Source organism: Dreissena polymorpha, chromosome 2 (assembly GCF_020536995.1).
Source record: "Dreissena polymorpha isolate Duluth1 chromosome 2, UMN_Dpol_1.0, whole genome shotgun sequence".
Taxonomy (NCBI): Eukaryota; Metazoa; Mollusca; class Bivalvia; order Myida; family Dreissenidae; genus Dreissena; species Dreissena polymorpha.
Window position 1 is genome coordinate 126477576 of NC_068356.1, and position 131132 is coordinate 126608707.

At 34.3% G+C, this 131132-nt stretch overlaps 2 protein-coding genes, 3 long non-coding RNA genes and 1 pseudogene across 6 annotated transcripts; 3 read left to right on the forward strand and 3 right to left on the reverse strand.

Annotated features, from left to right (window-relative positions):
• Nucleotides 1-21121: 21121 nt before the first annotated feature.
• Nucleotides 21122-25952, forward strand: LOC127868914 (protein FAM241B-like). Of its 2 annotated transcripts, none has more exons than XM_052411079.1 (3): nt 21122-21151; nt 23792-23888; nt 25480-25952. In XM_052411079.1, the coding sequence occupies exons 2-3, from the start codon at nt 23808-23810 to the stop codon at nt 25819-25821; spliced, it is 423 nt and encodes a 140-aa protein (XP_052267039.1). In that variant the 5' UTR covers nt 21122-21151; nt 23792-23807; the 3' UTR covers nt 25822-25952. The 2 variants fall into 2 exon arrangements, with proteins under 2 accessions (XP_052267039.1, XP_052267038.1); XM_052411078.1 differs by having other exon boundaries at nt 21149-21285.
• Nucleotides 25953-25978: 26 nt separating this feature from the next.
• On the forward strand, nt 25979-31904 carry LOC127868918 (uncharacterized). The gene is made up of 3 exons (XR_008044305.1): nt 25979-28581; nt 29003-29143; nt 29821-31904. It is a non-coding gene; the product is annotated as an uncharacterized LOC127868918 (long non-coding RNA).
• Nucleotides 31905-49857: 17953 nt separating this feature from the next.
• Nucleotides 49858-56089, forward strand: LOC127868908 (uncharacterized). The gene is made up of 3 exons (XM_052411060.1): nt 49858-50230; nt 53485-54431; nt 55329-56089. Exons 1-3 carry the CDS (start codon nt 50079-50081, stop codon nt 55679-55681), a joined length of 1452 nt encoding a protein of 483 aa, XP_052267020.1. The 5' UTR covers nt 49858-50078; the 3' UTR covers nt 55682-56089.
• A 6710-nt stretch (nt 56090-62799) lies between these two features.
• LOC127868916 (uncharacterized) lies at nt 62800-88195 on the reverse strand. The gene is made up of 3 exons (XR_008044303.1): nt 88056-88195; nt 79977-80093; nt 62800-65379 (listed from the first exon to the last, which is right to left on the reverse strand). It is a non-coding gene; the product is annotated as an uncharacterized LOC127868916 (long non-coding RNA).
• LOC127868917 (uncharacterized) lies at nt 79088-79573 on the reverse strand. Its single transcript, XR_008044304.1, has 2 exons — nt 79386-79573; nt 79088-79229 (listed from the first exon to the last, which is right to left on the reverse strand). It is a non-coding gene; the product is annotated as an uncharacterized LOC127868917 (long non-coding RNA).
• Nucleotides 88196-98312: 10117 nt separating the features above from the next.
• LOC127870065 (uncharacterized) lies at nt 98313-112527 on the reverse strand (annotated as a pseudogene).
• Between the last annotated feature and the right edge of the window lie 18605 nt (nt 112528-131132).

Here is a 131132-nt window from a genome sequence, read left to right on the forward strand (position 1 = left end):
CAACACAAATGCGAAACTAAATTTGAAAACTGAATATGATGGACACCGGAATGTTTCCTTATGTATTACACGATAAACAAATATTCACTGGGAATGACACTTGGAATTTTTAGGGGTCTGAAAATGTGTAAGAAGTCCAAAGATCAATGGCAATTGTACAATGATTAAACATTGATAGAAATGGCAGGTTGAAAATTGAAGACATGCATACCTGTTCCAAGTTTGGTATTTACGTCAAAGCATGGCATTCCCCTGATCTTGAGATGGTACTGCTTTCCATAAGCAACACGGTTGACTTTTCTACAGTCAGGGTTTCCACAAACAACGTGCAAATAACCACTGAGGCCATTTTGTAGTTCGCCAACAATGTCATATATTGTCAAAGGAATGGGTCACAGATTACAAAACTGACCATACTGTAATTTGTTTAGCAAAACCTCCAGCTCAACGAGTCAATCAATCTTCTTCCTTCCCCCACACCCACTTCTGCTTACTCTTTTCACGCCATTTAGCAAATGCGAATAGCTTTTACGTGAGCCATTTTCACACAAATCGCCATCGCAGAGCTCGGTAAATGAATAATTGTTATCGAACATAACGTTGTCGATCGGTGTTTGCTTCTCTTTCGATTTTGCAAATCGCTCGCTTTTATTTCGCACTTTCATTTTGCTAAGAAAATGTCAAAAACCGTGACGTCATGAACACAAATATTTTATGAAACGAATTAATTTAACTTATATTTGTATTGTATAGTTATTAAATCTTAAAGAGATAAGGAAATTTAACTCTTAAATAAAAAAAATACAAATTTATTTCGTGTATTTAGTATAATTTCCGGATATCGCTTATAGCCGAAACGCTTTCCGAATACGGCGATATCGACCGACTATTCCCGATCTTACTAGGCACCTACTGCCTTATAAGTGACTGTAGTGTAACGGTTATCAATAAAGCAATAAACCGTGTAATCGCTGTCGTCTTGTAAAATTGAAGAAAATACGCGTAAACCAAAACTCGAACAGCAAACGTCTGCGCTATTGTTAGAAAAAAACACAAAATAAATATATTTTGATTATGTTTTGTTTATATACAAAACCAGAAAGTTTCGCGTATTTGCCCAGTCCCTGTGATCTTTCCCCTGTGATCAGTTATTATTTAAAACAATTAGCTTAGCATTATTGGCAATAAATGTTGTAATAAATGTAAAAGGCACAAAAACAGTAGTTATTTACACTAATTTACACAAAAACCACCACTATGCAAGATATTCTTAAAACAAATATATATACATTGATCCGTAAAATAACTTCTCCTCCCATAAGCGAAAAAATGCATTACATACTAGTCGCCGCACTCCAGTGCGACGCCAAGTAAAATGGCAAAACATTAATCAATTAAACTTAATGGGTATGATAATTAATCAGTGATACTTTAATGTTTGTCACAACACGGATGATGTTTAGATTCAATTAAAGTTAATTTAGCTTTTACTTTTATAATCAGGTGTAAGTTAAATGAAAGAAAATACAAACGAAAATTAGGTGATGTGTGTTGCATGTGGTTATTTCATAATAATCAAAGTTTCTTAGTTATGTATATAATTTGAATAAATTAAGAATAGGTTATCATTATCAACATATATGTGCTACGGACTACATGCGTATAGTGAATTCATGCGTTTTTTATGTGATGGATTATCCGTGTATATTGTGTTCAAGGAATGTGGGTCCTAGGCAGTAAGCAATTGAATGCGATAGTTGCCAAAATGGCAACACAGAACATGCGAAACCGGTAAGTACCATGCATTTCATTATATACTTAATATTTTATAACTTAAGAAAAAGCCTATTTGCCGACTGCATTAGAATGTCAAGCAAGTGAAAAGTGTTACTCATTTTCTATAGCGTGTAGGTTGCAAAACTTACATTTTCTATTTTCGCGTATAATGTTATTATATAACGACCTCTTTAGATTTCTAAGTTACGTGACGATAATCGAAATCGTGTAAGTGATGTTTTGGTATTTCTTATTTCTAATTTATCATTAAGTCAAGTAGTTATCTCAATATACCAGCTTTGCTTGAAGTCATTTAATAAACATTGTTTAATTGTATTGTAGATGAATGTTTGTTTTTGTGATACTGTTATCATTCGGTCCAAGTATTTTTAACCAATAGCGGAATATATGTAATTTGCAATTATGAATAGCGGGTATAATGCCGGCTACGATTTGTAGATTTGTTTACTTGTAAGATTTTTCAAATACGTTTAATTGTTCGCGTGTTGAGAATTCGTATTGATTTATAATAGTGAAAAGTCTATGTATATAAGAGCTCTATTTCCGCGTTCATGTTTTTTTAATTATTTGTATTCTAATTACTACTTAATTGTTATAAATATTATATTAGCTTATATTTTTTACTTTTTAATAAGCTATGAAAGATTTTGAATTTTTCATACGTTACTATGTTAATTGTTAAATTGGAAATGTAATAATAAAACATCTGTCACCTAATCAGTCAACGAAGTCACAATACCTAAAAACACCATATCCTATTTCTCACCACTAAAATTACAATAAACAGCTAATCTGTCAGTCATTCAGAGCAGATGAGGGTACTGATTATCGAGGGGTAGATAAGGTATTACTGATAAGGTCACAATATACTAAAAGATTTCCTACACAAATGCAATCAATCTCCATGCAGAGTAGTCGTTCCTTGCTCTCACACACAGCTGTGCTGGTTCCCGTCAAATCACTGCGCGGAGGTTGAAATGCAATGTGAAAGCAATAACTTTAACAAAAAATAAAGTCAAACTTTTGCGCATAGACATCCTCATTACCATACCTTTTCTTAAAGAGCATTCCAAGACGCAATGATTTAAACAATAAAAAGGGGGTCATACGTTATGCAAGAAAGAACTCGACGCGAATCAGCGGTCACTGTTTTATTGCCATTTATTTACCGGCTTCGTACCAGTTGAGAAGGGTTTCCCGCCATCTGTCAAAGTCTCATGTAGTCTCCAACCTTCAAGCAAAAGAGTGAATTTCTGTTAAATATCAATGTTTTTCCTACCACATGCACAAAGAAAAATTCTAAAATAAAGCCATGGCAAGTGCCCCTACAGAGAGTTGAGTCTTCTTATAAATGATGTTCATGTTTTTAGAGAGTATAGCATTGCAGTCCAAAATATTTTAGTATATTGTAACCATAAGGGTTGTCAAGACATAAGGCTGTAGTATGAAATACTTAAATAAATATTTTAATTTTTCATGCTATACAATTTAATATTTAATTAAGTAATGTAGAACCGTAACTCATGTTCAAATGTTAATAATGCTGTGCAATTTTATTTAAGAATTTACTAAATACACATTTGATTCTTGTAAAATTGTATTATGATTGATTATTATTGTAAAATCAATCATTATTTCGTACAACCACGTTTACATACATGTAGGTATGATAATCATATATACGCGGTTTATATAATACTAAGCTATACGTATTTGTACTCACGTTGACATTATTGTTATACGTTTTTTCCTATAATTTTGTGCGCAATAAGTTTTCCATAGCTAACGGGATCTTCATAAATTGTTGTATGACAAATTATTAAATTCTTAATAATTAACAGTTCTGTCCGTTCTTCGATTATCGGTATTAATGTCATATTCATTAAATTACAAATATTATTTCTACCATATTTCTACTTCAAAACAACATTAATATTTGCATGCACACATATTATTTGTGATATATATATATATATATATATATATATATATATATATATATATATATATATATATATATATATATATATATATATATATATATATATATATATATATATATATATATATATATATATACGCAACGATATTGGTTGATTGAGTGCGATAGGGAAATATTTGTTTGCTGTTATTTTTCTTTTACATTTTTTTGTTTATTTGTTTATTGATTCCATTTTCTATTTACTATTTGTTAATGTCTTAAATATTTCTACAACTTCATAAATTACATGCATGATGTGAACTTCCAAATGGAAAATGTGCTTACAAAATGAGTAGTGCTTTGGAAAACCGGGTCTTAACGCAAGTGCGTAAACTTCTATTAATTTGATATATTGTTACCAGAAAATAAGCTGCACAATTCCTTACATATAATTAATCGTTTCTAACATTATACAATAACTATTTAAGACTTTGTTAATTGAAATGGTTTGAATGTTCTTTACAGTAACGGGGGAAAATGTTTTGTCTTTGTAGGCATTACCCAAAAACAGTTCTTTGCCGCCATTTGCGATGAAACGGACATAACGTTTGTATGCAAGCCTGCTCAACTTTTGCACAAAACGGAACAGATGTATGTCTATTTGTGTATATATATAAAGCTTTGATAATGTGTGTTAATATTGTAATAAAAAATAAAATAATAGTTGAAAAAATATTTTTAAAAGTACTTTTACTGTCTGTTAATATATGTGCCGATAATGTAACTATGGTGTAAACAATATTTTGTGAAAAAATATGTGTTATTTTGTGAAAATATTAAAAGTATTGAACTAAACTATGAAAGTGTTTCTCATTTGTGTTTATGCATAAATACCTCAATTATCACTTTTCATAGATGACAGCGCGATATGGGCCGCATCTAAATCACCGACTTTAGCCATTCAGAAATTACAAGCGGCCCAAACTGCGATAGAAAACTGGAGCACAAATTATGGTTTTCTTATAAATCCAACAAAAACCCAAGCCATTTTATTTCCCGCTATTACACGCAAATCTAAAAAATACAACGAAATCCCGCAACTCACGCTATGCGACATACCTCTTCCGTTCCTCGATAACATTACGTTCCTAGGAATTACATTCGATAAACAACTTACATGGAAAGACCACATATTTAACTTAATTACTAGATGTCAAAAAGACCTATTTTTTTTTAAAAGCAATTCAAAGACACAACCCTCATGCGCATATAATAAGGCACTATCTGGGCAAAAATAAACTACGGTAGCATCGCATACCACTCTGCTGGCGACCCACTATTAAACAAACTGCGAGTTATCCAAAACACAGCACTCAAAATTATTACCGGTACACGAAAAACAACAAGCACAATAGCACTACATATCGGATGTGGAAAGCTCGAACTAAACCAACAAAGAGATATTAACCAATTGAAATATCGCGCGCGAACGGTCTCTATGGGGAGCAACCTTCCAATTAATGAGAGTGTTACGGAATATCCAGCTTATTTTAAAACAAAATACAAAAAGCGATTCGGACTTCCGTATGCACAGAAAGTGCTTACGTTAGGCAGTTACTATCAAACTGACAAAATTACTACACAAGCACCCACTTACTTTAGCCTTAGCACACTCTCCAGACCTGACATCAACTTGCAACTCACAACTCTGGTAAAAAAAATCCGACAACGACCCAGAAAGCGGTTCAATAGCCGAAACTCACATTACAAATAACTAATCCAATTTCATTCAAATATATACCGATGGAAGCAAAAATGACGAACACAAATTAGCCGGCGCCGCATATGTAGTATATAACACTCAAAATGCTATCATCCATCACAGTAAAGTAAAATACACAGAACACCTGACTATATTTACATGTGAATTAGCCATAATAAACAGCGCGCTAACTTGGCTGAACGAATTAGAGACGCATGGACTATCTAATTACGTAATTATATCTGATTCACTCAGCGCTTTGCAAGCGATAAAAGCAGGTGCATCCAGAACGCGACCTATCTTAATATATTCAGTGTTAAAGAACATTACTAAATTAACAACTAAAAACATCTCAATTAAATTTCTTTGGATTCCGAGTCACGTAGTTATTTTGGGAAACGAACATGCTGACCAACTCGTTAAGGTAGGATCACATGAGGGTCTACTTTCAAACCTGTCAACTGTCCGCGATGTAACATTCCTAATACGTTTGAACATCTCTTCTTTGTATGTCCGGCATATACTGAATAACGCATTTTGAGCTGTGCGAAAGTATACTAGCGGCTTACAAAACAACATGTAATATAGATCGCAACCTATCGTTGATGCCGCCCAACGAAATCGCCCCACAGGTGCGGCCTCATGTGTTTAAATTCCTGCGTGACACAGGATACCTTGATAAATTATAACCCGCGTTACTTTTTCAAAAAGTACATAACTCATCCCATCTTTAAGGAATAATATAACCGCGAGGACTCAATTAATACAAATACTACAGTGCATACTATCCATAATCAACTAGACTAAATACAGCCCCATTCTGTTCAGCGACTAGAATTAAGTGCGTAGTAATAGCAGCGTACAAACATATTACTGTAATTGATCGCGGTCTACTACTAATGCCACCGAGCAGGATCGGAGACATGGGGTATCTCGATAAAATATAGATATACTAGTTAAATCACGTACATTAAAACACATCGCGTTTAAATCGTACACATAAATAATCCGGCAACGAGAATCTATTGTAAAGGCTTATTAAAGAAAACATTAATCCTCAAGTACTTCGCAGTAATCATATAAATTACCTCCCCTAGGATTACCGGAAAATCAAATATGCGTATATTGACAAAACGTGATTCCCGCAAAGCGTGCTAATAAAACGCGTGCCCGTGCCACTCGATATCCAAATACACAATAAATAACGTGCAAACTACCTTAAAACAACTCGACCAAATATGACTCCAGAAAATACGATATCAGAATAATTATACAGATAGGAAACTGGGGACATAAACATACAAATGTACTTATAATAATACAACGTGTATCTTGTCTGCCAGACCCGATCCATGGACTTGGCAGTGAAGGGTGTACCCGGGCGGGCACGGACGACGGGACGTTCAACGAGTGTTAACGGTCCTCTCTTCCGGGCCAGCTCGGACTGCACCTGGCCATAGTTACCACCTCACAGGGGTAACCGACGGGCCCCAGCGACGAATGTCATGGGGACCTCTTGGGCTGCGCCCTGTGAGGACGCCATTGAAGCGAACGGGCATTCATGCTAAAACACAGTAGAACAACAACAATAATCTATAAAAACACATCACATTGTGATCATCAGGCTACAGTATAGCCCTCACAAAGTCGAAACCAGTTATATACATATTAGCTGAAACAAATTCAAATGAGAATTAAGTATCTCGGTACAACATCAACAACACACAATGCTAAAACGACGGAAGGATACGTTTTCTCCAACACGCAGGTCACTCAGCCTTTTAACGACGGGAGGGTACGCTCCCCTTAATACATATGTCACTCGGCCTTTTTCGACCACTATGGATAAGCTCTAATCCTTCTTTTAAAACCAAATTTCGCTCTAGATAACAAAACCCAGGGTTCCGCGAGACCCTCTTTTTTTTCTCTCAAGCTGTAAACAGCTACCGACTACGAAGGCAGGGAAAAGCACACAGACAACATACTTCCACGCAGTATCGGAAGACATTAAGTGCTCACGTGGGCAAATCGCATTTACTCACAGTGCAACCCCTATAGGTGTAAATAATGTAAATTAATATGATAAGTAAATAATTTGTCCCCTATGCACACTATTAAAACATGTTGGGTGGAGCGTGTCGGCAGGGCTAGTAGGGCACGCCTGGCGAAATACCATCTCGTCCGTGCACTCTGGCTCTGTTGAAATGACCCACCCATCATTTTGTGAAGTTATTGAAAATATAAGCTCACCGTTATTTAAAAGGAATTGTACTGACAAAAATGTTGTGGAAACAATAAGGATGCAGAATATATTGATGATGAATGTAAATTTTTAAAACGGAGTTATTATAAAACTCTGAATACATACAGAAAATTTCCTACAAATGAAAATAGAAAAAATATGGTGGAATCAAGAAGTTTTTATAAAAGTACAATTAGAAAAAAGAACAATATTTATGACAAAAATCAGGCAATGAAACTAGAAAACGCAAGACTAAGTAATGCAAAATTATATTGGAAAATGTTAAGAAATAATAGTGTTAGAGATAATAAACACAACATAAAAAGTAAAGATTTTTTAAACTATTTTAAATCAATAAATGATCAAAATTCTTCATTTTATCAACCTGATGAAGATATTTTATTTTTTGAAGAAAGATATTTGAATGGTGAACTAAATATCATGTTTGATGAATTTAATGTACCATTTTCTGACCAGGAAGTTATGAATGCCTGTAAACAAATACACAATGGAAAATCAAGTGGTCCTGATTATCTACTCAATGAATTTTTTAAATTTGGAATTCACAGTTGTAGCCTTTTAAAAGTTGTGTGTACTTTATTTAATAAGCTGTTTGAAAATGGGCATTTCCCTGAAATGTGGAGTGAGGGTTTTATTGTACCATTATATGCGCGAAAACCTGTTATTTTATGGCCTCAGTGAATCAGAACAGGAAAATTGCCAACAAAAAGTCATACAAGTTATATCAGAGCGTCTGCAGTTAACAGACGATATCGTTCTGGATCGTGCTCACAGACTCGGAAAACCTACACATGGAAAATCAAGACCCATCGTTGCCAAGTTTCACTACTATTCACAACGAGAACTGGTCAGAACAACGGCAACATCGAAATACGACGTCCTAAGGAATGCAGGCCTTGGCATAGGCATTCAGCAAACCAAGGCAGTCCTAAACAAGCGGCGGCAACTGAACGACGTATTCAATCGGGAAAAATCAGCCGGGAAGCAAGTCAAGTGGGCTGGCTCCCGACTTATGGTACGCAACAACAGCAGCGACCAATTCCGTGAAGTTACATGCTAGGACCAAAAGGAGGAACTAAGAACTCTCGTTTGGAACGTGAATGGACTAGTAAGAAAAATAAATGATGAAGATTTTTTAAACTTTATTGCAGAACATGACTTGATTTTACTCTCTGAAACATGGACACACTCAAAACTTAATGTTAACCTAGAAATAAATGAATACATCTCTTTCCATCTTTTCGGAAACAAAAGTCACGGAACAAAGAAAGGTCGTTATAGCGGCGGCCTTAGCGTTTATTTTCATAAAAAACTAAATAATAAAATATCAGTTATTGAACACAATAAAAATGGCATAATATGGATAAAGATAAGCAGTGAAATATTAACTACCGACCAAGATGTATTCATTTGTTTATGTTATATTCCACCAGTTACCTCGAAAGTGTTAATAGGCCATGACTTCGATTTTTTCGAGGAAATCGAAAAAGGTATAGAACATTATGGGCCACTTGGGGCCACATGTATTGTTGGTGATTTCAATGCTAGGACTGGAAATTTATCAGATATTATTAGCAATGATATATACTTAAATGTGACGGGAGACCACGTGCAGGATAACAAAAATGTTGACAATCTAAACGTTCGCCTTAACGCTGATCGCATTATAGATAACTACGGACAAAAATTGATTTCACTATGCAAATCTACAGGTCACATTATAGCGAACGGACGATTTAAAAACGATAAAACGGGACAATATACTTTCTTATCAACACGAGGTCTCAGCGTCACAGACTACTTACTTATTAATATAGAACATACTCATATTCTCAATGACTTTAAAGTTCTAAATTGGAATAACTTTTCAGATCATGCTGCATTGTATTTGTCATTAAAATTAAAAAATCACATATTAGATAATGTTCAAGATAATAATGCGAAAAATGTAACGGAAACGAAATTAATATTTAAGGTTCATGTAGAGGCTTCATTTTGAAAAATGTGGGACCCCAAGCATTGAACTCAAATTTGACTAAAGGAAGAGTGCCACATTGAAAATGTATACATATATGCTTTAAAGGATTTTTTCCTTCAAACTGCTACCAATTTTGTACATCAACGTATCATACCATCCACAAAATCAATCAAAATACAAAGCGATTTTAACACTAAAATATACATTATTTTCAAAAATCCGAATCATGTTTATTCCACGTATTTCGGCGGAAAATTATATAACTAGTGAATAATATCGACATTGACGAGGGCAAGTTACGCTTAAATAGTAAAAAAAGTTTACATATCTAGAAATATCAAAACTCGAACACATGTCATTTCATCACCATGGGGGCAGCCATTTGTAAATTCATAACATAGAAAGAAACATGCTAAAAACTAACTCATCGCCTAATTGACATTCCAAACGGTTGACGATGACAAATGCATTGGATTGTAATCTTTCCGTTGATGTTTGCAAACTGCACGATCAGACCTCATAAACACTCAAAAGAATAACTATGTAAGAAGCATTTCACCAATGTTTACAATTGTTGTCGAATCACCATACTTATATTATTGCGCATAAAATAGTACGCTTACAGACTGACAGAAAGATCGATACGTAACTCCGTTAAATTCATCACGGTATACTATTCTATTGATAATATATAATAACACATCGCTTTAACAATCTAAAAGGAGAGATAATTCTTTTAAACAAAGTTTTTAATAACGAAAGTTAAAACAACGGAAGTTAGATGGATATTCTGTGAGATGCACTTCGGCTCCAGAAAAACAATACAAATAAACTAAAAAAAGACGTGTGGGGGACAATTTTCAGCTGGAAAATATTTGAAATAGGGTAAGTGATGATATCTCTACGTGGTCATTTCTGTTATTGAGTGCGATCTCTTGCTGATTAATGTTAATAGTTGTTTTACTAGTTGCGAACCAACTGTCAAAATATGTTTGTGTTTTCTCAGGTATGTGTATACACATACCCGGTTTTCTCACTACTGCACGTGGTTTCGACCGATTTGTTTTGCACGTTTTTCTACGGAGCATAGCGAGTGCCACGCTTTCAAAATGGGTAGAAGAAATCGAAATATAAAATCAATCGGTTTGCCAATTTCTTTATAATTCTTTACAATTTTATATGTCGTCTGCAATCTATTTCAATTTTAGATGGTTTAAATTTGCAATTTGGTTGAGAGGTAAATAACAAAATTGTTAAGCCTTTGAAAAAGAATTGTGACTCTTACTATCCACCATACATGGATTTTTAAAAAGTAGTTACGTTTTAGTTATTTTTAGAACTTTGTTTAGGAAATTTATCCAAAATAGGCAGTTGAGTAAAAACTCATTTGTTGTTTTATGACAAGAATTTTCTGTGAAATGTTGCTAACTTGACCTTGTATATGTATATAGCTTTGTATTTATTCAACTTAAGGTAGTGCATATCCTTCCTAACTTTAGATTGAGATTTTGTAAATTAGTGTAAAATGTATTGGTTTTAAACCAAAATATGAATAAAGCACACAAATATTGAATGTCAAAAATGTGTTTATGTTATTCTATCCGTCTTTAGCTTTAAAATGATATATAGTTTGACCATATTGTACCACATTGAATGAAGAAAAACCAAAGCGAATTTTTAATTAATTTTATCCCCCCCATGAACCTTAACCAAGATTTAATTCACGTCTATCGAGAATCATTAAATGCAAATTTACATAAACTTCGTGATTTAAATAGAATGGGTACGGTCGATCAGGTAAATCTGCTCACGAACTTCATGCATGAGCAAGCAACGCGAGTTTTTAGTAAATCGTTTAAAGGGGGTAATCTGAAGTCACATAATCGCAGTACACAGCAAAAACCACCGTGGTTTAACAAAGAGTGTCATGAATCGAAACGCGAATTCAATAATGCACGAAATGTATTCAACCGTTGTAAATCAGACGAAAACAGAATTCATTTTTCACAACGGAGAACTATGTATAATAAAATTAGAAATAGAGCCAAATATCATTATAAAATCAACCAAGGCAAAAAACTCGAAAATATTGCTAAATCACAGCCTAGAAAATTTTGGAAGACAGTTAAACAAAGCTACACAAATAAAAAGAAAAAGAAAAACAATCTACAGATAACGGACCTATTTGAACATTTCAATAATCTATTAGGGGAAACGCAACCCACAAATGAAAATTTTAATAACGAAAATGCAGAAAATACATCAATTAACGATGCAGATTTAGACTGCGAAATAACCTTAAATGAAATACATCAAGCAGTGTTTAAACAACAAAACAACAAAACGTGTGGACCAGATGAAATATCAGCAGAACTTATAAAAAACGCATTTGATATCATATCTCCGTACCTCTACACACTTTATAACAAATTGTTCAACAACGCCGAGTATCCAGAAAGCTGGGGACTAGGTTACATTGTACCTATATTTAAAGGGGGTGACCCGAATTCAGCTAAAAACTATAGAGGTATAACATTAAACAACATTCTTGCCAAGATATATTCGCAAATTATTTTCAACCGACTTACAAAATGGACAGAAAAAAACGAAACTATAATTAAAAATCAGTTTGGTTACCAAACAGGAAAAAGCACTACTGACTGCATTTTCCTATTACAAGCTATCATAGCAAAAGTCATTCATAGCGGACATAAATTATATAGTGCCTTTATCGATTATGAAAAATGCTACGATAAAATCAATCTTCCATTCTTATGGCAAAAACTCACTTCACAAAATATAAGCACGAAAATTATTAATGCTATTAAAGCGATGTATTCCACGGTCAGATCTGTAGTGAAAAACAATAATGAGCTATCGGATATCCTATACTCACACCAAGGAGTAAAACAAGGCGACTGTGGCTCATCGCTACTGTTTATGATGTTCGTGAACGATATATTAAACAATATCAATTCGAATATCGACAATGTATTTTCCATCAATGAAATAAAGTTATTTCTAATACTCTATGCAGACGATCAAGTTTTATTTGCGACTTCACCCTCCGCGTTACAATCTATGCTAAAGGACATTGAGATATACTGCAATACATGGAAATTAAAGATAAACACCTTAAAAACAAAAATCATGATATTTGAAAGAAGCACCAGATATACAAATATAGATTTCTTCTTAAACAACGAAAAGCTCGAAATTGTCAATTCCTTTAAATACTTAGGGGTCAATTTCTTTAAAAACGGAAACTGGAACAGAACTCAAAAGAACATCTCAGAACACGCATCAAAAGCTATGCATAAATTATTTTCCGTGTTCAATCAATATGAATTTAAATTAAAAGAGAAACTCAAATTATTTGATGTATTAATATCCCCAATTCTCAATTATTCTGCTGAAGTTTGGGGTAATCATATGGCAAAAGACATAGAACTAATACATTCAAAATTTTTACGCAAATTATTGTGTGTAAAAACATCAACCAATCTTGTAGGATTATACGGAGAACTAGGTAGGATCCCGATGCATGAACACAGAAAAATTATTATGTTCCGATATTGGATAAAAATATTAAATTTAAATGAAAATAGTATTCTTAAACAAGTTTATCTCCTATTGAAAAACGACGCCGACAACGGAATCAATTATAACAAAAACAATTGGGCGTCACAAATAAAAGAAATGTTAGAACAATTAGGGTTAACAAATTTATGGATTAATCAAGAACGTATTACTATATCATTAGAGAGCATAAAAATTAGAATATTAGATCAATTTAAACAAAATTGGTTAAGTAACATTAATCAATCTGGCAGACTTAGCACATATTGTATGTTTAAAACCAAATTTGAATTTGAACCGTATTTGCACATAATCAAACAAAATAAATACAGAATAGCACTAAGTAAATTCAGACTATCATCGCACAATCTAGAAATTGAACAAGGACGTTACTATAATATAGAGAGAGCAGAACGAAAATGCAAAATATGTTGTACAAATTTAATAGAAAACGAATATCACTTCATGTTAACATGCCCACTATACTCACATCTAAGAAGAAAATACTTCAAATCATATTACTGTAGATGGCCAACATTAACCAAATTTAAATCGCTCATGTCAACTACAAATAAATGTGAACTACTTCAAATTGCAAAATATATTTACGATGCAAGTAGACTAAGAGAAGAACTCGTAAGCATGTAACTTTCTGACAAAAAAATAATTATCATTGCTTCAAACGTCAATGAAAATTGAATTACTAATTGACTTAACTAATTGTCTGTATATATGTACATTATTCAACTTTTCGCATCGATAACATACATCATTTTATTTATTGAGTGTATGTGAAATACTAGTTTTACTATGTTAATGTATATATATATATGTACATTAGTCAACATTTTTCATCGATAACATGTACCATTTATACTATGCTGTATATGGGAAATATTGGTACCATTAATACTACATTGTATATTGTTGTTGTTAAATAAATATTTAATGACCATCAAGCACCAACATTGCATTCACGATCTTTGACCTGTAATACTAATATCTTTCTTCCTCTGTATTCAACTAACAATCACAGCAATCTTTACCTGAAGAATTACCATTTGCTTTATCTATTTGTAGGCTAGAAGCTTATTTGTAGCTTAATTGCCGAAATAAATGTTGTTGTTGTTGTTGTTGTTGTTATATAAAAAGGGAAGTAAGAATGATGTAAACAACTACAGAGGGTTACATTATTAAGTACATTTGGGAAATTATTTACCAAAGTCATTTACAACAGACTGAATAATTGGGCAGAAAATTATCATGTATATATAGAATCACAGGCAGGTTTTAGACAAAACATGGGTACTATCGATAATATGTTTGTATTACATGGTGTTATTAATTATTTACTTAATGAAAAAAAGAGATTGTACGCTGTATTTGTGGATTTTACTAAAGCGTTCGATTATTTGGTTCGAGATATTATCTGGTATAAACTTTTGAAACTAGGAGTTCGAGGAAAAATGATAAATATTATTAAATCTATGTATGTAAATGTGAAATCAAGAATCAAATTAGGTAATAGAATAAGTAATGAAGACTTCTCTTGTTTATTAGGAGTGAGACAGGGTGAATCTTTATCACCATTCCTTTTTTCTATTTATTTGAATGATATTGAGGAACATTTTATGTTAAATGGTTTTAATGGGATTGATATTGGAATGTTGAAACTATTTCTGTTACCATATGCAGATGATATTGTTATTATGGCTGAATCGGAGGAAGAACTTAATAAAGGTTTGTGCTTGTTGGAAGAATACTGTGATAGGTGGAAACTTTGTGTAAATTCAAATAAAACTAAAGTTATGATTTATAAAAAAAAGGGGACAATTAAGGAGAAATATGAATTTTGCATATAAAGGCGAGGTTATAGAAATTGTAAAATCTTTTACATATTTAGGAATTGTATTTACCACGGGAGGATCATTTACAAGTACTTTTGAAACTCTTGCTGCACAAGCTTCAAAAGCGGTTTTTAAATTAAATTCATATTTACTTAATTTTCATTCAATCAATATCCAGACCAAATTACAGCTATTTGATCGACTTGCTTTACCCATTTTAAATTATGGCTCAGAAATATGGGGCTTAAATAAAATCTATGACACTTAAGAGAGTACATTTAAGTTTCTGTAAAAAATTATTAGGTGTGAAAATTCAAACTCAAAATAATTTTGTGTATGGAGAACTTGGTAGAACATCCTTAATCGTGAGACGTGCAGTTAATGTCATAAGGTATTGGCTTAAAGTTACCCAGTTAGAAAACCATAAATATGTTAAGTGTATATATTTACATATGTGTAACTGTTTGATAATTAAACCAAATATGCACACATGGGCTAAATCTGTTTGTAACTTGTGGCAGTCCTTGGGATTACATTATGCATGGATAAACCAAGGAGTAGGTGATGACAAGTGCTTTTTATCTCTTGTTAAATCCAGATTAAATGATGCTTTTATACAAAATTTGATGTCTGAACTGAGCAGTAAGTTATAATCTTTTTTGTAAATTTGAATTCCAGCCTTATTTAAATGATGTTACTATTGATAAGTTTAGGTTTAGTCTGTGCCGACTAAGAGTATCCTCTCATAGATTAGAAATAGAGTCAGGCAGATGGCATAAACCAGAATCTATACCAGTCCAGGAAAGAAAATGTCAACATTGCAATGTCTTGGAGGATGAATTTCATTTTTTGTTTGAATGTTCCTTATACAATGATATTAGAAAAAAATACATAAAGCAATATTACTGGAAAAGACCAAATATTCCAAAATTTATAGAGTAAATGCAATCTGATAACCAAACAATTAACAGAAATTTAGCAAATTATGTTCATAAAGCATTTATTCAAAGAAATGTCTATAAATATTATTTTGAGTAAGTTACATGTCAGAAAAGTTGACTTTTCGCTGTCAATAGCGCTATTTATGTTAACATTATGTTGAAATACATGTACCCTTTTAACAATGTATGTATAGAACATAATATAGTTTGAATATGATCAATCATGTCATGAACTTGTATTTATTGATGACCACTTGCATGCATTTTGTTTGTATAAATATACATTTATATATTCAACATACATGTGTACTCATGGACTGTAATGTCTAATGTATCTTGAATAAACCATTAAACCATGACCAAAAAAGAATTGTGACGGTTTTTGTTGTGTTTTTTTCCTTACTGTAGTGTAGATAATGCTTTCCAGTAGTGTAGTGTAAACAGTGCATGGTGCCCGTTATTTGACAGGAGTGTTAAATCAATAACCCGTACGAAATGTTCCGCCCGGAATCGGCACGGAATCGCAAACTAAATTCCGGGCGTAAAACATATTTCCGGGCGTATTTTTCTATATATGATTTTAAGAAGAGCGGCGGATTCCGGGCGTAATCAGGGCGGAAAACAGGGGCGAAATATGTAAATGAGGTGGGACGGAATTTTAAATTACGGGCGGAAAGCAGTTTATGGTCGGAATTCAGATTACAGGCGGAATGTTAAAATTACGGGCGTAACTTAGATTACGGGCGTAATTTAGATACCGGGCGGAAATCGGATTACATGCATATTGTAAATATACCCATATAAGGACAGGCCATTTGAAAAAACAAAAGGCGATCGCAAAAGCTCACCATGAGCACTTTGTGCTCAGGTCAGCTAAAAACTAGTCAAAATTATGACAAGATACATTTAACATAGTATCTTTACATTTATTTTAGAATAATACATTTTAAAAACATGAATCACCATTTTATACTTCTGCAAATGCAGAACAAATGCTGAAAATCCCCGCATTTTTTCCGCAGTCACAAAAAATGTGGAACTTAAGCGGAAAATGATCGCATTTTCGTTCCGCATTTTGATGATACTTTTAAGATACAATGTAGCTTTAAAAGACAAACAACAAAAATATTCAATATATTTACATAAAAAATAATTTGATAGACACGCACTTTTTAAAAAACAAACTGTTCTTATACACGGCCAAAATAAAAAAGTTCACTCTTTCACATTGAATGCGTTTTTTAAACTGCTTTCTTGAGTAGGAATTCCTCTCTATCACAGTATTGTTCAGGTCCACGATTCTCCCCCATTCTATGTCATAATCTGAAATGCAATTTGATATTTAGTACAACTACAGTTCACCTATTGCAAATACTGTTAACAACTTATGTAGAATTAATTGCTTTTTCAAACTTTTTATCTAATCCAGGGCCCCAGCTTGGATTTGAAAAAGACAGGGTCCAAATTTGGCAACTAAGTACACTTTTGAACGTGCTTAGATATTTATCCCTGTGGAATATTTTCAAATAACATGTGCTATATATGCGCATATTATTTAATATTACATGCATTTTCATTAAAAAAAAAAAATTTTAATTGATAAAACTAGTTTCACTGTTAAAATAAATAAGTTTATTGAAAATTCATTGAATATTCTGTAAAATAATGTGATCAGAACCAATTAAAAACATGTTGGGGGTCAAAGGGGGCAGGTTTGGAGCTTAGTGCGGCAAGGTACTGAGACACCCTGTTATTGACAGGCCTAGCCCTGAGGATCACTAATCGTATAGTTCGAATTAATCTTTATTTTGAACTTAACTATATCAAGCTAATAATACAATAACTTGTATAGTAAAATTGTGATTTACCTATCAACAAATCCAGCTTTCCTTTGTCAAGGACCGCTTTGTGCTCATCATCCGGGCGCGCACACAGAGCAAATATAAAGAAGTTCATTTTTTCACACTCATGTTTTTTTCAACACTGTGCTTTCTTGCAAACAAATTCTTCAATTTGTGATGTGGCTTTTGAGGTCCGAGAAGGGAAAATTTGATATGCCACCAGCAACCTTTCTCCCTAATCCTATGACATAATCTGAAAATGAAATGTTAATTTAAGTACTTACTATATATTTTAAAGAAATTTGTGTATTTCATTTTAGTTTCAAACTGTGTTGTTTTTCCTTGATGCCCGTCTACTTTTCATCATCCTTTTACATTTCCCACTGGGACAGTACACAAATACAATTACAATTATATCAGTTAATAATCTAAATAATAGAGGAATGAAGGAGTAAAAATACAAACCTTTTATGCTGTTCTGCAGTATTCCAAAAAACACAGGAATTTGGTGCTCAGACCAAATCACAGTTAAACCAGCCAGTTTGAACCTCTTTTGCAACAAACTTATAATTGTTCATTTCCACATTATATGTATTAAATACAAATTGTTTTTGACACAGTACTCCCTGCAAGACATTTTTTCACTACAGTTTAGTCCTCATTTTGCTCAAGCATTATACTGACAATTTAGTTCAGTCAGTAATTTGCTTAACCGCTCAAATGTTTTCAAACAGCAACTTCTAACACTCACTTCCTGTACCACTGAACACATCCACTGAAGCCTGATAAGCCCAGATGGTTTATAAACATGTACAGATGTGACTCAGTGTTTGGTGAGTATTGAATGGGCAGCACAATACCTGAGATCAACTCAGCTGGTTGTCAGTGTTTACTGAGATTAAATTAACATTGGTATATTTATGTACATGTTTATGGTCTTTTCAGACTGAAGAAATCTTAACTACTATAAAAAATTTTTATAGAGTAACATGCAGAGAAACTGCATTCATATTGATGATATAAACAAATAATATTAAACTAGACTGTTGTGTGTTTAATGTTAAAGGAAACCTTAAAATGATGAAAACATTACCAAGTCTTGTTCTTTATTAAACTTTACAGTCATTATTGTAATTATGAAATAATAATTAAAAAGGAGCAAAATTTTCAAAAAAGAAGAAAAATTAAAGGAGTGAACGAAAAAAATAAGTGCAAATAGATTTTTAATGCATGGTCATCCCTCAGACTTAAAATTATAAGTCGAAACTGTAAAAGTCAGCAATATATAAAATATATTTAATTAAAATGTGTTATTGTTATCTCCTAATTATTTTTTTTTTACCAGCAATATTGCCAATAATAATGCAAAATCTAAGAGTATAATTCATGATCACAAGTTCACAAGTCTGTCTCCTTTTCAGCTTCTCACAAATTAAGTAGCAATACTACAAAATATGTTTTAGAATCTAAACATGAAAATCATAAATTAGATCAAAGCTTTATGCTGAATTAATTATGCTGTGACTGAAATAGTTGTGTCTATAATGAATGTTCATTGATTGTACAAATGTATAAATAAAATTAAATATTTTTATTTAAAAACGTTTATTAAGTTATCAGTTACTGGTAATATTTTGTTCGGTACTTTGGTTTAAATTAAATTTATTAAGTTATTGTTCAGCTTCATAGAAATTTGCTAAGTCCAATATTACTCTCTGTAAAAACTACTAAGTTCAAAATTCACAAATATTTTATAAGAATGAAATTCTGCCCCACGAAAGAAACAAAGTGCAAAATTCCGTCCACAAATCTCCATCATACAAATTCTAAGTATAAAAATACGCCCGGATTTGTTTTACGCCCGGAAAAAACAGTTGAATTACGCCCAGAAATAATTTTAGTTCCGGGCGTAAAACTCATTCCACCAGTTGTACGGGCGTAATTCCAACATTACGTGCCAATTCCGCCCCGATTACGCCCGGAATCCGCCCCATTATTTCGTACGGGAAGTTAGGAAATTTTAATTTACCCATGAATGCAAACCAAACCAAAAGCAAACATAAAACCAACGGTGGCGGTTTTTTCTCTTGTCTATCGCATGCTCTCTTATATTCTTCACATTATAGTGCATGCTATTTGATATATATGGGCGACGAGTTAACAGTCCAATTTAAGAAGGAAGCTGCATACCTACTCTGCAATTTGCTTGATTCTCACTTACTGCTCATATATCTGGTTATTAATGTGTGTGTTTAAATTGATTTTACTAATACTGTTAACACTAACCAAACTGACTAACATGTCTTCCGCGAGGGACGTTAAACGGGGGTGGAGTGTATCGGTGCTCTAAACCGGGCACTTAAAAGAACCAAGAACGCCTCTGGAAGTGGGGCGTTTCCTGTATCCCGCTCGAACCCCCACTAACACCTCTCCTGGGGCGGATAGCTCAATAAAATCACACTCAATTCAGTCAACAAACTATAAACAAAAATTCATAAATGGTAATAATTATAATAATGATAATAATAATGGTTGCGATAATAATGGTTATTATGTGAATGATGGTTATGTTAGTGTTGGTGATGATTATGATGCGGGGGGGGGGTAATGATGATGATGATAAAAATACTAGTTATGGATATAATAGGTCAAATTTTATTAACTTAACGAAAGATATACCTAATTATATATCTTTTTAATATTTTAACGGATCTCCTATGATTAACGTTTTTTATTATTGTAATATTATTCTCCTTTTCTTTTATACCAGTGAACGATAAGGTCTCATTGGCCACCGTGCACTGGTGTATTTGTATTTAAAAAAAAATAAGCCTTCGGCGAAAGCCCGAGCAGTTGGGGTAAATTTGACCTACTTTGGCTCAAAATTAATCTTTTGCCACTGAAATGTCACAGGGGCAGGTCCGCAAATAAGGCAGTCGTGAAGACGCAGCGAGACCTGTAAATTAACTCTGACATTCACACACACATATTTAAGGGATTCGATCGTGAACACCTGCCCTACCATTATCTCCGAAAGATAAAACCCGAACAATAGTTTAAAGTGTAAAACATGCCTTCGAGTCAACTATGATATTTTTTAGAGAGTACAGCCTACATGAAACGATTATTTAGTATACTGTAACCAATACCCGTAGTTTAGACAAACATTATTCAAGCGCATGTGAAAACCAAACGTTTGTGTGCGATGATGAGAGATACGTAGTATTAAAAATTGTTAATTATTATTTTTTTTAACTAATGCATGTTATTTCTAGTAAAATATAATTAAGCCTTATTACTAATGTAAACAGTTGTTCGTATTTCATGAAAAAGCGGCTCAAGTGCTCACTATAAAGGTGAGTTCAACTCAGATTATCAAATATGTTTATTTCGGATAGTTGTTTTCGGAAGCTCTTTATGAGGCTTAGTTTGAGGTCACTCCAGTGTAGTCCAACTTGTTGACGCTCTAAAATATTAAACTACTCTTTATATTGGTAATATCTGGAGCATACAACGGGGGAAGACCAAAACAATGGTGGAAAGTTTTCCTTCTTTGTCTATATTGTTGCGCAAGTATTTTGTGCGCAACATTTTAGCCCCGATATCAGACAGTTAATATAAAAGGATTGCAATAATATTTACATACATGTGTAGATAATTCATTTCTCGATAATGTTCTGTAAGACTTGTGTAATGATACTTTGAATTTTGCATGCCTGAGCAATTTAAATCCAACCACTATTTAAATTTTCAATATCTCTCGATTCGCTCGCTGTGTAGATATTTATCGATAACACATTCTCGATGTTAACCGTGTGTTTTAAATGTTAAGAATGAACGGCGGAAAACACAGTTTGCGTTGGTCTGTTGTTACCGCAGAGTGTTACATAGTAGAGCGATGTTACTTTTCTGGATTAATTGAGCATTGTTGTTTTTTCTTAAGTGACAATTAAAAACTTGCAAGTTCTGAAATAAATAGCATCTTTTATTAGTATACTATACATAAATTATAGCGATACAGATCGTACATTATACCGTCCTATGTAACGTAGAATGTACATACATGCAACAACACAGACAGAGGTGTGAAAAAGACATGTATACAAAGTTGATGAAATTAAGAAGAGTGAATAGAAACTGCACCATATCTGTTTTGAACATATGCTTATTAAATCGACAAAGATGAGCATACTAGATCTACTTCGGTAAAAGTCGATGTTGAAAACTCATGTTAAATAAAGTTAACACGTTACAACGAAATGCCTTCTTCTGATTGGTTCATATTTAAATCTGTTTCATAGCATGGCGAGAGGAAACTAAGTGATTTTATTGCGATTTAAGCAGAAGTTTAACTGAAGAATTAATGCTTTTCTAACTTCAATTCCACGATATTTGAGGTAAAAATGGACTTCTTAACTAAAACTTTATGAGTTGGTTATGTTTTTTTGCAATGTGACACAAATTGATGAACATTTAAACTATCTGGTTTCCACCATGTAATTGGTCCTTGGCTGATAAGACGTTCCAAAGAATTTAGCCCATATAAAAAGTATCTCTAAATTCTTTGAGCGACTTATTAATAAGACTAACTCCAGTGCATATTAAGGTCTCATTTCCAACATGCATGGGTTTTCTTTGAATTCAAATTATTTCTGGGCAGAAAGGATAATATGATGTTGAATCAAAATGATTTTTTTTGTCATACCAGTTCACAAGCCGGACATGGTGTCAATGGGCAGGCTCTCACATATTGCAGTCTCAGAAAGACATGTAAATACTAAACGCACTGCATAACACTCACATGGCTGTCTGGACTGTGGTGTTCACACTCACTTCTTGTTAATTTTTGCTTCCATAACTTAAAATAAATTTGTAAAACAAAGTGTTATGATACAACCCTAGAATGTCCCTCCTGGATTAAACACTTAAAATTGAGGCCTGTGAAATGAACAACTTGCCTGTAAATTATTTCTTTTCGTAGGCCAATCTGTAAATTGTGACGCCCTTTCGCCATGTCTGTGAAAGCATGATTGAACATATGAATCAAATCATGTTTGTCTGTTTCCATGTTGGCTTCAGAATAACCACCAGGATATTTGCATGCATGTATTAAAAAGTTTATGATGTCCTACTGTACCAGGGTCTAATTATGTGGAACTTCAGTGTGTTCCCAAGTACTCCTACCTGTTTAAATCACTGGACTCATGCAAGTTGCATGAATTTATTTAGAGTTTAGTTACCAGCATAGCATCAATATCAGTCTCAAGTGCATTATGTAGTAATGATAATGCAATTAGGCACAGAAGGACCACAAGAACCACTTACAGGCAAAGTTAATTAATCAACCAAGTTTCACTTATCATCTGATCCTGGTTGTGAAAAAATTGGGTTTAATGCACATGTATTTAGTGTCATCCCAGATTAGTCTGCACAATCTGCAAAGGCTAATCAGGGACTACTCTTTCAGCTTACACTGGATTTTTGTTTAGAAGATACTTCCTTTGAACAAAAAATACCATGTTTGTGGGGTACAGATTAGCATTTGGAGACTGCATAGGCTTATCAGGTACAACAAATTATCCGCATGCATTCAGCCCAGTTTTCACAGAGCTCATTGGCATTGAGTTGTGTGAATTTGACCTTTTAAGCTGTTTCGCTGTCAAATTTATTCTTTAAATATTTATCCTTTCTTCTCTAAATGTTTGACATATTAGGCCAAGTTCAATAAGGAGCCCAATTTTTTAAGGGAAATGGTTGGTTTATAGCCCTTTGTTTCTGAAGCTTAAAAGCTTTAACATGTTGCTGCTTATCATTCTAGCATCTTAGTCTTCATTCATTCACTTATATTGTTTTCTTTCCCAGATAGAAAATAAACAGTATGGTGCGCATCCTCAAGAATGGAGAGATTGTAGATGACAGTGACCCTCGGGCACAACATGGTAGTCCAAGGCAGCAACAGGTAAAGTATTGTTCACTATTACAAACAGAAGCTTTTTATTGTCAATCAGAGCCTGACATGAAACTTGCCAATTTAACTTTAGAAAATACACATGAACACATATTATTGTAACACATTCTCTGATGATATCATTTTAAAATAAAGTTTTCATTTGAGTAGTTGGCATTTGTAAGAATCAATTTAATATCCACATTATCTTTGTTTATCAGTCAACAAACAATGCTTTGTTAATGCCCTTGTGGTTTAGTTCTTATATTTATGCCCCCCTGTGAAGAAGAGGGGGAATATTGTTTTGCACATGTCGGTCCATCGTTCTGTCGGTCCGTTGGTCTGTCGGTCCGTCCGTCCACCAGATGGTTTCAGGATGATAACTCAAGAACGCTTAGGCCTAGGAACATGAAACTTCATAGGTACATTGATCATGACTGTCAGATGACCCCTATTGATTTTCAGGTCACTGGGTCAAAGGTCAAGGTCACAGTGACTCGAAATAGTAAAATGGTTTCCGGATGATAACTCAAGAATGCTTAGATCTAGGATCATGAAACTTCATTGGTAAATTGATCATGACTGGCAGATGCCCCCTATTGATTTTCAGGTCACTGGGTCAAAGGTCAAGGTCACAGTGACTCGAAATAGTAAAATGGTTTCCTGATGGTAACTCAAGAATGCTTAGGCCTAGGATCATGAAACTTCATGGGTACATTGATCATGACTGGCAGATGATCCCTATTGATTTTCAGGTCACTAGGTCAAAGGTCAAGGTCACAGTGGCTCGAAACAGTAAACTGGTTTCTGGACGATAACTCAAGAATGCTTACGCCTAGGATCATGAAACTTCATAGGAACATTGATCATTACTGGCAGATGACCCCTATTGATTTTCAGGTCACTAGGTTAATGGTAAAGGTCAAAGTGACTCGAAACAGTAAAATGGTTTCCGGATGATAACTCAAGAATGCTTACGCCTAGGATCATGAAACTTCATAGGAACATTGATCATGACTGGCAAATGAAACCTATTGATTATCAGGTTACTAGGTCAAAGGTCAAGGTCACAGTGACTCGAAATAGTAAAATGGTTTCCGGATGATAACTCAAGAATGCTTACACCTTAGTAGGATCATGAAACTTCATAGGTACATTGATCATGACTGGCAGATGACCCCTATTAGTTTTCAGGTAACTAGGGCAAAGGTCAAGGTCACAGTGACAAAAAACATATTCACACAATGGCTGCCACTACAACTGACAGCCCATATGGAGGGCATGCATGTTTTACAAACAGCCCTTGTTGAGAAACGAAAATCATTGTTTGTTGATTGACAGATAAATAATAATGAAATTATTTCTGAAATCAACAAACATAATTTCAATTGACCTAAACATTGATTGAACAGTTTTATAAATATAATCAAATAAAAACATTTATTGTCATGTACATTTGGAAGTTCTATAAATATTTTTGATGTTCTATAAATAGAAAAAACTCAGGGTCAAACTGAGCTTTTAACATTTGATGCTTTTTCAACTTGTTCAATAACAAGTAAGCTGTCTAAGTAATTGATGTCCTGTATTATTTTTATTTTAGAACACTGGTAGGGTACAACATGAGAGGATGCAGGAGGGAGGCCACTTTTCAGTCTTCGATGAATTCAACACACGGCTGGCTGGTTATGGAGTGCCCAGGTTTAACATTGGATCTCACACTGTGGAACCCATTGTACTGATAGGCTTCATAGTCGCCGGCCTTCTGTTTGGATTGCCTGGTTTGCTTCTGGTTGCAATGCTGTTTGTGATATCAAAACTGAGTACCAGTGGTGGAGGAATTAATTCGTTTCTTGGAGGTCAAGGTCCAAGTGGTCAGGGTGACCCTAGGTCATCAGGGTCAAGGTCAACTCAAGGCTCAGGTCACAGACTGGGAAGATCTTGACCGCAGGATATTCTGCAGTTTTATCAAACTTGGGAAGCAACATGCAGAGCTATAGGAACTTTGGTCAGCATGGGTATAGCCGTAATTTAATGCCTATAAATGAGTGCTGTGCTGTGCATTGGTAACTAAAAGACTAATTTAGTTTGGGTTTAAATTGGGTTTAATACATTTGCATCAAGTGTTGTCCCAGATTAGTCTTTGCAGTCAGCACAGGCTAATTAGGGATAACACTATCCGCCTTACCTGGATTGTTTGGCCAAGAAGAGACTTCCTTCAAACAAACAATACAATGAAGGCGGAAAGTGTCGACCTGATAAGCCTGTGTGGAATGCACAGGCTAATGTTGGACTACACTTTTAGCACATGCACTGCTGTTATCCCAGTTTTCTCAGAGTGTGGCTTAATGGCTGTTACTGCAGTTTTGAATCCCTCATGTCAGATAAAGCAATATTGCTATTCCAATGATATGTATTATTTTTACTTGTTATTAAACAATAATTAAATGTATTCTGTATTTTGATAAACTTTTCCTTTTCAAACAATTAACATCTTTGTTCATAAAAGAAAAATTAAATTGCCAAAGCTGCACTTCCTTCACATTGCTAAAATTTCATTTCCTTCACATAAGAAGCAAATATATTAAGGTGTTCTATTTCATGTAATCATGGTATCAAAAGATCATGTTATTATCATGTGTTGGAGAAAATGGCCAGATATTACTAGTATATCTATATGTATTATATATTGTGTAAAATTCTATTCAACTTTTATGTGTTCTTGTTTATTGTTATGTTCAACAATATTATTGCTTATGATGCAGGAAATGTCAGTTGCTTCCACATGTATTGTAAATATTATGTTTTACGTTAGAAGATGAAATTAATATATCTTACATGTTAATAGTTTGATTGTCACATTATCAACATTTAATTTTAACCTTGAAACTCTAAGTTTGATTGTATTTTTTCCTAAACACGTTATAATTTCCATATGCAACCCATTTGAAGGACAGGAAGTTATTTCACATTAAAAAGGTACTCTCACATATGGATTTTACATGACTTAATCAGATTATACCTGACCACTTTTTAGCTCACCTGATTGCTCAGGTGAGCTTTTGTGACGGGTCTTTGTCCGTCGTCTGTCCGTCCACATTTGTTTGTAAACACTCTAGAGGCCACATTTATTGTCCGATCTTCATGAAACTTGGTCAGAAGCTTTGTCCCAATGAAATCTCGGTCGAGTTCGAAACTGGGTCATGCTGGGTCAAAAACAAGGTCATTAGGTCAAAAAATAGAAAAACCTTGTGAACACTGTAGAAGTCACATTTCATGCCCAATCTTCATGTAACTTTGTCAAAATGTTTGTCTTAATGATATCTTGGTTGAGTTTAAAAGTGGTTCCGATCCGTTGAAAAACATGGCCGCCAGTGGGCTGGGCAGTTTTCCTTATTTGGCTATAGAGAAAAATAGAGAAACCTTGTGAACACTCTAGCAGTCACAAATTTTGACCAATCATCATGAAATTTGGTCAAAACATTGGTTTTATTGATATCTCGGACGAGTTCGAAAATGGTCCAGATCGGTGAAAAACCATGGCCGCCAGGGGTGGGGCAGTTTTCTCTATTTGTATATAGTGAAAACATGTGAACACTCTAGAAGTCACATTTTTGGTCCAATCTTCATGAAATTTGGTCAGGACATGTGTTTTCTCGATATGACGGTTGAGTTTGTAAATGGTTCGGATCGGTAAATAAAAACATTGCCCCCGGAGGAGGCTGCGGGTCATTTTCCTTATATTTATATAGTAAAAAAAGCTTGTGAACACTCTAGAAGTCACTTTTTTTGCCTTATCATCATAATTTTTTTCTAGACATCGATTTTTATAGATATCTCGGACGTGTTTGAAAATGGTCATGATGGGTGGAAAAACATGGCCGCCAGGGGTGGGACAGTTTTCTCTATATGTATTTAGTGAAAACATGTGAACAGTATAGAAGACACATTTTTTGCCCAATCTTCATGAAATTTGGTTAGAACATATGTTTCCTGGATACGACAGTTGAGTTTGAAAATGGTTTGGATCGGTAAAAAAGCATGGCCGCTTGTGAACACTCTAGTTTCCTGATTTTCTTACAGTTTTGTCTGAGCTTTCCTCTTCCTTCCTGCTGGTTTACCTCTTCCTGACATTTTGTGATGCTTTTGTTATATAACTAAGAAATATCTCTGCAGATTAATGTAGATTTTTATGCCCCCCAGATCGAATGATGGGGGCATATTGTTTTTTGCCCGTCATTCTGTCCCAAAACTTTAACCTTGGTTAAAGTTTTGTGATAACTTTTGCAGTATTGAAGATAGCAACTTGATATTTGGCATGCATGTGTATCTCAAGAAGCTGCTTATTTTGAGTGGTGAAAGGTCAAGGTCATCCTTCAAGATCTAAAGTCATAAAATACAATCCAAGGGAAGTAATAAGCTTTAAAAGGGAGATAATTTCTAAACCTGCCAAATGATTATTGAAATTTTATTTCAAAGTGGCGCAATAGGGGGCATTGTGTTTCTGACAAACACATCACTTGTTTAATTTCGATTTGTTTCTGTAGGTTAAATCATTGGAATCCAATGCCAGAAAGGAAGTGATCTCAGAACCTTCTATTTATAGAATGGACAGTAACTCTTACTCATCAACATACTCCACTGCGGGGAATCACGTGGTTTTATTTTGATAGGAAACACGGATAATGGCGGCGTCATTGTCTCGGTAAGAGTATTATTTTTATTTCTTGTACCTAAATGTTTGATTTTAATTTGCTAAGATGTAGCCTATCATATGCGGAATCGAATTCCGCGTGTAATGGTACCTTACATGTCATATATTACTGAGTACTTTTCTCGCTTACCATTTGAATTTATTTAAAAGTGAATATTTTTAAATGATAGTTTTCACGGAATAAAGGCGTTGTGTAATATATTTCATAAAATTAACATAGGTCATACCACAAAATTGCAGGAGAAATTCGAGAAACATCATCTAGAATGTGTACGATATTCTTGACGGCTTACCAATCAATATGTAAAAAAATAAACGCGTAAATAAAAAATGATATGTTACACGGATTAAAATATTTATGATATGTTTCACGTAACAATTGTTAAAGAGCTAGGTAAATATTTATTTCCAGACTTGGTTTGTGTAGAATATGCGGCAAGGCTTTTCGAAGCGCCTCAGGAATAAACGATCATGAAAGAAAACATACGGGGGTAGCGCCATACAGATGTTGTGGACGGATGTTCTACAGCAAAGCTAATTTAACAAGGCACATGTAAGATTGTTTGGTGAAAATTAGGCATTTTCAGAAACGTGAGTGAGACAATTCTTTTGTATTATAGCACATATGACTGTTAATGTTTATTGCCGATTATTACGACACATTGCAACCAAAAATTGTTTCGACATTGGTAAAATGTTTACGTTACAATTCTTGCAATTGCTGATGATGGCTCTTACGAAATGTACATACCCGTTGACAAAGCATGGAATGTATACTCAATTGGTACGATGTATTTTCGAAAAAGAAAACCAAAAACACCAGGTTAATTTTTGATTGTGTTTTGTTTTGGTCATTAATGATCCAAAAAACGTTTGACATGTTAAGGTGGATCTATTTCATGGCGGGACTATTTCATGGCGGGACATGAGTTTCAAAACAATACTCAAACTTCGTTGCACCGTTTTTAGTGGCGGATGTGACAAATTGCGTATCTTCTAGAATGGCAAAAGTTAAAAAACATTCGCATTGGATCAAGTTAAATCTACTATCTTTTGCGTCATAAAACGTCAAGTCACTCTATAAAATATGAAATACTGGACCAGTTTTTTAATGGTTTTTACCGCAATATTTTGTATTAAACTACAAAAATGTGAAGCATACAAGTCCGACGTGTCTGTTGTTTTTCCTTGTATGTTTTCTTTTGCAAACTGGTGTTTTCTTTTCTGTAGGTGCGCAGCACATAAGGGAACTAAAGAGTTTGCCTGCGAGACATGTGGGAGGTCGTTCGCAATAATGGCAGACCTAAGAGCGCACATGACACAACACCAAGAAGCAACCTTTAAATGTGACACATGCGGACATGAAATGAGAAGGAGAGACCAGTATGATAATCACATGACTATGCATCTTTGGGCCAAGAAACATGCATTCAAAGCGGGAAGACATATACTCACAAGCCGAATTTGTATAGGCATCAAAAATTGTGCAAACAAGATAACAGTACCAATGCAGTTGCAAGCAATAATACGCCATCAACTAAAGAAAAGGCTGAAACGTGTAAACGCTATTTGTGTTTTATGTTGTTTATTTTTATTTGCAAGTTTTTAATTGTGCAAAAAAATTTAACACAATGTATAATAAGTGATTTACTTCAAGTGATTGTATAGAAATCGGGACTCCTCGGACAATCCCGCCATAACGGCGATCGTCTCTCGGGTGTATTTGGTGGAAGGATATGTCTAACGCCTCTAGGCGGAAGATATTACACCGAAAATATAGTTCGGGTTACACACCAATAAACTTGCACTAAATCAACCGATAACATAGATATATAAGGACCAATATCTTTAAGGAGTAATATAATAGAATATTTATTAATGTTATTGTTTAAAATTAGATATTATTGCATGCAAAATATTCTAATTTTAATGAAATGTTAAGAAAGCCAATAAGTTGTTTATTGAATTGAAAACAACAGAATTATTCAAACTTAAAAGAATCAGTATTTCTTAAATTATATTCATTGCAACATTGCTGATGTTCGGCTGCAGGCAACAAACTTTGAGATTTAATCGATATGTTTATGTTCCATACCATAAATAATCGTACAACACTGTACAGTGAAAACTCTTCGGTGTAATATAACAAATAGTAAACTCCACTTTGGTCCAAATAGCATTATAGTTACCAGCCAGGGAGTCACAAACTGTATATGGACCATAGCCATACGACCCTCAGTGGGGCTATTATCAGTATTGAGACACCTGAAAGGTTTCATGGAATGGAATGAGTGGGGCTTGATTGAATTTGAAAAACGATTTTTTTCTGTACATTTGATGATGGTAACCATACAGTACTTCTGGCAGATATTGTTTATATTTTATCCTAGGCATTTTAATTCCAGATGTTGTTATCCCGGCCAGGCAACTAGCTTTTCAAAGCCTTAAACAATCCAGTGCCATTAAAATTAGGGACAGTGTAACAATGTTCAGTTTGGTAATATTAATATATTAACTTTGCCCTTGGAAATGAACTCAATTCAGAATGGCCTCTCAAAATAAGACATACTGTATTGGAAATGTTAAAACTGAGCAGTGGTGTTGTTAAATTTTATAGTATTTATCTTTTAATACACTTTAAGATACATATCACAGGCATGCCCATGGTTTTTGATCGGTACTCTTGAGATGGGAAACAAAAACACTAAAGTTGGTCGACAGTGCAGGCAACAATTGTAAAAATATATTTTTCATCCCTGACTGCCATTACTGACATGAAGTAATCTAACTGTAATATGTCTGGAAACAGTGTCAGTCATACTTTTCAAAATATTGATTTATTCATGCATATGTATATATATATGTCATACAAGTACAGATCATACAATACAGTCAATTTACAACATTTAACAATTGGAAAACAATTATCACAGGTTTTGGATCACAATGCATTGATATATCACATTTTGAATATCACAGTCAAAGTTAATCATTTAAATTCAGTTACAAGTAAATAGTCAGTGTATTTGGCAGAGATCTGAAATAAAAAGTAGTTACAAGATGTTGAAATCAAGACATGATATATATACCACAGGATGCGCCATGAAAGGTTTGCAACTTATTTCCAATGGGGCCCTATAGATGGGTGGAAAATGTACAAAAATGGTGGCATTAATATGCATAAAAATATCATTAATATAGTGTTGAGATCAAATAGTAATAAGCATATATTATTAGAGAGCATTAGTTACACAATGTATACTACTATCTTGTCATCACATTTAAATGTACGTACAAATACTTTATTGATGACTTATTTGAACAACAGTAATATATATATATATATATATATATATATATATATATATATATATATATATATATATATATATATATATATATATATATATATATAAACCAATCACATAAAACATTAATTTAAACAATAAGACTACTAGGAACAAATAAAATCAGCATCTTCTTTCAATTTCAATCATATTGTCTGTGAGAGAAGTTTTCACTTTGTTTTCAAATTCATATTTATTCTTTTATAACGATTTTTATATCAGCAGGTAAACAGTTCCAGTCTTTGATCGTTTATAATTAAAAGTAGTGCTGGTAAAACCATTCACTTGAGGACATTGAGGTAAATAAAAGTTGTCTTTACTATGTCTACTGTTATCACTATGTATATCAGTCACTAAACTAAAATTATTATACAAAATAGGTCATGTTAGAAGGACATTTCTTGTTAACAATTTTATAAACATGGTTGAGTGTTATTTGCTTTACTCTGTTTTGAACATTTAACCAACCAATACTACTAAAATCTTTAACTTTCAGAGATCTTCTAGAGTCATATCCATGAATAAATTTAACAACTTTATTCTGTACAACTTGTAATCTATTTTTTAACTGTGTGAGTGTTATAATTTTAAATGTTTGTCTGTTCCATATTGTTTTAAAATTTAGTTCTCTGGTATAAAGATAATACAGTAAAATTTCGTTCTCTGACATTGAGATAAAACAGTAAAATATTAAAGAAATACAAACCAAAGTCTTATATTTTCTTACCTTATTATTTGTCTAGATATGCTTTAAATCTCACCACAGGCGTTATAGGATTTAAACAATTTCCGGAGGAGGTCCCCGCACACACACCCCGTTTTTATGTAACATATTCAGGCCTACAGCTCAAAAAATGCTAGTTACGCCCCTGAAGAATCTTATTCTTGAGTTCACCTTTTTAATAATATTATTAACAATAGATGTAGCAGAAAGATCAGTGTCGAATATTGAACCAAGGTGTTCAACAGATTATTGAGAAACAATAGTGTGATCATTACATTTTACATTAAAATTATGAAGTTTAGATAATTTCCTTTTGGAACCGAACACTATACATTCAGTTTTTCCAAGGCGTAAAGACAGTTTGTTATCCACTAACCATTTAATACAATTTTCAAGTTCTTTACAAAAAACACTACTGATGATACTAGGATCTTTGTGAAAATAAAGGATTTCACTTTCATCAGCATAAAGAATAAGTTTACATAAATACAATAATCAAAAATCACTAATATCCTATATCAGTGTTAAGGCATAATGAAATGGAAATGGGTGTGACAAGTAACAAGAACCCTACACACTAATTATTTACATCACAAAACATCTGATATCTACAATTACTGGATATAATATATATGTTGAAAGTTAATATAAAGAGGACAATACAAAAGAATGTACTAAAGTAGTAATAAAGACAAAACAACCAGTTTACAATGTTAAGATTTATGCAGTTGTTGGCAATAAGAGAACAATTACCATTCTTAACTTTGAATTTTGCAACTTTGAGCTATATAAGTGCCCAATGTTTACACTCAGTGAATGTTTAAAACCAACTTTTATGTGCTAACTGTCTGTCCGAAAACTTACACATTTCCTATAACTTTTGCAATATTGAAGATAGCAACTTGATATTTGGCATACATGTGTATCTCATGGAGCTGCACATTTTGAGTACTGAAAGGTCAAGGTAATCCTTAAAGGTCAAATATACGGCTTCAAAGCGGCGCAATAGGGGGCATTATGTTTCTGACAAACACATCTCTTGTTTTTACATGAAAAACCACAGACATTGTTGGAATTTGCCACATATTAGGCATTGTGTATACATTTTTAAACTCAATTTTCCACACAATGAAACAACTTTTTAAAAAGGCACCAACAAATGTTCCTCCATCCCCTTTGCACGCTAAACAAAGAATCAGTTTTTAGCTCCACGGGCCAAATTTGTTAAAATTATGCCCCTGGGTTAAGTTTGACCCTGCGCCGAGGGTCACAACATTGAACATATGCTTATATAAGGCCTATTTTGTGAAAACTTTAAAAACTTCTTGTCCATAACTGTATGGCATAGGGCTACCAAATTTGGTATGTAGTGACATGTAATAGTTCTCTACTTAGTTTGTGCAAATTATGCCCCTGGTGTCAAATTTGAAACTGCCCTGGAGATCACAAAATTGAATATATGCTTATTAAGGACTTAAACTTTCTTGTCCATTACAATCAGGCTTAGGGCTACCAAATTTGGTATGTAGTGACATCTTATAGTCCTCTACCAAGTTTGTTCAAATAATGCCCCTGGGGTCAAATTTGACCCTGCCCTGGGGGTCACAAAATTGAACATACGCTTATATGGAGCCTTTTTATAGATCTCTACCAAATTTTTTCAAATTTTATCCCTGGGGTCAAATTTGACCCTGCCCCGGGGGGTCACAAAATTGAACATATGCTTATATAAGGCCTATTTTGTGAAAACTTCAAATATATTCTTGTCGCTAACCATCCGGCCTAGGGCTATCAAATTTGGTATGTAGTGACATCTAACAGTCCTCTACCAAATTTGTTCAAATTTTATCCCTGGGGTCAAATTTGACCCTGCCCCGGGGGTCACAAAATTGAACATATGCTTATATAATGCCTATTTTGTGAAAACTTAAAAAAAGTCTTGTCCATAACCATAAGGCCTAGGGCTACACATTTTGTTATGTAGTGACATTGTATAGTCCTCTACTTAGTATGTTTAAATTATGCCCCAGGGGTCAAATTTGACCCTGCCCTGGGGGCCACAAAATCAATTATATGCTAATATAGTGCCTATTTTGTGAAAACTTTAAATATCTTCTTGTCCTTAACCATAAGGCTTAGGGCTACCAAATTTGGTATGCAGTGACATCTAATAGTTTTCTACCAAGTTTGTTCAAATTATGCTCCTTGGGTCAAATTTGACCCTGCCCTGGGGGTCACAAAATTGAACATACGCTTATATGGAGCCTTTTTTGTGTGAAAACTTTCTTGCCCATAAACATTGGGCCTAGGGCTACCAAATTTGGTATGTAGTGACATCTTATAGTTCCCTACCAAATTTGTTCAAATTTTATCCCTGGGGTCAAATTTGACCCTGTGCCGGGGGGTCACAAAATCGAACATATGCTTATATAAGGCATATTTTGTGAAAACTTCAAATATATTCTTGTCCATAACCATCCGGCCTAGGGCTATCTAATTTGGTATTTAGTGATATCAAATAGTCCTCTACCAAATTTGTTTAAATTTGATCCCTGGGGTCAAATTTGACCCTGCCCCGGGGGTCACAAAACTGAACATACGCTGATATGGGGCCTATTTTGTGAAAACTTTAAAAATCTTTTTGTTCATAACCATTGGGCCTAGGGCTACCAAATTTGGTATGTAGTGGCATCTAATAAACCTCTACCAAATTTGTTCAAATAATGCCTCTGGGGTCAACTTTGACCCTGCCCCGGGGGTCACAAAATTGAATAAACGCTTATAAGCGCCTATTTTGTGAAATCTTTAAAAATCTTCTTGTCAAAACCATTCGGACTTCGGCTACCAAATTTGGTATGCAGTAACATCTTATAGTCCTCTACCAAGTTTGTTCAAATTATGCCCTTTGGGTCAAATTTGACCCTGACCCGCGGGTCACAAAATTGAACATTATATACGCTATATCTTGCTTATTTGTGAAAACTGTTAACATATTCTTATCCTTAACTCTAGGACCTAGGGCTACCACATTTTGTATGTAATGGGGTATAGTAGTCCTCTACAAAGTTTTCTCAAATTATGCCCCTGGAGTTAAATTTGACCCAGTCCAAGGGGTCACAAAAGTGTACATGTGCTTAAACAGGGCCTATATTTAAGTATTTGCACATGCCAAGAATATTTGTTTCAGCCTTTTTTTCAGCAGTGGAGCAATGCAGGGCCATCGTGGCCCTCTTGTTTATAAGAATATGTCAAAATGGGCAAGTCAGGGACAATACTGTCTAAATGCCCTTTTAACAACTCTGATGACATGCGGATGTAGTAAATTTTCTCTGTAAATTTACAGCGAAACACAAAATGTCATCATCATAATGTATAGCTTACATGTATATAAATATAATACGAGGTCTTACCGTGTATTTATACAAATTAACCTGGATATTTATGAAAACCACCATCTCCCTGTAAAGTGTAAAGAGAGAAGGCATTTGTTCACCAGTAACATTATGCTCAGTACTGGTAAATTGCAAGCAACAAACATGAAAAATTCAGTTCCCAATTCATCGAGTTTTTAAAAAGTTCAACTTTGCTCAAGTAATAATGCATCAATGTTGATTCTAAAGAAAAAGAGTAATCATTTATGCCTAAACTGTTCTGCTGTACAAAAGCAAGGACGTCATACACAAGCTTTACAACATTTATAGTGTTAGTTACTTAACAATCTAAAATGAATGTCCATTCTAAGTTTGCTTCCGTATTCTTCGCTAAAATCATACATGTTTCTTGCATAATTGAATGTTCATGTCAATAGATCACAATGTATATAGAAACAAACATTATTTTGAATTATCTTTCACAGTTATATATTTAATATTAGGTTAATTTTGGGATACACTAAAGAAAATATTAACATTTGTCTCAAAATGAATCCTCCTCTGAAGCCCCCGATGGGATTCAAACCCATACCTCTTTCCTCTGGAGAGGAAAGTATTCTATCTTAAAATACAAGGGCATGTAAGAGGAAAACTAGCAATTTCAAAGGGAAGTTTTCACCGATTAGACATGTATTGAAGTTTGTTATTAAATACTTTAAATTGATAAGTTAACATTTGAGCAAAATACCTCAATAAAAAATAAAAATTTAAAAAAAAGAAAGGAAGTCTTCCTTAACAGGGCTCGATCCACTGACCCTTGGAGTAAAAGCTTAAACCAATGGGCCATCAGTGCTCCCATATAGTCAGTGGTTTATTCATCAGGGTTGGCATATTGACCGGTCAATTGAGTATTGACCGGGCCGGTGGTCAATACCCGGTTAAAACCGGTTAATACTGGTCATTACTGGTCAATACTGGTCGATTGAAAATTGTAGCATTTAAACATTACAAAGGAGCCATTTTATATTAAATCAATAATTATTCTGTAATTGATAAACTTTTTTCTGAGTTATTTATTGTAAAAAAAATCTTTAAAGCTGTAAAAAGTAACTTCTTTATTATTTATGGAAACAGCCTCAAATACATAAGGACTAAGGCAATATCTTTATCTCAGTGTATCACATCTGTTACTAAAGTATTATTACTATTGTAGGTACCATAGCATTTCACTTATCTATTGGTATATCTATTTGATAAGCAGATGGACAAACTGAACTCTTGTGTATTCTAGGGTTATAAATCTGGCCTCTTAGTTGGTAATAAAACGCATGCAGTGTTATGTTTCTGATATTGACAATTAAGCAAATCTGCCCTTAGGCTATTTCATATCACTCACACAAAAGAAGATTACATTATACTTGCTATTAATTTAATAGTTACTTCTAACTTGTTTCCTTTCTGTATTATGAGGGTTTTTTTCCCTTTCATATTAAAAAGTTCAATTGGTATTCAAATGAATAAACAATCAAAGTTCTTGATTTTGCCAACAAATAATGTTTTCCAAGTGTGGGTCTACTTTTCTTTTCGATTATTATTTTCTTTTAATAATTATTTCTTATTATGTTTTTTATTCTTACATCAATAAAAATTGAAGTTTTTTTCACTATTTTGTTTAAAAAGTATTTAAAGAAATCAATGCAAGAATACACTACAAGTAAGGATTGTGTCAAAAAGGTACCATTTAAGGCCCTATTATCAGTTGTGGGTGCCCCAACCAGTATAGGTGAGACGACTGTTAGAAGACTGTGGGGAGAGTGGGGTATGAGGAACAACTCATACACAGTAATTGTTGAATCAAGCGCAGAATTATCTGAGCATCATAATTCATTAGAATTGAAAAAAAGGTTCAATCAACCAGAAAAATCCAATTGACCAACTTTGACTTATTTGCAAAATTTTGAGAGGTTGGCCTACAAATTGCATGAACGGGTATAAAATAGTGGGTATTAATAGCTTAAGACATTATTGGCAACATGTCTTTTTAATCACAGGAGTTTGAAATTCTATCAATATAGCTTATCTTATGGCTAAATAAAAAAAAAGTATACCCCTATATAATATAAAGACTATTCTTTATACTATATACGGGTATAAAAAAATTATTTAGCCATTAGATTAGCTATATTGATAGAATTTCAAACTCCTGTGGTTTAATTTATATTATCAATATTGTTTAATTAGGCATGGGATATAAATTAAAATTGGGTGTAAAGTTCAATCGACCAGTATTGACCAGTAATGACCACTTCGGGAGTATTGACCAGGGCGGTTTTAACCCGTAAAAAACCCCGGTTAAAACCGGGGGCGGTCGATTGGTGCCAACCCTTGTTTATTTTATACTTTATATAAGCAATCCTTGTAATGTCACAAAATCTAACTATAACATAAGAACTCCCCAAAAAAATTTCATTATAGACTCTATGCTATATTGATAAATGCAAACATTGGATCTAAAAAGCTGCAATTAAAAAAAGGAGTAAAATTGAATACAAATATGAAAGTAACCCTCAAATGGGCTCGAACCATTGACCCCATGGAGTAAAAGTCTACCGTTTGGACCACTCGGACATCCATGCTCATACAATAAGTGATGTGTTTCATACTTTATCAAGTTTATGTAAGCAATCCTCGTATCTCACAAAATATAATGAAAACAGTCGATTTAATTTTTAAATTTACTCGATGTCAATACTATAAGTACTCCTATCAGTCTGTCAGTAATGACATCTTTAAATTTTAACAAGTTTTTAAGTACGTTTTGGGAATTCACAGATCTACATTAAATTATTACTTAAAGAATGTTATATTGAAAAAGACGAGCTAAAACACAGATTCAAATTTTTCCTCTTTACAAGGGGGCCGCCATCTTGTTTTTTAAAGTAGTTGCAAATCCAATATGACGGCCGCCTACGTACATCAGAGAGACGGTGTGGTGTAGCCCACTGTCCGATGCGTTCAGATTGATTGTATAGGTGCAATTTTTACACAGCCATGTCGTCATGGTTATCCTCAGGGAGAGTGATACGCTTGAATTTTAATATGTTTATTATTTATTATATTTTTTGAAGGTGATTATGGTGATTCTGTTGTGATATTCCAACGTAACTTTTAATTACCTGTTCTCATGATTAACACTGTGATTTAATTTAATTATCTGTGATATTGCTGATTTGTGAACACATAAACGCAAATCCATGTTTTTCCTATTATTGTTTTGAAATAAATAAATCAAGTTAGCGTTTTGTTATTGAACAATCATTTAGAAACAGCAATTTATAAGACATCTTAATTACGACGGCAGTTTTAATTTGAACAGCTAAACTAAGCCCACACACTTTTGATCGTATAGAATTTAAACTTGCATACTGAGTACAGGACAATGTTACAAAATCCGTTTGTATGCAACAAAATATATAGTAACATACAAGCATTAAATTGAACATCTGTTCAACATTTGGATGAATATTCATAACCAATTGTCTTTGATATCAAATATCGCAGGGAATTTTTTTGTTCAGAACAATGCACACATTAAACAATATGCTGCATCGGCGGTAAGGTACGGTGGCAAAAGGGGACAAAGGAAATGTTTTATTTCACTGTGTCCATCGCGTGCGCACGCGAAAACTAAGACGTGCGCACGCGATAGCAATTACGTGCGCACGCCATAGCTGACCAATCAGAAAAGGTATCAGATCAGAATAGGTTGCGCGTGCGAAAGCAATAGTTGACTAATGACACTTTTAGAAATGTCAGCCATTTTGTAACTAGCGCACTGAGCAAATGGTGTGTTTTTACAGCGAATTATATCTGAATAATCACTTATCTGATACCTTTTCTGATTGGTCAGCTATGACGTTCGCACGTTATAACTATCGCATGCGCACGTCAAATCTATCGCGTGCGCACGTCATAGCTATCGCGTGCGCACGTTATAGCTATCGCGTGCGCACGTCATAGTTATCGCTTGTGCACGTCATAGCTATCGCGTTCGCACGTCATAGTTATCGCGTGTGAACGTCATAGCTATCGCTTTCGCACGTCATAGTTATCACGTGTGCACGTGATAGAGACCGTTAATTAAAACATTTCCTATATCCCCTTTATGCCACCGTAGCTATGTCTCAAACTCTATGGTATGTGATATTAACTTTATTAACTTAAACAGCGCTTATAAAAGACGTAGGAAGGAAATGTGAATACAATTGTTCCCTTATTTTGAATAGTTTTAATTTACAAAGCAAACTGCCGTTTATGAAAATTGTCACATCGAAATTATTTCTTCGTCCATACTGTCAATTATTTACGTTAATGTATGCCCATCTTATCAGATGGCAGGATTTTTTACTCATTTCTTCGCGCTTTTTCCCAACGTACACCGAGAGACCCGAACTGTAAAGATGTCCGTGAGGAAGACACTGTGCCCATCTTCTTTCTCCCTTTTTGATATTTTTTTCGTACACAGTCAAACACGTGGTTTCTGAAGAAAACAAAACATAAAAATTGTCCTTTAAATTAATAATTCAGTTGACAAAAATAAGATGTACAGTTTCACTTAAACGAGTTTTAAACATATTTGTATTCGCTAAAATAACAATGAAGCGAAGTTTTAGTAAAGTAATATATATGCTATGAAAGTAAGTTATTTTAAGCCATTAAATAAACCAGCGAAAATTCTAGTGAATGATAACCGGATCATTTCGCTTAAGCCTATGAAAATAATAAGATTTTATCAACCCTTCTTATATGGTACTACATTTGAGTCGTGTTCTGAGACAACTTGGCTTAATGCATGTGCGTTAAGTGTACTCCCAGATTAGCCGGTGCAGTCCGCATCAGGGAGACACTTTCCGCATAAACTGGATTTTTGCTAAGAAGACACTTTATTTAAACGAAAATGTCATAAAAGCGGAAATTGTCGTCCCTGATTAGTCTGTGCGGATTGGTGGTGATTTAATTGGAGTTTTGGTTAAACTTTGTTTTCCGCAAGTTATTCTGTTTTCAACATTTGATCTTGTTAGCAGCTGGGTGTTTATTGTTTTATGCTTGGTCACAACGATCTTCTTTTTGTAGGCGTTCTTTGGCCTCTGTAAGGTAAGCCGTGTCTTTTTTCGTGTCATTTTCTGAAATGGACAATGGTGTACTTATAAATTGCATAAATGGGGGGGAGGGGGTAATAATTGTAAACGTTACGTTTTTGTATTTTAAGTACAGTAAGAGTAGTATTGATATTGGCAAACTAAAAAGCCCATGGACTTTTAATTTTGTTTTCACGATGTTCATTAATAAAAAAATATTTTTACTAGCGCTTCAAACTATTAAAATAATTAGTATTTGTGATACATGTATTAATCTAAAGTATTTAAATGACACCAAACCGGATTTCACCAGATACAAGTTTGTCATTTGTACGAAAAATTGCATGCCTTGTAACATTTACCGGTATCACAAAAATATGGTAATAGTAAAAATAGAATTATATTTAAATGTTGCATTATTCTGAAAATATCCGACGTTTAATTTCTCGCCTTTAGACAATACGTGAAACATATCATACAATTAACGTGAATCATATCATTAATAATTTGTATTCCGTGAAACATATCATTTTTGTTTTGTAATTTATAATGCAGAAACTGCAAAGTTTTCAGACTCTCATGCGTATTGTTTGTAATGTAAAGAAACCCTGGTGTATATTTAATAAGAAAGATTAGTATTGTTGATTTTAATCATATTTGTGAAGAATTCATTTTAATCCGTGAAAAATATCACTGCCATTCATTCGCATGTGTACGAATTCAAAGGCTAAGCGAGAAAAGTACTCAGTAATATATAACATGTAAGGTACCATTACACGCGGAATTCGATTCCGCATATGATAGGCTACATCTTAGCAAATTAAAATCAAGCATTTAGGTACCAGAAATAAAAATAATACTCTTACCGAGACAATGACGCCGCCATTATCCGTGTTTCATATCAAAATAAAACCACGTGATTCCCCGCAGTGTACTCGTATGCTCAAGATACTCTCCCTTGAAGGGTCCACATTTCTGCTAAAATAAACTGGATTTTATACAATAACCCATATTATCAAAGATTTGTGTTATAAAACGGATTTATTGATTTTTTAATTAGAAATATAATTGCATGGTGAGTCTGAAAATTAAAGTTCATTATTGTTTATAAACAAGGCTCTCAGAGGGGTGGTAGTTTTTTTGTATGTCTACAGTTGTTTATAGTGAAACATTGTGAATACTTTTAGTCACATTTTTAGTTCAATCTGAATGACACTTGCTGAGTGCAAATGTTGTTATCATATCTTGATTTAGTTTACTCAATACATTTTAATAATATCATCTTCAAAGATGGTGACAATCTTTATGAGCATAATATTTTTTGCTCATGTTGAACTTTTGTGATCACCTTTTGTCAATTGTCTGTCTTCCGTTGTGTGTCATGAATATTTGCCTTGTTAACAATACAGTAGTGGCCGCATTTATTGTTGGATCTTCATGAAACTTTGTCAGAAGATTTGTCCGTATTATATCTTGGACGAGTTAAAAAATGGTTCAGGTCTGTGGAAAAACATGGCTGCCAGGGGGCCATTTGTTGTTCATTCTTCATGAAACTTGGTTAGAACATTTGTTCCATTGATATCTTGGGCTGCAAAAAACAGGTCATTTCTTTTTATCTCAGTTAAGCGACTTAGGGCCTTTCAGGCCCTCTTGTTTCATTAGATGCTGTCCAACAAAAAACCTGACCTGTAAAATGAGGCACATTAATTGTTCATTTTTTCTGACAAAATCACATTTTAATCATGTCAAGGTGGAAGTGCATCTGAGTGAGTAATACATTAAATTCAACATTAATGTTTGAATATTTTTTTATATTTAATATAAAATATTTTATCAAGAAAATTTGGTTCATAATTCAATTGTCAGTGGTTCGATCCCAGGTGGGGTTAACCTTTTTTAACATTTTTTTATTTCTTTAATTTCATTTTCATTTATACTGGAGCTTTTTAGTCATCTCGTTTAAATTAATCAATTTAAAGCATTTAATCACACACTTCAAAACAAGCCGAAATCTGTGAACAAGTACATGTAAGTTATTAATGATTAAGGTCAAGTTTGATACTGTATGGTATTATGTTTGTGATTAAATATTGTTTTTTATTAATGTCTTTTGGTAAGCTGTTGTGATCCCAGTTAAGATTGTAAACAATTTCTAATGTTTATGCATATTTCTTACAATCTATGTACCGGTACTGGGGTTTTGCCTAATTGATGTATTTTTATAAAATTTGACGTAGACGGTAGGGATAGTTAAAACAACAAATCTCGGTTAAAAGTGCGGTGACCCCCTTTTTTATTTGTGTTTTATGATGACAACACGTAGATGAACATATTTGAGCAGATTTGCAGAATTCTATTTGACAGATTAAAAAAATATTTATGTTTTGGTGTTTAAAATAGTAAAACACTGATTTTTTGGGGGGTGACATAAAAAATATTTTTTTAAATTTAACTTGTGTTCTCCATTTTTTTGGCATTGTGTTGTTTAATTAAATGGTATTTTATGTATCTCAGCTTATAGAATATCTATATGTTGTCTATTTAATAGGTTATTAATTGGTTTGAGGCAATTAGAGATTTTCCAGTTTAAATGAAAAAGTACATGTTATAAAATGGTGAATAAAATCAAAACAAGGCCGGTGACCCTATATTTTTATTTCATTTTTCATAAAGTATTTGTATATAGTACTTGAATATAAATTTTGAACCAAATCTATTTGGTGGAAAAAAATCAGCAAAACTGCAGCAACACCCCTTAAAAAGCATATTACGCATGTGTAAGATAAAAATATACGTAATGGTTATATTACATAGGGAAACAGGGTATGGCATGGGATAAATTTCTATATTAGTAAAAGTGACATTGACTGCACTGACCCCATATGAATAGCAAGGAAATTCTTTGTACAAAGTTTATAAACAAATAATTTTTCCATGAAAATATTAAATATCTTACAGTTTTTTTGTACAACAGTTTTGCAGTTACATTGTATAAGAAATTGAAATTGATCCTGATTTCACCCACTGCATATAAAATCTAGAGCGAAGTCTTGATTTCAAAAGTATTTACGGTATAAAAAGCTTATGTCATTCAATATCTCCGAAACCTGGTGATAAGAATATACCCTTATCTAATAACCCTCATTTTGTACCAAAAAAAATTAAATTTCCCAGAGGATGGATGCCCCAAGTCACAAAGTATACATACAGTATTAAAACAGTCAACATATGAAACAAACAAGATGTAATATAATGATAAATACTATTGCAGAGCAGTAAATGTATGCAGAAGAATTAATACATGCTATGTTCATCCATAATATAAGTCCTATGAAAACAGGAATTCAAAATCGATGGTAAGAAATACATTCATCTTTATATATTTATTTAATACCATGCCACAGCTTTATGAGCAGTAAACTTAGACGTTATAATAACATTATTACAAGAGGGCCGAGGCCGTAAGCAACTCACCTATTGTCCAAAGCATTGCAGGGTTCTGCAAGTATATAACCCAAGTAGTCTGCAAGGTTTATAATAAACTTGTAAGGAAAATTTCCCCACCTGGCAACCATGTTTTTAACCAACTAGAAATCGGCCCAAATTTAACGCTAACATGGTTTTACAAAAGCCCCTCTCTATGGAAAGTGAAATGGGAGGTGAAAAAGAAGATGGCAGAGGCCAAGGAGGAATGGATTGAGGAGCAATTCATTATTATCGGCAAAGAGATGAAAAAATGAAGCAATAAGACGGCATACAGCACCCTCGATACCCTCACGAAGACCCTGTCGCATAGCCGGTGGTACACAATAACGTGCACATGTCCAGGGTTTTTATTGCTGTTAATTTTGCTACTTACATTTTAACACACACACTTTCCAATGCTCGGGACGTGTGCAGAGGAACGTGTCCAAAAATTAAAACGTAAATATGACGTATGAAACCGACATATAACGAAAACGTACGGAATTAAGCGATGTTTTGACCAATTATGACATACGTAGATAAACAAGGTTTAATAAAACCCCTGAGTCGTACACTTCTTTACGTTGTATACCCCAGGCAAGGAAATGATTGTCGTAAAACGAATCGTAATAGCCCATGCTTTAGGAGAGACTGTCTTTCGAATAATGTATACAACTTTGGGTAATTGCGTTGGTCAATATTCGAGTATTATATTCTTACACTTATGCCCCAAACATTCGTTACGTTACAATCAGTCAGCCCAAGGTCAGTGTTATAGCAGACGCTGATATGAATCTCCTGACCAAGAGTGCCTATGTCCTAAACAGGTGAACTTCAGTGACCTTTACAACTACCCGCCTCAACCATACTCCAGTCTCCTTCATAACGATCCCAGACCAAAAGCGGACGACTAAAGTCCGTCCATACTTAAGGCAGAAGTGGAGGATGCAGTTTGTAGTCTTAAAGCAGGAAAATCTCCGGGCGTGTATGACGTCCCATCCGAGTTTATTTAGGACGGGGGAGAGGCAACGAATGCAGCAACGACGGCACTATGCCAAAATATCTGGGAGGGGAAGTGGTCCAAGGAGTGGACCGAGTCACTGATCACCATCCCCCCCTACACTAAAAGGGCAACCTCAAGTTGTGCGAGAATTACCGCATTGAAAAGTAAGGCCGAGTAACTTCTGGCCGAAGAGCAAGCTGGATTCAGAGCTGGGCGGAGCACAGTGGAAAATATTTTCAACTGCAGAGTAATCATTGATTAACACATGCAATACCAATGTGAGCTCTTTCACAACTTCATCTACTTTAAGAAAGCTTTCGACCGAGTATGGCATATGGCATGTTCTGAGAGGTATCAACGTTGACGAATGACTGGGGCAAGTCACCCAAGAACTCTACGAAAGCGCCGCAAGCGAAATACTTCTCATTGGAGAGCAGGGGCATTTATTCATGGCATGAATGGGCCTCCGTCATCCATGTCTGCTCTTCCCCGTCCTGTTTAACCTTTTCCTTGAGAAGATACTGCAAGAGACTCTCCATGGCCAGAACACCTTTATCTCTATCGGAGCAGAGCACAAGACCAACGAGTACGTACAGAACATGACTGCACTTATTGGCCCTCAAGAGCCCCTTCTGGCGACCGTCAAACGACGAAAGCTGGCTTGGTTTGGACATGCCACTAGGCCCGACTCTCTGTGCAAAGCTGTTCTCCAGGGCATGCAAGAGGGAGGTCGTCGTCGAGGCCGTCAGCAGAAAAGCTGGATTGAAAATGTCAAAGAGTGGACATCCCTACCCATGGATGAATTACTCTACATACCTGACTGTAGGAGGGTTTTTGCATCGTCGTCCCTCATCTCATTACTCCCCCCAACGACCAGACCGGTCAAAGGATTGATAATGATGATGACATAAGGCAGACTTCCCCGCCTCATGGTGGCCATATTTATTCATTGTACCGGACCCATATCTCACTCAGCCGAAAAATCATTAGAACAAATGTTCAAAGCAAGTTTCGATAAGGTCGTGCAGGCAAATGTTACTGCTCAGGTCGTCACAAGCTTTTTTTTTTTAATTTGACCTAGTGACCGAGACTTTTACCACACGTGAGCAAATTATAAACGCGGCCAAAATATCATTGGTACATCTATTTTATCGAGTTTCATGAAGATTGAACATTACATGTGGCCTAAATAGTGTTAAAAAGCTTTTTTATTTGGACTAGTGATCTAGTTTCATACTCAACCTGACCTTGTTTACTATCAGCCAAGATATTGTTGGGATTAATGTTCTTATCAAGTTTCATTAAGGTCGGACACTAGATATAGTCCGTAGAGTATCCACAAACTTCATGTAATTTGACCATGTGACCTAGTTCTTGGCTCTAACTACCCAATTTTAAACTCAACAGAGATATCAGTTTGTTACAAAAGTTCTGACACAAGTTTAAATCATGTTGAGACAAATGCCTATGCTTAGCTATGGCGGCCATATTATGCATTGAAGCAGAACAATGTGTACATGTTTTATATAGGACCCTCCAATTAATTTTGGTGAACATTTTCTTGAAGATTGGCGAAGAAATAACATATTGAGTCAACTATACAACTTTTTTCTCAGTTAAACTCGATCGAACATTTTGTGCATTGTTGTGCAACCTTTTGAATAATTTGTGCAGAGGAAAACCGACAATTGTTGTTCAATTTTTCACAAATGACCACCACGAGGAGACTGAGTGTTGCGTGTATCAAATATCAAATCAAATCAAAGGTTAATGTCATTCTTAGAGGTCAATATTTAAATTAAGCCAACAACAGAATCTTATTTTTGAGAAGCAATGGAATACTGCTTGGTTAATTTTAAAGAAACTTCGTAGGTATGACACGTAGATTCAAAGATATTTGGATCCTTCAGGTCTGTTGTAAATTTAAATTTCTGGAGCTAAAAAAGATTTCTAAAATAAAAACAACGGTCAGGGGTTTAATAGTGGTCCTCTACGGAGTTTGTTCAAATCTTTTCTAGATTTAAAACTGGTCACGTCCCAAGGGTTATTTGATATATATAGACTTATATAGTAACCTATTATAGAAAGCCATGTCCTCTGAAATATAAAAATGGAGGTTTTTAATATTTGAGTTATAACCTTGTGTGGTTTAGCTCTACTAAGTTTGTTCAACTGAAATGACTCTTCTATGAAATTGCAACGGTCAAGTGTAATATATTTCGTGTGTAACATCGTGGCATTGTCCTGTACAAAGTTTATTCAAATAATGCTCTTTAGTTCAAAATGGGTCTCGTTTTCCCTATGTGTATATAGCGTAAACCAAAAAATATCTGAACTCACAATGCCTAGAGGTTTGTTATTTGGATTGTAACATCTCGTAGCGGTCATCATATGCCGAGTCTGTAAAAATCATACCGGTTGGTTTTAAACTTGCCATGCTCCTAGAGAAACGGAAAGGGATTTAATATATGTTGTCTTAAATGGTGTTCCTATTCTGAGTTAGTTCAAATCATAATCCTGGAGCCCAAACTACCCTCCCCATAGCGTGTCACGGTTAACATAGACTTATATAATAAAAAATAAATAAAAATATTTTTTTCTGAAACCGCGAGGATAAGGTTTTTAATATTTAGTGTGCGATATCATATTTAGACCCTCTACTAATTTTGTTTCAAATCATAAATTGGGGTTACAATTGACCCACCCGAGTTGATATTTTGTGTGTGTTTATGGTAAAGCTTTACTGTCTCATACCAGTTTCAAATCTGTGTCTTACAAAGTAAACACCCACATTAAAACACAGTTATTACATACACTTCACTAATTCTGCTTATAATTTAGTTTCTACATGTCTCAGGTGAACCACCTATCACCTTCAGTCGTTCTTTTTCTACTTTGTCAGCACAACTATTGCTGCAAATATTTACATAAAACATTAACACACTCTCAACTGGCCGAATACAACTGGCCATGATTATATATATCTTTAAGAGAATCTTAACTTATCTTTAGTTAAACAGGAACACACATCTTTTGTTAAAATTTAAGAAAAGTAACCATTTATTATTTGTATTGTAAAAAGATTGTGAAACACACGTATGATTTCAACTACAACTTGTAACAGTTGTACAACAGCATATAATGTAAAAAGAGAAATTTAATTACAGATAGATGTTAATAATATGATAGGAATTTGTAGATGGATTTTGTCATCATAAGGTTCAAAATATTTGAAGTAGAAAATTAGTTTTAAATATTGAACGATTTATTACTGGCAAGTAGAGTCGTGCATTCATTAAAATTGAAAGATCAAGATAGAATATTTAGATAAGTTGTGTGTTTAACAAAGCGTTCAAATAACGAAAGGGCCTACGTATTGACAAAAGATTGTTATTACCTCATATAGTCATTAAAATAGGCCAGATGAACGGGTCACCGGAAAGTCTTATTTGCGTAGGTCACACAAAATATTGCACCGGCAAACATAACGCTAAAACTTTATATCATCACAAAGTAATTAAATTTTGGGGTATTCGACAAGCGTGTTAATACATGAATAAATTGTTCTCTCTAGTACATTCGCCGCCAAATAAGTTTATGTTTGATTATGTTGGTGTGGTCCCTTCCATTAAGACGCCACTCTAAACATACCTTTGGGGACATAGTAAAATAGCTCACGCTTGAGCACTATGTGTGAAGAGATGTTCCAACAAACTTATGCTTATTTAAGGTACATTTCATGACGGTTTTATTTCACCTGTAGCTTGTCAACTTCAAATCTTCATACATACACACATAATAACTGGCGATTGCAGGGGGGTGGGGTGGATGGGATCCAGGTCAAGGTTACTATTTTTTATTAAAAAAAGGTATTAGCTCATCGCTACTAGAGAAAGAAAGAAGTATTTGCAATACATCAGTATAAATGCCTGCCATTGTTTACTCAAACAGGAAACAAATTAATTTTCTGTTATGTATTCAATACAGGCAAAGTTCATATAAATCTTATGAATTTGACATTTTTTATTAATTTTAGCAAAATTGTTGGCTGATGTCAGAACAGTATACAAATCATCTAGTATTATATTCACAGCACACTATGATTGTGACAGTCTGGGTTAAAGTATCTAACAACTCCGCAATGTTTACATGATAGATGTAAAGTGCATTGGCATGCTGTTAGTTGGTATCATAATCTTGTGATAGTTATAATCGTTGCACTGTTTACTTTGTGTTTATGAAATTTAAAACAGCAAGCTTGTTTAAATAGACTTTAATCCTTCGATGGATAATAGTTGATGTGATAAATTCATGTTTATACGTTGAAATACTAATGGACTGTATAATACAATTAAGTAAACAGTCAAAGCGTGTTAAGTGAAATATGTTTTATTTTCCTGTCAACTTAAAGTTTGCAGTGTTGTTGATAACCAAAAAAAAATGGGCAAGAGATTGTCTACGAGAAAAGTTTCAAAAGAAATGGATCAAGAATTTATTATTCAATGTATAAGACACGAACACAAAAAAATCAGACTGTATTGCAAGGACCACAGCCAGTTGTGCTGCTCTGTTTGTGTTGACCTTTATCACAGGTATTTCAAATAAGTATGATTTAATTAATTTGAACTTGAATATAAATAAATCAATTCAGTAAATATTTTTACCAATACACACATCCATTTTCAATAGAAAATGGATATATATATATGTCTGGTTTAAAAGTGAAGTGTTAAATGGTAGAGTAGGGGTAGATAGTCAACTAGGAAAGTTTACTTGTGTAACGAGTCGAGGATCGAGTGTTATTGATTTGGTTATGTGTACGCCGTTGTTATTTTCATGTATTGATCAGTTTGAAGTACTTGATCCGAATTTATTATCGGACCACTGTATGGTAAAATTTCACATGACTTCTGTTAAAAACTATTGTTATTTAAATGAAAGTGCTATAAATGAGTGTGATAAAGTATCGCATAAAGTATCGCACGTATTCAAATGGGATAATGACAAAATGGATATTTATATACAATCTTTCAATAATGCAGAAACTTCTCAATCTTTGATTAAAATATGTAATACCATCGATCTTACAAATAGTTTTGCGTCATTAAATAATTGTTTGGAAAATGTCTTTTCTGTAATCCATAATGTTTGTTCACCTTTATTTAAGAAGACAATAAACACTGAAGTAAGAGGAAACATCGTGAACATAAAATAATATATGGTTTAATGACGAGTGGCAAAGGGCAAAATCTGAATTCTATAATAACTTGAATATATATAGAAAGGGCACGTCAGATGAAAATAGAATTTTGATGGTTCAATCCCGGAGCAAGTTTAAATGTTTAATTAGAACAAATAAATATAATTCTGATTCAGAGCAGACAAAGATTTTAGGGTGCAAAAAATATTGGAAGTTATTAAAGGGATCGGTAAAGTCTTGCAAGTCAGATAAATTAAAGACTGATGACTTTTTTCGATATTTTAAATCCATTAATGATCAAGACACGCAATTTTATCAGCCAGATAAAGACATTCTGTATTTTAATGAAATATATCTTAACGAGGAATTTCAGGTAATGTTTGATGATTTAAATATCGAAATATCACAAGACAAAATTAAAAAAGCATGTACATCTTTAAAAAATGGAACATCTGCTGGTCCTGATTACGTTTTAAACGAGTTTCTTAAACACGGTGTTAGAAATGAACACTTTCTTAGGGTATTATATTTACTTTTTAATAAAATGTTTGATAAAGGTTATTTTCCAGAAACTTGGAGCGAGGGACTTATTGTTCCACTGCATAAAAAGGGGGATTTAGACGACCCGAGCAGTTATAGAGGAATAACCACTATTAAGTACTGTAGGAAAATTATTTAGTAAAATAATTAATAGTCGATTGAACTTATGGGGGGGGGGAAATATAAAGTATATATAGAAGCTCAAGCCGGATATCGAAAAGGTATGGGTACTATTGACAATATTTTTGTACTGCAGGGTATTATGACGCATATTTTGAATCAAAGTAAAAAATTGTACACAGCATTTGTCGACTTTACGAAGGCATTTGACTTTATCGTTAGAGATATCATCTGGTATAAACTGATACAATTAGCGGTACGTGGTAAAATTTTGAATCTAGTAAGATCAATGTACAATGTTGTTAAATCGAAAATCAAATATAATATTAGTAAGAAATCAGTTATGATTCGTTTACATGCTATCTGGGAGTGAGACAAGGTGAATCGTTATTGCCATTTTTGTTTTCGATGTATTTAAAATGATATTGAGGAACATTTTATGCTTAATAAGTTTGAAGGAGTTAATCTTGGTATGTTAAAAGTGTTTTTATTGTTATATGCTGATGAAATTGTAATATTTGCAGAATCGGAAGCTGGACTACAAAATGGATTAGATTTATTAGAGCAGTATTGTACTAAATGGAAGCTATGTGTTAATGTGAACAAAACAAAAATACTGATTTTTAAAAAAGGCGAACAGAATAGAAGAAATTATTTTTTTTATTATAAACGCAACATTGCAGAGATAGTGAATAGATTTACATACCTAGGCATAGTATTTACCACTGGAGATTCTTTTTCACTAACATATGACGCACTCTCAGGACAGGCTCTTAAAGCAATATACAAGCTGAAAGTAGATTTAGTTAAATACCCAGATATATCAGTTCATCATACACTTGAGCTTTTTAATAAACTTATTGAGCCTATTCTAAGCTATGGCTGTGAAGTATGGGGGTTAAATAATTCTGTTCAGATCGCAATAATTCATATACGATTCTGTAAACAAGTGTTAGGTGTGAGGTTGCATACACAAAATAATTTCGTTTATGGGGAACTTGTTCGTATGCCATTAATAAATAAACGTATATCTGTGTCTTAAAGTACTGGTTTAGAATATTACAATCTGATGGTGCCAAGTACATAAAAATCGTTTATGATATGTTATTACATGATCATGATATATATCCAGAAACTAATCTTGGGTTAAATTTCTCAAAGAATTATTAGACAGATTAGGATTTAGTAAAGTAAGGTTTTTTTCAATGTGTAGGAGATATTAATATATTTTTATCCATACCTAAACAACGAATATCTGATATGTTTTTGCAAACCTGGTCAAGTAAAATGCAAAACACGACCAGAGGTAGAAGTTATAGCCTTTACAGTAGCTTTAAGTTCTAACACTATTTAAATGTAATAAATATTTCAAAATTTAGAATTGCGTTTATTCGTTTAAGAGTATCTGCCCGCAGACTTAAAGTGGAAGCAGGGAGATGGCACAAACCTGAAAAAATACCGTTTCAAGACAGAAAATGCAAACACTGTAACGTCCTTGAGGACGTATTTCATTATTTACTGGAATGTCCAATGTTTATGTCTTTACGTAAGAAGTATGTAAGTAAATATTATTGGAAAAACACAAACATGATCAAGTTTATTGACCTTTTACAGACTGTCAATGAAAAAAGTGTACGAAATCTATTTTGTTTTTAAAGCTTTTAAATTGAGAGCTAACTTATGTTATCAATAGTTTCTCTCCATGTTCTAACATTTATTTATCTTTTTAATATTAAGATACAAAAACATTCATTTATCTATTTAATATTAAGATACAAAAAACTATAAAGTGTTTGTATTAAGACTTTCTCTGTACGCCATTGACCATATGTATATATACCTTGTTGTAATATGTGTGTACTCAAGGGCTTAATATATATATTGGTAAAACAAAAAATCAATGTTAACATTTAAATTAAGCTCAAATGAAATCAAACATTGTATTGATAATTCTCATTAAATTACAGGTCTATTCCTTTGTTTCAGACTGTGCATTGGAGTGATGCCAATATCAGAATTCGTTAAAGATCAACCAGTCGATACGAATCCGCTGTCATTGAAGATTCAAACCGTTCTTCCCCAACTGAAGAGCCTTCAGAATAATCAGGAGACCAGCATGAAGTATTTGCAGAAATCATACAGAGATCATGAGCGAACCATGATTGAACAATTGCGTCAACTGATATACTCCATGTTTGTTAATAATGATAATAAACATAAGCAAGCAGAACTGAATCTGAAAATAAATTCTATTTTAGTGGACTTCGAGAAAAGTACTTTGAAAGAAATGAGAAATGAACTTATATCCCAAAAGGATTCACTTTCAAAGTCTATACACACCTGCACCATACTTCAGAATGATTTGACACACTTCCATGACTTCATTCAGCAAATTGAGGGCAATAAGGAGCTCTGCTTTACAGCCGTTATGAAATGTGAGCCTATAATACTGCAGGCATTTACTGTGCTGGGAAAGTTAGACAAGGTGTTTACTGTTAAGGGGAAGTATGAGCACAATGTGAAAATACCGAGTGATCCGTCAGAATGCCTTATCAGAGCCATCACTGTTCTTCCAGATGGAAAGATCCTGGTTGCTGACTTTAATAACAAAAATGTCAAGCTCCTGGACCAGCAGTACCATGTGGTGACTCATTGTGATATGACTGCTCAACCACTAGACATATGTCATATAACACATAGTGAGGTTGCAGTAGCAGTGGTTGATAATAGGAACGCACATGAGGTTCAGTTTATCACAGTCAACCAAAGCCAGCTTGTGAAAAGCAGAAGACTTCAGTTAGAACATAGATGTAGAGCTATTGCCCACCAGCATGGAGACATGTTCATATGCACTGGTACTGCACTAATCAAGTACACATTGAGTGGGAGACTTGTCTCCAATATTTATGAGGATAGATCAGGTGTTCGGACAGGTAATAATCATGATTTATTCATCCTGATATTATTTAGAATATGTATTACAAATTATAAATGTGTATAATTTATATGTGTTCCTTAATTGTTACAGTAGCCAGAAAGATCTTCAATATAATTAATTTATAAACATGAGTAATATTTTGTCTGTGACTACATGGCATATTTATAAATAGGAACTGCTTTCCTAGAAAAAAGACATTTTTTTCTGGTCCGCATTTTGTTGTTATCAAACTGTACATGCACAATATGTTTTATAAATTAAAAATATCATAACATAGTATAAAATAGATACTCCATTATATTTTGTAATTGGATTTCAAGAAGTGTACTACGTACATATGTTAATATAATAATTTATTTGTATAAACTTGCTTTTGTAAATGGTTTAGTAAAAATTGGAAGGAAAGGTTTTAATATTGGTTGTTTGAAACTTCATTTTTCTTGTGATCAAACTTTGCAAACACATCTTCATCTGTAAAGATGCACATCTATGAAGTATTTCGTCTTGTATCACTTTCACTTAAATGTCATTACATTGTTATTACATTTGTAAACGTGTAGCAAATATATTATTGCTGCACATATAGATAAATTCATATGTACATGTTGATTTAACTGTGTACTTGTTTCCATCTGTGTAATTGTTTTGATCTATGTAATTGTACAACACTTCATTTCTAACTCACCAGTCCCAACATGGCAACCATGTACACAAAAAATAAAACTGAATCTTCATACTATAATAAAATAGTAAATATTATTGAATTATATGCACATATTGATTATGTGTTATTTCCTTTTCATAGCATTACATACAGTATCACTGCAGTCTGTGTTTAGGAATATTAAATATTTACATTGAATCAATGTCTTGATGTTACTATGTTTTGCAGTATGCAGGTGTGCTGTGAGTCCCTCAGGGGACATGATGTACATAACTAACTGGGACCATCACAAGCTCCTCACCCTGGCCAGAGATGGCACTGTCCTTGCCACATACACCGATCCACACCTACAAAGGCCACGTGGTTTACACGTGACCCCTGCAGGTCAGGTACTGGTCTGTGGATGGTGGTCCAGCACTATACAACAGGTTGACTGGGAGGGGAAGAGCAAGTTGGCCACTATTGCTACACGGGAGAGGAATGGAGTGGTGTTCCCAGAGTCATTCTGTTACAGCAGCAGCACGTCTCATATCATTGTGGGACAGTGGGACAACAACATCCTGGTGTTCACAGTGGAATAGTGGACTTTTTCATATATATTATAGTTTTTGTTATATGTGACTTACATTTCATTGCTACTGTGGTGTTTTGAATAGGAACGTGTATATTGTAAAATGTTATAGTATAAACATGTTTGTTTAATTGCAGAATCGTGATTTTGCTAAACAATTGATTTATTACAAAATGTGAAGTGTTTCTTTGAACATCAGAACTAAATATTATGGGCAATAAAGTGTACTTGCTTATGTTTTTATGTCTCAAACAACTGTTTTAGTATCGTAATTTAACTGACAAATTGTCATAAACTGTGTATAAAAGATTACAATTATATACATACATGTACACGTCACTTGCACTATTCTTAGTCTTTTGTTGGTGCAAACATGTTAGAATTGTATGTTTAATCTATTTCTGAGCACACACCAATATGACTGGAGTACAGAAAATAGTATTATCTTCCACCATTGACTTGTTTGTTTAAGAATTATGTTTTGTTATGTTATGTATCAGCAACAAATAAATTGATGTTCTATTGTTCAGTAACTGGTGCACAAGCTACTGATTTGTGTGCTGCCCTTACTGTCAAAATTTACAGTCCAACATTCCAAGATATATAGCATATTATCTGGGAATATTGTCCAGCATCATTTTAAGCGAATCGTTATAGGTGAAACACATCGGCAAACTTCATGGTCTTTATGGTCTTTTTGTACGCAAAAACACCAGCGTTCGTGCATACCACACAGACCAAGAAGCTAAAAAACATCTGTCCAAGGCATAATAGTCAACGATTACAACCAGATTGAATCAAAGTACTGACAGTACTGGTGTGACGATGCTTTTGAAGAGGATGGCTATAAAATCATCGATTTAAGTTTATCTACATAACCACAATTGTGTATGTGGGTACGAACATTTTGGGTACGAAAAAAAATTGAGTACGAACATTTTTGGTACGAAAACATTATGCTAAAATAAATTTGCGTACGAAAACAATTTGGATACGAAACAAATTAGGGTAGGAAAAAAAATTGGGTACGAAAACAATTTGGGTACGAAAAAAATGGGTATAAAAAAAATATTGGTCGAAAAAAAATTGGGCACGAAAATAAAATTGGGTACGAAAAAAAATGTGTACGAACAATTTTTGGTACGAAAAAAAAATTGGGGGTACGGGAAAGAAGTACCCGTTGGGAACTTGACCCATTCAGCAAAACTTGGAGGCGGGTTACATTCGCGATCAAATATAAAAATAACTACAATAGGTGTTTTCCCAGCGTCACAGCATTTGAAGTGCCAACTGGTAGTTTCGTGTCTAGTTTTATGACTAACTGGAATGTCACAGTTTTGAATTAATTAATGTATAAGTATGTTTCTCTTCTTTATGGCTTGTTAATATTGTATGCCCCCTAAGGGTGGCATATAGTTGTTTTACTGTCCGTCAGTCCGTCCGTAAGTCTGTCCTTTCGTCTTAAAACTTTAACATTGCCCATAACTTTTGCAATATTGAAGATGGCAACTTGATATTTGACATGCATGTGAATCTCATTGAGCTGCGCTTTTTGAGTGGTAAAAGGTATAGGTCAAAGTCATCCTTTAAGGTCAAAGGTCAAATATATGGCTTCAAAGAGGTGCAGTAGGGGCATTGTGTTTCTGCCAAACACATCTCTTGTCTTAATGAAAGTAATATAGGTCCTTTTTTTCTTAAAATAAGGCATGTCTTCACAATTTTCAATATATTTATTTATTTTGTTAATTAATCCTTGGTACATTGGAAATTTAATTTGTTCGGACATCTGTTTCCAAACATTCTTTCAAAATATAACAATTTCTTTCTATAATAATATTACTCACATAATAAATAACCCTTTCATATAGACTTTTAATCTTAATATAGCTATTGTTACTTGTAAAATTACAATTACAAAATATAGGCATATCCAGAATATCATCACAATTTATTATTGGAAGCTTTTCAATGCCCAAAATATAGTTTTTCAAGATGTTGAGCCAACATTTATTTTACAAGTGTAAACATATATTCTCTGAACAAATTTTTCCAATATTAAATATATTATTAAATCTATTAATGATTTAACCAGTGAAGAACAATTCACTTTGCCTTACACTGAAGTTACACTTATCTCTTAAGCCATGTTATTTTCATGTATGTTTTCAAAACAACATATTGCTATCATATTTAACCCACCTACCGGGTATGTAACATTCATTAAAAAAAAATACAGTTGAAAGTAGCAGATAATTTCCGCTTTAACAACACTTTTTTCAAGTCTTATCATTCATAAAGTTACATTATTTAGAGCTCATGACGCAATTCATATATTTCCAATGATGACTTTTTCAATTTTGAACAAACCTCCATGTTTTGGGTACTAGTTAAAAAGTTGGTTTATTAAAAGATTGTAATGAATGCAATCAATATCTGATTAATTAAACAACATACCAGTTGTTAACTTGTAAAGACCCCTTTAACTAATAGATTTAATTCGGAACTCGCGCCTTGGGGTTTTCTGATTTCTGAGCGCGCGCGGGAAGTACAAACATTGTAATTAATACAGTAAAATAATGACCCTTCGATATCCGATTTGCTTCCATTCAGTAGTGGACAATAAGTATTTAAATTACAGTAGTGTTTCTGTCAGGAAATGTCATTATTCAAGTATTTTGTTGTTATTACTATTACTATTATTATTAATAATTACACATAACAAATCTAACACTGATATAGATGTATGTCAGACGTTTATTACAGGATTAAAGTCTAAATACACCATTCAGATGTACAGCCGCCTAAACGAATGGGTCCAGTAGCTAACATCCTTAAAAGACATGAAATACCGACTTTGTCAGCTGTATGGTAATGAAGGAACCAATACCAACGGCTTGAAATGTGCACTATTTCTTCTGAAAAACATTATTCATGTTCTTGTTTTTTCGGCATGCTTTATATATAAAGCAAATACAAGTAATGTATGGTAAAGCTCGTTAGTGATGTGCCTTCTAATCTTAAGGTCTTAGACTTTAGCGAATAAATTCCTTTACTTTTCAGAATATTTTAAAGAAAAGCATCACAATAAAGCTATATCAATAGACATATAAATATGCAACTGATATGGAATGATATGTTAGTTCTAGTACTACGAATGGACTGAGGATAGTAAGGTTTTTGTTGTTTGGTACTTGTCTGTATGTTTTTAAATATATCTGAATAGTGTAATATATATATGATTGAGTCAATGTCTTGGTAGTTTCGTTGACAAACTTCCATTAAAACTGTATGCCCAGGCCTACGCCCAATATATACAATGACATAGTTACTTGACCGAAGCTGTTTACATGTACATGCAGCATTATATCGTGTTACATAGTATTCTTACAAATTAAACACGATCGAGATTAGTTCATCTCAAGAAAAATGATAAAATCATGGTATTTTTATCAACTATAACGAACGTGTGAGCTAATGGTGTTTACTATTCAGCGATAAGAGAAATTATTGATTAACTCTCTTTTAAAATATGTTAGTCTGCTTTTGTTTGTACCTACCGCGCTTGCTCAAATATCAGAAAAAAAGATTGGAGAGTTCCGAATAACAACTATTACCCTACAATAACAGGATTTAACGAGGTTTTGCAGACAAATCTGAAAAGTATGGGATAAAGAGATATTGCTCATTTGGAGAATTTTCCTTTTTTACCAAAATTATTCCTAGCATATGTAAGATATTTCTTCTTTGTATTGCTTAGTTAATAGTTTAAAAACACTATTAAGACACATGTAACTTTTGTTGTGCATATTTCATTTTAACCATTATCATAATTGCTGAATGAATATTTTAATAATAAAAAGCAATTACTTCTTTAGTTACAATGTTTACAATACAAAAAAAATTAGAAAGAATTGAAATAAATGAAACTTCCCCCAGGTTTGCAATATAAATTTAAATGTAATACTAGTAAGCTATTCCATTAAAAATACAATGCAATAACGAATCTCTATTTAAAATAACCGAAGTTACACTGCATTATGACAAAATTATAATTAAGGAGACACTCATTCTAAAAATTCATAAAAAATAATGCAAGCACATTTCTTTTACATGATTAAATCATTAACAGACATATGCCTTAATACTAACCGACTAGACATGAAATCAGAATCTTATGGCCAGCAGACGAATAAGGCATTTTCTCAACAGATCCATTCTTTTTTTTGGAGCACACAATCTTTGATCCAGAAGGAGTGTCAGGGTGCAGGACCAATGTCGGTTCAAGGGGTTTACACACAGGCTGGGCAGAATGTAATTCTATTTTTATTTTGTATCATGATAGCAATCATTTTGGTAAAAAATTCATAATTATTGCCTCTTTTTTATATCATGTGTTAATATATATAATTGATGAATCAAATATGAATTACTATCTTAGTGTACCAGGGCATGTACTCACATACCCAGGATAGCACAAAAAGGGAATGGGAATTCCCTTATTTCCATTGTTGTCCACAGGTGGTTAGCGTGTGGCTTTGATATTGACTAGTGAAAACACAATTTTGAATTATAAATAATCATATTATAACGAAAAATCAACTTTTCTGAAAAACAATTCACTATCAAATATATATGTAACAAGGTATTCAACTCGAAATCACCCGAAAACATGGTGCATCGCTTTAAACAGCCATTACAGCATCAATTTTGCAGCGATTTTCACGTGCTCGGTTTTATTCAATGCATAAATGAATTTTCTTTCTGGAAATGTACATGTCTTGCAATATTTTTACAAATACCGGGTCAACTGTTAAGAAATAAAACGATACACAACTCGCGTGACCCATTTGGCATCGATCAAACCAGATTTAAGACTGAAATCTTCACGGAGTAAACGGCATTTTCCCTGCATAGTTCACGGACCTCGATACCATAATTCAATAAAACATATGAAAAACATTCTAACCGTGCTTGCCGTTGCATTATTCATCAAAACTAACCGTCCAGCGCCATTTGAAACCGTTGTTTACATACATTTTAACTAACTGACATTTTAAACACATGAGTGATTTTATTGGTCAAACTCGAAGGTGTGTCTTTACACCTTGAGATTTCATTCATGAATCCTGTCTGATCGCTGTCAAGTAGGTCACGCGAATTATGTATCGTTTTATTTCTTAAAATTTGACCCAGTATTTATACAAATATAACAAAATAAATTAATTTCCAGAAAGAAAATTCATTTCTGCGTTGAATAAGACTGGGTTCAGAAAAATCGCTGCAAAATTAATGAAGTAATGGCTGTTCAAAGCGATGCACCCTGTTTTCGGATGATTTCGAGTTGAATACCTTGTTATATATATATTTGATAGTAAATTCGTTTTCAGAAAAGTTTTCGTTATTATATGATTATTTATCATTCAAAATGATGTTTTCACTAATTAATATCTTAGCCACGCGCTAACCATCTGTGTTGTGGTCCTGGTGAATGATGACATGTCCTAGCAAGGCACAACAACTTTGTTCTTAAAGATGGTAAACTTAGCAAATTAACATTTGATTAAAAATACACATCATTTTTATAATAATAAACATCACAGGGAGATTACAGGCTTTATTAATTAAACTACAAGCTATTTAAAATATGCTTTTTACTGCAACCTTAAATGTTTGTGAGTTGGCGGAATCTTTTATGTCAATTTGTAAGCTGTTCCATAACGAACAATCCTTATATGAAAAGGACTTTTGGCCAAACCCCTTTACTTTCGTGATACTGAAACATAACCCTTTGCTAAATCTAGTATTATGGATATGAACAGTACTGGCTAGCATGAAATTCTCATTCAAGTTAGTAGGGGCAGAACTTGAGTGTATTTTAAAAACATGGTTAAGAATAATCTGTTCTACTCTTTTTTTCAACAGGTAACCAGCCCAACTGAAGAAAGTATTCTTTATTGATGTGACTTCTTTGATCTAGTCTGAAAATAAACCTAATGATCTTGTTCTGTGTGACATTGAGTCTGTTCTTCAGATTCTGAGAAATTCCATAATACCATATAGAACAGACATAATCAAAAAGACATTATATCAATGACACAATGGACATTTTTTTTAGTATCTAATGATAAAAAACCTTTGATTTCGGTATAGGAACTTAAGTCTTGCATTTGCCTTCTTAATGACCGATGTAACGATACTTTCAAAACTTAAACATTGATCTAAAGTAGCACCCAAATATTTGACTGAGTCAGTGTGCTGTAAAACTGTACAATTGCACGAAATATTACGGCTAGACTCCTTCTTTAACTTATGTTTCGAGTCAAATAAAATTGTTTTACTCAGGTGTAAAGACAATTTATTATCAACTTACCAGTTACTAACTCTTTCAAAAGTTTCAAGAGGTTTTCTTTCCGGGATATTCAAAATATAAAAATTATCACAAAATTTCATCAAGATTTAACAATGCATTTTATTTATGGTGGTTGAGCCAGGCTCGCAAACTGAAAGAAGAGTTTTCATGTACCAACAGATCACTGGCCATTAATCAAGTACTCATACCGCTGTGCAAGTTTAATTTCAGGTTCGTGTAAGTAGTAAATTGTCATGCTCTAGAATTTCAAGTAAACACAAGCAAACATATTTTATAATTTACAACTATCAATATACATGAAGCAATAAATATATAATTTCATTGAATAAAGACACATGACACAAATATTCAGTAGAATCATATTTCAGGATTTACAATCGAGAACGAATGGCATTACACTATTTAAATTTAACAAATTAAATCGCACATACGAAAATTGAAAATTGAAAATATAACATTGTTATGTAAACCCGTTACAATGCAGGTTGGTGCAGCAGCAGTAGCGACTATCGCTCCAGAGGCGCACACAGCAGGTTTAATCTATCTTGAATAATGCATACTTTTTAACATGAAAATCTCATTTTCCACAAAACACTAAATTAAAAGTAACAGGAAGGTGGTAAAAAATTCATTATTTCAGTTACAAAGCAATGAATTGAAAACTATCGGTACATTCAAGTTATCTGTATAAAACATGGCATCAACTTAAAATCAGTACCAATACATGTATCACCTTAAATCCGCAGATGTTTAGTAAGATTGCCTTTTTAAACAAAAAATTATAATTGCCCTAAAATGAGTGATTTAACAATATACAAAGAACTATCATGAACCATTTTCAACATTTACTTTGTTGTTCTAAAATTTAAATATATATGCAATTTCAAACTATTTATGCAGGTAAACCATGTACACACAAAATTTTAGTACTCATCTTTACCCTTTTTTTTTATCCCCATGTTTTTTTAAAAGCGTGGGGATATTGTGTTTAGCTCCGCCGTCTGTCTATCTGTCCGTCCTGGACACTATTATCTCCTACACTATTAGCACTAGAACCTTGAAACTTACACACATGGTAGCTATGAGCATATATACGACGGTGACAGCGACAGAATTTTGATCTGACCCCTTGGCCAAAAGTTATTGGGGTCAGGGTGGGGCCGGGTCAGTGATTTTCCTGCGACTCCGATTCGAAAAAGGCTCATAACTACTGTGTCCCTTCAGATATTGCTTTCATATTTGGTATGCATGTGTATCTAGACACCACCTATCCATTCGCATACAATTTTTTACCCTTGACCTTCAACTTTGGGTCAGTTTTAAGGTTTCGAAATCTGTGACCGCGATTCGAAAAAGGCTCATAACTACTGTGTCCCTTCAGATATTGCTTTCATATTTGGTATGTATGTATATCTAGACAACACCTATCCATGCGCACACAATTTTTTTACCCCTATGACCTTGAACTTGGGGTCAGTTTTCAGGTTTCGAAATCTGCGACCGCGATTTAGAAAAAGGCTCATAACTACTGTGTCCCTTCAGATATTGCTTTTATATTTGGTATGCATGTGTATCTGGACAACACCTTTCCATGCGCATGAAAATTTTTATCCCTGTGACCTTGACTTTGAACTTTGGGCCAGTTTTAAGGTTTTGAAATCTGTGACCGCGATTCGAAAAAGGCTCATAACTACTGTGTCCCTTCAGATATTGCTGTCATATTTGGTATGTATGTGTATCTAGACAACATCTTTTCATGCGCATACAATTTTGTACATGCTACCTTGACCTTGAACTTGAGGTCAGCGTTCAGGTTTCTGAATCTGCGACCGCGATTCGAAAAAGGCTCATAACTACTGTGTCCCTTCAGATATTGGTATAATATTTGCTATGCATGTGTATCTGAACAACACCTTACCATGCGCATACAATTTTTGACCCCTGTGACCTTGACCTTGAACTTTAGGCCAGCGTTTAGGTTTCGAAATCTGCAAACACGATTCGAAAAAGGCTCATACCTACTGTGTACCTTCAGATATTGCTTTCATATTTGGTATGCATGTGTATCTGGACAAGACCTTTCCATGCGCATTAAAAAGTTTTGACCCCTGTGACCTTGACCTTGAACTTAAGGTCCGCGTTTAAATTTCGAAATCTATTAAGTGGTTATCTACCCAATCAGAAGAAGTGCAAGCATTTTCATCGGACAAAGGAATTATTCAACAATGAAGCTTGTGTATTGAAAACATATATAGAGTTACACAGTAGTGGCGCAGAGATGTATTTAGTAGTCAATTATTTGTGTTTATTCATCTGTGAAATGGTTTAGCTCATCCATCTAATGTTTATACAAGGGATTATAAAATATTGGTGCAAAGGGACACCTGTATTTTAGAGAAGAGATAGAATGCAGTCAAGCATAAAAAGCATGAGAAACTCATGGAATAGCGCCTCAAGAATCTATAAAAGGGCTGAAACTTTCAATTTGTTCAATCACACTTTTAGACTCATTATGAAAATCTTTCAAAATGTTCAAGTGTGAAAAATGTGACAAACAATTTAAAGCAAAAAGGACTCTTGAACAGGCACATCAATGACAGACATGAAATTTAACATTTTCATTGTTGTGTACAAGATTGCGATATAAAATTTCTGAGACGCTACTATTTAGTCAACCATTTAACCTCAAAACATAACTTTTCCAAAGCAGAAGCATGAAGATTGGCTATAACAGACAAGTTCAGCCATCTCATTCCAATGAGGATGATATGTACATAATGGACGTCAGTGAAGTTGATTCAGTATTAGATTTTTTAGGAGAGCAGGATGAGGACCTAAATCCAAGTGAATTTTACTCTTGTATTAAGGACTTCGATTTTAACATTTTCACCGCCACCAGAATCAACAAAGCCTCGACTATGCATGGCCCCATTACCAAACCTAGGGCGCCCCTGGGTCAAACATGCGGCGTGGGGATACTCGTCGGCCTCTGCCGCGCCATTTCTAGTTTTAATTTTAAATTGAAGTTGACCTTGATTTATTTTTAAAGCCTGGTTTCAATACATCAACTATATTGTGCAATACAAACATCACACACAAAGCTATCTTGGGATGTAGGTTGTGAGACGCAGACCTCATGCAGCCATCGTTTGCAAACGTCGGATGATATCCATTTTAATGCCGTGCGGGTCTTTACAGTGGAGTGAACGAGTCGCACAGATATGTTTGCCGCACTCCATGAATCAGAAGTCTGTGTTTCACGACTAGTCTCGATAAACTGAAACATGGGCCTGTCGCAACATTGTGGGATGCTTTTTCCTGACCAAACATTCGGCAGTCTGGAAATAAAGTAAAAGTCATTCATACATAACGTAAAAAACAACAACATTTGTTTGCAATAAGAAAAGCATTATATTCACTAGATTAAGTGTTCACAAAAAATACTATTTCTGAAAATAAAATTGCAAGAACGATAGTTTGACAGTGAAAAGTATTCATGTTTTATGCATCATAAATTATGCATCATAAATATACAATCACATTAAGACACAAAAAAACTACTTTTTATACAAAATAATATAATGGAGCAAAGAGAATGCTGTATTTCATTACCGGGTATATGACACATTAATAAATTAAAATATGAGTAATCTTCTTGTTTAACCTAATTTTCAGGGTTATTTGACAAAAGTGGGACTCTATAACACAGTTTGAAATATCATGACCTTTATAAAATAAAGGAAAATGCAAGGCTCTAAAAACCAATGCACCAACAGAAAGGTACGATGATTATATTCTACATTCTCCCATTATTTTATTGAATAAAAGTTAATGAAGATCTTTACTAAGCAAACTAGAGCTTTGTCACAGACGTGATGTATACCCCCACATGCCGCATTGACACAGACTATTTTGCATGCTGTCTTTACAAAACAAGAGAATTAAATTTATGGCGATTTTTTAGAATTATAATGCCATTATCATTTATGGCCATTTCGACTTTTGAAATCTTGAATTCTTTTGCATGACATGCCGTCCAAATTTATGGCCATTTTTTTACTTGTGAACTCCAAGTGTGAAATAGACCTTGGAGTTATCGACATAATTCTTTCGCATGACACATCGTCCAATGACTGTGAACAAATGTACCAGGTTTTTTTAAAATCTCACAATAAATGACATAGTAATGGCCCGGACAAGATCATTTATGGCCATTTTTGACCTTTGAACTCACAGTGTGAACTTGACGTTGCAGATATCGACGTAATTCTTTCGCGCGACACACCGTCCAATAATGGTGAACAAATGTGCCAAATGATTTTAAAATCTCACAATGAACAACATAGTTATGGCCCGGACAAGCTCATTTATGGCCATTTTTTACCTTTGAATTCATGTTTTAAAGGCTTCATTTCCATCCCTTAGATACTGATGAGCAGCAAACAGCATAAAACCTGAACAGTCCGCAAGTGACTCGAGTTACTCGCAAGCTGTTCTGGTTTATGCTGTTTGCACACAGCCATTTTCACTTTGCTTCTGAGTGGGAAAGGGTAAAATAATTTATCTCCATCCTAAAAGAAATGTACTTTAAAAATGTACTTTACAACACACATGAAGTAAATGCATGAAGTAAACATTGGACTTTCATAAAATGAAAGTAAGCGATTGAAACAACAGCATGTGGTTGGTTGATAGTTGCCAGGATAAAGCATTAGACATCCTTCTTTAACATCAACAGGCACTAAATGTTTATGTTACCCCAGTTCAAACAAATCTTAAGTTTGCTGATGACATAACCAAGCCATATCAATACATCCCAAGAGTGCAGTATAGACATAGAAACCTATCAAGTCAAAGAATGGAAGGTGATAGATAAATGAAGCCAACACAGAATCCAGACAAACAAATTGTAATTAATCCAAAGAATAAAATTAGCAAAATGATCTAAGAATTAACCCAAAGGATAAGAAATGAAGCCAAAGACTACTAAGCTTACAGATTTAAGAAAACAAATGAGGAATCCGGCTATGTACATTAATTAAGTATATAGCATAAACAAGAAATTCAGTAAGACAGTAAAAAAACATATAATAATACATAATCCAGTCAAATAATATGGGAATTCAGACAAAAAGGACGGATTTTAGATTCCATTGAAAGAATAGGGAATCCAATCCATGAATCCACTTAATAAGAAATCAAGTCAAAGATTAATAAAACCAGCTAGGAGTCACAGAATATGAAATACAGAATACAGTCAAAATTGCTAAATTGTATGAGAAATCAAGTCAAAGAATAAAGAATCCAGTCACAGAATAAGAAATACAATCTTGCCAAATAATGAGAAATCAAGTCAAAGAATACACACAATTAAGTGTCATTCAATAAGAATCCAACCAAAGAAAACAGAAAACAAACTGGCAAAGGATTAATGTAAACTACAACATTTACACTACTGGCATACCATACAAATTAACACAAACATCAATACCTATACTATCATAACCCAATCATTATACAAAGTAATGATAGAGTCAATAATGCAATACTTCAATGGAAATTGTGACAGGGTCATTGTATTATTGTCATAAACCTGCATAGCTGGGTTATACAAACCTCTGCTGGGTCATGATACACCTTTGAAAAAGTGGTTGATGGTTTGTTTGACTCTTTCAGTGCTGGAACCAAATTTTGAAGGCCTTTGCAAACAGTTTGGATCCAGATGAGACGCCACAGAACGTGGCGTCTCACCAGGATCCAAACTGTTTGCTATTTTGATAGTATTTTTTGAAAAAAAATCGAAGAAAATGCTAATTTAAGAAATTAAGCAGACAACATTTTAGCAGACGACAAATTTCCCAGCATGCAAAGGGTTGATCTTAAGTTTGTCATTTGCTTGATGGGACACCTTGCTAATACAAGACCTTTCATACATAAATTAATTACGGTTGGAAATAGATTAATTATCTAATTAGCGCTGACATATGATGCTCTCACATGCTAATCCCCAATTAGACAGGGTAGCGCATCAGTTTGGTTAGCTGATGAAGGCTATTTGTTGATGTAATGTTCTCAATCAAATAGTCATTAACCCATTTATGCCAAGTGGACTCTCCCATCCTTCTAGATTGGATCAATTTATTTCCAAAATTAGGGATGTCTAGTATATTTATTTCTATATTTAGAATATTTCTTACAGAAATTCCTTAAAGCAAACAGCGCAGACCCAGATGAGATGCCGCATTATGCGGCGTCTCATCTGGGTCTACGCTGTTTGCAAAGTCCTTTTTTTCAGGACGCTAGGCATAAATGGGTTAAAATTTTGTGTCATTGACCTATAAAAAATATGTTTGATATTTGAGAAATTATAATAAACAAAAGTTATGTGTTTGTAGGGTATATATTTAATTTAATGTGATTGACCTAGAATATGTTTTAACATTTGTTCGGTAGAAATGCGTTTTAAATTTGATATATTTTGTATCATGTTTTGATGTATGATATATATTTGACGGTCGGCTACAAATGAATGGATAATAAGATATGATATGTTAAGAATTTCATTTATTTGAAAACGTTGAATAAATTAAAAGTTGCATAAATTTCATATATATAACGGATGGTTGCAACTGAATGTCTGATGATGGAGTTGTATGGATTGGTGAATTTTAGCGTATGCAATTTTATACCACTATGACATTCTTTACGGCCAATATGAATGCTGATTTTGAGGGGAATAATGAAAAGTGAGATGTTTGAGACTGCTGAGATAACTGATCACTATATCAGGGTTACAAATTGAAATGAAGTTCACACTGTATGGTTTCTATGTAGTAAGAGAAGCATTAAAATTTGAGTCGCGTTTTGGGAAAACTGGGCTTTGAGCATGTGCATATAGTCTTGTCCCAGAGCATGTGTTTATAGTCTTGTCCCAGATTATGGTTTGAGGGTTGGGTTGGAGCGTCCTCATGTGCGTATAGTCTTGTCCCAGATTATGGTTTGAGGGTTGGGTTGGAGCGTCCTCATGTGCGTATAGTCTTGTCCCAGATTATGGTTTGAGGGTTGGGTTGGAGCGTCCTCATGTGAGTATAGTCTTGTCCCAGATTATGGTTTGAGGGTCGGGTTGGAGCGTCCTCATGTGTGTCTAGTCTTGTCCCAGATTATGGTTTGAGGGTCGGGTTGGAGCGTCCTCATGTGAGTATAGTCTTGTCCCAGATTACGGTTTGAGGGTTGGGTTGGAGCGTCCTCATGTGCGTCTAGTCTTGTCCCAGATTATGGTTTGAGGGTTGGGTTGGAGCGTCCTCATGTGCGTATAGTCTTGTCCCAGATTATGGTTTGAGGGTTGGGTTGGAGCGTCCTCATGTGCTTCTAGTCTCAAGTGAGCTAAAAATATATCATGCAACGTTTTATCAGGCAGATATCAATGTAGTGGTATGATAAATTCTAATACACTGTGCTTTATGACTAAAATATCAGTAAATTACACATAGTTTGCATAGCATCTTGTTGAGATTTTTTCAAATCATATTATAAGTTAACAAATTGAATCTCAGCTCAGATATCCTTAGTTTGACCTATTAACAATTTTTCGACTCTTCGATGCCATCTGATCACAAGAAAAATCTGATTATTGAAAATAAAACATGTCCATTTTAGTGAAATAAGGGCTACACAGACCAAAAAATTGTCCTAAATTAAAAAAAAACATTCTCTTTTTCAACACAGGTTTCAAGGTTATATGAAAACATACTTTTATTCATATTTCCTGGTTTAGCATTTGCAATAAGTACACTGAATACAAACAAAAAAGAAAATTAAGAGTATTATATCAAGATTTCTTTGTCCATTATAGAAAGGCATTACAGAAATAATACCGGTACATGTTTGTTTCTTTTTTTTTATCATCAAGATCGTTTTTTGTATACAGAGGGTAAACAGAATAGAGCTATCACTACAGGTGATACAAACATACCCTGCAATACCAAATACACAAATATAGACAAACATGTTTCATTGTGACTATAAACTATGTGAAAAGTGATATTTCATTTGAATGTGACATTTTAAGATGCTATCCCGCTTTTAATGATATACAAGGCGCCTACCAGGCTACTGAACACCTGAATATATGCTATCCAGCTGAAATAAATCCACCTATCCTAAACGAATTAACATAATTGATGTGGTATGTGATATCAAAATTATATGACAGAGTTGTTAATGGTATCATATTAACACCAAAAAAATGTTATTTTTTAATTCACCACATGACATGGCAGTAAAGTTTTATTCGACTGAAAAGAGATTATAGCTGATATGGTTACGAAATGTTAAATTTTTATATCATTATAAATGTAAATTTAGTTACCACGGGAATATCATGTTTCTTTGTATGATAAATACCCTGCTTTGGAATTTGTTAATTCCATCTTTCAATTGAATCACATAAAATGAAAATGAAATACATAACAAAATATTAAGAAAAAAGCAAGTGTTATACAGAGGATAAAACCCCTTTCCATAAACCCCTTTAAAAAGCTATGTGCACTAATAAGGTAAAGTAATTATTACTTGGCATACAGGATGTAAACACTGAAAAGGGGTGTAAACAAACCAGAGCTGTCCCAAGCCATCTTTGTGACCTTGACTGTCCCATCAAGCTTTTTATTACTGCCATTAAGTTAGCATAAATGTAAAATTGTATTCAGTCCATTTTTGGTGGACAACTTTATGCTTTGGATTAAGTCTGATGTTTCCTTATTTCAGCCATTTCTCAAACAAGTGAATAAAAAGGAATATGAAATACACGTACAATAAACTATAACACTGACAAGTTGACATGAACACGCTATTATTATGCAAATCACATAAACTGGTTACTTAGCTGAAATTGCATGTTGAAATGAATTTGTTTAAATTAGCAATAACACATGATCTATCTGACATCAAAATATATCATTTTTGCAAACCTGAAAATAATACGCTGTAATTATTATTAGGGAGACATGCCTTATGCGTGACCATTTTTAAGTTTCGCCAAGCTGTATAATGCTCAAATATGACAACTGACATCTAAGTGTTACCTTAACCTTTAAGGGAACATGAAAGAGGTTTCTACATGTAACTGTTAAACACATTTGGCAAGTTATTTAAGAAGTGCATAATTACTATTGAAGTATCAGTTTGGATTGACCATTGACCTTTTAGTCTGACTTTGAGCCGGGAACATGGGTCTTAACACAAACTGGTGAACATTTGTTGTCAGTTATTGCTCCATTAATGACAAAGTAACAGTTTGGACAAATTTTACCTTCGACCTGTAAGTGTGCCCTTGACCTTTAAGTAAGGTAGACAGGTGTTACATGTTAAACACCGCCTCCTAATGATGGTCTTTTGTAATTATTAATTTTAAAATTGCATGCTGAATGATGTGCTGAATGATGTAGTTACTGTCTGTACAAACCCGAACACACACATACATACAGTAACAGACACACAAATGTGCACTCATACACTCAACCATTTTTACAAATAATTATCGTTGTTTCTGAAGATGTCTCAAATAAAAAAGAAAAGAAAGATATGTCAAAGACATTACCCACGTAAACCATCTATTGCTTTGTCAGAGGCTTTGCAAATCTGCCATGGTTTAGTGCATGTGCAAATAATTCAGGAACATTTACATAACTTCGATTGAAAATTGTGTCATTTTACATCTACATTTAGTGGTAATTACATATTTTAAATCAAGCACTTAACAAATTTAGAAATAGTTCACTTCACAGACAATTGGATGAACAGTAAAACTGCCATATTCCACCCTACTGGGGGCATACAAACAAAAATTGCACTGGGGGTTCAAAACCCAGGACAAAAAGAAGCAAATACTAAAACATAACCACTAGACTTGCCTGCCCTGAGGGTTCAATACCCAGGACAACAAGGAGCAAATACTAAAACATACGGAATCCTGATAGTGCCATATATAATCTTGCACTTCTTTCATCAAGGGCGAAACTAGAAACACGAAGCGATACTTGATATTTTTCTTGACAGTCGCGGCGACCCACGATATTTTTCTTAAAAGTCGCGGCGACACACAATATTTTTCTTGACAGTCGCGGCGACGCATGATATATTTAATTCGATATATCGACCTTGTGTAGGTGATGATGATGTGGTCGATCTGGTTCTGGGTCCTGCTGTCTGGTGATGTCCATGTAAGTTTGTGGATCTCCTTGTGCGCGAACAGGGTCCCTCCTATGACCAAGTCGTTCTGTTGGCAGAATTGACTAGTCTCTCCCCGTTGTTGGTGATCACATCCACTCCATGTCTTCCCATGGTCCTCTTTTTGTCTTTGTTGTCGCAGCAAACCTTAGCATTGAAGTCGCCGAGCAACATCAGCATGTCGTGTTGGGGGATGTCCTTCTTGACAGTCGCGGCGACGCATGATATATTTAATACGATATATCGACCTTGTGTAGGTGATGATGATGTGGTCGATCTGGTTCTGGGTCCTGCTGTCTGGTGATGTCCATGTAAGTTTGTGGATCTCCTTGTGCGCGAACAGGGTTCCTCCTATGACCAAGTCGTTCTGTTGGCAGAATTGACTAATCTCTCCCCGTTGTTGGTGATCACATCCACTCCATGTCTTCCCATGGTCCTCTTTTTGTCTTTGTTGTCGCAGCAAACCTTAGCATTGAAGTCGCCGAGCAACATCAGCATGTCGTGTTGGGGGATGTCCTTTGAAACACTTTGAAGGCGTCGTAGAATGCATCCTTGTCCTCTTCTTCTGCGTCGTCTTCTTCATATATAGAAACTTAATAGCATTGATATTAAAGGTTTTGTAAGTATGATTTAAATTACAGTAATTAAACAATTGCAATATCAAAGCTACTAATTCACAAAAATCTGACATGCAAATTGCACATAAAGTTATACAAATAAAATGTTGATAAGTTTCCAATTCTTATTGGAATGGGTTAAATAAACCATTGGCTAATTTGCTTAAATATCATATTGAACATTATTCAGCTTAAAGGAAACATAATAAAACAAGAAACCGTCGGAGACCGGTGATCAATGCTCCCCAAAGGTTTTTTTTGTCACAATATTGCACTATATATTCAGATAAAAGGAAACGTGTTGAGGGCACAGTAGTTGGGGGGACAATAATTGCTTTATAGAAAATTTCAAAGGGCGATAACTCTGTGAATATACATCCGACCAGACCCCGCTAATAATACGCACATCTCTTCTTGGTAGTGAAGCTTCCCATAAAGTTTCATTGAATTACGGTCATTAGTTGCTGAGAAATAGCCCGGACAAGAATTGCACTATATGTACAGTTAATGGAAAATTTCAAAGGGCCATAACTCTGTGAAAAATCATCCGACCAGAACCCGCTGATAATATGCACATCTCCTCTTGGTAGTGAAACTTCCCATAAAGTTTCATTGAATTCCGGTCATGAGTTGCTGAGAAATAGCCCGGACAAAAATTGTGCACGGACGGACACACAGACGAACAGAAGAAGCGGCGACAATATGCTCCCCCCAAAATAAATTTTGGGGGAGCATAAAAAATGTTTGTGGATATTTGAGCATGTCTATTTCACACAAAGGAATCTTCTTTAGGTGTAAAATATCTCATTTGTTGAGCTATTCAAAATCCTGTGGGGAATATTGAATAGTTTTAAAACATTATACAAACTGGTTGGACCATAGAACATTATTTTGTTCCCCATAAAGCTGTTTGAAATGTTTCTGAACTTAAGGATTACAGTAGCTTAAAGGGGTATACATGTAATAACGCTGTTTTTAATTTACTATAAACCTTATTTAAGCAATACATATTCTCTCTTTTCAAGCAGAAATTTATAATGAAACATTGTTATATTTATGATTTTTTTTAGACAAGATTGAAAAAATGCCCTTTATCACTCACCTGGGTAATGGGGCATGGCCAAAATTTACCCCGGGGGCATGTTTTCAACAGTTTTTTTTCTCAAAAAGCCAAAATCTGAGGCCTACACCATTCATCAGAAGTGTAAAGAGTACAATGCATTATGGGACACAACTTTCATTGGACGAGCAAATTTTATTTAGATTAAATCATGCAATACGATCATGTACAAATAATGTTTTATTGTGTCATACAAATTATGAAAAAAAAGTGCTTCCTGGGGACTTTCTGATAACCGTAACGGGTAAAAATGAAAATGAATATCTGTTAACAGTTACACTGCGTTAGCATGTATATAAATCATCTTCATAATTTCATTTATTTTTCTTACACATACAGCTCTGATAGGGAATACATGTAATAAACACTGACTCTTTAGTTTTTCACAACTTTATTGGCATTACACAACAGATAAACACCAATTAGCTGTCGAAAGTGGTTTAACCTCTACACAGTTAAAAATCTAAAATTGGTGAAACGGACAAATAAAGCAATGAAGCTGTGATCGTCGCTATCTTTGTACCGGATTGCTGAATTTTGAATTTCAGATTGTCAGTTTGCGAAGTCATTTTTTGCCATTTCCCCATCGGCCGAATATTTATTATTTCGGTTATTTACAATGTATCCTAGTTTGCGGAATGCATATTTCCAATTCCCATGTTGCCGACTCCTTTTCATCGTGAAACAAGGTGAATGACGGCCAAACAACGCGGTAAGTAGCGTGTCCATCCCCCGGGAAGTGTCACCCATCGAGAAAAAAGAACACTGCTGACGGGCTTTTTGTTTAAGTACACTGTGTCTGTACTGTAGTCAGGCAAATATAAAATATGGGCTCTCAGTTGTAGTGACAGCCATTTTGTAAAAATGTTTTTTGTCACTTTGACCTTGACCTTTGACCTAGTGACCTGAAAATCAATAGGGGTCATCTGCGAGTCATGATCAATGTACCTATGAAGTTTCATGATCCTAGCCATAAGCTTTCTTGAGTGATCATTGGGAAACCACTTTACTATTTCGAGTCACTGTGACCTTGACCTTTGACCTAGTGACCTCAAAATCAATAGGGGTCATCTGCCAGTCATGATCAATGTACCTATCAAGTTTCATGATCCTAGGCATAAGCCTTCTTGAGTTATCATCCGGAAACCATTTTACTATTTCGGGTCACCGTGACCTTGACCTTTGACCGAGTGACCTCAAAATCAATAGGGGTCATCTGCGAGTCATGATCAATCTACCTATGAAGTTTCATGATCCTAGGCCTAAGCATTCTTGAGTTATCATCCGGAAACCACCTGGTGGACGGACCGACGGACCGACAGACCGACCGACATGTGCAAAGCAATATACCTCCTCTTCTTCGAAGGGGGGCATAAATATGAAATGACATTGAAATCCTTCTAGGAATGCACAAATTACAGAGATGATACTAATTTCATACAGAATACTCACACACATACACACACAAGAACTCAGAATTAGAGGTAAGGTGTGACTAAAATATGCCCTCCTCAATAATGGCCAAATGTTCGAACAAGTTCGTTAAATTGCTGATCACCAGTGGATTTTAAATTGAAAGTTTCAGCTATGGTTCTCATATTGCAGCCATTACTAGTCAAAGGCTTCGAGTGATTTGGAAGGTATGATATGAAAGAAATTCAATTTATTGTAGATCTTTTTCAAATTGCCTGACACTACACTCACACAAAGAAATTTGCGGAGCGATTATATCTTATAAATATATTACAATGTTCAGGTATTCAATGGGTAGGGTAATCTGATTATACGAGCTATTGAAGCATGGGTACTGAATAATTTTTAAATGTCATAATTGGACCAAAGAACATTTTTAAGGCATAGCATGTCCATTATAATTATTTAAGAGTGTTATCAATTCAAGTCATCAAATAAGCAATGTCAAGTTTGTGCCATTAGTATTGTCAGAGAGAAATATGTTAATAGATCTGTTATTCAGCTTTTAAAAATGTATTTCACATTCCAATAAATCTAAGTTAAATTTTATACTCCATGTACATTTCTGTTTTGCAAAATTATTGTAAAGCTATTGGTTGGTCACAAGTGATACATTATCTTGTGCTTCTAAATTTCTTAATTTTATAATCATACATGTACTTCACATATTTATACATAAACCATAAACTGCAATAATGGGGTTAGACTTTACCATGGTTTTAGATAGAGTTTACCTGTCCGAATATTGCTGATCTAACAGTAAGTGGTTATTTGTTGGAAGAAAGTGTCAAGACAAGGAAAATAAATGAATGCCAGAATTTGTGTATGGATATCAGTATGTAATATCTGAATACTATAATGATAACTATATAAAACAGTTTTGATAGCCGAGATATTAAGTCTTGTTTGTATATTCTTTTAGCAAAGATCTTTAATAAGTAATAAGTCATATATAATAACTGTATATTCAAAACAAGAGGGCCATGATAGCCCTGTATCGCTCCACTATTTTTTTTTTTTAGCGAAAAAAAACGTGCAATGCGCATGGGTTGAAATGTACTCAAGCATGTGACTTTCTCTTTCTATCCCTCGTCCCACTGGGGGTTTAAAGTTGGAAGGGTGAGCATTTTTATAAATGGAAAAAGTTACTAGCGTGTTAACTAAACAGACTTAAAAGCCCGGGAATTGTTGCACAGGTCCTTTGCTTATAACGTAGGTACATTTATCTCTCCAAAAGATATTGTCGTTCTTTCTATTTCACATATTTTTAGACGCCGACGATCAAATCTACGCATTTGATTTGAAACAGATTCTCAAGACCCATAGGAATGAAAATGCCTTAAACCTTTACCAAACGACACATTTTGGACTTTCCCAATTTGAAAGAGGTTGCAGATGTCAATTAAATTAAAATGGAATATGAAGGAAATGATCAGGTAGGGTAGAAATAATTGTGATAAAAGGAGAAATTGCTCATCAACCCACACATCCCTTAGACCAACAGGCCTGAGAATATTATGATAATCTAAAGATTATTTCTTTATATTTATAAATGTTTTTAATTAAGTAATACATTTGACTTCTAAGATCAATTCATAACTTATATTAAGAAAATTATAAAATGGTCAGAAATATATATGGATTGTTGAGCAATTGACAATCATATCCACAATTCATGAGTCACGATTCACAAATGGAACAATGAACCATTAGTTATTAAAAAGCAGCATATACGATAGTTAAGAACATTGCACTTCATTAATTTCAACACCTTCTCTTGGATACAAAGTTTGAGTTTACCTTGCAGTATCATATATTGACTTTTCTTGAAATAATTATGTTCATGGAAGTTGTGTTTTTAAAATCAATAATATATTATTAAACTGGTTTTAACACTACAAAAAAAGACATGAAATTAACATGTCATCCAAAATATTTTCATCCAGATATATGGTCACTTTCAACATATTTAAATAAAACCCGACTTTTTTCAGTTTGTAAGAAAAACATTCATAACACATATGTTCTTACTTCAATGCCTTTGTAAGCAGTCACCATCTGACCTAAAATGGCACTAAATTACAGGGTTTTATCTCATGTTTACAAGATGTTGATGTTGTTGTTGGTCACAGCCAAACGGCCGCAGTAATCTCCACTGGTAAACGTCATATGTTCAGTTTTGTGACCCCCGAGGCCGGGTCAAATTTGAGCCCAGGGAAATAATTTGAACAAATTTGGTAGAGGACTATTAGATATCACTACATACCAAATTTAGTAGCCCTAGGCTCTATAATTAAGAACAAGAAGATTTTTAAAGTTTGCACACAATAGGCCTTATTTAAGCATATGTTCATTTTTGTGACCCCTGGAGCAAGGTCAAATTTGTTCCCAGGGGCATAATTTGAACAAACTAGGTAGAGAACTATTATATGTCACTACCTACCGAATTTAGTAGAAATAGGTCCAATGGTTATGGACAAGAAGATTTTTATAGTTTGCACAAAATGGGCCCAATATAAGCATATGTTCAATTTTGTGACCCCTGGGGAACGGTCAAATTTGATCCCAGGGGCTTAATTTGAACAAACTTGGTAGAGGACCATAAGATGTCATTACATACCAAATTTGGTAGCCCTATGCCATACGGTTAGGACAAGAAGATTTTTAAAGTTTGCACAAAATAGGCCTTATATAAGCAAATTTTTGATTTTTGACACCCCCAGGGCAGGGTCAAATTTGACCCCAGGGGCATAATTTGAACAAACTTGGTAGAGGACTATTAGATGTCACTACATACCAAATTTGGTAGCCCTAGGCCCAATGGTTATGGATGTAAAGATTTTTAAAGTTTTCACAAAATAGGCCTTATATAATAAGCAAATTTTCAATTTTTTGACCCCCCAAGGCAGGGTCAAATTTGAGTCATGTTGGTAAAGAAGTATGCACAATATTAAAGCAATATGTCAAGGGACATAGGAAATATTTGGGGTGGTTCGCAAACTTTTACATAGAGTTATTAATAATATGCATATTCTAAGTGGAAACAAGAGTGCCAAACTGTCACAAGATACGCCCGTTCGAAGGTTTTGGACACCATGCTCAATGCTTGAAATGCACGAAGTGACCTCAAGACCTAGTTATTGACTTGGCATGACCCATATTTGAACTTGACCTAGATATCATTTAGATGTAACATGTAATGTAAATTTGGTGAAGATCAGATGAAAACTACTTCAATTAGAGAGCGGACACCATGCTAAATGCTTTAAATGCACCATGTGACCTCGTTTTTGACCGGGCATGACCCATATTCGAACTTGACCTACATATCATCTAGACACAACTTGTAACCAAATTAGGTGAAGATCAGATGAAAACTACTTCAATTAGAGAGCGGACACCATGCTAAATGCTTGAAATGCACTAAGTAACCTCGTGACCTAGTTTTTGACCCGGCATGACCCATATTTAAACCTGACCTACATATCATATAGACACAACTTTTGACCAAATTTGGTGAAGATCGGGTGAAAACTACTTCATTTAGAGAGCGGACACCATGAAATCCTTGAAATGCACTAAGTGACCCCATGACCTAGTTTTTGACCCGGCATGACCCATATTCCAACTTGGCCTAGATATTGTCTAGACTCAACTTCTGAGCAAGTTTGGTGAAGATCGGATGAAAACTATTTGAATTAGAGTCCGGACAAAGTGGCGCCGTTGAAAATGCACTAATTGACCCTATGACCTAGTTTTTGACCCGGCATGACCCATATTCGAACTTGGCCTATATATCAACTAGATGCAACTGCTGACCAAGTTTGGTGAAGATCGGATGAATACAATTTGAAATAGAGTCCGGACAAAGTGGCCCCTTTGAAAATGCACTTATTGACCCTATGACCTAGTTTTTGACCCGGCATGACCCATATTCGAACTTGGCCTAGATATCAACTAGATGCAACTGCTGACCAAGTTTGGTGAAGATCGGATGAATACAATTTGAATTAGAGTCCGGACAAAGTGATGCCTTCCGCCCGCCGCCCGCCCGCCCGCCAAGGGGTTTCACATAATACGTCCCGTATTTTATACGGGCGTATAAAAAGGCCATTATTCTTATAAAATGATTGATACAGTTGTCTGCTCTTGTTTGTAAGTTGGGGTCATGTTGGTAAAGAAGTATGCAAAATATTTAAGAAATTTGTCAAGGGACATAGGAAATATTTGGGGTAGTACGCAAACTTTAACATTTGCACGCTTACGCTTACGGGAAGCCGATCCCGGGTTGAGTAGGATAGCTCCACTATATATATTTCATATACAATAGACAAGCTAAAAATTAATGTCTTCTAATGCATCTGGGGCATCACCAGCCTTACCAGCTGTTTCACAAGAAAGAGAGCAATCCTTTGTCACAACTTCCATAAACTTGTCCGCGTTGAAGTTTTACAAGAATGGTTGAATATGAGCACCAAATATTTTCTCTCCCAAGTACCTTGGTATGTTTTGCTGGTTGTGTGCATGTTGCAATGTTGGTGGAACTCTGGTTGAGCCAAGTTCTGGACCACTGTTACCGTCATATCTTCTAATGGTGAATCATTGGCATCATCTCCTGCATCACAAAATCGAAAGCTTAATCACAACATCAATCTACATAACTGTCCAGTGTCCATCTAATTATTGTATTAAGGAAATGATTCATAAGACATGCTTGCCAAGAATTGTATGTTAAGAACTCATTTTGATGAAATAAAGAGTTTTTGGAGGTTAATTCTTATTTTCAAAAACCCTAATTGAAGGGCAAGTCATCATTTTGATAAAATGAATTGTGTATCAAGTCCTCACTTTTATGATAAATCAATTGTATGTCAAGTCCTCACTTTTATAATAAAATAAGTTTTGTGTAAAGTCCTCATTTTGATTGATAAGAATTTTTTTGAGAAAGTTCTTATTTTAAAAAACTGGAGTCATCATTTTGATAAAATGAAGTGTGTATCAAGTCCTCACTTTTATGATAAATCAATTGTATGTCAAGTCCTCACTTTTATAATAAAATAAGTTTTGTGTAAAGTCCTCATTTTGATTGCAAATAATTTTTTTGAGAAAGTTCTTATTTTCAAAAAACCTAATTGAAGGGCAAGTCATCATTTTGATAAAAAGAAGAGTGCATTAAGTCCTCACTTTTATGATAAATCAATATGTGTGTCAAGTCCTTACTTTTATAATAAAATAAGTTTTGTGTAAAGTCCTCATTTTGATTGCAAATACTTTTTTTTTAAAGATCTTATTTTGAAAAAACTAATTAAAGGGGAAATCATCATTTTGATAAAATGAAGTGTGCATTAAGTCCTCACTTTTATGATAAATCAATCTGTGTGTCAAGTCCTCACTTTTATAATAAAATAAGTTCTGTGTAAAGTCCTCATTTTGATTGATTAGAATGTTTTTGAGAAAAATCTTATTTAACAAAAAAAAAACTACATTGTAATTGAAGGAAAAGTATTATTTTGATCAAATGAATTGTGTATCAAGTTCTCACATTTATTTGAGAAAATTATTATTTTCCAAAAAAAAAAATTGTAGGACAAGTCTTTATTTTCATCAAATGAATTGTGTGTCTTAAGTCCTCACTTTAAATTATATAAAGATTTTTGGGGAAAATTCTTATTTGCAAACAACTAATTTAGGGCAAGTCTTCATTTTGATAAATAAATTTTATATGAAGTCCTCACTTTTATAATATAAACAACAAGAAAATTCGTTAAATTGATATCCCCCACCAAATAAATTTTGTTTATTGATGGGTGAATAACTTAATTAAAGCTTATTTGTAGGGTTGTGCCTTTTCTTACTTTTTTGTAGTTACATCATACAAAAAAACAAAGGGCAATATCTCTTATTTAAAAAAGTGTAGGGGTATGGTTCTTGTGCATGGAGCTTCTCCTTATTAATATCTATACGCCCATGAAGTTTCATGTTGAAAACTTGTATCATATCTTAGATATAGCCCTGAAAAGTTACATCATACAAAAACAACAAATGGCAATAACTCTCATTTAAGAAAGTAAAGGGTTATGGTTCTTGTGCATGGAGCTTCTCCTTATTAATATCTATACGCCCATGAAGTTTCATGTTGAAATCTTGTATCGTGTCTGAGATATAGCCCTGAAAAGTTACATCATACAAAAACAACAAAGAGCAATAACCCTTATTTAAGAAAGTGTAGGGTTATGGTTCTTCTACACGGCACTTCTCCTCATTGATATCTATAAATTCATTAAGTTTCATGATGCAAATTCTTATAATTATAGTTTCTGAGATATAGACCTGAAAAGTTTGTGATGGACGGACTAACAGATGACAGACTGACAGACTGACGGACAACACCAAAACTATATCCCTCCGCCTTTGGCGGGGGATAAAAATGTGTCAAGTCCTTGTTTACTTGACTTTGTGTTATTCTGTGATACATATATAAATTGCATTAAACGTAACAAGAAAACATTGCTTCTAAACAAACATTAATTTAACTAAACAATTAATACTGTGTGTCAGAACTGTGTTATCTAAAGATAATTGTTATTATTGCTGTTAATTGAGTACTTTATGAAAATAAACACTAAAATAATCAACACTTTGTGAGTTGCTTTTGCGCGTCTTCCGAACTACGAACTGCGTCTCAAACACCAATCATCCACTGTGGCATAATGTATGTTCTATTATTTGTGTGACACACATATTGACATTTTCTAAACTGTATTATATAAAATTTCATTAAATATAAATTATGGTTTTGCTATACATGTATTGCAAAATGTCAAATGTTTGTTGTAGACTTAATTAGACTAATACCAATTGAAGTCTGTGTTGTTTTCACACATTTAAAAATTATCAATTTTACAGATTTTTGAAATTAAGTAGCTATTTAACATAACAAGCGGGCCATGATGGCCCTTAAGAGCTCATATGAGTTCACGGACACAAATTTACCTGATAGAAGGCATGAACTTAGTAAAAGAAAAATATGATAGACATAAAAAAAAAAGACGTGTTCATAAGGCACAGTTGCCCCCACATTCCACTTTTGTCGCAAAACTACGCTAATGTCAAACACAACCTGTTAATAGCCATATTTGACTATTGACCTGTAAGTGCGACTTTGACCTTGGAGTTCAGCCTTCTCATGTTAGCCATTTGTAAGCATTAAATTTTGGAAGTCCCAGGCATAAAATTGCACTTCAATGCTAAGAGTATAATTAAACCATTACAATGTATCACATTATAATAAATATTAATTTTTAATTTAATGTGTTTTGAACAAATGTACGTGGGTCATTCAAAAGTTGTTGTCTGGTAACCTTTTGTTGATTTAGTTATTCCAGGGTATAATCTACATGTGCGTCTCGCGTCTATGACGCACAAATTAATATCGAAATAGACGCATCGTTTTGAAATATGTGCGTCCACTCGGACGCATTGCTGAACTGTATCCATTACCGCATACGCGAATCACGATAAGCACAAACCATCTTGTGTATGAGTCAAAAGTGTAGCAATGAATGCTGAGTTAGGCCACGACTTTTATATTTCTTGGTTTACAAAACCGCCGACCCTAATTTTTGGAAAATGGGAAAAAAAATAAAATCGGAAAATCGTCTTTTTTTTATATATTTTATTCCCGACCGCACTGAAAAACGAGCGAAACGAGAAAAAAAACGATCCGGTTTGAGTACGGTTGCGAATAAAATCAAGTAAGTACAATCAACGATTGGTTCACATATATTACAGAGATCGGGATATTTTTCAGTGTGACACAGTATGTACCAGTCCTTTTATGGGCACTTCTCAAAATTTATTTAATTACAGACAATAGGAAAATCAGCGTCAGTAAAATGTCGACCGCATCAAAATTTATTTCCGAGTCTGTGACGCAACTATATTGTTTAACATGTTTATTATATCAAACAAACCCGATATTATAGTAGATAAAAAAGTATTACCTTGCAATTTGATAATTAGTATAAATAATCCAATAAAACACTGCCATTATTTACGATGTATGTGTTTGGGAATTTTGTAAACACGTCCGCCATAGTTTATAAGAACTGTACAGAAAGTTTGGAAATCGGAACAAATCGGTATATCTCGGAAAATCATTGATAAATGTATTTGTCGTTTTAATGCTTAGGGCCGAGTAATTTCGGCAAATCGGAACTCAACTTGCGTAAAATACTAGCTCAATTAACTGTTAAACTCCGCCTCCGTTCTCTGCAAAAGATTCGAAGGCGGAGCTATGCACGTGCTATTATTAAATTGGAGTATTGCAATTGAGAAACAAACGCACGATTGGTTCGGCATGTTGATTGCTAGACAAAGGAAGCCAATTTTGTCGGCGCGAAATTTGTCGCTTTATTGCTTCAGACAGCAAGCGGCTTTCCTTTGATGACGTCAAACTGTCAATTCACACAGACTGCACATTTTCGGAAGACTTTAACTGGCTCCTTGTTTACAATTCCAGTAAAAACACTTGCAAACATTAAACTTTGGATTAAATTATCAAAATAAAGCAAAAGCCAAGTTGACAAATATGATTGTATTAATTCGCGTCAGTTCAAATAAGACGTTTTGCGTTGTAAATCAACGAGTTTTCATGACAACAACAACTTTAACAAACATTACAGCCACGCCGCGGGGATCGATCTACGTCGATTTTTTTTCATGGACGATGTCATAAGTCCAATAAGAGCAAACACATACTTTGTGTATGAGTAGTTTATCTTATATAAGATTTATGCAACGGGCATCGCATTGCGTAATGGTGCGCATCGAATTACGGAAATGAAGCGCAGTTTTTCGTTTTAATGGGAGAAGAACGCATGTCATTTAATGGAGTGTTTAAAATTGCCTGATGTTACAAAAGGTGCTTTTAGGTGACTCATTTCATTTGAAGATATAGATGTGTTTCATTGCATAATTTGATTTTTCGTCTCTGTGTTAAGGTTATAAAAGATATGATGTCTTTGTTCTGATGTTATTAGTATTAACTTATTTTTCCAATGATGTTTTTTTTTTTTTTTTTTTTTTCGACCGCCCGATGGACCATTTTCAAAATAATTTTTGTAAACCAATAAAAAAAAAAGTCGTGGCCTTGGCAAAAATGAAAATCTGTCAGTTAAAATCGATTTTTATTTGCAAAATTGTTTTGTGAACTCGCGGCCTGGTGTTATTAGTTTTATTTTTTTTTTTCTATTCATTGAATGGATTTTTTTTTTTTTTTTTTTTTTCGACCGCCGGATGGACCATTTTCCAAAAAATTTTTGTAAACCAATAAAAAAAAAAGTCGTGGCCTTAAATTAACCGAATGAGGCTTGAAGACTCCAGCAAGTCTTTTGATTGGCTCTAGTCGAGCCGCTGATGTATAATACAAACTAATTAGAATCTACCTTTTAAATAGAATGTGTTATGATATTTTCTCGAATCCCCGGATGAAAACCTGCTTTAACTTTGTGTAACTTAGTCATATATAATACAGAAAAAATGCCTCCGAAACAAGGTGTTGAAGCTTAATCCAAAACAAACAAATCTGGCAATACCTTATATTTCTGAAAGTTTTATTGAAGTATAAAATTGAAAATTGCCTTTTACAAAAAATGTCAGCAAAACCAGTACACTTGGGGCAATTTTAAGGATATTGTTCAATATATTTTGTTAATGAAGCAAGTTATTGAGAAGAATTTTCACATTTAAGTTAATCACATGGAAACACTTCTGTAAGATAGAAAAAGAACTCAAACATGCTTAATGGTATGAAAATAAATGCATGTTTTATTTAGGCTTCATTATTTTTTAAATCACCCATAGGATATGATGCGGCATTTGTCTTTACGGAATATAAAAAATATCAATCGTTTTTACCCGGAACTTGGCGCTGTAATAAATTTGCTATTCTGTGTGTTCTTTTACCAAGCTTGATTAGGAATTTTTGAAAAGGCGCAATGGAGATTTTCTTTCACCATTAAAAATAATAGTTCACGGATTCAAACCATAATACCTGATTAATATGTTGCTACAGTGGATTCCTGTTCTTAGCATACCATGTCAGCAAAAATTATGCTAATAACAGGAATATGCTATTAACAGGAACACACATTTTAGCATAAATATAGCAACTGGGGGCATACAATAAGTCAAATCTGTTAATAATTGATCGTCAAAGTGAAATGTAAATGCAACATTGTATATGATTGATGTTTAAGATAACTATTTATCAAATGGAATTGTATTCTAAGGTATTTGCATTTGCATTTGAGCATTTTTTAGCAGATTTAAAGCATATTTTCTTGGCATTCTGAGAATGTTCTATATGCTATAAAGACTTTAAGTGAATTCTGAATATTGGGGTTAAAAATTATGCTATTAATAGAAGAAAAATACATTAAAATATAAGAATTAATCTGTGCTTTGACATTCTATATGCTAATAACATAAATATGCTATTATCAGGTATGCTAATAAGTAGAATCCAAAAATTATCCTTCAGTCTGACAGAATTTCCTAGCCTGTCAGACCAAACATCTGACAGATTTTTTTACATTTAGCGGTGTCTGACTTGGCTTCTCACTTTTGAGTTCATGATGCTTAATGTTTTAGATTCAACACTAGTTTCTTCAACCTCACGACACCAGAGCTCCTTTGATGCAAATATACTTAAGTGGTATTAAGGGATATATTTTTTTCCCTGCAAATTGCGTTTGTTCCTCACATCTGGTTAAAAATAAACCTGTTACCCTCCGATTGACTGTCAATTTATACAGCAAACTCCAATACATATTCCTGTTTGTATTCTTGTACGAAAATGTCCACAACATATGGGCGTAGTTATATGGGGACTGAATATTCAAATACATGTAGGTTAAGAAGTACAGTAAATGACATGACAAAATGCTGTTAGGACATATCATCAACCTTAATTCTAAACCAGCTATACATGACATTATTCTTAAGAGGGGCATTTCAGAATAAAGATAAAAAGATACAAACGATTCGCAATGGAAAAATTATTTCCTGCAAATATTTTTTATCGAAATTATTTCCGTCAAGACATGTTGTACAATAGCATGCCATGGTTAAAATGAGTGTGTAAAACAATGCCTAAACTCTTTCTGCAAAGTTTGGGAAGTCTGCTTTAGGGACATTTAAATGGATAACATCCCAGAACTTAATTATCCACTGCCAAGTTATTCAATAAATAGTAAATTGTAAACATTTCAATTATGAAAAATTAAACAACTTGTAATTCAGACACAACTCACATTTTACCTGTTGTTAGCTTTGAACAAGCTAATTGGCCTCGGTAAAAAATAATTTACATTGAAATTGAGAAAAGTCCTCGAGAACTCAGTGCCCCAGATAATTATTTGGGAAATAGGGTTTTCAACCATTGATTTTGAAAAATAGGGTGATTTCATTCTTCATATAGAGTGAAATGAGTAATAAAAATGCATACCTTAAAATAATTGCTGATTTACTTCCGTTGACGCTGCACACTTGTATTGATTCAATAGAACTGTAAACTATCATCATAAATTTTAATAAACTGATGTTTCCTAATATCTTTAATCCTTTAAACTGTCCATGATATAAACTTTAAAAAATGTCGACAATTTCTAACCAATGACATGCCTTTTTATACTTTTGACAGGTTTGTTAAGTCACAGACTTTCCATCATGTTTTTTGGATGTCAACTCAACTGCTGTATACACAGTTTCTAACAAAATCGATAACACGAATGATTCGGCACTTATTGGCTCTTGCTTTCTTGATTCAAAAAAGTTTGCGATCGGCTGATATTTTGGCGCAACATTCTCGGACGTCTTTCGACCTCTCTTAGCTATTTTTATTTCGCATTGTAATAGAAACTGAAAGTACAGACGCTTTACAAATACATGCACAATGGGCGACGAATTAGGTCAGATTGAAAACGCATAGCGTTTGAATAACTATGACCGTTTGCTGAGCTTGCTGAATGTAAGCGTCACCGCGTTACGATAATAATTCCAAAGAGAAAATACCTAAAATGAGCAAATCATTTTTAATCGAAGTTTTGTATCGTTAATTTGACGAATTTGCGTAAAAGTCAAATTGGTTGCGTTTTCAATACTCATGATATTGTATTTCTTTGCATTTTTAAACATTTTAATAGGGTGAAAGACGCAGATACGCAGCTTATCTGGGGCACTGAGAACTGGTTAACAGACATGATATTTTGGATAATTGTAAAAGTTAGGACATGTATGGGGAGAACGAGAAACGTAAACAATGTTAACCAGAAAGGCACAATCACAGGCAATCGGCACCTGAGACGGAAGCAATTATTAAGAATCATTAAGAAAATAAATCGATAGAAACAGAGAACCTACACTTGCGCACCCATTGAGCAATTCTTATCAGTCATCGTCGTGATTTTCGCAAAAGTTTTAACAGCCGTTAGACATTTATGATCGATTTTCTTATTAAGCGAATGGCAACAATTTTTTGATCGACTAGTTTGCAGCCAAAATATAAAGCACTTACCGCGTGTCAATGTTAAACTTTAAACAGGTCGTCACATAAACTTGCAGAAGATGTGAAAAAGGCACCATCATGGCAGCAGCCATTTTTTCCAAACAAACCAGTTTCGCACCAAAAGGCAAATATAACAAGAGTTCTGATTGGCTAATGCCATAATCTAAAAATAAATGCTGGTCGAGCAGGATTTTTCTGCACGAGCAGAAAAATGCTGGTCGAGCAGTAAATTTGCTGCTCGAGCAGCATTTTGCTGGTCGAGCAGCATTTAAATGCTGCTCAAGCAGCATTTTTTTCTGCTCGAGCAGAAGTTAAAGTTTCGACCCCTTTGGTATCCCATAGCACTCAATGAAGTTATATGGAACGATTTTTTTTTTCTACTGTAAATATTAATATATTGGCCGATTATTTTAAACAAAATAGTCATACTGGTATAACCATTATCTATGATTGTGTGTTATAACTCCCAAATAACCATTATTTATGATGTTGTGTTATAACCCCCAAATAACCATTATCTATGATATTGTGTTGTAACCCCAAAATATTTCATAGTTCATTTTATTTACATTGGTTTCCTTTTTTTACTGGCATCCGTGTGCAGTTTTCATTAAGGGAACAGAACTGTGTAGGTTTTAAATCTGCTTCATCTTGTAAGCGTAATTTCTTATTTTTCTCAACTTCAAGGGGAGATGATTCTGAACTTATTCTTACGTTGCTCATTTACACAGGGGTTGAGTACTCATTGATATGAAAACACTGTTAAAGTTTTAACGTGTTTACGAAACCCCCCACCCTCTCACACATATATTTAATGGGCACAATAAAATATAAAAAATATGGTGTCAATAAAACAGCATGTTTATTTAAACTAAAATGTCTACATCAAAACAAAAAGTTAACATAGAACACAAATAAAATAATTTAATTCTACTGGGGCTCGAACCTTAGGCCTCTCACATGTGAAGCGAGCGTGTAACCACTACACTACGAACCGCTTGAAAAATCACCTTCTAACTAAGATATTAATAAGCTATTAATAATCGGTTTAAATGTAAACCCGGAAGTTTAAACGCTGGATAGTGAGCGGGGTTAAAGGTCCATACCAAAGGGTCCATACCACTAGTTACGGGTCAGGCCTGCGGCCGCGTTTATGTGGTTCTTATAAAAAAACTGTAGGAAGACTTGATGGTAATGAGACTGGGGTGCTGTGCTGGTGCTCCTCATTGATAAGCGGCTGCTTCCTTTATCAAGACTCATTATTACAATTAATAAAACGGTTCGCGCTTCGCGCTCTATAGCGCCTTTATTAGTAACTAGGTGGTTGCTAGGATAGTGGAACAAAGAAGGTTTTAATGTGTTTACGAACCACCCCCCACCCTCTCACACATGTATTTCATGAGCATAATAAAAACAAAAATGGTTACAATAAAACAGCATATTTATTTAAACTTAAATGTCTACATCAAAACAAAAAGTTAACATAGAACACAAATCAAATAATTTGATTCTACTGGGGCTCGAACCTTGGACCTTTCACATTTGAAGAGAGAGTGTAACAACTACACTATGAAACCGCTTGAAAAATTACCTTCTAGCTAAGATATTAAGGTAGTGGGAGCCTAATGGGTACTTTTCCAGAAACACTCTTTGTTATTATTTCCACATAGTAAATTGCATATCACAACTAATTGCAAAATTTTAAAACTTTTTACCAGCCGGTTAACTTTTTATACTTGGTTGAATACACCTACACCTTGACTCGGTTGGGCGTTTTCTATGGATTTACCCTATATCCCAAATATATATAGTTTTTGAAAAGGGATATACATATATTTTGACAACTAACTTAATAAACGTACTCGACTGGATTTTGTTTGTAGATAAAAAGTGGCATTGAAAGAGAATTGTGCCTTTGATTTCCAATAATATATGCACTTATCTGAATAAAATGGCAAACACGACAACAAATGGTTCAGTGACAAAAAACTTTAATACGATTTATGTCTCTTGTAGTGTGATGAAATACATATATTGTACATATTAATTTAACACAACATATTTTCTACACACTGAATGAATTTCAGGAAGTTTTACCGTTCCTATCTCAAGAAATTATACTTTGAGTATGGCTATCCCAATTCATTTTTACGCAATGAATTTAAGTATAAATTTGTATATCACTTCTTTTTGGGGGTTTTCTAGTTGCTTATTAAAAGCTACAGTTATAAACCATGACATATGAAGAAATTTAGCTAACTTTGAATTAATATTGATATAATAATACATTAACAAGAGCACTGCATAACGGGTGCCACGCTCGGCTGCGAAAGCTTGTCAGAATTTATTTTTTTAGAGGTCACAGTGACCTTGACCTTTGACCTAGTGACTAAAAATGAGTGTGGCGTGTAGAACTCATCAAGGTGCATCTACATATGAAGTTTCAAAGTTGTAGGTGGAAGTACTGTGATGTTAGAGGCAAAGTTAAAGTTTTATATTAGAGGTCACAGTTACCTTGACCTTTGACCTAGTGACCAAAAAATGGGTGTGGTGTGTAGAACTCATTAAGGTGCATGTACATATGAAGTTTCAAAGTTGTAGGTGGAAGCACTATGATGTTAGAGGCAAAGTTAAAGTTTTATATTAGAGGTCACAGTGACCGTGACCTTTGACCTAGTGACCCAAAAATGGGAGTGGCGTGCAAAACTCATCAAGGTGCATGTACATATGAAGTTTCAAAGTTGTAGGTGGAAGCACTGTGATGTCAGAGGCAAAGTTAAAGTTTTATATTAGAGGTCAACGTGACCTTGACCTTTAACCTAGTGACCCAAAAGTGGGTGTGGCATGTATAACTCATCAAGGTGCATGTACATATGAAGTTTCAAAGTTGTAGGTGGAAGCACTGTGATGTCAGAGGCAAAGTTAAAGTTTTATATTAGAGGTCACAGTGACCTTGACCTTTGACCTAGTGACCCAAAAATGGGTGTTGCGTGTAGAACTCATCAAGGTGCATGTACATATGAAGTTTTAAAGTTTTAAGTGGAAGCACTTTAATTTTAGAGCCAATGTAAAGGTTTTAGCACGACGGCGGACGTCGGACGGCGGACGACGAAGAGGCTATGCCAGTACCTCGAAGTTTTCTCCGAAAACAGCCGAGCTAATAATACAATCTTGAGGTCACCTAAAGTCAAAAGGCAACATATGAATACAGGCGCAGTTCACCACAAAATGTCAAAGTTGTCCCAATATTACGTAGCATAAAGATGAATAAGTTATCATGTTTCTTTAAACTTGTAGCACAATAATATTTAAATGATATTTTAATAAAAACAGCCAGATTAATGACAACTAGATGTACATAATTTAGTATCAGTATAAAGCCATTGCGTGATTTTGACTGGCCGCGTGCCATTTGGAAGCCATATTATCTCGTTCCGTCACTTTTCGTCACTGAAAAACTGACCGATTTTATGGACCACTTCAGATAAAATATTTTTTTTTGCGTTTGTGACTTTATGTAGTCCCTCATTGTTTTTAGCAATGACAGTATCCCTAAAGTCATCCTCTCCGGAACTAGAAAATATAACTTTCAAATGACACAAGGCCAGTCCATATCCCGCAATGTTTTCAGCTGTTGGTCGCTTTAGAGTTCCTCTATGCAACAGCACGTCTAACACTCTAATGTTCTTTGCCTTTAAGGCTTTTCATGACATAAACATACTGATTTATGGATTGCAGTAACAGTAAAGATGTGGGCCATATCGTCAGTAATTTTACATGTTTTAAGCAAAGATCCCAGTGCTTCAACATCATCAGGAGCGCTGTGGGCGTTGCAGGTTGCCTGTAGAATACGTTCACTAGATCTCCCTGTTTGTGTGACTGTCCAGGATACGATTTTTGAAAACCGGCAAAGAGTCAACAAAACTGCTTACACAATTACAAAACGTTTCAAAACGGTGTGTGTTCAGCAATGCACTTACCAAAACCGGAAAATCAAACCTGCGCACATTATGAGCAACAAAAATGGCTCTGGGAAACTTTGCAAGCCACATCATACAATCATGTAGAGAAGTTTTAATTGATACACTATCAACTTTTCCACCATTTACACGCATTATGCCATGATCATCAACAGAGATGCCAATCACTTTCTGAGCTTCGGAAGAAATTGGCACTGTTGTCTTCACATATGTCGAGAACTTAAAACCCGTCTTCAAATGCACAGCAGCAATCTGAATAATATCAGGCATAACTATACCTCAAACTGAAAAACAAAATAAATTCACACAATGCTTCTTTCAAAAACTTATGATTCCACTTTAAGTTTCATTCTGACGCCTTATATGATCGTTGGTTATGAGAAAAATCAATGTTCAGCGCAACAAGCACATTACATATTGACAAGTCGTTGAACTCAAATGATCGCTTGTGAAAAGAATTCACCATTTATAGGAATAGCTCCGAATTTTAATATACCTATGCTTCTGCATAAGATTTATTACTAAAAGTAATGAATTTATTTAAAAAAATTGTAATATTTGGAATAGCTTTTAATATTTATAATAACAATTACAAATATTTTTTAAAATGTGCCTGCCCTTGGGTTCTAACCAAAAATCTTTAAAAAAAATGCAATTTTACCAAATTATGAACCCAGTGCCTTTAATAAAACAATCATTATTAATATGTTTCATGTTCATCTGAAATAGGAAATAAGAAGACAGTTGATGAGAAAAAATACTAAAATTTGGCACCAAAATAGTCAATAACATTGTATTAAAAGTTAGTTTTTACACTTACTCCATTTCTTTCTCATAAGCATCAATGGCAGCCTTGAAAGACGACGCAGTTGAGATTTTCTTGATGGCCTCCCCAGCACGAGCCTCCATCTTCTTAAGATTTCTATTTGCAATAAGCGTTATGTTTACAGTGGTTAGGAAGTTTTTTACCTTCACCGGCCTGCCCAAACTGACTTTCATTGCTGAAAAGAGAATTGAAAATGATAAGAACATGAAAACGAAATAAGGCCGTAGTTACTTAATAATGACGTCACAATGTATTTTCATAGAATCCATTCGTATCATCATAACATTATTAAATAACACGAATGAGCAATCAATTGGATTTAACAACACAACTGCGAAACTAAATTTGAAAACTGAATATGATGGACACCGGAATGTTTCCTTATATATTACACGATAAACAAATATTCACTGTGAATGACACTTGGAATTTTAAGGGGTCTGAAAGAAGTCCGAAGATCAATGGCAATTGTACAATGATTAAACATTGATAGAAATGGCAGGTTGAAAAATGAAGACATGTGTACCTGTTCCAAGCTTGGTATTTACGTCAAAGCATGGCATTCCCCTGATCTTGAGATGGTGTTTCCCGATATGTGTCCTGAGGATAATCCTCAAGTGTTTATCCTGTGGGTTAGATCCTTCTACTGTCCGTTCTGCCAATGTTTTTTTTAAATATATGTACCGTTACATAAAGATAGCTTCAGAATTGTCAAATTGATGGGGTCAAACTCATTTGTATACGTCCATTTGATAAGTGCCTCTGGTCAACCAACACGAAATCCATCACCAATAAACTATGTTATCTTGTCACAATCTGTTATTAAAGCAACCTTAAGGCAATCGCGTACATGCATGTATCAAACATAAAACACTAAATTAAAAAGGTATTTGCTATGCAACATATTAGGCCGCCTAATTACATTATGATTGTTGATGCATAAGTTGAGAATATCTGTAGTGTTCTTTCTTATGAATATGTGATAGTATACAATATATTTTAAATATATTTATTATCGTTGTATGATTGAATAAACTAGTTATACGGGTTTTGAAGGTGGTGCATGTTCAATGGTTCGGAAATCAAGATTTCCCCGTGCAATTATTTGTAGGTTTGGCCATTTGAAAGGCAAGCAGGGTAGAGCGTGAACGTAATTAAAATCGTTTTATTTATTTGATCAACCACATTTAATGGTGAAATTTGAATTACATTTGTACTGTTTTGGCATTGACAATTTGTGAAATACGGACAGTCAGAACGATAAGCATGATCGCATCGCCGGCGGGGACAGGGCTGACCCAGTGGATGGACAAACGGAGCGACCACGTGGTAGGCCCTCGGTGGATAGGAAAGCATTGTTTGACGTGTTTGGCTTATTTAGAAGCTACTTTAATTCCCAGTTATTGTTAAAAAGGGAAATTTCAAGCAATAAAGTACGTGTTTCTATGATGCCTGTTATAGGTTTTCTAGCAAGGTTGATGCCCATATTTCTTTATTCTCAAATCGCTTGTAGACAATCATTGGCTAGAGTTATAACACTTGATCCAGATAGCTTATGTATATCCGAATTAAGATTTTGGTTAGATCGCATAGATGGCATACAATCAATACCTCTTAGTAAAACTACATGTGTCGAAGTATTAACAACTCGTTTTTTAGTTTCAGGCGTTTTTTTCAAGCAAAGTTCTTGATATTCGAATGTAACTATACTATATGTTCGTTCTTATGTAAAAAATATATTGGTGATATGAATGTTTCGACAGTTTTGCTATAGTTATGGTATAGTTGGGATTTTTCACGTGTTTGTATTTGTACTAATGATTAAATGGATATTGTTTTGTATGTATGACAAATATGAATGTATAGAAACCATGTTTGGTGAATGTTTTATTCGACTAGTACCGTTTGAACCAGGTGCTTACGAAGTAGTTTAAAGTACATGAGGTATGGAAATTTTGCAAAAGAGAAAGCAAATGACACGATATTTTTCTAAAGGATAGTACTTGCAAAAAGAAAGGAATGGTTATAATTAACAATTTTAAAATTATAATACTTTCGTAAAAGCAAGCAAAAGAATGTAACTTTAAATTGGAGAATACTTGCAAAAAAGAAAGCAAGGAAAACGGTTTAAGTACAGAAAGTCAATTTATGATATTAATGTTTGCTGTTATTGGAAATGGTTAATACATTTGAAAGACGCCTATCTATTCGAATGAAACTATAATATACGTGTGTTCATATGTGAAGTGGCGATACGCATTTTTCGACAGGTTTGCTATACTTACAGTATAGTTGGGATTTTTCACGTGCACTTATTATTAAATTGATATTGTTTTGTATGTATGTCCATTATGAATGTATAGAAACTATGTTTGGTGAATGTTTTGTTCGACTTGTACCGTTTGCATCGAGTGCTTACGAATTCATGTACAGTACACGAGGTATGGGATATTTGCAAAAAAAGATAGCAAATGACAAGATATCGTTTAAGGATAGTACTTGCAAAAAAAGCAAGGGTTTATTAATAATTTTAAAATTATAATACTTGCAAAAAAAGAGCAAGGGGATGTTGCTTTAAATTGGAGAATACTTGCAAAAAAAAAGAAAACAAGGGAACTGGATTTAGTACGGAAAGTCAATTTATATTATTATTGTAAGCTTTTATTGGAAATGGTTTATACATTTGACAGATGCCTTTAAGATGGGCCGTTGGATCAACAGAGAATATCTTCGATCAGAATTGCAAAAGTCGCAATTTTGTCAAAACATCAAAGTCGGATACCACTTACAAATACTATCATACTTATTTAAAGCATATAGTGCATGGTGTAGAAAGTACGAATTTAGTCCTTTGCTATCTACGGATAATCATGACATTCTGTTTTCTGCTATACTTAAACATTCATGTCCGTCTGCCTCAAAAATTGTATATGGAGTTGTATATGGAAAATGGCCTCATACAATTGCGGGATTTTGTGATCCTTGCGATTCTGATCTGGTTTTATTTGCTCAAAATTGATTGATAAGAGCCAATTCAAAACCCCCAGTTCAAAAATGTGCAATATCTATAGAGAATATGAATGTGATTGTTAAACACTTTGGAAACTCTGATTCTTTATTAGATTTGAGATTTGTCACAATGTGTTTGGTATGTTTTTCAGGTATTTTAAGTATTAGCGAATTAGTTTCTTTAAAAAGTGCGATATTGAATTGTTTGAGATTGTGCTAAAGTTAAAATTTTAAAAAGTAAAACGGATCAAGTGTGCAAGGACGAACAGATGACAATTTGTATAACTAATTCAGATGTATGCCCTGTATTCTACTTGAAAAATGATCTTGGTAGCAGCTATTCCAGATATTTCAAGGGAATTTTTGTTTACGAGCATAAAACATTGTAAGAACATGAATAAAGACATTTTACTTGGTTCAAAGCAGATGAGTTACAGTAGACCACGAGAAAGTTAACACCACAAACTTCGTGGCATTGGACTCAATCCTAGTGTTTACGGTTTGCATCCATGTCGGTCAGGGGAGCAACTGCTGCGGTGTGTCTGATAGATTGTTAAAAAAACATGGGCGGTGGAAAACTAATAATGTTAAGGATCGATACGAGAGAGATTTGGATAAAACACAAAATATTGTTTTGTTTCTTTTAATTTGGGTTTACAAATATATATGGTACTTGATGTTGTAAATTGTTTACTATACGTCATACTTTGCCCCGCTCTTTTTCTGTCGATAAAATACCCTGCTTGTCATGCTACCTAAACAAATGTGTTTGATTTTATTCTAAATGGTTAGATGATTAATTATGTATGTTTGTCATGAAATGTAATGGAATATAAAACATAAATGTATTTATTATCACCGTATGAATGAATTAATTAGTTATACAGGTTTTGAAGGTGGTGCATGTTCAATGGTGCGGAAATCAAGATTTCCTCGTGCACATATTTGTAGGTTTGGTCATCCGACAGGTAAGCGGGGTAGAGCGTGGACGTAAATAAAATCTTAATATGTATTTATACTATGTGTGTTAAAAGATTAATATTATGTTGTATGTGTTTCAGTGAGTTTTACGAGAGCCAACTGATGACTTGAGACAGAATGGGGCATTTGTTCCGGACATTAACGAATATACGTGTTATACTCTATTTTTCTCAGTTCTGTGTACATGGTATTATAGAAGAATACTTAAATGTTTACGATATGGAAATAGCTGATTATGTGCAGATTTCTCTTACATTAGAGGTCTCAGGAGGTGATGAAGGCACGTGACACCGGTCTTGAGCAATGGGTCCTCATACGTCCCCCTGGCATTAAAAGTAAAACAAACAAAAAAAAGAAAAATGGCAGTAGGGTTGCGTATCCCGCTCGCGGTTAAACCTGAATCGTTCATTACTGCCGATTTGTGTTTGGGGTTTACATGAAGTCAAGTGTACTTCCTTGATTGGTGGTGGTGGATAAATCTTGCAAATATCGAAACTGATTTTTACAAACTAATGTTCCTCTTTGTGAACTTTTTGCGATTGGCGTGGTGGATGGGCAATGGGGGCGTCCTGTGTGCGCTTTGGGCATCGGTAGGAGCGGGCGGGTTCGGGCCATGGTGCCCATGGGCTTGCGATTTTGAATGGTGTAGTTTAATTGTGCTCTTGTGGGATTTTGAGTTTAAGCTTACCGTCTGATGTGTTAAATAATATTGCACTCTCCGAACGCCACAAATGTGCCGGTTTAATTATATATTTAACGACTTATTGAATTTATTTAGTTTCGTTTCAGTTCCTATATCTATTGGAAGGATGTCGCAACGTTAACTGACGTCTCGACTCTTCAATTAAGCTGTGCCATTGAGATCGAGCTCTGTTGCAAATTTCAGACATACGGTTGTCAGTAGTATTGTAATTTGCATTTATGTGTAGAAAGACCAGTTGAATAAAAAGACCCTGCTTGTCATGACATCTAAACAAATGTTTTTGTTTTTATTCTAAATGGTTAGATGATAACTAATTTATGTTTGTCATGAAATGTAATGGAATATAAAACATAAAATGATTTTGAAATGTAACATACATGTTGGTTTTGTTGTTGTTACCTTGCTGACACGTGGCTTTAATTCCAGTTGAACATATGGGCAGCGACGTGAGAAAATACACCTTATGGTAAAAAAAATCGATTTTGAGTTTTATACTTTTTCGAGTAGTTCAATGATTCCCGATTACAACGGTATGTCTACTTTGTTAATGCGTTCAATATTGATATTGATATGAACGTTTATAAAATACGTTGTTAACGTATTTTAAAAGCGACGTCGAAAAAATTCTCCGCGACGTTATTTTAACTGACAAAGTACCATGTTAACATGAAAACAAACAAATGAGCTGCGAAATGTTTCAACTACACTATGAACTGATTTAACCGTATTTTCAATTTAATACTTTTTTTTAAAGTCAAAATCGATATTTAGTAGGCTTTTTTATTCGCATTCCGCACAAAAGGTCGCAGTGTCCTCTCGAAGAAGGTTTTCCTTGCTGCACTCAAACCACCCGGCTGAAGAACCCGTGGAATCTCTTGAGATTCAAAGCGAACGTCTTTATTTTTTAGAATGTTTATTTCTGTCTCCTCCGCACCAGCCGCTGTTTTGACAGTGACGACACCTGGTTTGTCTTCCTCAAACCTGAAGTACTGGAATTTTCTGGAATGAGACAAGAATGCGTTTACTATTTACGATAAATCAAGTGTGCAAGTGCAGCGCCACGTTTTCTATAAAATTATTATATGTCTCTATGAATCTTAAATCATTAATCTGTTTTGACATGTTAAATAATTACCTTATGCCGATTACGGACTTGAAATTGTGTCCAAGAAACTCCTTCCAAGCGCGCCAGGACCACTTTGGATAAGATACAGCCATGTTACCTACGGAAGACCCTTCTACTATTTCTGCAAGGTGTTCTCTGGTTTCACAATCATGGCGGCGGTACTTCATCTTGATGTGCGCGAAACCCGAGTCGACTAAACACCTTGCATGTCCTGTAAAATGGTACGACTCATTCAAGTTTTATATTTATTTAATACATTAAGTTATTAGTGCATACACACTATGTCAGGCAAGTGCAATACTAACACAATTTAACACCACTTGGGTTATTGTTGCAATGACCTATCGATTGATTATATCTGTAAAAAGTATTTGATCTTAATAAAGAAATGTGATTTGAACATTTATTTTAAACTAATTGCATCAAGGATTTTACTTATACATGTAAGCAATAGACATACTATTTATGCAAACGATTTACCTGGAATTTGCATTTGGTATTCTATCTTCCTGTGTTTCCCTGTCATGACCCTCCACATTAAATAACCAACGACAAACTTGTTTTTGTTCTGCCCTAGAAAATAAAAATGGTATGTAAATAAATTTCTCAACACGGTTTTGTCTAAGATATACGTAGGATGTTCTTTATTTAAATGAATTACATTTAAAGTCTTATCTTAGTCGGTCTTTTTATAAATTAGCGCATGCTAATGGATAGATGAGAATATGCGTAAAGTGTCGTCCAAGATTAGCCTGTGAAGTCCACACAGGCTAATCAGGGACGACACTTCCGCCTAAACTGGATTTTCGCTCAAGAGAGACTTTCTTTAAATGTAAAAATATCATAAAAGCGGCAAGTGTCGTCCTTGATTAGCCTGTGCGGACTGCACTGGCTAATCTCGGACGACACTTTACGCACTGCATTAAACGCCGTTTAAACTATGCCTGTCACGTTAATGCTATCTAAAAAAAGACAGGACAATCCTACATAGAATGACCCGCCCGCTTTACTGAGTAAAATGACTTTGGATGGCCGTATAAGGTCGGTTTTACATCCGACTCATTAAAAAAAACTGCATTTACTGCATCGGAAAACAAAGTGACTCCATAATAAAGCAAAACGACAAATATACTATTAAAACCGTGTAGTAAATTTTATATGAATTAATAAATAAGTAAAATCCTCAAACTTCCATAGTGTTACATTATCAAATAAATCACGCACCTGGACAGTTATCTGCATGGATGGACGTCGTTTTCCGTTTCATAATTTGACATCACCCAGTCTAGCATAGAAATAACTGAATCCGGTCCATGAGCCTGGCTGCCGTCCTGTCCTATGGTCTGGTCCTCATCAACCAGAAAATTGATCTGTTTCCTTTGGCCATCTATCCGTACTCCAAATATATGGACCTTCCGCAAGTTGGGGAAGTACAGCGGTCCCGTCTGGCGTGCATGGTGGGGCATAGTCACACTTTGACTGAAGTCAAAGGTGAAGTGGACAAAATTTTCTTCTGAACTCTTACGCAGGCATTCATTGTACACTTCCATTTCCTGTAATGGTATGAACAATACCTATCACTGTTAAAATATAGTGTCTTTCAAACTACCTGACTCGATCGAAAAGGACGTGACTCTAGATTGTAACAATTTGGGGTTATGTCATTTCCGATCGACACTGAAAATATAGTCTTTTTATATACTACTCAATTTAGATTGTTCGCAAATATGACTAGACAAAAAACAATTCGCATTCGCTTGCTTCTATAACGTCTTTCTCAAACGAGATTTATGATACGCGCGGTGACTGAGAAATCCAGATTTCCATTCTGAAATTGATTTCTTCAAAACGTTTAAAATAGCGTCATAGACTGCAATTTTAATGAATAGTAAAGAGTAAATTTATTTAGTAAACAAATTGTGTTTAAAGAAGGAGTTGCTTATGATATTTCTAGATGATCATTGTGTTGATGTCGTGATTGGTCCGTTTTAAAAATCCTAGAAAGCAATTCTGTGTTCACGATAAGCAAAAACAATTTATTAAATTTTATTTACCGTTTTCGCTTGTAGAATATGCGTTTTCAATGCGTCGACTGCCAACAGCTTCTCCTCTACCGTTATTGCATCCATAACGCCATGGCGCATTTTCTCACACGTTGCGCTTACGTCGTCTCTTGGTGAGGCGATGCGCACATGTGGCAAACAAGTACGCCACACGTCTTTGAAGGCCGTCAGTCTAAAGCACGCACCTGTTGATTTGTGCATGTTGTAGAGTATTCTTCGTGCAGGGCCAATTTGGTTGTTTCCGCAGACAGGTAAACAAGAGGGAAATTGTCAATGCCTCGCGGAGCAGCAGGCTGAGGAATACCCCTTTCATTAGACGTATTCTGTATAAATCGAACGACGCGCAGAACATCGTCATATGAAATGGCATGAGCGGGTTTTCTTCCAGTATTGCCGTGGACTCTCGGCACAACACCCTTTTCACGAACATGTTTTTGGAGAGCCTTAAGTTTGTCTACAGAAATACAATACAATAGTAAGAATGTCTGACGGCATACTACCATTCCATTTACCCAAAATGTTGGCCGAATCTTTTGTCGCTTTTCACCCTTGGAATTCCTCTCGGTGTCTGGTACCTTAAGAAGTGCCATTATACTCAACTCCTTTTCTTGGTTTTCTAACGCCTGTACATCAAGCATATGGGAGAGGACGTCCTCATAGCTGAATTTTGTATTACAACGTAATTGACAGCCGCATCCATTTCTAATAAAATCTCTCGCACTAACTTCTTCATTATGGGTTTCATACTCTACATCGCTGCTACATTCAGCAGAATAATGGTCTACAGAGGATAGGTACGACCTAGCACGACACCCAATGACAACTTCACACTCCTCTTCTAAAGGAAAGTCAGACTGTTTATCACTTTCTTCGGATGTTTCTTCATGTATTTCTTGGGAATTTTTCGGGCGTCCTTCCAAAGTGATCCGAGAGTAGCGATTCCAGTTCCTGCGAAAGCAAAATGTAAAATATTGTGTATGGTGTACATTTGACGGTGAACAATTCTGTTTCAACGAGGTTTGCAATGAATACACGAAAATAAATTGTCACCGCGCAGTATCGAACCACGATCTTCGTTATACCACAAAACGCGATATCTTCATTATACCTAAGTACTACGCGCTTACCGACTGCGCTATGAACACATTCCAAAGTAAGCAGTATATTTAAGATTTATAACTTGTCTTGTTAGTCCGATCTTAATCAACTTGAATATACGTAGATCTCGAATTTTGAACAACATCCATAGGCTAAAAGAGCTTAGCTATACATATTTTAAAATATATTATAATAATCGATATATAAAAACACGAACAAAAAATGTTTTTGATTGATTGCGTTTCCTACCTGATTTTTTTTTGCAAAAAAACAAAGACAAATACTGTGTATTTTTAGAAAGGAATTAAAGGTTTCACGGTTTAAATATAACAAGTAAAAAACATATGAAATTATTCTCGGTTTGATAAATACGGTATAGTATGGTTTATTACGTGTTATTTAGAAGAGAGATTATGGTAATGGTTTAGCGCGAATAATGCACGGGTTTTGTGTGCATGTTTTAGCGCGAAAGCGCACGAGTTTTTCGTTTTGGGGTATATATGATTTGCACATCTATTGAGTCGCCATTCGAGGGTGTATTTGACAGGCAAACGTTATGGAACAAGAAAACGAAAGGGTGATAAAGTAGTTTAGGCAATCATTTGCGAAATACATAGTATTCGGAAGGAGATTTTCGATGAGAGGACTGATTCTCTGCTAGAAGCGGAATGGTGAGCTGGAACTTCGAACAAAGGTCAGACTTGTTGGTTCTGTTTATTGTAATAACACTGGCAACAACATTCCGATTGAAATTAACACAGGTTGTGTTCCTTGTTAACTTTTATGATAAGTATATTCAATAACATGCTCCATATCTTTATTTGTGCTGTTGTTTTTGTTTAGTTCCAATTATTCAGATACATCAATTGATTTGATTATTGGGTAAAAATGAAACTATTTAAGTTCAAAAAGAGGTCGCAAATGTAATGGTCTGGTAGGATTATATATAGGTAAGGCCACATAGTGTGTCACTCCAGGTTGTTTTGATAGCAGAGTTAGATCACTCTCCCTCATGTTTTTACGAACACCTTGCTTTATTTTTATTGTTTTTAAGATATAACACCTTATATGGTAATACATGTGTTACAAGTTTGTGTATTAGTTCCAAACGTATAATTCAACAAACGATTAATAACAATTAACTGCCGTTTTCCTTATAATTCAGCACTATGGTTGTGTGCGATATATGACGTGGTATGATAATGAGCGGATGAAAATTTATGCGAACATATCTTTAAACTATTCAGGTATTCCAATTGTGAATTAAGAATGTAACATCAAAAATCGATACATTACGGAAATATATATTCTATTCATCTATGAAACAGCTATAGAGACTTGTCTTGTAAACTTTTTTCGAAACAGGTTTGTGTTTTGCATATATTACATCTCGTTCGTTGGATATTGAATAAACAGTTTATATGTTATTGTTGTATACAATTAAAAAATTTCTCTAAATTGAATTTAAACATTAATAAGAGTTATTATATTTTTCATAATAATTTAAGACGTTAAGTTTTCCCTGCAAGGTTGGTGTCAATAATGGTGCATGCATATGTGCTTATTAATTAACGATACTTTGGATAAACTGTGGTATAAATTTGGTTTGAAAAGAGCGTTGACAATAAGACTGTTGTTTTAAACTTAGATGAAAGGCATTTATCGGTTTTACTAAATTTAGTTTCGTCATAGTTAAATGCATTTTTAAAGATTAGGTTCTGTAATGATAACAAAAGTAGACCGGATTTATTTGCAATATAAGTCATTTTGTTTTCGTGATAGTTTTTGTTCTTGTTTGGTGGCCTGTTGGCTTGATGTGTAAAGACATTTTGCTTTTATGGTGTTTGGCCGTCTTTTGAATGCCAGTTAACATGTGTAATTTGCTTATCGTTTTGGTGAAAGCTAGTTGACGAGATGTGGATAAACCCAGTTAGCGCGTGTAGTTTGTTAACCAAACTTGTTAAAACGTGCGTTTACATTTACATTTTTGTTTTTATTTAATGTTAAGATTGAACTGTTCGAAGGATATTATATATATTGGAGAACATTAAATGTATGTTATTAAGGGCCAGATTGGCTTATGTAAATTAACCGGTTGGCTCGGGTTGTCCGTTGACAGTTTGTTGAAAGCAAATGCGTATAAGCCAGTTTGCTTGCGTGTCAGTTCACTAAAATGTCTCAAAACACATGTTGAAATTGCATTTACACATGTTTGCGAAGTTTATTTTTTCAGAAGCTGGACAGTTCGAAGAATAAATAATGAATAGTGTAACATTATAGTAAGAGGGCAGCTCGAAAGGTATATTTTGTTTTTTTTGTGTAATTATGTGTTAGAAAATAACTTGTTAAGATTAATAATGATGATTTTATTGATGATGATGTTATAAATGTTGATGATGATGCTAACGTTATTGATGAGGAGGAGGAATAGTTGACAGTATTTTGTTAATGGATAAAACTACATTAACGAATTTTGAGTGAATGAAATTATTTTAGGTTTGATAAATACCGAATGATGTTGGTCTATACATATTATTTAGAAGAGAAAGAGAGTATGGTTATGGTTTAGCACGTAAAAATGAATGAGTTTCTAGGTTTTGCGTTTAATTGAACAAAAACAAGTAACGGTTCAGCAACAGGGATTATTCTCAGATGGTACATGTATTTCTTTTAAATCACAGAAATTCAACTTTGCATCAATACCGGTTTTCGTTGAGATTTGTTTGATGGGTTAAATTCCAAAAATTGACGAGTTTTGCAGCCGACCAAGTACCTATAGCTTTGTATTTGAGTGTGTTAAGCATTTTGTTGTTTTTAAATTAGTAAATCAAAATTAATACGGTGTTCTAGTATATCAATTGAGCTTATGCTATTGGCATGGAAATTTGAGCCAGGGTTCAATCAGTAGCTTAAAGTATGTCTGTGTTGGTGAATTGAACCTAACAACAAATGTCAAGTCGGTAGTTTTAATTTTAACAGCAGAACATACGTATTGATTGTGAGAACATTGGTAAAATGAGTTTGGTATTTGTCTCTTGTGGTCATTGGACCAAGTTGTTTAAGGCCAATTGGCCTGATTTTGAAAGCCAGTTGGCTTGTATGGTCAGTTGACCGTTTTTAAAGCCAGTCTATATGATGTGTGAAAGCCTGTTGGCTTGTGTTGTCAGGTTACCGAACTTTCTTAGAACGAAAGTCTCATAGAATTAACAATATTTGCAAGTTTATTGTTTGCAATGCAGTAACTGGACAGTTCGAATAGTATATTAAGTATTGAAGAACATAAAGGTATGGTTTATGTAGTATGTTATTATTATTACTAGGATTATTATGATGTATTTTAATTGGATGCATTCGGAGAATTGCAAAGCCGGTAGTTAAAAAAGAGCCTATTACATCAGATATATTAAAGAATTTTTATCACACTTTTGTTTCTGAGAGCGATTGTTCTTTGGGGTATTTAAGAGACGTTACAATCTTTTTCTTATCTTATGCTGGTTTTTTAGGATAAGTGAAATTTTGTCTGTTAAAAGATCAGATGTTGTATTTTTAGATACGCATTGTGATATTAAAGTTGAAAAGTCAAAAACGGACATTTTAAGAGAGGGTAATACTGTTCTGATTGCAAAAACTAATACAGACACATGTCCTGTGAAATTGTTTGAAAAGTATTTGTGTGTTGCAGATATTGCATGTTCATCTACTGATTATGTGTTTAGACCAGTTTATTTGTGTAATGTTAAACACTGTTTCAAATTGATTTCTAATAATAAGCATATAAGTTATTCTACTATAAATGATAGTTTCAAGAAGAAGTTAAGTCTATTGGGTTATGTTTCTTCTAAATATGGACTTCATTCTTTTCGTGCTGGTGGAGCATCTATAAGTGCCAATAATAAGACTGTGGATAGACTTTGGCAAAGACATGGTAGATGAAAAAGTGTTTCCACTAAGGACGGATATGTTAAAGATTCTTTGAAAGACAGATTATCGGTGTCGCTAAATTTAGATTAGTGAAAAGTCATTATTAATGTATGTGTGATTTGAAATGTATGATGTGTTGTTCGTAGCACATTTAAAGACACTATAATATATTATTATATAAATGGTTTGGAAATGCTTTTGAGTATTATTAAGTTCTGTGTTTGTGTTGTGTGTATGTTCCTTGTGGTCATTGGACCAATTTGTTTACGGCCATTTGGCCTCATTTGGTAAGCCAGTTGGCTTGTATGGTCAGTTGACCGTTTTTTAAAGCAAGTTGATCTGATGTGTGAAAGCCGGTTGGCTTTTGTGAGTTGACCTTATTTTCTTAAAAAGCATGTTCACATGGAATTAACAATCTTTGCAAGTTTATTTTTTGCAGTGCAGTAACTGGACAGTACAAATGGTATATTAAGTATTGGAGAACATAAAGGTATGGTTTATGTAGTATGTTATTATTATTATTATAAGGATTATGATTATGATATTTTTAGCTCATCTATTTTTTGAAAAAAAATTATGAGCTATTGTCATCACCTTGGCGTCGGCGTCGGCGTCGGCGTCGGCGTTGGCGTTGGCGTCGGCGTCCGGTTAAGTTTTGCGTTTAGGTCCACTTTTCTCAGAAAGTATCAATGCTATTGCATTCAAACTTGGTACACTTACTTACTATCATGAGGGGACTAGGCAGGCAAAGTTAGATAACTCTGGCGTGCATTTTGACAGAATTATGTGCCCTTTTTATACTTAAAAAATTGAAAATTTTGGTTAAGTTTTGCGTTTAGTTCCACTTTTCTCAGTAAGTATCAATGCTATTGCATTCAAACTTGGTACACTTACTTACTATCATGAGGGGACTGGGCAGGCAAAGTTAGATAACTCTGGCATGCATTTTGACAGAATTATGTGCCCTTTTTATACTTAGAAAATTGACAATTTTGGTTAAGTTTTGTGTTTAGGTCCATTTTATTCCTTAAGCATCAAAGCTATTGCTTTCATACTTGCAACACTTACTAACTATCATAAGGGGACTGTGCAGGCAAAGTAATGTAACTCTGACTGGCATTTTGACAGAATTATGTGCCCTTTTTATACTTAGAAAATTGAAAATTTGATTAAGTTTTGTGTTTAGGTCCACTTTATTCCTACAGTATCAAAGCTATTGCTTTCATACTTGCAAGATTTATGAACTATCATAAGGGGACGGTGCAGGCAAAGTTATGTAACTCTGACTGGCATTTGGACGGAATTATGGGCCCTTTATACTTAGAAAATTGAAAATTTGGTTAAGATTTATGTTTTGGTCACTTTACCCCTAAAGTATCATAGATATTGCTTTCATACTTGGAACACTCACAAACTATCATAAGGGTACAGTAAAAGGACAAGTTGCATAACTCTGGTTGTCATTGTTACGGAATTATGGCCCTTTTTTGACTTAGTAACTTTTAATATATGGTTAAATTTTGTGTTTCGATCCACTCGAAGTATCAAGGCTATTGCTTTCAAACTTCAAATACTTACATGCTATCATGAGGTTACTGTACCTGGCAACTTGAATTTTACTTTGACCTTTGAATGACCTTGACTCTCAAGGTCAAATTATTAAATTTTGCTAAAATTGCCATAACTTCTTTATTTATGATTAGATTTGATTGATACTTTGATGAAACTACTCTTACCTGACATACCACAATAGACTTCACCCAAACCATCCCCCGTGCCCTCCCCCCCCTCCCCCCCTCCCCCCCCCCCCTAATTTTTTTTTTTTTTTTTTTTTTTTATAAGATCATCTCACAAATGACCACCACACCCTCACACTATACCCCCACCCCACCCCCCCACCCCCCCCCCCAAATTTTTTTTTTGATTTTTTTTTTTTTTTTTTTTTTTTTTTTAAGATCATCTCACAAATTATCACCACACCCTCACACTATACCCCCCCCCCCCGATTTTTTTATTATTATTTTTTTTTTTCGCTTTTTTGGAAGATAATGTAATAAATGTCCACAACCCCACACTATACACCCCTCTTCACTCCACTCCTCCCTCCTTTGTGATTGAAAATGAGAGTCCCTTCACCTTTAAAAAGAAAATAGATGAGCGGTCTGCACCCGCAAGGCGGTGCTCTTGTTTATTTCCGTTTTAATGTTTATCATTAATTTTGTAAATATTGTTTTATAATATCTGTTTAATTCTCTTGTGCATTATTCGATTGGTCATTTGACCGTTTGTGAAGGCCAGAGTGTGCCTGATGTTGATTAGCCGTTTGGCTTGTGTGGTCATTTGACCGTTTGTGAAGGCCAGAGTGTGCCTGATGTTGATTAGCCAGTTGGCTTGTGTGGTCGTTTGACCGTTTGTAAAGGCCAGAGTGTGCCTGATGTTGATAAGCCAGTTGGCTTGTGTGGTCAGTTGACCGTTGTTGAAGGCCATAGTGTGCCTATTTTGATTGAATTATTGTTATTGCTTTAACAAATGTTTGTAATTGTATCTTTTCAGTTAAAACACAGCTCGAGAGGTATATAACGTGGTGGAGAATATTTGGGTATTCATTATATGTTTCATATTATTTGTATTCTCTCTTTGTTTTATTCGAAAGTCCTGTCAAATACAAGCACTCACTCCTATTTTGTCTTTGGTTTATTATTTGTATGATAATGATAATAATGATGATATGGGTTATAAAGATGATGAGATTTTAATAGTATTTTGAGAATAGAGAATAATAAATTTACTCATAACTATGAGTAAATGAAATTATTCTCGGTTTGATAAATACGGTATAGTATGGTTTATTACGTGTTATTTAGAAGAGAGATAATGGTAATGGTTTAGCGCGAATAATGCACGGGTTTTGTGTGCATGTTTTAGCGCGAAAGCGCACGAGTTTTTCGTTTTGGGGTATATATGATTTGCACATCTATTGAGTCGCCATTCGAGGGTGTATTTGACAGGCAAACGTTATGGAACAAGAAAACGAAAGGGTGATAACCCCGCCCGCCCGCCCTTAATGAGCAAATGTATGGTTAAATAATTGGTTACATTGCTTTTATGTTTACAATTTTGCAATTATAAAGTCTATATTTAGTATATTTTCAGTTCGGTTTTTAGTCCATGTGAGATGGGATCTTAACACAAACCGATTCCTTTACTGGGAAAGACGATGGGTGTATTTTCATTTAAGTCTGAAGCAGCTAAGTTTTCTTGATTATTTTGACTCATTTTTTACTTAATATTGTGTTTGAATGAGGTTTTTTTAAGTTATGGGTGTCATGTTTTTCGAGACTCTCACTTCCTGGAGATAGTACCTCCAGCATATTTATTGAAATATTGGTATGTTTAAAGTTCAGTGTTATTATTTTTTGTTTTCTTTCGTAATGAACGTTTAATTTTAAAGACATTCTTATTGTACGATTACTTAATATTTTCATTTTGGTGTGACTGGTTAGATGTTGAAGTCGGTTTAATATAGCTGTTCGTCATATGCATTTATATATTTCTCGGAATACTTATGATTTATCAACATTCTTTTTAGGTGCTTTATGGATTTTATGGTTTGAGTGATTTGTTTGTTTTTATGTTGATGTCCGGGGTGTGTGCGGGATGCTTTTGATGTTTGTTTGTTATGTTAATTTGCGCAATGAAATTGATAATGTTGTAATTACATTTTTTACTAAATAATACTTAATGTTTACAGTATAATAATAGCTGCTTATTTGTAGATTTCTCTAAAATTAGAGGTTTCGGGAGGTGATGAAGGCACCGGTCTCGAGCCATGGGTCCTCATACGTCCCCCTGCCATTAAAAGAAAAAAAAATAAGAAAACAAAAATGGCAGTAGGGTTGCGTATCCCGCTCGCGGTTTTACCTGAATCGTTTATTACTACTGATTATTGTATGGGGTGTACGTGAAGTCATGTACACTTCTCTTGATTGGTGGTGATGGATGAATCTTGCAGATATAAGCAGCTTCTTTGAACAAATTAATGTTTCACAATTGTTAATTTATAATATTTAAGCAAGTTAGCGTGATTGATGGGCATTGGGGGCGTCCTGCGTGCACTTTGGGCATCGGCCGGGATCAGTTTATTCAAACAGTAACTCTGTTATTTGAGATATATACATGACGTCTAATTTTTATGAATAAATTTGCATTTTTTTCACATGACACACATGTGCATGTGAGGAATTCATTATTACATGCCCTACAGCATTTAAATAGTATCGTTTCAGTTCTTTATACACCTGAACAAAGATGTTACACCGTTTCCAGTCGTCTCGAGGCTCATCAATTGAGCGGTGCCGTTGAGGTCTATATCCATTGCACATACAACACATACGGGCGTCAGAAGAATTGTTTTTTGCATTTATATGTCGAAAGTCCTGTCAAATACAAGCACTCACTCCTATTTTGTCTTTGGTTTATTATTTGTATGATAATGATAATAATGATGATAAGGGTTATAAAGATGATGAGATTTTAATAGTATTTTGAGAATAGAGAATAATAAATTTACTCATAACTATGTGTAAAAAGTCTTACCTGCAATTCTTCTTCTGCTTGTGACATATTCCTTGAAATTTTGACAGTGAACGTGTAAATAAGGTTTATGTACATGTAGATAGATATAGAGAAACTGAATCGTATTTTATGCATAAACAAAATACATTTCGAATCATACAAGATGAAGTTTTGTTACATGCACTACACATCTGTTAACCAATTGTGAAGAATTTTACTGTTGCATTGATGAGACATCCAAAACATAAATTTCTTCATGCTTGCATGTGAGTTCTCATGTTTAGGCCTTCACGTGTGTACATAAAGAAATATATATTTTGGATGTAACCTACATGCCACCATACATTTCAATGTTCTCTTTGATTCAATTATTAAAAAATAATAATTTTTATTTGCATAATTATTATGACGTGGTGTTGAAAGTGCAAAAGATTTTGTTGCATGTTTTTGCAAGGAAATAGTCATAACAAAACTGACAATACTGTAATATGTGCATCTTTTTAATATCTTTTAATTTAAAACACTCTCGTTTGAAATGCATTGGTTTCCTGTATAGGTACAACCCTGAAAACAAAGATTTAAGGGATGTTTAATGATGTCACTTGGTCGGTCACTCTGCACATGATTGATTTGTGGTAATATACTTTCAAATTTCTCAAGCGATAAAATTAAAAATGAAACATGTCATCGAAACATTTTTGATCGTTTTATTAGATAAATGTTGCAGTTGTCTGCAGAGTGGTTGACAGGAAATTGTGACTTGTACCATGGTTAAATTATCCGTTTCAGACGAGTCGTCATAGGAATTTTACATCCCTTTCTACTCCTTGTAAAAAAAATAGTTATTAGACACCATACAGTATTTCTGCAGCATAATTTAATTTTGCATTATTTCTGCCATTTTTATTGTAACGGCCAATTGACGAGTTCCTATGTAGCACACACAATGGGAATGTTAATTGTTGTTGTAAATATACTTGGCTTGTCAGGTGCTTATGAATAATTGGCCTATTCAATGAAATATACTTTCCTTGTCATGTGCTTATGAATAATTGCACTTAACAATAGGAAAAGTCAATAAAAATGGCTTTGCACTTGTATCAATTGGAATTAAATTCCTTACTTTCTTTGTGATAACTTCCTCTAGTGTTTTTTTTTTCAAAAATGATTGCTCACAATTTTAAAGCATTATAATCAAGTGTAAAACTGTGTTGACAACTTATGCCATTCTTATACTCTGTTGCAAAATTTGAAGTCACATCACAATACATGTAGTATGAAATTTTAATTTTTGGTGAATTTTGAATCAACAAATTGAATTATCTTCTTCTTCTATTTCGTCTTCTTCTTCTTCTTCTTCTTCTTCTTCTTCTTCTTCTTCTTCTTCTTCTTCTTCTTCTTCTTCCATGTTATGGCCACCTATCTGTTTTTGACGTATCTAGCTCCTCGGCGTGGGATCATTTCCAGTCTATCCGTGTCTCCCTTTTCGTTTTCGTATGGGTCCCAGATGGTGCAGGCATATTCCAATGATGGGCGGACGAGTGATATATATGCTTGTTTCTTGATGGCTGTGGACGCAATGTTCAGGTTTCTTCGGATGAAGCTTAGGTTTCTGCTGCATTTAGTGATGATTTTCTTAATGTGTTCACTCCAATCTACTTTTTCATTCAGTGTACATCCAAGGTATTTTGTTGATTTGACATTTTCTAAAATGTGGTTATGGAGTTTATATTGATAAGTGATGGTTTTGCGCTTGCGGGTTATTGAGATGACTTGACATTTTTCAGGGTGAAATTCCGTTTTCCATTTATTTTCCCACAATGCTAGTTTGTTTAGGTCTTCTTAAAATTGTATGCAGTCTGTGTCTCCTGATATGCAATGGTATGCAATGGTGTCATCTGCGAAAAGTCGAACCGTAGATTTAAGGCCGTCTGGGATGTCATTTATGTAGTAGAGGAACAGGGATGGGCCGAGGACAGATCCCTGGGGGACTCCAGAGTCCACTTGTACTGTGTCTGAGCATTCTCCATCTAGCACGACTTTCTGTGTTCTGTTTGTGAGGAATGCTTGCATCCAGGCTAATGTCTTTCCTTATATGCCGTTGTGTTCGAGCTTGTGAAGGAGGAGGCCGTGGTGTACCTTATCGAAGGCTTTCGAGATGTCCATTACGAGGACATCGGTTTGGTGGCCATTCTCCATGTTTTGGGTCACGTCGTCGGTGAACTCAAGGAGCTGGGTTTCGCAAGATCTGCCCTTTCGAAAACCGTGTTGTAGTGGGTAGAGTATGTTGTTTGTTTCTGCATGTTTCATGATGCTGCTGGTAACGATATGTTCAAGTAGTTTGCAGCAGATGCAAGGTAGAGATATTGGCCTGTAGTTAGCTGGGTCATTTTTGCTTCCTTTTTTGTAAACTGGTGTTACTTTTGCCTTTCGCCAATCGTCTGGGATGATGCTGGTGTCTATAGAGAGTTGGAATATGCTCGCAAGGATAGGTGCTATTTCTTTTGATAGTTCTTTCAGGACTCGTGGGTTGATGTTGTCTGGGCCTGCAGCTTTGAAGGAATTGAGTGAGTTGAGAAGTTTTTCTATTCCGACGGTGGATATAGTGATTTCAGGAGCAGATGGAGATTAAATGCTGGTCATGTAATTGTTGATCTTGAATTCTTCAGAGGATATGTTGGGACTTTTGGTGAATACTGATTGGAACTGCTTGTTGAGGATGTTGGCTTTTTGTTTTGCTTCAGAGTATAGTTGGCCCTTGTCGTGAAGTCCTGTGATAGAGGAGTTGTCTTTGTTCTTATGTTTGATGAATGTCCAAAGTCGTTTGCTGGTAGAGCGGTTTCCGGTGTCTGATTCTTCTGGAGTTACTATGTTGTCTATGTAGGCCCAGTAGGACTGTCTTAGCTTCTTCTGCAGGAGTTGTTTATGTTTCTTGTATTTGACTATATGTGTTGGATCTTTCGATTTTTTTCTTTTTATTGTGCTTGTCTCTCCTTCTCATTAGTTTCTTAATTTCAGTGGTTATCCATGGCATTGAGTCTCTTGGTCTAGCAATTTTATGTGGAATATGGGTAGCAATACCGGTTTGAATAGATGAGCAGAATTTGTCCCACATGGTATTGATGTTGCATTTGTTGCCAATCATAGATGTGATGGTGGAATGTAGGTCTATCGTATCAGATTTCAATTCTTACCATCGTGCTTTTCTGTATAGAGGTATTTGTCGGGTCTTCTGGTCCAGTTTGACTTGCTGTGCGGAGAATTCAACATATACAGCATGGTGGTCCGAGATGCCTGGATTGTATTTACCCGTTGGACTTTGTTAGGAAGATTGGTGATGATAAGGTCCAAGGTGCTGGTATTCCTTGTTGGTTCTCTTGTGTGAGTCCATTGTCGTCTAGGCAGTCTGAGATGATTAAGTGCATTCGTGCGTGCTGAGTGTTTGGTATTACGGATTTTTTCTCCCATCCAGGCAAGTTGAAGTCGCCTCCTATGATGATTACTGGTTCACCAGATCAGCTGGCTCGATTTACAGATTCTCTGAATTGGCAGAGGCTTGGTTCATTTGAAGTTTACGGATTGCAGTATGAGCAGAGTAGTTGTGTCTTGGAACCCACAAGTTGGATTTTAGCCCAAACTATTTCGCAGTCAGTTTGTAGTTCTGGCATGTCAGTGCTAAGGTATGTGTCCTTGACAGCAATAAGGACACCACCACCTGGTCCTGATTTTCGGTCATTACGCCATAGTTTATAGTTTTATGGAAATATTTCGTTGTCATTTATGGATGGATCTAGCCAGGTTTCTGTGGCAAGAATTACATCGGGCTTTACGCTTTCTATCATGTGTTCAATGCGCTCCTTCTTTTTGACGATGCGAACAGCATCGTCCAAGGTATCATAACCGTAGATTTTTTTTCACAATGGCGACCTATGTAAAAGACCGAGCCAGTCCGATTGAGATACTCGATTTTTCAGTTACTTCCCTTTTGCATTCGCCACTGCGTAGGAGATTGCTCGTCATTGATAACATTGTCCTAGCAGAGTTGTCGTTCGTGTTTCAACATTCAACAATGGCCGCCCCCGTGAGAGTCTCGATTCAAAATTTTCTTACTGCATAAATTGGCTTGTTTCGCTATTTAGAAGCTGTCATTAAGGATATATGAATTATTTATTCACTAAATCTCCGCTTATGACAACAATAGTTGGAATTCGAAGGATATATACTCGATGTGAATGAAGGACTTTCTGGATCGTAACAGCTTGACACGGCAAAACTGGCATACTGGTATTTTTAGTTATCAATATAAGTCACATTGTGCTTTATAAATTGTATTCGAGCATTTTGCGACTTATTGAATGACTATGATACCCGATATCAACATTTCATCGGGGATTTGCAGATCACCAAGCTGTCCTGAAATTCAACATTGATTTCAAACTCTTTACTGGTTTGTACTATTTCTTAGTGTTAGTACTTTTTATCATTTTAAAGTTAAATGAACTGTGTCACAGTAAAAGAGACATTAAGGCGATTGTGGCCAGTTTGGATCTAGATCAGCCTGCAGTCGCTTGAAAGCTGTTTGCTTAAAAGCGTTTTTCTGACAATAACAAATAATTTAATTGGATACTGATTTGACTGCGCTTTTCCTGTGACCTGGCTCAAATAATAGAATTGTCATTAATCAAATTATTTATTTCGAACATTAATCAATTGTTTGTCTTGTCCCTCGGGATCAATGACTCCAGCACTTTCCTGTTGAGAATTGAATACTGCTAAAGGCGATGCTAGGGGGCGTGAGAGATGTTGCGCCTTCCAGTATCGCTCGATTGTTCGTTGTCGGCTCGGGTACTACGTACATGTACCCCGGGTACTCTTAAGTATACTTACATGTATCCCGGATACGGTAAATATACTAAAATGTTCCCGTGAAATTTAACCCTAAATCTGTCGTTGTCGACTATTTTTTTGTAATAATTATATATACACATCAGGGCTTAACACTAACTTTTTTTCAACTAGCCAATTCGGGCTAGTAAATGCAGAACCTACTAGCCCTGACCAATCTTTCATGTGCCCTGACCCAAGTATTATAAAAAACCTTTATATTTATCATTCAACTTGTATTTTCTTGTGCTTGGAGATGCGCAATTATGATGAAATCATTCTTATTAGCTTGCCTTACTAATGCTATTGAATTCAATATTCATCTATTTAAGACATCTATTTGTAATCTTCACGCCATTTCTGGAGAAATTTTCTTGTTTTTTTATTTCCTCATACTTTCTCTTACTTTCCTCCTTCCCTTTTCTTTTCGTATCCGAGGAACCCCCATCCCCACCCGTAAAGCCAAACTTAAACAACGACATGAACGTTAAAACCTTTTTACCGTCTTACAAGAAATGGTAAGTGAATCTTAGCAGAATAACGTGTTACGGTAGTTATAACAATTGTACAGGGTTAACTCTCTACTAAAAGCCAGGATCGACCATTAATATTATTTTTGCTAATTGAATTGCGTAAAAAATATTGTCAAAACACTTCTAATCTTAATAAAGTCTATATATTCCTCTAAATGGATTTATTAATAGTCTAAAGGATGGAATAACTTTTCCATAATGACAACAAATTAAAATTATTTAAAATTGATAAATAACTATTAATTTTATAGTTACTTTGTGTTAATGTCGAGTTTTATACCTTCATCATTCCGGACGATCCTGGGCGATCCCGGCTTTTAGTTTCAAACGTATTTTCATTGAGGAAACACGTCACTTCGAGGAAACCAATCAAAAACCGTGTCTAGCGGCATTCCGTTTAAAAATAGGTACTGACGTGTTTTACCAGGAAAACCGCCGGGGATTTTCTGAATTGTCGGCCTCTTTTTTATTGCAATCAGGGGGTTCCGAATCTATTTCGAGATACGATCCGTTTGTTGTCTCCGAACTCACTCTGGGATTAATTGTCATCTGATCGTACTGTATTAAGTTTTTTGCATCTTTGAAAAGCTTATTTAAAACGCAGTTTATTGATATAGAACATATAATCCCGCCCAAAATACACACCACCGGTCGGGCATGTTCCTGGGACATTGGCTAGCCCGGACCAAGGTACGGGCAGTGAATGTCGTTTGGACGTGCCTTAGTGTTAAGCCCTGCACGTTTATGTCAATTTTCTGTAGAATGGCCCCTATATTATCGGAACGCATATTCAAAAAGCATGTTGATGCAGTGTTTTTTGAAGAGAAGTGTGTTTAAGATAATAGGTTGCGCGTTTTACGACATCGGATTTTGGGCGCGAATACAACTCGGGTACAGTCTAATATGGACCGAGTACAATTACGTTTATTTACCATACCTGGGGTACATGTAAGTATACTTAGAGTACCCAGGGTACATGTAAGTATACTAAAGAGTACCCGGGGTACATGTAAGTAGTACCAGAGCCGACAATGTCCAATCGAGCTCCATTATCCCTCATGAACCGACTCAAAAAACCGAGTCGGCAATATTTGACTTAATTTTTGGTTTGGTTGCTCTCGAGGGATCGAAAATTTCAGAATCTTCCTAAAAGCCTCGCGGATTTGATCCCCAGAAGCGACATTGAAAACTAGCATACTTTGTTATCTAAAAGGCTGCTAAACCTGATATACAATGATAATGTGAATTTTCTCTCACATGATGTTCATCAGTCATATTATATAAAAACTTACAGCAGTTGGGCAATAATTAATGAACGCATCTTTCATTTGTCTTTGACACTTTGATTTTGACATTGCCTAGATTTAAATATGTGACTGGACTTTACCAGCACTCTTGTAACAGAGCTAAAGTTTAAATGTACCATTGAAGATCACCTAAATCCAGATTTGCTATTATAGACGTGTGGAAAGTTTTAAGGGTGTGACAAGTAAGCAAAAATTGGTCATTACCCAGAGGCCACAACTGATCTATGACTGTATTAAAACAAGAAAAATCAGTGCCTGATTTAGATGTCCTTAGATAGTTCAATAAAAACTAATTTCATAAGCCTGGTAACAGTTTAACGGTAATGCTACCAATGTGTCACACCAGGGCCTTGAATTTGAAATCTAGGACATGCATGGTCATGAAATCAGGACACAAAATTGTATTTTAAGTCCTTAATTGACCTGGCTATAGTTCTCATATTATTATAAGCTCAATCAGTATATTTATATCATTATTTATGCTTTGTGTATTGTAAACATAAACACAATCATGCAGTTACATGATAGCAATAAATAATATCAAAGCTACCCATACTATAAAGGTCATTGACAAAGCCTATGGTCAAAATGTGAAGACATTGAGTGTATTCGCCCTCTCATGCCAGCAAAAACAACACGTTGACAGGTTGTCATTTTTGACAGTTCTACTTTTACTTTCATTTTGTGATATCAAACTATTAACAATAATGTGGCTGAGAAAAATATCGCCATTGCTTTTTATGCCCCCGGTACGGTGGCCTATATCAGTTGAACTGTCAGTCAGTCAGTCAGTGTGTCAGTCTGTCCGTCCGTCCGTAAACTTTAATGGCCATAACTTTTTTAATATTGAACATAGCAACTTGATATTTGGCATACATGTGCATCTCATGGAACTGCACATTTTCAGTTGTGAAAGGTGAAGGTGAAGGTCATCCTTCAAGGTCAAATGTCAAATATAAAGCGTCTGTCTGTCTGTCCAAAAACTTTAACATTAACCATAACTTTTTCAATATTGGTGTGCATGCGTATCTCATAGAGCTGCACATATTGATTGGTGAAAGGTCAAGGTAATCCTTCAAGATCAAGGTCAAAGGTCAAATTTTGCAATATTAAAGATAGCAACTCCATATTCGGCATGCATGTGTATGTCATGGAGCTGCACATTTTGAGTGGTGAAAGGTCAAGGTCATCCTTCAAGGTCAAAGTTAAATATATGGCTTCAAAGCTGCGCAGCAGTGGGCATTGTGTTTCACAAACTCAGCTCTTGCTTAATATATTTTCTGCACATTTCTTCAAAAAACTTACATCAATACACGATTTTCTTCGTTAATTCAATCATTCCTGACAGACTTGTGTACATATTTCGCTTACATTTCGACGCGCGTAGGTAGGACCGCATTACCGCTTCCGAAATGTGTATTCATACTATTGCCTTCGAGGAACTTATCTGATGTTTGACGGAAAGGGCCGTAAATGTGCGAGTGTGGGTCAAGTTCCCCACAGGTACTACTTCCCGTTCCCCCAATTTTTTTCCGTACCTAAAATTTTTTATACTCAATTATTTTTCGTACCCAATTTTTTTTTCATCCCCAATTTTTTGTTCGTACCGAAAAAAAATTCGGTCTCAATTTTTTTGTTCCCAAATATTTTTTACGTACCCAAATTTGTTTTCATACACATTTTTTTTTTTCGCAAAATTTTTGTACCAAATTTTTTTTTCGTACCAACATACACAATTGTGGTGATTGTGGTGATGTAGATAAACTTAACTTGATGCTTTTACATCCTCTCAAAAGCATCGTCACACCAGTACTGTCAGTACTTTGATTCTAAATAGATTGACAGTTAATGTTTAATATTCTCAGTGGAGGTAGTTTCTTGGTGGATTGCCGGGCATGTTGTCTGTCTGGTGTTGATACATGTATGGGTTTCAATGTTTTTGAAGGATCTGGACTTTGAAGACTTGTGGAGCTGATTGATAGGGCACTATTATAGTTTTCTGTTGTCAGTGAATGAAGGTCAAAGCAAAATGTAGTTTTGGTTGTTACATACTAAACAGTCCCACCTTATGGCGCTGTCCTCATTTAGTATGCTGTAGGTGCCATTGTGTACCTCTTGGCAGTCGATGTGGTACCATTGGTCACAGGTATCAAAGACAATCGCACGATGGTCCCAGGTTACCAGGACGTCGCAGGTTCCACAGAGATACTCGGTACTATCGCTTGATCTCGGGCCAGGATTCAGGTGTTAGTTTTCAATGTTATGATCTTTATGATTTGCAGGACAGGTGCGATTTCGGACACAAAAGGAGCTTTCCCTTTCGGGCATATTAGGATGGACACAGTGAGCAAGAAGGACCACAGTATGTGAAGCTTCATGGTTCGGTATTTACCAGTAATCAGCTTGTAATTATTAAGTTAATGATTAGTTATTATTAATAATTACCATTATTTTGTATGCAGGCTCTATTCGAGGTTGGGGAGACATAATAGTTTAGTATAGATCTCTACTCAAATCCAGGCTCTCAGAAGGCTGCAATCTGACAGTAATTTCATGTTAAGATATTTTCAAAATTTTACCGGATGTTTGCGTCTTTACCGAAAGATGGCAACCAAGTTGATACTACAGATGATTATCATTAATTAATAAAAAATGTTATCTTAGTATGCATACAATTCTAAATAAAGAATGGGTTGAATTTAAAATTGATACAAATTCACATAATTTAGTCAACCTATCTGTTTGTATACATTTGTAACCATTTGCTAATTTAACAACAGAATTATAAACCAATAATCGGTCAACTTAATATGTGATGACTTTTCAAGCTGCAACTGTTCAATTAATTTATGATCTGATGAGCTTAAATGTCAAATTCGACTCTATATCACAATCAGAGGCATAGTAAAAATGGCTATGTGCAAACAGCAGAAAACCAGAACAGCCTGCGAGTAACTGGTAGTCTGTTTAGTTTGTATGCTGTTTGCTGCTCATCAGTATCTAAGGGTTGGAAATGAAGCCTTAAAAACTTGAATTTAGTAAGAAAGGTATTGAATTAAATGTAACTTCCTTAGGGACTACAAGCATGTCAAAATAATATCTAAGTGGTAAAGGGTTAACTGTCAAATTCGACCATATACCACAGTGGTTATTAAAGACGCCACATTCAAGGTGAAATCACAGAACACTAACAAACAACGATGTTTGTTTGCCCATGGGCTATACCTGTCTTAATGGTACATGTGCAGGTAGTTGTCCATCAACTCTGTTCTATTATACATGTATGTGACAATTTTATTGCAAATGAATCAATTCATAGTCAGCTTTTGGTTTCAGTTATTGAATATGAAGTTATAATACGTGAACACTTAGAAAAAAGTTACATAGATGAACTGCTCCTCAATACACAACATGTAGGTTATCATCTTTCTCTTAAATCCAAAATATAAAGACTTCTGAAAAAAGTTATGTTACAGGTTTTAGGGTTTCAGTTAATGATCTATCATCAATTAAAATATATAGTTATAAAGCTTGTCTAAAGCTTTTGATTGCGAATATGTGTATTTCTAACATGGTAGTACATGTAACTCAAGATAGATAAATAAGAAGAATTTTATTTTGTCAATTTCCAACGCGGTAATGTGGTCTTGACAAGTACGAATGGAAGCTTTAATATGTAGAATTTCCAAAATTACCGATACCCCCCTTATAGAGAAATAATTTATTTCAGAAACTGAAAATGTCATATAAGCAATATTAAGTATGACTTATATCACGTGTATATGTACGAAAATTGGGAATATTAGTATTTGCGTTACTTAACAAAATCAACGTTATAAATCGCTTTTTTATGTCAGATACAAGCGGACACTATTTTATGTAACTATTTTAATAAAAACGATCGATACCACCGTTGTGTTGGTCTTCACTCTTATACATAATACTATTGGGGATTTTGGCACCCGCTCGGCGTCAGAAAGCGTGTAAAACGAAATTCCAGTTATAAAGCGCATTTCATGTCAAATACACGTGGACACAATGTTTCGTTAGTATCTTTGTAAAAAAGATGGGTAAATACCAGTGTAGAGGTATTAATTTATTACTAATACCACCATTACACGTAGTAACAGGTTAGATTTTGGTAAGGGCGCAAGCGTTTGGGAGCGTGTTTAAAGTACCGAAATACCCGTTATACATAGCTAATGTTCTGTATAAACTAATAAATTTTGCATTTACATTAAAAAATATGCGCCACAAACCAGTTTTACCAGTGTTATAGGGTGTGGAAAAAGTCCATAAAAATCATCCGGAAAATCGCGTAATCAATATGCAATCTATAGGCAAAGAACCCACTTTGTTGTTAGCTTATCTAGGTTTTCTAACCGCTAAGCCACGTGACTAAGTGGGCGGAGTGATCATCATCCAGGCGAGATGTCAATTCAGTTGGGCCAATAATTTATATACAAGCAGCTGCCCATATTCCAAGAACGTGCTCGGCGAACAGTACGCGAAAATAAACGTCTTATAGCACGTGTAAACTACAAAAACGTGATCCAAAAGGTATTTGACCTTCGTTAACTTTCTTGTTGCAGACGACTGCGACTACTTAAATTCTTAGGAACTGTACTAAACGTGGTAAAATACACTTTATATGTACCTCGTCCATAACCACATCGGTCCGTGCACGTCGCACCGTGCTGGCTTGGTCCTGAACGTTTCGTTTCCTAGTGATGTATTTATAAATGTAGTTAAGCGCTAGCAAAATTATAAGACACATTTCGATTGCAATAAATATCAATTTGCAGTTATTATCGCTTAAAACACATGTCATGGTTAGGACTACTTATGGTGTAATTCGGCAATGTTAGCGTGTCGGTTAGGTTTTGACGCCAGATCGTGAAATTTTTTAGATATATAATTGATTTTGGCACAATCAATTTAAATTAAATACCTGTATATATTATATTTTGAAATCATGAGTTGCAAATATGAGTGTAATAATACTGTTTAATGTAAAAGTTTCACATTTTAATTTAGGCTTTTTGAGTCTTGCGTTAATGATCGTAAACGCTCATGTCATTCTCCATTTGCAAGATTGCCACCGTCATCCCGATAGCAGAAACCGACAGGGCACTCGAGGGAGCTCGACATGTTGTTCACTATGTGGATAAATAATAAATATTAATTAGCATTTGCATTTTGTTATGACAATTAAAAAGTGAACCAGTATTTGAATTTTTATAAAAGAAATTTGTATTAATACAAATACCTTTTACCGTTCTAAACATGGACACAAATCAGGTACCGTTAAAATATCACGCGCTTACCATTCAGCTTTACCGATTAACATACATGTATGTAATCTGATCGAGCTCTAATTAAGTGTTTATTATGACTATCCGTTGTACTCGTAGTCGTACCCGCTACGCAATCAAAACATACACATACGAGATTTCGTACAAAGTGGGCATTAATAATTAACGGAAAATTAACGATTAATAGCTTCGTTATATCGTTAAAGGATATCTTTTAGTAACAAATGGCATGTCTCTTAGGAGACAAATCTGACTTTTGGTTATATGTAGAATTTTATTCGTATCTTTTCTGCTATTTCATATTCAAGGCGTGTGTATCTAATCCTCTTTGGAAATAAAATACAATTATTTTAGCTTTTGGTTGCAAGCACTATATAGAGGCGATTATCTGCATATTGACATACTAACAACACATTGGCCGTTGATTCTTTGTTTGTGATTTTTGCGTTTTAGCGACCAGAATGATTGCAGGTTATCGAATTGACCAGCATCATGAGAGGTGCAATTCTTCCTTTTTATATAAACAAAATAGATGCGCCTCCTAATTGCTACCGTCCTTGTCATGTCGAAGCAATTTATAAATTTTTACAATATAGTTACTCATCGTATAAGCTGTAATAATCCTCTTTTATTTTTGCTGAACGGCATGTTTCAGTGAGGACATATTTACATAAGTACATGTTGAACGATAATCGGACTTATATAATGATAAAGAACTGCATCTAACTAAATCATATTTGCATATTATTTTTGAACCCACGTTTAATGTTTATTTTCTGCTTTATTGTGATAATTATGTAACAATTTAAATGCTTTTTAAGTAAAGTTGAACGGAAAATAATATGTTATTTACAACAAAATTATTATTCAAAAGTGGCTCATTAAAAAAAATATTTTTCGCCAATATCAATCATTTTATTCCGCACGTAAGGACGTCTTTATATGTAAAAATGACAATGAGTGATCGAGCTCGTACACAGCTAGTGCGAACAATGAGTGTACAGTTTTTTGTGAAATGTTCATGTTTAATTGATATGTAATCATAGCGAATTATTAACTGTACTTAATGTTTATAAATATAATGTTTATACATATGTTTGTTCAAGTTTTAATATTTATTATTTCTAAAGTTCATATACAAAACAGGCTTTGGCCATCTTAAATAAAGTCACATTTGAATGTCACTATGAACTTCTTCGAACATGGTATATATCAAAACAGGTACAGAACATTAACTTTAAAACACAATTATATGTATTTTGGGTATTAAGTACATTGTAATTCTTTAATAATTACGCTGCCAAATTACAGGTCATATCAAATTAATTTACTGTTAGTGTAAATATATGTTTTCAAAAACGCTGAAGTTCGTAGCGCAAGTTACATTCTTTTTCGCTTTGGTCCGTTCAAAAGAAATTGCAATATTTAAATCTCGTTTTGTACATAATTGATATATTTTTTTTATTTTTTTATTTATTTATATCTGATCTTCCTGAAACAAATAAAGCTTTAAAGTAACTCTGGAGGGACATTTTGTTTCTGAGATCACAGTAATTAGTATAAATAAACAGACTACAGGTTATTATTTTAATTTTACCATAAGCAACGACGATACACTAGTGGTACACTAATAACAAAATGTTGATGTCTCCTTTTCAATATGTTCACTCATTTACAATACAAAAACAAGATATTCAATGCAAGAGCAAAATGAAAGACATAGCACATAGTTAAAATCAAATAATGTAACTTTGCCTTTTTTAAATCATTAAATCATTAACATATTTAGAACAAAAGCTACAGTTTTTGGAACAATATTAAATAATTGTAAAATGAAGTAAAATACTTTTATATACAAATCACCATCGTCATGATTCAAACCAGAATCATTTGAGAACAAAGTCTACAAAACTCGTCCAATCATGTTTCACAACTCCGTTGTGTGTATATGGCGCTATATTAGTTAGACTCGTTTTTTTAAGTGCCCTATGAATCTGTATGATGCAATCAAAGTGTCTGATCAAATATGTATTACCAGTTGAAAGGGGTTTTATCCCACAATCTTACACTGCTTATAAGTGTGACAACGATGCATTATGAAACATTAATACTCCGTGAGAATACATTTTACGTATGTCGTAAACCATCGGTTTGTTCTAGGCCACACGACTTACTCTAGAAAAATTACCCGAACCTCTCAATTGTTATTTATGATATGAATAGTTATTTAATGCAAAATAGCTGTTATGATTAATTGTTTGAGTCAAATAAAAGTATTTTATAGAATTCATTTAATAAGATATTCGTATTGAAGGTTATATGTTAGTTCCGTTTGAGAATCGTTATTTTTGCCAGTCACTGTATTCTTTAATTATGAATATCTCCTTACTCTACCTACCCTGCTTTAAGAGACGCAACGTGTAAAAAAAATGCGATTTGCAAAACAGGAACCGAATGCAACAAATATTTTATTTTTTACGCAGTGTAAAGCTCGAGAATAATCTGTTGACGTCCTTTCGGAATTTCTGACCGTTTAAAATATACACGTAAAAGTTTAGAGCGTATTTAAGGTACAGAAGCCACAAGGTTACCTCTCTGATGATGATTATGTACAACTCATTTAACGAAATGCTCTCCCAAAAGAAAGAATAAATCATTAAGAATAACCTGAACGGAGTATTTGTAAAAAGAAATGCAACATTGGCCATTAGAAGATTCATCGTCACTGAACGCAACCTGGCAGATTGATTGTGTCTCTGTCCAAACGATTTGCGAAGCTTTGCCCATATAATTGAACTCGCTGTTATTAAAACAATGAAAGGTATACCTGTAAAACATACCAAGTCCGAAATGATAAAGAATTTATCCCATGCATGACTTTTTGCAAACATCATCCAATAACCTTCATGTATCTGTGCATCGACTGCTTGAAACAGTCGCAGATATTGAATCACCACTACAATAATAGATGCCGCCATCTCCGCAAGTATCACCCGTGGCACTGTCAGCACTTCTTTAACATTAAACGGCATCGTAATACTCAACAATCTCTCTTTAGTTATAACAACCAGTGTTCACGTCGACAGTGCCGCAATCGTCTGATTTGCGAACTCATCAAATAAGATGTTGAACGGTCTTGCATAATAATATTCATACCAGCCGGGAATCAAAGTAAACAGAGCGTACACCGGACCATAAAATGTCGATAACAAATCTTCGCAAGCAAGTATTCCGAACAAAATACCAGTTGTAGTTACTTTGTCCCTCGCAAACACTATTATTATTAGCAGATTTCCGAAAATTGACGACACACTTATTGGAATATAGAAGAAGACAAACGCCTTTTGAATTTGTTCGCCTACGTAGTTGAAAGTCTCTGTGGCGTTTCCTGAGATATTCATTTCATCAAAAGAATTCACCAAATGAATGTGCGTGCACCTGAAGGAACTAAATCACTGGTAACATGTTCACATATTTATAGCTAACAGAGCCATGATTAACATGATTTGATGATTATTAAATCACTAAAGGACTTCATTATTTGATTTAAATCATTAAGGAAATCGGTTCATTGCATGCTTCTACAAACTTTACGATTGCTAATCCCATAAAAAAGTGTTTTCAGATCTTTTCTCCATACATTCGCGGGAATAAACCCATTTGCAAAGATTTAAAAAAACATGAAAGGAATTAATTATCGGTGAATAGCTATTCAAATGAAACAGTTCTGTATACTAAAGTAAAAATGATAATTGTTGCTTTGATGATAATATTTAAGTCTAAAATATATAACAGGTGCTTCTCACAGTGTATAACAGTGAACATTTTGTCACACCAAAGTTCTTTAGTGTATGCATCTGGAAATGCGTGGCTATTTATAATAATTCGATTTAAACTAGGCTTTAATTATATAAAACACTGTCAGTAATTCAACTAAAAAGTACCTGTGTGAGTTGAACATCAGTAACGCACTTCTGATATGTCAGCATTATTTTATGCTTTCAGTGAAATATTGAATTGTATTGGTGAAAGTAAATTCGATTTCAGTGTTTTCATTTCTGTGACAATAAATATCAGCAAAATTGCAAGCAATGTTAATAATAATAGTGTAAGTAACTTTTTCTGACAATTAAAAAAGTGGGTAAAAAATAACCACTACCCCCCCCCCCCCCATCAACAAAACTATGGTTAAGCTATGGTTAAAGACGCACATATTATAACTTTTTTTGATGTAATACATTTAAGACGGTGTTGAGCACATATTTTGGTGACGTATTATGTCGAAGCTTTTGTTTGCGTATGTTTGCATGTTTATTGTTATGCTTCGCTGTATGCGGTGTATGATCGATTATGTATCGAATATTTGTTTCACTCGTGGTTCAAGGACATGATTATATTTACTCGTGCCTATCACATCAACACATCGTAAAGACAGACGAGGCCATTAATCGGTTTATTCGAAAAGAACAAAGATTCGTAACATGCCACAATCCCTCGATATACGTTTATCATAACCGGCTCGAACCGTTTATCCCAAACTCCAGTGTTCTCAGTGACAGCAAACATTGCAAGAAATCAACAGATTACACGGTTAACCGGTTATACTTCTGAACAATCAGTCAACCGGTTATATTTTCTACTTAAGGTTAACATTAACCATTGTTTATAGCTGTTTAGTTCGAAATATGAATCAAACAATTTTTATTCCTAGCGCATGACCAATTGCCATTTAATGCTATCACCTTCTAAAAACAATATCCAATGCCGATGACGAGAATAAATAAACAAAATGTAAAACAAAAATGTACCTGTGTTGGTTCAAATAGGGATGACGTTTCAATATTTGTCACTTTTTTCTTATTTAAATGGCCGAGATTAAATTGAGAACTAGGGGGAGAGAGGGCTATTCGCAGCAAATTTTACAAGTTTATTTAGTTTAAAAATCAATCAAATAATTTTGTTCTGCCAATTTCTTGTTTTCTTTGAAAATTGACAAGATTGATTAGTTTCAAACAAACTAGGAGATAAAGGGAATCGAATCCCGATTTTAATTCAACGTTTTATATCCAATATATATTTATCCAATATATATTTATTTGAAACGTATTTTAAAATCTATGTTTTACGTGCGTATTTCCTTCCTGATCCGTGTAGATACAATGTAAAGATATAGCTTTCTCCTCTATGAGTTGATTATTAAATTTTCATTATTGTCACACATTTAATATATTTTTGTCAATTTAACGATTCTGAATGAAAACTACGGAATTAAAGTATTATTGCTGCAATGTGCAATATATGTATTGCGCAGCTTTTTTTTTATTTCTTTCGTGTTCAAATGTGGTTCTACATGCCAATGTCACTTGTGAGTATTTTATGATAGCTATCGGTTATGTGAGAAAACCGAGGTTTGTCATAAGTTTGTGGCATATAACAAATCGTAAACTTCAAGCATGGTTTTCGCACATTCGTTTGTTTTAAGCAACGTTTTTTTTGCAAGTAAAGTTCAAACTTTAAATTTGTACCGTCAACAAAATTAAAAATACATCATATCAAAATGTATCTGCAGTTTGGTAGGGAGGGGAGATGCTTATAAAATGACTATAAAAATTGGTACATTTTCTGCGAATATAAATATAATTGTAGTAAACAAAAGCAAATTGCTTACAAACGAATCAACAGATACTGAGAGAATAATGCATAAAATGAAACGATTCTGGATTTAATATGTATTGTAAACTCTTACTAGTTTTGTCTTGTAGAATAACAGTTTCGGTGTCAGTTCATTTCTCAGAAACCTTTCACCGATTGAGGCTTAGAAACCTAAAATATATTATATTTATATATAATATATATCATCCTTTTTGTTACTTCACTTACATTAATTGTAAAACCATCTTTCCTCCTTACTATTATTTTCCATCTTAGAATAACGCATGTGTTCGCGTTTTTCGTAGTACGTAATTTCTTGGACGAAATACCGCACATAAAGTGAAAACTCAGCTGCAGGTGGAGATATTAAATTTATTATGAAATGCGGTATAAGCTTGACTCTGGACTTTGGGGACAATAACACTGACGTTAGTTGTTGTAGTTTAACAATTAAATACAAGAATTGTGGTAATTTAGAAATATTTTGCACCGAGCGAATCCAAAACATATTTAGAATTAAGTGTTGTGTTATGCTTAATTGGAAATTTCAATAGCAAATAAAAAAATATCGCTTACCAGTCATCAGATTTCGAAAATAATGTCTTCGATCGGAAAGGTTAGCATTCAAAACGTTTAAAAAAATAGTGCGATTTTTTTTTTATTGAAATCAAGATTTAGGGTTGTTGCGCAAAGAAATTCAATAACTTTTTTTGTATGCATGTTTATTTTGAAAGAATGGGAATTTACATCAACAGTTGTTGTATTATAATTACTTTGATCTGTTCCGCTTCAATGATGACATGAAAATACAAAACTACCGGACATATAAAATATTTTGATATTGTTCTTTAACATGAGCACATTATTAAGAAACACTCGGATTTGTAGGAATGTCTGAATTGGTGTTGTAAATCTAGTTGTTTTATAGACTTAATTGTTAAGTGTTGCTTTATTTTAAGTAGAAAATCCCCGAAATTGATAACTTCCTGATTACCGCCCCTGAATATTCGCATGCGCCGCCATAAGAGTACTGAAGAACAATGCAGGGACCTATATGTTTGTGTAGGTCCCTGAACAATAAAACGAAATGAAGCGATTTTATTAAATATATTTAAAGATTAGATGGTTTCTGTTATTGATAAGATAATCATATAACAGTTCGTATTTTTTTAATTAAATATTTTGATAAGGTCGATCTGCATTGTTTTAGAGTCATTAAATCAGAGACGTAGATCTACGACTCTGATAAAATTCAGCATGAATAAGGCCTTTATTGTCATATGACATGTTATTAGAATAAAATACTATATTTAGTATTTACTTTTTATGCAAATGAGGACATTTCTAACCAAATATTGTTGTCAGAAATACGTTTAACACCATCGGATTACAACTTTTGCGAGTACTGCTTGCATAACAAAACTGTATCAACAAAACATGTTGATTTGCAGTTATCGCCGCTTAAAACATGTGAATGCTTACGGAAATACTATCGTGACATTTAGGCTTTAACGCCAGATCGTGAAAAGTTTGAAATATGTTCTTTATATTGGACTCAAAAGTGTCAAACACTTGTACCTATATTATAGTGTTGATTATAAACATATAACTAAGTAGTACTATACTGCTTGTTGCAAAATGGCCCATTTAACTGTAGTCTTTTTGGATCTTGCATTAATGATCCTAAATCCTCTAAACCTCTCCATTTTTAAGGTTACCACCGTCATCTCGACAACAAAGGTCGACATGGCACTCGCAAGAATTTTGGGGTCTGTAGAAAATTATACAATAACTATGAAATTTAACACCATGGCTTCAAGAACATGCTTTATTAATCATACAAAAAATCGACTATAAACAATCAACTTCTAATCTCACTTCACAAAATAAAATGTAAGATGTAAAACATCGTTTTTTACGTACTTATACGGATGTCATGTGTAAATCTACATTGCATACGTGTTCCTCTGGTGACATGCAAAACGAATTTCAACTCTCAGATAAGAGATTTGCTCTCATTGATTTTTAAAATAACCAAAAACACAGTGAAATTATTGACAATATGTTTTACCATGTACAATGTACAAAAATCAATTTTAACAAATCGTGTGTCACATAATCGCTTATTGTTCGTGGAGAACACACAGTAACAAACAAAGTTCATTTCGCTTATTTTTATAGTGTGTAACTAATCGTTCGATTTCACGTCATGCGCGTATTGCAATAATTACGTGACTCGCATTAACTGCATTTAGCTACATTGCGAATAAGGTAAGTCAGCCCATTTCCTTTAATGTCAATTTATCCGTATAATAACGTGGAATGAAATACTCAGCAACAAAGCCATATGTGAATTCCAGTCCAATGCAATATCTAATATAATTCATATTTATAAATATACAAGTACAGTCTGACAACTACATGATTGGATCTATCTCGATCCGTTCACCTCAAAATCTAAGCACAGTGTCCTTTTTTCCACACAAAACACCTCGACATTAACCTAAAATATTAATATTTCTTATAACATATTTGATTGCTCAAAGCGTTTAAATGAATACTTGTTATTATCTAATTTCTGTCTAAGAGTTTCCTTACTACTTGTTAATTGACCAGTCGCCAAATACGCGATCGCTCCGCCAACTTAGTTGTGTTTTCATAAAACGCTTATTCCATTACTCCGACAGTCTTTGTTTGTCGGACCATGTGGCCGCAATAAACGAAATCTGATTGATTATTACGTGAGTTTGATTGACAGCTGGTGAGTGGTCAAGTGCCGATTGGCTGACAGCTTAAGTATTGTTCCAAAATGACACTCCCCGGAAATGGTGTGACCAAATTATTCACGTTTTTACCCATTTACCGGATAATCCTTTTAGATTCGCATGACCATTGTTGTTTTTGATTGCCAACCCAGATTGCACTTCTGGTGATAATAAGATATTATTGTAATCGTCGCATTCGCACAGTTCAATGGAGGTATGAGATAATTTTATAAGATAAGAATCTCCGCGGCAGTACTTTTGACCATTTTATCAACTTGGACATCTTCTTAAATACACATCGATGAATAACAGATTCATTCGTCCAGAGTATCTCATCTTTGACCTTTT

Bases quoted from the DNA above. Each gene is read 5' to 3' on its own strand.
- LOC127868914 (XM_052411079.1), top strand. From the start codon at position 23,808: ATGGTGCGCATCCTCAAGAATGGAGAGATTGTAGATGACAGTGACCCT. The intron at 23,889-25,479 runs GTAAAGTATTGT...TTTTTATTTTAG, and splicing joins GTAGTCCAAGGCAGCAACAG to AACACTGGTAGGGTACAACA.
- LOC127868908 (XM_052411060.1), top strand. From the start codon at position 50,079: ATGGGCAAGAGATTGTCTACGAGAAAAGTTTCAAAAGAAATGGATCAA. The intron at 50,231-53,484 runs GTATTTCAAATA...CCTTTGTTTCAG, and splicing joins TGTGTTGACCTTTATCACAG to ACTGTGCATTGGAGTGATGC. The intron at 54,432-55,328 runs GTAATAATCATG...TATGTTTTGCAG, and splicing joins TAGATCAGGTGTTCGGACAG to TATGCAGGTGTGCTGTGAGT.